The following is a 144,179-nucleotide window of genomic DNA, read 5'->3' as shown; positions in this document are numbered from 1 at the left end:
CTGATAGAAAAGTAGAAACCGGGAAAAATATAGATTTTCGGTTCTTTGAGAAAGAAGGCTTTACTTTTGCAAGTAAGATCAAAAATCAAGGATGGAAACTCTACTGCTCCCTTAAGGAAGTCACCTATGTTGATCTAGTTAGAGAGTTCTACCAGAACCTACATTATGGAAACGGGTCAGTGACTTCAACAGTCAAGGGGACTGACATATGCTTGGATTCTAGGATATTGGGAGAAATACTTCAGTTGCCTAGTGAAGGATACTCATATATGGAACTCCCAATTAAAGAAGAAGGGATCAGAATTATCTTAGGAGAAGCTTTTTCAGGAAGTTTAAACAAATTGGAAGCAAAGCTATTGTCCATTGAGATGAGGGTCCTGCATCAGATTGTAACAAAACTCTTCTTTCCTAGGAGTGGTAGACATGACTTACTATCTGGCAGAGATGTATGTGTCATGTTTCATATCATCACTCAGACCCCCCTAAACCTCCCTGCACTTATGATAGAGGCCATGAGAGAAACTTTGAACAGATCCAAAGCACACTTGCCTTATGGTATGGCCCTTACTAGAGTATTTAGGAGGTTTGGAGTTAGCAGTGAGGGGGAGACACCTACCAAGCTCTCACATGTGGACACTTTCAACCAACACAGCCTGCACCGAATGAGAATTACAAAGACTGTTGGTGGTTAGATCAAGGGCTCTGAAGAAAGAGCTGAAGAGAGAGCTGAGGAAAGAGCTGAAGACAGAACTGAAGGCAGAGTAGAAGAAGAAGGTCCATCTTCTCCTGTACATGACTTCAGGGCAGCATCACCAGATACCCAGTTCATTCCTGATACTGAGGCTGGCCCTTCTGAGTTTACTAGGATGCCCACACCAGTGTATCAGCCAGAGAGCAGAGCACCTCATTCAGAGTTCAGACTGGCTGACGATCAGATCGAGCATATATCACAGCGTATGGCTTCTTTGCTGTCTAGTCAGTGGGGTAGTACTTCTTTTGCACCTGGTGCCACTTCTTCTGATCAGACCATTACTCCCCACATCTCCACTGTGTTTCAGATGATATCAGACCAGTCCGTCAGGATACAGCAGCTTGAGGACACAGTCTGGAGACTTACTGACAGAGTTCTTGACTTGCAAGGACAAGTCCTTGCATTGGCCCATCCCAAGCCACAGGAGTCAACCATTGAGGTCACAGACCTCACTGCAGAGGCTAGCAGACTCAGAGGAGCACTAGAAGGTGGATATGAGCTACTGAGGAAAGAGATCCGAGGATCGAGTGAGCATGCTACCACTCAGTTCACTGCTCTACTTCAATCTGTTTCCAGAGCACTAAACGTACTTGATTCTATCAGACTCACCCTTTCTGTTCAGTCCTTAGCATCTCAGCGTTCTTAGCCTCCCAGTTCATCTCGTTTCCTGCTCGTGCCAGAGGCAGACGGGGTAGAGGACGTACTTCTGATCCATCAGCTTCTCATACCATATCTGATGACTCCGATCCATGATTTGTCTTGATCATTACTAGGTCCTAGGAGTTAGTATCTTGTTCTAGGATCTATACCTTGGGGCCATGTATTGACAATTAGCTGGTTGAATTTTATTTTTAAGAACTATGTATTGAAACAATTATGATATTAATGGAATCATCTTTTACCTATATTTCTACCTCTTTGTAATGATATCGATCATATTTTGGTTATATATTTTCTTCTTGTTGAAATATTGTCTTCTCCTTGTTGTTGTTTGCTGTTGATAATTGCTATATTAAGAGGGAGCAAACATCTGTGAAAAACTCTAAAGGGGAAGAAATTAAAGAATGTTTCAGAAAAAGGAAGAGTTAACTATGTTTGATGATGTCAAAAAGGGGGAGAAATTAAACAAAAACAAAAATTGAAATTAAACAAAAAGCAAAACCCTAAATTATGAGAAAAAGGGGGGCAAAACCCTAAATTATGAGAAAAAGAGGGAGAAATTAAACAAAAACAAAGATTGGAAGATTAAACCAAACAGGAGAAATTAAATAAAAACAAGAATTGAAAGATTAAACCAAACTTGAGAAATTAAACAAAAACAAAGATTGGAAGATTAAACCAAACTGGAGAAATTAAACAAAAACAAGAATTGAAAGATTAAACCAAACTTGAGAAATTAAACAAAAATTGGAAGATTAAAAAAAAAAAAAAAATATTGGGAAACAAATATTGGAGAAATTAAACAAAACTTTGAGAAATTTGGTATCGAAATTTGGTATCAGACAGAAATTAAACAAAAAGCCATCCATCAAAAGCAAAATCATAAGTACAATGCAAATAAGTATTTTTTTTATATGCTTTGATATATTTCAAAATTCAAACTTGCTCTGATACATCTTTTGAAATTTTATTTACCTTGATACATCTTAAAAAATTTGATTTACTCTGATACACCCTAAAATTTCTTTTAACTTGCTCTGATACATGATAAAATTTAATCTGATACAGTGTGAAAGTTTCTCTGATATATTATAACATTTGCTCTGATACAGTGTGAAATTTTTCTGACATTTGCTCTGATACAGTGTGAAATTTTCTCTGACATTTGCTCTAATACAGTGTGAAATTTTCTCTGATATATTATAAAATTTTCTTGCCCTGATACATTGTAAAATCTTTTCTGATAACATTGTAAAAAAAAAATTATTTTTCTTGCTCTGATACATTGCAAAATTTATTTCTCTTCTCTTGCTCTGATATATCTTAAACTCAAAATGATCTAATACCCTTTTCAAATCTTTAAGAAAATGGACAAACTATTTTTACATTTATATTACATGCCAAAAGAATCATACTCTTTTCAAGCATATACACCTAAAATGGATTCTTTTGAAATTAACGCATTAACATAAATATTTTTGTTCAAATATTTTGTCATCATCAAAAAGGGGGAGATTGTTGCTCCTAGATTGATTTTGATGATTACAAAGCAGATTGAAGGGATACAAATAATTTTAAAATGAAAAAGTCCTTATGCTCTTCAAGGGCAAAATCATAATTTACTAAAATCCTGATTTGATAGTATCATTTGATAGAACAAATGATTTGTAAACTATTGGTGAAAATTTTATTGTATTTGGACTTATATTTTTGAAGTTATGAAGGTTTGAAGTGCATGAGTCGACTCATGAGTCAACTCATGGCACTGTGAGCTGATTGGCACGCAAAAAAAATTCCATGGCACGCTGAATTTTTGACTTGACACGACCTGTGAGTCGACTCATGAGTCGACCCACAAGGCATGAGTCGACTCATGAGTCGACCTCTGCTGATTTGAGCCGAAAAATCCAGAAATCAGACCTTCTGGTCTGTGCAACAGAAGTCGACTCATGAGTCGACTCCTGATGCATGAGTCGACTCATGAGTCGACCCCTGCGACGGAAAATGTTAGGAATGGCTATTTTTTTGCTCATTTTAATTGCCATTTATGCTTCCTAAAATTGCTCTAACGGCTCTTTATCTACCTAAATTATTTTTCTTGCTTCTAATGCTACAAAATGCTTAAAATGGTGAAAGAAATTGCAGATTAAATAGCGGATCAAACGTGAAATCAAAAAGAGAGAAGAACAGAAGAGAGGATCCGAAATCTGCACGAAAAAGCCTGAGATCAACGAAAAATCCAAAAAGAAAAAGAGAGAGGATCCACAATATACCAGAGAGATTGTGAAAGAGAAAAGCAAGAGCTTTCAAGGAGAGAATCCTTCACGCCTATTATTTCAACCTTGATCTAGAGATCGTTCAAAGCTTTCAAGAGATCTTCAATCAACAATCAACCTCTTCTCAAGCATTCAAGCGTTCATCCACTTTGAGAAAATCCAAAAAAAAAGGGGTTCATCATTTGAGTAAAGTTTTTATTGTTATATTTTCTCATTTAAGGAGCTGTTATTGTATTAATCCGTGCTCTAAATATTCTTACTCTTTGTAAGTTTTTGTTCTTGTTTTTGGAGGATTTCCAAAACAAGGAAAGGTTGATCCGAACCTGAAATCGGAGTGTTTTGGATTTACTTGTACCCGAAAAATAAGTGATCTAGCTTGGGATAGCTAGTGTCGGAGTTTCCGACGTTTTGTATTCGGGTTGAATACAAAGGATAGTGGATTGAATTCCCAAGTAGGATCTTGGAGAGTGGATGTAGGTGCAAGGTTAGCACCGAACCACTATAAATTCTTGTGTTTGTGGTGTGCTTTATCGCTTCACTTTATATCTTTATTATATTCTTGCATTCCTGCTTTAGGTAATTAATATTGAATTAAAGTCTTTGTTTTGTTCTTCATAAGTAATCAGTTGGGCTTAAAATTTTTAGAAACCCAATTCACCCCCCCCCCTCTTGGGTTGCATAGCTGGGCAACAACTATCCTGTCGCTCTGGTCATTATTAGATAATGACAAGCTCATGGGACCTAATTTCGATAGCTGATATCGAAAAATGAAAATCATCCTTGAGCATGAGCGAATCCTTTATGTAGTAACGGATCCGGTACCTGAGGAGCTAGCCCCGAACGCTAGAGGGGCGGTCTGAGACACTTACCAGAAGTGGCTCAACGATCGCACCACCATTCGGTGTATAATGCTGGCGGCAATGAATGATGAGTTCCGCCGCAGGTTTGAGAACACCCAACCGCAAGAGATGCTTCAAATATTGAACGACTCCTTTGGCATGCCTAACGACGTTGAAAGGCACAAAACTAGTTGTGCCATTTTCAATGCTCGAATGAGGGATGGGGCCTCAGTCACCGATCATGTACTGTACATGATCGAAATGATTGAGCGCCTAAGTAAACTGGGCTTTTCCTTGCACGAGCAGCTCGCTAAGGATGCGATCCTTAATTCTTTGCCCAAATCCTTCCTCTCCTTCCTTACTCATTTTCGGATGACAAAGCCTGTAGTGAACTACCACGGCTTGTTGGGATTGCTACAGAATTTTGAGAAAACCACCAGCTCCTAAGGAGTCGGTGAATGTTGTGGGAGGATCTTCTTCTGGTTGTCGACCCTTTAAGAAAGGGAAGAAGAACAAGAAGAAGAAGAATAAGAAGGTGCAGCTGCATGCTGGGACATCTGCACAGGGTCAGACCAAGAAGCGCAAGTCTGACCAGAGCCAGGCGGAATGCTTCTTTTGCAAGAAGCAGAGGCACTGGAAGAGGAACTGTCCTCTATACATTGTCTCTCTGGATCCGAACAGGCCGAAGAAGAAGCAAGATAATTATATGATAACACCTTGCAATTTTTCTATTTGTGATACTACTACCTGAGTATTGGATACCGGAAGCCCTTATCATATCTGTAATTCGATCAGGGTCTGCAGGTTAGTAGGAGATTTGATGAAGGGAGAGGTTCCTGAATGTTGGAGATGGAAGCAAAGTTCCAGTTCTAGCTTTAGGAATCATGAACTTTGTAATCAATTTTCGTAATGTAATTCTGAGTGAATGTCACTATTGTCCAAGTTTTTTATTAAATATTATTTCTGTAGGCTTTTTGGCCATGTACAGTTATGAATTTTTAATAAAAAGAAACGTTTGCAATATCATTTTGAATGGTGTTACAATATTTGTTGGACAACTAAATAATGGAATTTACTTACTATCATAGCCTGTTAATGTGGTTTAAACCTCCGGTAAACGCCCTAGAATGGATAATATGTCAGAAGTCTATCTTTGGCACTGTAGGCTAGGTCATATCAATAAGAATAGGATAAACAGATTGGCTCAAGAAGGAATTTTTGAAGTTGGTGATTGTGAATCACTTCCAACCTGTGAGTTCTGTCTTCTTGGGAAGATGACCAAGTCACCTTTTACTGAAAAAGGTGAGCGAGCCAGTGAACTCTTGGGTCTGATATATTCTGATGTATGTGGACCCATAAGCTTAAGTGCAAGAGGTGGATATTTCTACTTCATAACCTTCACAGACAACCTATCGAGGTATGGGTATGTCTACTTAATGAAGCATAAATCGGAGTCGTTTAAAATGTTCAAACTATTCCGAAATGAGGTAGAACAACAAACTGAAAAGTGTATTAAAACTCTTCGATCTGATCGAGGAGGTGAATATCTTTCCAATGAGTTTCTGACACATCTTGGGAAGAATGGGATTCTCTCTCAGTGGACACCTCCTGGAACACCACAGCATAATGGTGTGTCTGAAAGGAGGAATCGGACCTTGTTGGACATGGTTCGATCCATGATGGGGTTTGCTGGTCTGTCGATCTCTCTTTGGGGATTGTTACCTTCTAAATAGGATTCCGAGTAAGTCTGTAACCAAAATGCCATATGAGATATGGATAGGATGTAAGCCAGTACTCTCGCACCTTAGGGTTTGGAGGTGTCCGACTTATGTTAAACATTTAATTACGGACAAACTTGGACCTAGGTCTGACAAGTATTGTTTCATAGGGTATCCAAAAGAGACCAAAGGGTATTATTTCTACCTAGCTGATGAGCAAAAGGTGTTTGTCAGCCTTAAGGCAATCTTTTTGGAAAAGAAGTTCCTTAGTGAAGGGACTATTGCCTCTAAGATCGAACTTGAGGAAGTTCGATAGGTGAAAAAACTGACACAAGTTGCTGAACCTGAACCGGATTTGGTTAGATCAGATCCGAAGCCCATTTTCATGCACCCTTAAGGCGGTCTGGTAGAGTACCACGTCAACCGGACAGATACTATGGTTTCTTGATCCGGGATGGCGATCCTGTCAAACTTGATGAAAATGATGAGGATCCGATCACCTACATGGATGCAATGCAGAGACCTGACTCTGAGAAATGGCTAGAGGCCATGAAATCTGAAATGGAGTCCATGAAGGTCAACGATGTGTGGACATTGGTTGATCCATCCGAAGGAGTAAAACCCATAGGGTGTAAGTGGGTTTTCAAGAGGAAGAGAGGCGCAGACGGAAAGGTGGAGACCTATAAAGCCCATCTGGTTGCCAAGGGATATCATCAACGTTATGGTATAGACTATGACGAGACGTTTTCTCCTGTGGCAATACTCAAATCCATTCGGATTATGCTTGCGATAGCTGTCCATCTGGACTATGAAATCTGGTAGATGGATGTGAAGACAGCTTTCCTAAATGGAAAGCTGGACGAAGAGGTGTATATGATACAACCTAAAGGGTTCACATCCATAGATGAGTCTAAGGTGTGCAGGCTACATAGGTCCATTTATGGACTTAAGCAAGTATCCTAGAGTTGGAACATACATTTTGATAGGACGATCAAAAGTATAGCTTCGTTAAGAACGAAGAAGAACCCTGTATTTATAATTGGGCTAATGATCCAGTAGTAGTATTTCTTGTATTGTATGTGGATGACATTCTCTTAATCGGGAATGATATCCTTGCATTACAAGGAATAAAGATCTGGCTGTCGTCACAATTCTCCATGAAGGATCTGGAAGAAGCTTCCTACATCCTAGGGATGAGGATCTATAGGGATAGATCTAAAAGATTGCTTGGCTTATCCCAGTCCACGTACATTGATACTATGTTGAAGAGGTTCAATATGGAAAATTTCAAGAAAGGCTATCTACCGATAGGCCATGAAATTTCTCTCTCGAAGAGGAATTATCTAACAACACCTCAAGAGAGAGAGCATATGGGTAGAATTCTATATGCTTCGGCAGTGGGATCTATCATATACGCCATAACATGTACATGACCAGATGTGGCATACTCACTAGGGGTAGTGAGTAGATACCAATCCGATCCAAGAGAGAATCACTGGAAGGTTGTTAAAATCATCCTGAAGTATTTAAGAAATACTAAAGACCAGTGGCTTGTTTATGGTGAATCGGATTTGAGACTTATAGGGTTTACAGACTCTAGTTTCCAGTCTGATCACGATGACAGCAAGAGTGTGTCGGGATTTATTTTTACCCTTAATGGTGGGGCTGTCTGCTGGAAGAGTTCCAAGCAGCACACTGTGGCTGATTCAGTTTGTGAGGCAGAGTATGTCATTGCGTCAAATGCTGCCAAAGAAGCGGTGTGGCTGAAAAAATTCATCACCGAGCTCGGAGTAGCACCCTCCCTTGTTGGTCCCGTTCTGCTATACTGTGACAGCTCTGGAGCCATTGTCAGACAAAAGAACCGAAGGCACACCAGCAGACAAAGCATATTCTGCGCCACTACCATCTCATCCAGAAAATCGTGGATCGAGGTGACGTCGACTTTCAGAAGATCGATGGAAAGGAGAACTTGGCCGACCCATTCACTAAAGCCATTGCGGTGAAGGAGTTCGATGACTTCAAGTCGAAGATGGGTATTAGATACTGCACCGATTAGCTTTAGGCCAAGTGGTAGATTGTTGGGAATAGTGTCCCAAAGCCAATCGTCAGCCTGTTGATGGTTGTGCTCTTTCTTGTATTAGTATATGAATTATAAATAAATAAAAATTATTTTAATATTTTTTATCATAAATTGTTTCATCTTCTAATGAACTCCTGTGTTATGGTGAAGTTCTTAGGACTATTTAGACTCGACAAATGAGGATTTGTCGTTTAGTCCTTAAACCAGTTCGCGACCAAATGATACATTGTTACCAAGGACAACAACGTTTATCAAGCATAGGTCGTTGTGTGTCATATGGGTTGGTTGTCCTCTAAACCAAAGAGTGTGGAGACACTGGTATGGCATACAGGTGAGATGTAAGGGTACATCTGCACTGAACGTGACCGACTCTGGAGCTTTTTCTGCTGTCAAGATTTACTCCGATGGGATATGGGTATAACTGTTCCTCTGACCTGAGACCGCCATGGTGACTTGCAAGCAACTCACTGCACTTAGGCACTGGACTACCTGAATTTCTAATTCAGTGACGGAAGGCTGCTTGGTGTAGTCAAGTACTTGACTTGTCGGTGCGTGTGTCAAGATGGGATTGACCACTCCAGTTCAGGAGCTGTGTACAGTCGTGTTCCAATTTAGCAAAACCTTGACCAGGATAATCCTAGTGAGGAGTCACAGGATGTTTGAGTTGAGCACGATTCGGATGATCTAATCAGGGTTGACAGTTTAACCCTGAGTCGTCCTAAACACAGGGGTCAAAAGGATGAATTATACAGTAACCATATTCATGTAGGTTTTGAATGTTGCAATTGCGACTATTCAATCTATCCGGACGTCGGGTACCATTACTAGATGGTCACTTCGATTAGTACAGGAATTGATTCCGGTGCTACCGACTTAGGTTCGAACCTGCGGGGTCACACACATTAGAGGTTTCTATCTGATCTGATGGCTGATGAAGAGTCCTAATGCTTGTGGACTTTGAGTTCTACATGTCTAAAACTCTGTGATCGAGAATCAAGATTCTCTAATCATGAGTTCCATACATTTTGGGTACCGGGGTCAAGAGTCCCACTGGTTTGGAACTTTTTGATCAGGGTTTTATATCGATGGATTTTGATGCCCGATTGCCCATCGAATTGGACTCAATATTTATGAGAGATTTAATTAGTGATTTGATCACTAATTAATTCAATTTGATTGAGTAATTATTTTTGGATCAAGTCCAATTGAATTGGATTCAGTTGGGTTTGACCCGATTAGGTTAAGTGTTGACCTAATCACTAAGGTGTTTTGATTACTGATTTGATCAGGGGTTGGGCTTAGTCAATTCTTGATTTGATTAGAATTTTATTGAGCCTAATTAGGCCTAATTATGTTGGGTTTAATTTAGTCTAATTGTGTCTAACCTATTTTAAATAAGGTTGGTTCAATTGGATTTCAAACCACCTTGACTAATCTCCCTGCGCCACCTCACTTCACATGCGCCCATTTGAATTCATGAGAAACGAGTTCTCATAAATTTTCTCCCATGCAAAAGCCATCCCACACCCCTTATTTGTGTGCTATTTTGAATGGATAAGGATGAGATTGGTTGGCCATTCAAATTCAAAAGATATTTGAATTTGAATGGATAACAAATCTCTCCGCCCACCCTTTATTTTGTGCGCCCCTTTTTTCACACAAGAAAAGGTTTCTCGTGTAAAGTCTCCACGCACAAATATGCCCATGCCCCTCTCTTCTCACACGTAGAGTGGATAAGAATGAGTTGGTTGGCATTTGAATTCAAATTTGATTTGAATTTAAATGAGCAACCATTTATCTTTATCCTCTCACGCGGAGAAAATGCTGAAAAGACGTGTTTTACACTATTTTTAAAAGGAAGAGAAGATAAGGCATGTGCGAATCTGATCATAGAGAGAAGGGTGGCATGAGAAAGCTTTCCTGCATGAGAAAAGAAAAGAAAAAGAGATAAAAGAAAGAAACAGAGTGGGTGCAAGTTTCTTCGGTGAGTACCCTGGGTTTTGGCCTAGGGTTCGGGAAGTGAGAAGGTGAGCTACGAGTGTCGTGAGCTCACCAAATTTCAGAAAAAGCTTGATCAACCTCTCAAACACCTCTGCTAATGATCTGGAGTATCTAAAGAGTCGGCAGATCAAGATTGAAGGAGTTCGATCAACATCGACCGTCAAAAGGGTTCTATAACGAACTAGCATTCATGAGGAGCCGATTAGACCGGAAGCTTCGTGTGGATGATCCGTAGAGGTCAGACACACTATATGACTGCGTTGCAATGATCAGATCCTTTCGACGGTGATCAGATTGCGATGATCGACTATCCGCATAAAGATAATATGTTCTGAACACATAACAGTAAAATATTTACTGTAAAAGTTTGAATTTCAAATTTAAATGCATGCTATATATATATATTATATTTAGATCCTTGTGTAGAGTTTATACATGTTAATTAATTAGATTAATTAATAATTTCCACTGTAAAATAGTAATTTTAATAAAAATTAAAATTACCATTTTACCCCTGCACTAAAATTCACTTCATGCATACCATAAAATAATATTCAATAAGAAAAAAAAAATAAAGTATTTGCCATAACCTTTTTTTCATATAAACATGACATACAAAATTATTTTACTTTAGTTTTTCCAAAAACATAAAGTTGTGTTTGGTAGTTGGCAATTTATCTAAATTGCTGGTAATTTAATGTGGTAATCTGGATTTTTGCGTTTGGTATGCTTTTTAGATGGTAATTCAGATTGCCTTGGCAATCTAGAGACACCTCATGGGAGTCAATTTGGATTGTCTTGGGGAGGGATGGCTATCCAGATTACCACTTGTTGGGTACAAAATACCCACGGCCGAAGTTCTCAGCGGGATTAGCCCTTGCGGACTCCGCCCGGACTCCTACGGGAGCCGGGCTTCGTCCTCGATTCCAACGGCTGCAGACAGACTGCGTCCGGACTCCTACGGGAGCCGGATTCCGCCGACAATTTCAATAGCAAGTAGACTCCGCCCGGACTCCTACGGGAGCCGGGCTCCGTCCTCAACATCAGCTGCCGGTAAGCCTTGTCCGGACTCCTACGGGAGTCGGACTTCGCCTTTAACTTTAATTGCAGGAAGACTCCGCCCGGACTCCTATGGGAGCCGGGCTTCGTCCTCGACTCCAACGGCTGCAGACAGACTGCATCCGGACTCCTACGAGAGCCGGACTCCGCCGACAACTTCAACAGCAAGTAGACTCCACCCGGACTCCTACGGGAGCCGGGCTCCGTCCTCAACATCAGCTGCCGGTAAGCCTTGTCCGGACTCCTACGGGAGCCGGATTTCGCCTTTAACTTTAATTACAGGAAGACTCCGCCCGGACTCCTACGGGAGCCGGGCTTCGTCCTCGACTTCAACAGCTGCAGACAGACTGCGTCGGACCCCTACGGGAGCCGGACTCCGCCAACAATTTCAACAGCAAGTAGACTCCGCCCGGACTCCTACGGGAGCCAGGCTCCGTCCTCAACATCAGCTGCCGGTAAGCCTTCTCCGGACTCCTACGGGAGCCGGATTTCGCCTTTAACTTTAATTGCAGGAAGACTCCGCCCGGACTCCTACGGGAGCCGGACTTCGTCCTCGACTCCAACAGCTGCAGACAGACTGCGTCCGGACTCCTACGGGAGCCGGACTCCGTCGAAAATTTCAACAGCAAGTAGACTCCGCTCGGACTCCTACGGGAGCCGGGCTCCGTCCTCAACATCAGCTGCCGGTAAGCCTTATCCGGACTCCTACGGGAGCCGGACTTCGCCTTTAACTTTAATTGCAGGAAGACTCCGCCCGGACTCCTACGAGAGCCGGGCTTCGTCATCAGCTCCGACCGCTGTCGAACTTCAGCCGACGGATCTGCACTCCCAGGCAGGCCACGGTAACGGGCAACACTGCTCCACTCCCTGCGGCGGACCCTACGCGACCTCATTACTCCCTGACAGGCTGTATTAACGGCCATGATTCTGTTCTGCTCCCTGCGGCGGACCCCACGCGACCCCATTACTCCCTGACAGGCTGTATTAACGGCCATGATTCTGCTCCACTTCCCGCAGCAGGCCCCACGTGACACACCCCGATGATTGCCACGGGTCCACCCCGCTACTCTCTGCAACAAACTCCGCCTGACCCTGGGCAGCCCGCTGCCAGATGGTTACAGATGTCGCAATCAGGCTACTGCCCCCTCCGCCTATAAAAGGAGGCTCCAGATACGTTATTCTATAAGCTCTCATCCTTTATCTAAAAACTCTGTTAAATTCTCCATTCGAGCACTCCATTCTTGTTGAGGCAGAGAACTGACTTGAGCGTCGGAGGATCTTGCCGGAGCAACCCCACCGCCGGTTTAGACTTCCTTTGCAGGTCCCGACGGCGACCGCGACTTCCCCGACTCCAGCTTCTCCGATGCAAGCGGATTTTTGCACCAACATGATTGGTGCTAGAGGAAGGGCGTGTGTCTTCGCAATACCCTTGTTCTTAAAGGAGCGCTCAACAGATCCACCTCCGGTCATCTTATCCGGCACCCACTCCTCCTTTCCTCATCTGATGCCTTCTCGCGAGGCATTCGCACAACTACCTCTGGCTATGATCGCCGACAAGGAGTGGCCGGACGATCAGCCTCTATCGGATTCCGTCAACACCATCTCGGGGGATCCCGACGGGAGGCAACCAACATACCGGCTGTATTCCCCAAGCGGCAAAAGGTTGAAGAACTCATAACCTTTACCGAAGAAGACACCCAGGGAGTCCAATTCCCTCATAACGACGCAGTCGTAGTTTCCTTGAATATAGCAAATTACGACGTTCGTCGCATTCTTGTTGACAACGGAAGTTCGGCCGACATCTTGTTCTACGATGCCTTTTCAAGAATGTCCGCTCTTAACGGACATCTGAGGCCGATTAGCTCCCCCTTGGTAGGGTTTACCGGCGATGCCGTTCCGATGGAAGGGATGATAGCTTTGACTGTGGTCGTGGGTAAATATCCAAAGCAGTCCAGGGCTCTGGTGAATTTTTTGGTGGTGAAGGCGCCATCCGCCTATAATGCCATCCTCGGCCGACCCGACCTCAATGCTCTCCGAGCTGTCGTTTTGACCTACCATTTGAAGCTGAAGTTCCCCACCAACCAGGGGATCGGAGAGGCCCGGAGAGACCAAGCCCTGGCCAGACACTGCTACAACATCGCCTTGCAAATAAGCGATCAGGCTGACCCCTATCCCGTCGATGGACTAGATGCTCGCGATGACCTCACTGAAGAAAGGGGCGGCCCAATCGAAGATCTGGTACCAATCCCTTTGAATGATGGGAATGCGGAGCATGTGGCGCTAATTGGCTCCAACCTGGGGGAGGAGGTACGGACGCATCTTATTGATTTTCTACGAAGGAATGCGGACGTTTTCACTTGGGTTCCAGCAGACATGCTGGGGATTGACACGGAAGTTATGGAGCATCATCTGGCCGTCGATCCAAAGCATCGTCCGACGAAAGAAAAAATCCGGAGTCATGCCCCGGAGAGGCAGAAGGCGATAGCCGAGGAAGTGGATAAGCTCCTCAAAGCCGGATTCATTAAGGAAGTCAATTATCCTGATTGGATTTCTAATGTTGTTCTGGTCAAAAAAGCAAACTGCAAGTGGAGGATGTGCATAGACTTCAAAAAGCTGAATAAGGCTTGTCCAAAGGACAGCTACCCCCTTCTCAGAATCGACCAACTGGTGGATGCGACCTCAGGCCATGAGCTCCTCACCTTTATGGATGCATTCTCCGGCTATAATCAAATTAGAATGACGTCGGAAGATGAAGAAAAGACAGCTTTCATCACTAATCGCGGCCTTTACTGTTACAGGGTCATGCCTTTCGGCCTCAAGAATGCGGGCGCAACCTACCAACGGTTGGTGAACAAAATCTTCAAAGAGCAGATCGGCCGAAACATGGAGGTCTACGTGGACGATATGCTCGTAAAAAGCAAGTCTTCCAGAAATCATGTCGCCGACCTCGAGGAGACCTTCGATGCTCTCCGAAAGTATAGAATGAAGCTGAACCCAACTAAATGCGCTTTCGGAGTAACCTCAGGAAAGTTCCTGGGCTTCATGGTATCAGGGCACGGGATTGAGGCCAATCCAGAGAAAATTCGCGCCATCCAGGAGATGACCGCCCCAAAGTCGATCAAAGAGGTTCAGCACCTCACAGGGAGGATTGCGGCTCTTAATCGCTTCGTCGCGAGGTCGGCCGAACGGTGCTTGCCCTTCTTTCAAACCCTCAAGCAGCCAAAAAACTTCTGTTGGACCTCTGAGTGCCAACAGACGTTCGAAGAGTTAAGAAGCTACCTTGGCTCACCCCCGCTGTTGGCAAAGCCTGAACCTTGGGAGCAACTATTTTTGTACCTAGCGGTCTCTCCCATGGCCCTCGCGGCCATCCTTGTCAAAGAAGAAGTGAAAGTCCAGCGACCGGTCTACTACGTTAGTCGCGCGCTGAGGGACGCCGAGACCAGGTACACCAAATTAGAGAAACTGACTTACGCCTTGTTGATTGCAGCTCGGAGGCTCCGACCCTACTTTCAAGGGCACACCGTGACACTACTCACCGACCAACCAATCAAGGCGGTCCTGCACTGGCAGATACCTCCGGGAGGATGGCGAAATGGACGATCGAACTCACGAAATTCGACATCAATTATCGACCCAGGCCAGCAGTGAAGGCCCAAATACTGGCAGATTTCATAGTAGAGTGTACCATCCCAGAGGAGGCTGAACTTGAACAAAGCCAAGGTGACGACCTGAAGTCCCAACCGAACCCCCCCAACGAAGAGACTAGTCCCTCCGATCGCTTTTGGATCCTCTATGTGGACGGATCTTCCAACATGTCAGGCACAGGCGCAGGCCTGATCTTGGTCAGCCCAGAGGGGGTCATCGCGGAGTACGCCCTGCATTTCGAGTTCCCCGCAACAAACAATGGAGCAGAATATGAAGCTCTGATCGCAGGACTAAGGATCACCAAAGAGCTGGGAATAGGTCAACTCCGGATACACAGTGACTCCCAACTAGTGGTGGGACAAGTCAGCGGGAGTTACGAAGTGCGGGAGGACAGTATGACCAGATACCTTGAGAAGGTAAAAGAGCTCACCCCCGCCTTCAGCAGCTTCAACATTAGACAGATTTCAAGGCTGGAGAATACCAGAGCCGATCTTCTCTCCAAGCTGGCGACATCGGCTCCGGCCGAATTGCCCAAAGGCGTCCTCTTTGAAGTTCTAAAACGCCGAGTACAGAAGAATCGCGGCCCGTAATGGAGATCAACCACGAGCCCAGCTGGGTCGACCCGCTGATATCCTATCTTAGAGATGGAGTTCTCCCTCAGGACGCGAAGGAGGCTCGAAAGCTCCGAAATCAAGCCTCCCGGTACATCCTTTATGAGGGCAAATTGTACAAAAGATCATACTCCTTGCCCCTCTTGAAATGTCTCCGGCCCTCGGAAGCTGACTACGCCTTGTGGGAAGTATACGAAGGAGTTTGCGGAAATCATTTGGGAGCTAGATCTTTATCCCACAAGCTGCTCCGCCAAGGATATTACTGGCCAACGATGCATCATGATTCGATTGAATATGTCAAAAAGTGTGATCGATGCCAGAGATATGCCAACGTCCAGAGACAGTCCGCCACCGAGCTCACACCCTTGAGTGCCCCATGGCCTTTTGCACAATGGGGGATGGATATCCTTGGCCCCTTTCCCATGGCGTCTGGACAAAGAAAATTCCTCCTTGTAGCGATCGACTACTTCACCAAATGGGTTGAAGCCGAACCATTAGCGAAAATCACAGAAGCGAAAGTGCAAGATTTCGTCTGGAAGTCAATCGTGTGCAGGTTCAGCCTACCTAGAACCCTAATCACTGATAATGGACGGCAATTCACGGGAGCAAAATTCACCGAATTCTGTGAAGATCTAAACATCTCCCACAACTTCACATCAGTAGCCCATCCCCAAGCGAACGGCGAAGCTGAGGTGACAAACAGAACCCTTTTGCAGGGGATTAAGACAAGACTCGAAAAAGCGAAGGAAACTTGGGCAGATGAACTTTATTATGTGCTATGGGCGTATCGAACTACCCAGAGGTTACCTACGAGGGAGACCCCCTTTGCTTTAACCTTCGGTACGGAAGCCGTCATCCCGATCGAGCTTAAACTCCCGTCGGCACGAGTCGTGGCATTCGACGAACATCAAAATTCACACTGTCTTAGAGCCAACCTCGACTTGCTGGAAGAAAGACGGGAGATCGCTCAGGTTCGAATGGCAGCCTACAGACAAAAAGTTGCTCGATATTACGACGCCCGGGTCAAGAACAAAGCCTTTAAAGCTGGAGATCTAGTGCTTCGACGAGCTGCTGCCTCGCAACCTCAGGACCGGGGAAAACTCGCCCCAAACTGGGAAGGACCGTATGAAGTCAAAGAAGCAGTCCGGCCGGAAACTTATTATCTTAAGGAACTCGGAGGAGCCTGTAGGAACCAGATTTACGGTTTCAGGGTTAGATCTTGAAACTTTTTCAAGATCATACAGCGGAAGACTAAAATAAATCAAAATTTATTTTTTAAAACTAGAGAATTCCTAGATCTAAGATCCTATTACATGATTATTACATAGCATTAAACCAAAAATTAAAATATATAAATATAGCATGAACTACATGTTGATCAAATCAACATGTTTTTATACCACATCTAATGTATGTATTAAACAATAGATCAGATCTATTACCTTGCGATTTAGATGCTCTAACTTCACTGATCTGGGCTTAAGGATGATGTTGCAAGCCGCACATACGTCCGGCCTTTAGGAGTCGTCCACACAAGCCCACGAATCTCGATCAGAAGTCCTGCTTCAGGAAATCAGCACAGTATGCTAGTACTGCGCTGATCTTTCTTTGATGGTTGATCAGGTGCCTCCTTCTTCTTGATTTGGACTCTTCCAAAGATAGAAAGTAGAAGGAGGAGTTTCAGATCTGAGACACTATCAGGAAACTCAAGATGGAGGGAGGAAAGATATGAAAACAAAAACCCTAGAAGAAGACCCTCTTCTTCTTCAATTTTTCTCTCTAGACACCCAAACTTGCGTCTTTTATATCTCCATGAACCAAAAGTATTTCACTCTGATTTTTGGATGGCACAAAGGTCTCTCAAATCTCTATCTTTTTCTAAAATTTCACAAAGAAACTCATCTTATATAGAGAGATATGATAGAGTCCTTGTCTAGGTCAAACACCTAGTCAAGGCTTATCCAAACATGGCAAGTTAAGAGACGCCCAACTCTTGAGCACCTCCTCCATATTTTCGTACATGGATCAATAGAAAAGGGTGCACAATGTATACTCTAAAAGTCACAAAAATTCCAAAAAAAATTTGAATAAATTCGATGCAAAATTGAAAGAGTTTTGGATTTCTAAAACTCTATCTCATAGAATTCGAAATCCAAACTTATTCCTTTTAGATTTGATCCAAACCACCTTCCATGTAAGAAAGAAGAGAGGAGACCTTTTGTGAACGTGGGAGAGATCTGCGAGAGGGCTTTTGTCGCACAAAATAAGTGGAGATTGGCGTTGAATAAGAGAGAGGGCGTGGAGAAGGCTTATGTGGCGCAAGGTGGAATCCTAGTCCTACTAGGATTCTGTCTTATGACTTGTTTTAATTTGGTTTCCCAAACCAAATCAAATCAAAATTAGATCAACCCAATTAAAATAGGTCTTAACCCAATTAAGAATCTAATTTAATCAGATTAAATTAGATTTAAATCTGATTTAATTCTTAATCAAATTAGAAATTAGATTGACCCAAGTCCTAGTTGAACTAGGACTAGTTTTTCCTTGCACTTGGCTTATCCAATAAACCAATTGGACTTGATCCAATCAAGCCCAAACTAAATCTAATTAAATCATATTTAATTAGACTTAATCTCAGCCCATTGGCTTAATCAAATTAAGCCAATCAGCAATCAAATTGCTAATAGATCCTCCTGCAACACTTGCACTGGGTTAAATGTCAATCGTATTGATCATTTAACCCTAGAACGATTCTTAATCGTTGATCAACCATCTGATCGGATCATGAACTCTAATGTGTGTGACCTCATAGGTCTGAATCTAAGTCGGTAGCATAGGAATAAATTTCTATACCAATCGAAGTGACCATCTAGCAATGGTACCCGACGACCGGATAGGTCGAATGTGTAGAACAACATCCTTAGAACCCATGCGGATATAGTTTTCATATAATTCATCCCCTTGACCAAAATGATCATAGGACACCCCAAAGTTCAACTGTCAACTCTGATCAGGTTGTTCACATTGTATTTCAAAATATCAAATCCATCTGATGGATTACCCTGGCCAAGGTTTTGCTAAATTGAAATACACGACTCATTCTTCTCCAACTCTTGGAGTGGTCAATCCCATCTCGATCACACTCTGACTTCGCAAGTACTTGACTGTGCCCAGAAGCCTTCCATCCCTGAATTAGAAATTCAGTTAGTCCAGTACCAAAGCACAGTGAGTTGCTTGCAAGTCACTGAGGCGATCTCAAGTCTAAGGGACACTTATACCTATATCCCATCAGAGACATTCTCGACAGCAGAATACTCTGGAATTGGTCACGTTCAATGATGATGTACCCTTACATCTCACCTGTATGCCATACCAGTGTCTCCACACTCCTTGGTTAAGAGGACAACCAACCCATATGGCCTACAGCGACCTATGCTCGATAGAAGCTGTTGTCCTTATTAACAGCTATCATTTGGTCGTGAACTATTTTAAGGACTAATCGATAAATCCTCTCTTTATCGAATCTAAATAGTCCTAAGACTTTATCATAACAACGGAGTTCATTAGAAGATGAAAGCTTATGATGAAAATGCCAAATATATTTTATTTATTAACAAATCAATTACAATACTTGGTTGCTCAACCGTCACCAGCTTGACGATTGGCTTTTTGGGACACATTTTCCAACAACTCCCACTTGTCCTAAAGCCACTCGGCACAGTATCTAATACCCATCTTCGACTTGTGGTTGTCGAACTCTTTTATTGCCAGGGCTTTAGTGAAGGGGTCGGCTAGGTTCTCCTTTCCGTCGATCTTCTGAAGGTCGACATCACCTCGATCCATGATCTCTCGGACCAAATGGAAGTGGTGCAAAATATACTTCTTCTGCTGATGTGCTTTGGGTTCCTTCACCTGAGCAATGGCACCAGTGCTGTCGCAGTAGAGCAAGACTGGACCATCGAGGGAGGGTGCTACTCCGAGCTCAGTGATAGATTTCCTCAGCCACACAGCTTCGATCGCGACATCCGATGCTGCGATGTACTCTGCTTCACAAACAGAGTCTGCCACAGTATGCTGCTTGGAACTCTTCCAGCAGATGGCTCCACCATTCAGAGTAAAGATATAACCCGACACACTCCTGCTGTCATCATGGTCAGATTGGAAGCTGGAGTCTGTGAACCCCACAAGTTTCAGATCTGACTCACCATAAACCAACCATTGGTCCTTAGTATTTCTCAAATACTTAAGGATGGCCTTAACCACTTTCCAGTGATTTTCTCCAGGATCAGATTGGTATCTACTCACTACTCCTAGTGAGTATGCCACATCTGGTCTTGTACATATCATGGCGTACATGATAGATCCTATGGCTGAAGCATATGGGACTCTACTCATACGCTCTCTCTCTTCAGGAGTTGTCAGACAATCCTTCTTAGAGAGAGAAATTTCTTGGCCTATCGGTAGATAGCCCTTCTTGGAATTCTCCATGCTGAACCTCTTCAGCACAGTGTCTATGTACATGGACTGGGATAACCCAAGCATCCTTTTAGATCTATCCTATAGATCTTCATCCCTAGGATGTAGGATGCTTCACCCAAGTCCTTCATGGAGAACTGTGATGACAACCAAACTTTTATTCCCTGTAGTGCGGGGATGTCATTTTCGATTAAGAGAATGTCATCCACGTACAAGATAAGGAATACCACAACTGGACCATTTGCCTATTTATAGATGCAGGGCTCTTCTCCATTCTTAATGAAGCCATACGTTTTGATCACCTTATCAAAACGCATGTTCCAACTCCGAGAAGCTTGCTTCAATCTATAAATGGATCTCTGAAGCTTGCACACCTTGGACTCATTTGTGGATGTAAACCCCTCAGGTTGTATCATATACACCTCTTCGGTCAGCTCTCCATTCAGGAAAGCTGTCTTTACATCCATCTGCCAGATCTCATAATCCAGATGGGCAGCTATTGCAAGCATTATCCGAATGGATTTGAGCATTGCCACAGGAGAAAATATCTCGTCATAGTCAATACCATAACGTTGACGATACCCCTTGACAACCAGACGGACTTTATAGGTCTCCACCTTTCCGTCTGTACCCCTCTTCTTTTTGAAGACTCATTTACACCCAATGGGTTTAACCCCTTCAGGTGGGTCAACCAATGTCCATACATCGTTGACCTTCATGGACTCCATTTCGGATTTCATGGCTTCAAGCCATTTCTCGGAATCAGGTCTCTGCATTGCATCCATATAGGTGATCGAATCCTCATTATTCTCATCAAGTTCGATGGGATCACCGTCTCGACCAAGAAACCGTAGTATCTGTCCGACTGACGGGTACTCTACCGGATCGCCTTAATGATGCAGGTACATTGGGCTCCGAATATGATCTAATCATATCAGACTCAAGTTCAGCTATTGGTGTCGGTCCTTCTACCAGTTGAACTTCATCAAGTTCAACCTCAGAGGCAACGGTTCCTTCATCAAGGAACTCCTTTTCTAAAAAGATTGCCTTAAGGCTGACGAACACCTTTTGTTCATCAGCATGGTAGAAAAAATATCCTTTTGTCTCTTTGGGGTACCCTATGAATGAGCATTTGTCAGACCTAGGTCCAAGTTTGTCCGTGACTAATCGTTTGACATAGGCCGGGCACCCCCAGACCCTAAGATGTGAAAGTGCTTACGTCCCATCCATATCTCATATGGAGTCTTAATTACAGACTTACTTGGACCCCTATTTAACAGATAACAGGCCGATTTGAGTGCATATCCCCAGAAGGATATCGGCAAGCTAGCAAAACCCATCATGGATCAGACCATGTCTAACAGAGTCCGATTCCTCCTTTCAGACACACCATTATGCTGTGGTGTTCCTGGAGGAGTCCATTGGGAGAGAATCCCATTCTCTCCTAGATATGTGAGAAATTTACTAGAAAGGTATTCTCCTCCTCGATCAGATCGAAGAGTTTTAATACTCTTTCCAGTTTATTTTTCTACTTCACTTCAGAATCGTTTGAACATTTCAAATGAATCCGACTTATGTTTCATCAGATAGACATATCCATATCGGGATAGGTCATCCGTGAAAGTTATGAAGTAGAAATATCCACCTCTAGCACTGGTGCTCATGGGCCCGCATACATCAGTATGTACAAGAGCTCAGTAGCTCTCTCTCACCTTTTCCAGTAAAAGGTGACTTGGTCATTTTATCAAGAAGACAGGACTCACAGGTTGGAAGTGATTCACAATCACTGACTTCGAGGATTCCCTCTTGAGTCAACCTGTTTATTCTGTTCTTTTTATATGACCTAGCCTACAGTGCCATAAGTAGATATCTGACACACTATCTAATCTAGGGTGTTTGCCAGTTGAATAGACTCTTATCGGGCTTGATCTTTTTGGTCTGACTCTACACTGATGTCCCAGCCTGAACTTATACCTTCTTCACTTTCTTCTTCTTGTTCTTCTTTCCTTTCTCAAAGGGTTGAGAACCAGAAGACGAACCTCCCACTAAGTTCACCGACTCCTTGTGAAGTTGGTGATTCTTCTCAAAGTTCTGAAGCAACCCCAGTAACCCGTGGTAGTTCTCTTCAGGCTTTGTCATTCTATAATGAGTGAGGAATGGGAGATAAGACTTGGGCAGCGAGTTCAGTATTGCATCTTTCCCAAGCTGCTCATGCAAGGGAAAGTCGAGCTTGCTCAATCGTTCCATCAGCTCGATCATGTACAATACATGATCAGTGACAGAGGCACCATCCTGCATTTTGGCGTTGAAGATGGCACAACTAGTCTTGTGCCTCTCCACGTCATCGGGTGTGCCAAAGGCATCCTCCAACACTTGAAGCATGTCCTTTGGCTGAGCCGTCTCGAATATGTGACTGAACTCGTCGCTCATGGCAGCCAGCATGATATAGCGCACTGTGGTCCGGTCACTGAGCCACTTCTGGAAAGTGTCTCTGACTGTTCCACGTGCATTGACAGCTGGCTCCTTAGGTGCAGGATCCATTATCACATATAGGATCCGTTCATACTCCAGGACTATCTTCAACTTTCGATACCAGCTACCGAAGTTGGGTCCCACCAACTTATCATTGTCCAACAATGATTGAAGCGATAGGAAAGTGGCCATATTTGTACAAAGGAGAACCATAACCTAATTAGTAATTGATTCATTAAACCTAAAGATTTGGACTTTAATCAAAAGGTTTCTCCCACTATTTTATTCAAATTGGTAGCCTCTAATTCCCTTAGTGGGTACTAGAATCCACTTAGACTGCACACAAGCCCAACTTTGGTTGGCCAACCCATGTACATCTAAGGGTAGGTTCATAACCAATTGTTTCTCTAAATAATTTCTAGTAATTTTAATTTTGCCCCAGAAACCTAATCAGTAGGCTTTGGCCTCCACTGTAAGGATCCGGTTAGGTCCAACCATTAACATGATCATACTTGGTGTATCTAACCAATAAATGATTAAGCCCAACTTTGGTTGGCTCACCTAACCACCATTAGAGAGACACTTCCAAGTCATCATATGATGAGTGATAATTCTATTAGTCAACAAGCACCAGGCCTTTGGGTCTGCAATGATTATTGAGTTAATGGACTCATTATCAAACACCTTAATGGGAGGCTATGACTCAGTTATCTCCATAACTTTATCATTTTAAGGACCTAATAATTTTAGAGGATTTAAATAATATAGAGGATGAGGTCAGATGAACCAGCTTATCATGATCCTCCCACTGACTTCACCAAGTCAGCTTAAGGGGGACCATTAAAAGGGCTGGTCTAGGAGCACCTAAATCAGTCACACTGATTTACCTAGCTGACATGGGTCAGCTCGAATAGTCAAGTGATCCGATCAAAATATAATTTCACCAAGAGGCCAGGTAAGTTCGATCAGTGGGAGGGTCTGCCAAAGCTTGCCTTAGACACCATCATGAATGGCCAGGTAAGTGGGCTCCCAATTAAAAACCACCGATCTGGTTTACCTTAGACACCAACTGGTTTAATTAGTTTCGATTAGATCAACCTAACAGTTCGTGCTAGACCGCTTAGCCAAGAATCAAGTCCATTTGGTTCTCGTTAAAGACATGGACTTGACCAACTACAACTATTGTAATTGATCTAGAGAATCCTTGACCTAATCTAAGACAATAATTGATTAGATTTAGTCAATTCTCTAATTAAGTCCATCTTTAATCTAACGATAGGTCTAACCCGATTAATGGACCTAATTCCTACTAACCCATTAACCCAATGTGTTATGATTTGTGTCTTAGGTTCTTCAATTCACAATCCGAGAACCTAATCAAACAACTTCTTAATTCTTAATTAAGTTTTGGGCTAAGGGTTGGGTTCGACTTTTCAAAAAATAATTTTCATATTTGTAAAATAATTTTACAATATGATTCTACCAACTATATTGCATGTTTGATTCAGAATCAAGATGCAAGTGAAATAAACATGAAACTACTTTAGATCTAATCTAAACAGGTTCATGTAATTGAAACAATTTCAACTTTAAACAATTTCTTTGCACAAAAATTATTAACAAAGAGATTTTATTTCAGATTTAAATATCTTTTAAATCTAATAAATCATAAATTTAATCTAGATCATATCTGATAAATTTATGATTAAAGATAGATCTACACAAACTAGGACAACCTTTGCACTGTAAGGGGTAAACCTTACAGCAGGACAACCTTGTAGTTTGTGATTGATCTAAAATTTTAATTTCAGATTTAATAATCAGATTATAAATTAGATCTAATCTAAAAAATAATCTAAGCATGTATAAATAATCATGTAATAAAGAACCTGGCTCTGATACCAATTGTAGGAACCAGATCTAGGGTTTCAGGGTTAGATCTTGAAACTTTTTCAAGATCATACAGCGGAAGACTAAAATAAATCAAAATTTATTTTTTAAAACCAGAGAATCCCTAGATCTAAGATCCTATTATATGATTATTACATAGCATTAAATCAAAAATTAAAATATATAAATATAGCATGAACTACATGTTGATCAAATCAACATGTTTTTATACCACATCTAATGTATGTATTAAACAATAGATCAGATCTATTACCTTGCGATTTAGATGCTCTAACCTCACTGATCTAGGCTTAAGGATGATGTTGCAAGCCACACATGCGTCCGGCCTCTAGGAGTCATCCACACGAGCCCACGAATCTCGATCAGAAGTCCTGCTTCAAGAGATCAGCACAGTATGCTAGTACTGCGCTGATCCTTCTTTGATGGTTGATCAGGTGCCTCCTTCTTGATTTGGACTCTTCCAAAGATAGAAAGTAGAAGGAGGAGTTTCAGATCTGAGACACTCTCAAAAAACTCAAGATGGAGGGAGGAAAGATATGAAAACAAAAACCCTAGAAGAAGACCCTCTTCTTCTTCACATTTTTCTCTCTAGACACCCAAACTTGCATCTTTTATATCTCCACGACCCAAAGGTATTTCTCTCTGATTTTTGGATGGCACAACGGTCTCTCAAATCTCTATCTTCTCCTAAAATTTCACAAAGAAACTCGTCTTATATAGAGAGATATGATAGAGTCCTTGTCTAGGTCAAACACCTAGAGGCTTATCCAAACATGGCAAGTTAAGGGACGCCCAACTCTTGAGCACCTCCTCCATATTTTCATGCATGGATCAACAGAAAAGGGTGCACAATGTATACCCTAAAAGTCACAAAAATTTCAAAAAAAATTTGGATAAATTCGGTGCAAAATTGAAAGAGTTTTGGATTTCTAAAACTCTATCTCATAGAATTCGAAATCCAAACTTATTCCTTTTAGATTTGATCCAAACCACCTTCCATGTAAGAAAGAAGAGAGGAGACCTTTTGTGAATGTGGGAGAGATCTAGGAGAGGGCTTTTGTCACACAAAATAAGTAGAGATTGACGTTGAATAAGAGAGAGGGCGTGGAGAAGGCTTATGTGGCGCAAGGTGGAATCCTAGTCCTACTAGGATTCTGTCTTATGACTTATTTTAATTTGGTTTCCCAAACCAAATCAAATCAAAATTAGATCAACCTAATTAAAATAGGTCTTAACCCAATTAAGAATCTAATTTAATTAGATTAAATTAGATTTAAATCTGATTTAATTCTCTAATCAAATTAGAAATTAGATTGACCCAAGTCCTAGTTGAACTAGGACTAGTTTTTCCTTGCACTTGGCTTATCCAATAAACCAATTGGACTTGATCCAATCAAGCCCAAACCAAATCTAATTAAATTATATTTAATTAGACTTAATCTCAGTCCATTGGCTTAATCAAATTAAGCCAATCAGCAATCGAATTGCTAATAGATCCTCTTGCAACACTTGCACTGGGTTAAATGTCAATCGTATTGATCATTTAACCCTAGAACGATTCTTAATCATTGATCAACCATCCGATCGGATCATGAACTCTAATGTGTGGGACCTCATAGGTCCGAACCTAAGCCGGTAGCATAGGAACAAATTCCTATACTAATCGAAGTGACCATCTAGCAATGGTACCCGACGATCGGATAAGTCGAATGTGTAGAACAACATCCTTAGAACCCATGCGGATATAGTTTTCATATAATTATCCTCTTGACCAAAATGATCATAGACACCCCAGAGTTCAACTGTCAACTCTGATCAGGTTGTCCACATTGTATTTCAAAATATCAAATCCATCTGATGGATTACCCTGGCCAAGGTTTTGCTAAATTAAAATACAGCGACTCATTCTTCTCCAACTCTTGGAGTGGTCAATCCCATCTCGATCACACTCTGACTTCGCAAGTACTTGACTGTGCCCAGAAGCCTTCCGTCTCTGAATTAAAAATTCAGTTAGTCCAGTACTAAAGCACAGTGAGTTGCTTGCAAGTCACTGAGGCGATCTCAAGTCTAAGGGACACTTATACCTATATCCCATCAGAGACATTCTCGACAGCAGAATACTCTGGAGTTGGTCACGTTCAATGATGATGTACCCTTACATCTCACCTGTATGCCATACCAGTGTCTCCACACTCCTTGGTTAAGAGAACAACCAACCCATATGGCCTACAGCGACCTATGCTCGATAGAAGCTGTTGTCCTTATTAACAGCCTATCATTTGGTCGTGAACTATTTTAAGGACTAATCGATAAATCCTCTCTTTATCGAATCTAAATAGTCCTAAGGACTTTATCATAACAACGGAGTTCATTAGAAGATGAAAGCTTATGATGAAAATGCCAAATATATTTTATTTATTAACAAATCAATTATAATACTTGGTTGCTCAACCGTCAACAGCTTGACGATTGGCTTTTTGGGACACATTTTTCAACAGAGTCGACCTCCCGCGACCGTGGAACTCGGAAAACTTACGGGTGTACTACCAATAACTTTATTTTAATTGGAAATTGCATACCTGTATGTCTTTGAACAATTCGCATAAACTGTGTCAGAAACGAAAGGGAAACGTCATCCCAACAAAGTCGAAAGCCCGGTTCCATTTAGACCGGATGGGGGGAGAGGCCCTACAATGCCCATATGTGCCCCCACAGCCCTGTTAGGGACAGGAGGAGAACCTTGCCCTAACTTAAGCAAAGTCGAAGGCCCGATTCCATTTAGACCGGATGGGAGGAGAGGCCCTACAACGCCCATATGTGCCCCCACAGCCCTGTTAGGGACAGGAGGAGAACTTCGCCCTAACTTGAGCAAAGTCGAAGGCCCGGTTCCATTTAGACCGGATGGGGGGAGAGGCCCTACAACGCCCATATGTGCCCCCACAGCCCTGTTAGGGACAGGAGGAGAACCTCACCCTAACTTGAGCAAAGTCGAAGGCCCGGTTCCATTTAGACCGAATGGGGGGAGAGGCCCTACAACACCCATATGTGCCCCCACAGCCCTGTTAGGGACAGGAAGAGAACCTCGCCCTAACTTGAGCAAAGTCGAAGGCCCGGTTCCATTTAGACCGGATGGGGGGAGAGGTCCTACAACGCCCATATGTGCCCCCACAGCCCTGTTAGGGACAGGAGGAGAACCTCACCCTAACTTGAGCAAAGTCGAAGGCCCGGTTCCATTTAGACCGGATGGGAGGAGAGGCCCTACAACGCCCATATGTGCCCCCACAGTCCTGTTAGGGACAGGAGGAGAACCTCGCCCTAACTTGAGCAAAGTCGAAGGCCCGGTTCCATTTAGATCGGATGGGGGGAGAGGCCTTACAGCGCCCTAATGTGCCCCCACAGCCATGTCAGGAACAGGAGAAGGACCTCGCCCTGACATGAGCAAAGTCAAAGGCCCGGTTCTTTTAGATCGGATGGGGGGAGAGGCCCTGCAATGCCCATATATGCCCCCAAGGAGGAAAACCTTGCCCTAGCTTAAGCAACTTCAATCGGTGGTAAACTCAGCCCGGACCTATATGGGAGCCGGGCTCCGCCGCCAACTTCGATTTTTGATAAATCCTGTCTGGACTCCCACGAGAGCCGGATTTCATACCCTACTTTGATTGCAGGAAGACTTCGTCCTGACTCCTACGGGAGCCGGGCTCTGTCCACGACGCCAAGGAAGGCTCCGCCTGGACTCCTACGGGAGCCGGGCTCCGCCCACAACTCCAACTTCAAGAGGGATTCCCCGCCCGGACTCCTACGGGAGCCGGACCTCATCACCAACTTCAACAGCTAGTGTTCTTCGTCCAGACTCGATGCAAAATAGGACAACTTACTCAGGGTGACAGAAGCTCGGACCCCGGACTCAAGCCCTAAGAAGGACCCCAAGCCCAAATGGCCCCGGGCGAGCCTGCTGCCATTGACGGAAAAGATGGGTTGGTGCAATAGCAATCGGGTACCTTCGAACGGCGTAAAAATTGAAAAGGAGATCGACAAATGACAATCCAATATAAATAAAAGGGACCACCAATGACCTTAGGACGTCGTAAAAAAAAAAAAAAAAAAAGAGAGGAGGAAGAGAGAAGAAAGAAGAATAAAGAAGTTCGACAGACAACTATTCGATGCAAGATACGGACGAGGTAACAAAATCTCCTTTTCATTTTTCAACTAACAAGATGTACGTTACAAGACCGGTGGGCCAAGAAAAAAAAATATACATCATTGCAAGTCTCGCGAACACGGTTTGGAAAGAATACATTGGAGGCCGCCTCAAGCCACAAATTTCTCTTCCCATTTTGTCCTTCCCAACCACGTTGCCCAGTGCGTGTGACGGGCTCATCGGCTTTCACCCCGCCTTGTTTCGCTCCACCTCCGAAGTTCCAACCTTAGGGGGAAAAGGATGGGATAGATTCCCAGGGGCGGTAGGGGCAATGGCAGCGGTGGCGAAGACCTGTTTCAAGAAGAACCGGAGTCACCCGGGGGGCAGCAGTGGCACCAGAGATAATCGAATGCTCCGTGACAGCCACCGTCCAAAATGCTCCGGCAAGGTCGGTATGCGCTACTTCCACCGTCCCCGCAATAAATTTTACTGCCCCACCGTCGACGCCGACCGCTTCTGGTCCCTCGGCCCCGACGGCATCAAGGATCCCGCCACAGCTTGTGACGACAGCTCTGCCCTCTTGACCGGTATCACCCCGCCTTGCTACTCCAAATTCTCGGGCATAATAACTTTACCGGCGGCCCCCGTTATTAAACCCCTGTTGTTGAAAGAATTCTTCCTTGAGCCCCCTTTGAAACGACGGGGATCCTCAGTGGCCACTTGATGATCGGAGGACTCACCGGCCGCTGTTCTCCTCCTCGCCTTCCTCCAAGCCCTAGACATCCCTTCGAGGATGGCCTCCGGGGTGGAGGGCATGACGTAGGAACCCCTTAGGGAAGAATCGAGGGGCTGAAGACGGCAAGGACCGGTGCGGAGGAAGTAGCTGAGCAGCTATGCTCTCAGACGAAAGAAAGGTGCCGTCCTCTCGGCAGGATGAAGCTCCGAAGGAAGAGTAGGGGGTTTAAATAGCCAACGGATCTTAGCACAGTTATGGCGGCGGGTGTCCCTATGCCAACCGGTGTATGCCACGTGTCCCGCATGTCCCACTCGCCGCTATCGAGGATTAACTGTTCACAAATTTCGTAGCGCGATGCTTGGGATCGCGTTTCGGCGGGAGTTCCGAAAAGACTCTTCAGGTCGTCTTAACCGGAAAAAGGGCTCTGACGTGCACACATTAAATGCCAACATATCCAAGGACGGTTATGCGCAGGAATTGAGAGGACAACTTCGGCCATACCCATCTTTCTGTACTTTCTTCATTCGTAATTCGAACTCGAAAGTAGGGGACTAGTGTTGGGTACAAAATACCCACGGCCGAAGTTCTCAGCGGGATTAGCCCTTGCGGACTCCGCCCGGACTCCTACGGGAGCCGGGCTTCATCCTCGACTCCAACAGCTGCAAACAGACTGCGTCCGGACTCCTACGGGAGCCGGACTCCGCCGACAATTTCAACAGCAAGTAGACTCCGCCCGGACTCCTACGGGAGCCTGGCTCCGTCCTCAACATCAGCTGCCGGTAAGCCTTGTCCGGACTCCTACGGGAGCCGGACTTCGCCTTTAACTTTAATTGCAGGAAGACTCCGCCCGGACTCCTACGAGAGCCGGGCTTCGTCATCAGCTCCGACCGCTGCCGAACTTCAGCCGACGGATCTGCACTCCCAGACAGGCCACGGTAATGGGCAACACTGCTCCACTCCCTGCGGCGGACCCTACGCGACCCCATTACTCCCTGACAGGCTGTATTAACGGCCATGATTCTGTTCCGCTCCCTGCGGCGGACCCCACGCGACCCCATTACTCCCTGACAGGCTGTATTAAGGCCATGATTCTGCTCCACTTCCCACGGCAGGCCCCACGTGGCACACCCCGATGATTGCCACGGGTCCACCCCGCTACTCTCTGCAACAAACTCCACCTGACCCTGGGCAGCCCGCTGTCAGACAGTTACAGATGTCGCTATCAGGCTACTGCCCCCTCCGCCTATAAAAGGGGGCTCCAGATACGTTATTCTATAAGCTCTCATCCTTTATCTAAAAACTCTGCTAAATTCTCCATTCGAGCACTCCATTCTTGTTGAGGCAGAGAACTGACTTGAGCGTCGGAGGGTCTTGCCGGAGCAACCCCACCTCTGGTTTAGACTTCCTTTGCAGGTCCCGACGGCGACCGCGACTTCCCCGACTCCAGCTTCTCCGGCGCAAGCAGATTTGCACCAACACCACTTTTTAGCAATACTGCAATAAAATTTTAGACAAAATTATCCCTCACAAAAATCATACAAAAGCCATTGCCCAACCCTTTCCCCTCCCCCCCACCCCCCTCTGTATGTGCCCTCGGCCCGTGGCTCCTCCATCTTCTTTTGTCTGTCCGTGGCTCCTTCGCCTTTGTCCCCTTACCATCCCTCCATAGCTCCTCCACGTCCGTCCCCACCACCCCTATGGCTCCACGTGCGCCTGCCCCATCCTCACCCTCCGGCCCACCACTTTTTCATGCTACCACAACTTTCACACCGCTACCATCACTTCTCACTAGAGAAAAGAAGAGCACCAGACAAAATTATTGGAGGTATTTTAAAAATTTGATTATACATTACCGATAATTTGATTGTGATACCAAACATATTAATCAAGATTTTTAGTAATTTTATTGCAATATTATCTGTATGTACCAAACACAGTAATCAATATTACTGATAATTTATTAGTGGTAATTTATTTTGAAGGCAATCCACAATACCTTCACCTCGCGATGCACCAAATGCAACCTAAGTTATACCCGATTAATATACAAGATTTAAGATATATTTTTAATATATATATAAAATAGACATAATAAAATAAATAAATGAAATTAAATATTATTTAAAAAATCGCATCCCACACGTCGCACTGAATTATAAGCTAGTAAATAACTAAAAATTTAGACTTGCTAAAATTTAGAATTGGTCCGGATCAAACCAAACTATGGATGTGATTAGGGATTAAACCGGCCCAAGGTGCACCCCAGAGTGTGTCGAGAGAGAGAAAAAGCCGTCCAAATGTGAAACGTGAAGAGGGAAGAACGACAACCAACTCTTCCTGCGGACTGCGGTGGCCCGTCGTTTCTCCGCTGCCCCTCTCTGTTTTCTCTCTTTCTTGTCGAGCCCTCTGCAACTGCGAACGGCAACCTGGGTTTCACTCGCCATCGCTTCGTCTCAGTACGTCCTCTCTTCTCTTATCGCATCCTCTCCTCTCTCTCTCGCCCTCGACCAAAACCCTAGCCCTCGTTCATCTTACCGTATCAAGTTTTTGAGTCTATCGATCGCCATGATCGCCTTTCTAGATTCTTCTAGTCCCGGCATATTACCGTTCGGGTCTTCGATTTTTGTACTCGATTCCGTCTGGTGTCGAGGGGTTTGGTGCAAAGAGCGTGGATTCCTTCGTTGATTGGGCTCGAATAAGAGTCCTTTTGGAAGCGCGGGCATGCTGAGGAATTTAGTCCTGACCTAGACGTAGCCGATTACTATATTCTCTTCTATGGTAATTTTTTAGATTTCTTTTTATGAAAAAAATAAGAAAAAACGTGAATTGGGATCCTATTCCGAAAGTTTCGGCCTTATTAATTGCAAATTCTTTTCAAAGGTGCATTGTTTAGTGTATTTGCCTTACTAGCACGTGTTATAGAAAAAAGTATATGATATCTGGAAACTATCAGTGGAAAAATTTAGCTGACTAATGCTTAATATACAATCACTGTCAGCTTGAAAACTGTCCTGTCATACTAATGTTTATACTCAGCGATACACAGCATGACCATTGTCTGTTAGCTGAATTTAAATATAGATCCAGTTAATCTAGTGGCATCGTATAACTCAGTTTACTTTGAATAGACTGGTTGCTTTAAAGCTGCATAAGATGACAGATTGTTAGGCCATGTTGTCACAACAAATGCTCATGTTCTTATTGTTAGATGGGCTAAAATGACTATGAAACTGTCCAGCTTTACGCTTGATTTATGACTAAAGAAAATAATTTAATAATTTGTGCCTTTACTTGACAAACTTTGTCATTTCCAGATGCAGAACTCTATGTACAATCTCTACAAATATAAATACAGACGCAAGGGAAATGTTTTAATTCTGCTCTTGGATAATTTAGATTTTCTCTGCAGTGATATAGAAATATGTTTGAGACACTAGGGTAACCTTTTTAGGCAGAAGACAACACCTTCTCAAGCTTTTCTTGTCTTTGGATCGCTTGATGCCTGACATGATTAGCTGGCATTGTACTCGATGCATGTGATTAGTTGACTGCCCTTGCATAACCACTCAGTTGACCCTATATAATGGTGCCGTATTTTCTGGCTGACTCACATTGAACCATGGGCATCTTAGATTGTGATATGATGCAATTGTTAGTCTTTCCCATCTCCGACAATATAATTCCTAAGAAGTTTTACGAAAGGAACTTGCAGCAGGACTGTAATTGCCCCAGCTCATCAAGGTGGTAGGAGAAGCATATTCATAGGTTTTATCCTCCCAAAAATGCCCATAAGGATTATGAGGCATGCTATTTTGCACATGATATCAAACAAATTACAGAAGGAGCCTTTTCCCTTAATTTTCTTGGTTTTTAAATTTTAGTAATCATACTAATCGGGCTTGATTTTTAAGCACAAAAAAATGAATTGGTGAGCATGTCTTGAAAAAAAAAATTTAATTTGTTCATGGGCTCCATTATTAGTAGGCTGATTCTTTGCAGAATACAGAATGCTGACTCAAAGACTGATCTTTAACTGATTGTCAATTTGTTAATGAATTGTAGTGTATTCATGATGGTGTTAATAGCACTATTTTAGTTATATAATAGTCATGGCTAAAATTATTATTTGCTGCTATAACAGTCACAATGGACTTTTGCTTAAAATAATTTGCAAGAAATCTCCTTTCTGACATGATTTTATTGCTGTGCTATGGCCATTTTAATGGAAAAGTAACCGAAAAACTACTATTATATTATATAAACAGTGATACAATCAAATCATGGCCACTATTACCTGTACAATTTCACTAGTAGTCATTATGTAGAATAACAAACACTTCAGTATTTTGTTGTTACATGTATCATAATTTTAGGAACAAGGTTTTAAATCTTGTCGGACGAGATTGCCCCGGTTTTCTTATGGAACGGGATGCATTATTGTCCCGTCCTGACCCAACACTTGAGATAGGAGATGTCCCAAGATGTGCTGGCCAAGATGCTGGGATAATGGCAGGATGTTTCTATCCTGATACTCAGGATGGTACTCCATCCCAATGGACATTCTGTCGGGACTTGAGTCCTTGGTTGGGAGTGCCTTCATACATTTATAACATCTGCTATGATGTTATAACTGCTGTTATTTAAAACCGTGATTTACATTTTTTTTTTTTTGGGATAGGTCTTGAATAATTTTTATCACTAAATAAAATGTGGAAATATGAATAATCTTATAAAGAAAGTAAGCAGGCAACTTGCAAGAATTTTTATTAAAAGCATTGGGTTTGAAAATTTTTATGATTAAAAGAAATGTTGATTTATGGATGACAGCCCGCAAATTCCTTTTCGAATGTTAGATCGTGTTAGTTGCATGTGATTTCTTGATCGTTTGCTAAAATATATCACTGTTTTACTTTATTGTTATTGTTCAATACTTCTTTCGGTTAATTTTGCCCTTTTCATATATTTAAAATGTAAACCATATAAAGGTGGTTTGTTTGACAGTTTTAATGTTGTTTGTTTTAGGCATGCTTGCAATGCATCGTGTGGGCAGTGCTGGTAACACATCAAATTCATCACGCCCTCGAAAGGAAAAACGCTTAACATATGTGCTGAATGATGCAGATGACACAAAGGTATGGTGTATTTCTCTTCCTTCATGTGATTCTCCTTATCTTCCTTTCTAGTACAACCCTGCTGTAAAATGATCATCACTTTTGGTTTCAAGTTTAAGCTATTGTTGGAGGTATGGGACATGTTGTTCCACTTCAAATCTTGTCTTTTCCTGCAGCATTGTGCAGGTGTTAACTGCCTCGCTGTTTTAAAATCTTTGCCTCCTGATGGCTGTGATTATCTTTTCACTGGGAGTAGGGATGGGACACTGAAGAGATGGGCTTTGACTGATAATGATGCTACGTTCTCCGCGACATTCGAGTCACATGTTGACTGGGTATGTATTCCTACACCAAGCCATGGATTCTTTTCTATATGTATAATGAAAAATTTATCTTTTCTATTTATGAGTGGCATGATTGTTATTGGATAGTTATTTCTTGTCACTTTGCATCTTCTAACCTTTTGTAAAACTGGATGTCTTAATCTGATAATGAAATAATTTCTACTATGCCACTTGCATCCTTTATCCAAAATGACCGCTACTTGTCTTCCAAATGCTTAGTTTGAAATAAAAATCATTATTTATTTATGCCATAAATAACAAGTTTGTCTATGTTTTTAAATTTTATTTAAATTTTATTTTTTAAATAGACGAGTATGAGTCTAAGGTGACTCAATTACTTGATAGGAGACTCTTAATTAATTGGTAAATTTATTACATTCTTACACCATTGTATCAATTTTGGTTTTGCTAGTCATACACAAACTTGTGGTTCAAACTTTTATGTAACATGGTGTGTTATGTATGTATTACTTGACCGATTTTAAATCTAACCTAATTTTCTATCTGAGGGCTTCCACCCGTTCTCACCCATATTTAGTATATATTTCGGTGTGTTATGTATGTATTACTTGACTGATTTTAAATCTAACCTAATTTTCTATCTGAGGGCTTCCACCCGTTCTCACCCATATTTAGTGTATATTTCAGTAGCTTTTAACCAAGCCAACCCATATAAAACCTGAACTTTTCTAAGCCAACTGATGCAAATGCAATATGTGTCCTGTTAGGTATAAAATACCCCCCAGCCGAAGTTCGTGACAGGAGTGACCCTCCGGAAATTCTACCGACTTCGGACCTTCGACGATATCTTTCCGAACCTCTCTGGCGGCCGAGTCTCCGCAACACTCCCAAGTTTTGCCGACGGATAAGCCCCCATCAGCATCGACCGGATTCTTTGCGACGGACGGACTCCACCCAAGTTTCCACGATGATCGACCACTTTCTAGACTTCATCCGGACTCCTACGGGAGTCGGACTTCGTCTCCGACTTCAACTGCAGGTAGATTCCGTCCGGACTCCTACGGGAGCCGGACTTCGTCCCCGACTTCAATTGCAGGTAGACTTCATTCGGACTCCTACGGGAGCCGGACTTCGTCCCCGACTTCAACTGCAGGTAGACTCCGTCCGGACTCCTATGGGAGCCGGACTTCGTCTCCGACTTCAATTGCAGGTAGACTTCATCCGGACTCCTACGGGAGCCGGACTTCGTCCCCGACTTCAACTGCAGGGAGACTTCGTCCGGACTCCTACGGGAGTCGGACTTCATCCCCGACTTCAACTGCAGGTAGACTTCATTCGGACTTTTACGGGAGCTGGACTTTGTCTCCGACTTCAATTGCAGGCAGACTTCGTCCGGACTCCTACGGGAGCCGGACTTCATCCCCGACTTCAGCTGCAGGTAGACTCCGTCCGGACTCCTACGGGAGCCGGACTTTGTCTCCGACTTCAATTGCAGGTAGACTTCATCCGGACTCCTACGGGAGTCGGACTTCGTCCCCGACTTCAATTGCAGGTAGACTTCATCCGGACTCCTACGGAAGCCGGACTTCGTCCCCGACTCCGGCTGCAGGAAGACTTCGCCCGGACTCCTACGGGAGCCGGACTTCGTCCCCGACTCCGGCTGCAGGAAGACTTCGCCCGGACTCCTACGGGAGCCGGACTTCGTCCCCGACTCCAACTGCAGGCAGACTTCGTCCGAGCTCCTACGGGAGCCGGACTTTCGCCCTGAACTCCTGTTGCAGGTAGACCTCACCCCGAATTCTTACGAGGGCCGGACACCGAGCTTCTACTACAAGCGACCCACTCCGAGTTTCCGCTGCAAATGATCTACTTCAAATTTCTACCACGAGCGATCCATGCCGGATTCCCACCGTAAGCCTTCACCCAAGCTTCCATTATGAACGAATTCCTTTCGGATTTCTATTGTAGATAGGCCTCGGCCGAGATTCCTCGACAAATGATCCCCATCCGGACTTTTACGGAGATTGGACTCCAACCGAACTTCAGCCGACAGGCCTGGACCCCCTGGCAGGCCATAATAACGGCCACGACTCTGCTCCGCTTCCTGCGATGGATCCCACGCGGCTCCATCACTCCCTGGCAGGTCTCAGTAACGGCCACAACTCTGCTCCACTTCCTGCGACGGATCTCGCACGGCTCCATCACTCCCTGGCAGATCACAGTAACGGCCACGACTCTGCTCCACTTCCTGCGATGGATCCCGCGCAGCTCCATCACTCCCTGGCAGACCACAGTAATAGCTACGACTCTGCTCCACTTCCTGCGACGGATACCGCACGGCTCCTCCACCCTCTGGCAAGTCGCGACAACGGACACCGCTCCACTCCCTGCAACAGACTCCACGTGGCAGGTCCCGGTGATGGCCACGATTCCACTCCACTACTCTTCACAACAAACTTCTCTTGACCCCGAGTGGTCCACTGCCAGACGGTTATAAACATCGCTATCAGTCTGTTGCACCCTCCGCCTATAAAAGGGGGACCCCAGATACGTTGTTCTCTAAGTTCTAATTTCTATCCTAAAACCTCTGCTAAAATTTTCGTTCGAGCACTCCATTTTTGTTGAGGCAGAGAACTGACTTGAGCGTCGGAGGGTCTTGCCGGAGCAACCCCAACTCCGGTTTAGACTTCTTTTGCAGGTCCCGGTGGCGACCGCGACTCCCTCGACTCTAGCTTCTCCGACGCAGGCGGATTTTTGTACCAACAGGATTGGCGCTAGAGGAAGGGCGTGTGTCTTCGCAGTACCCTTGTTCTTAAAGGAGCACTCAACGGGACCGTCTCCGGTCATCTTTTTCGACGTCCTCTCCTCCTTCCCCCGCTAGATCTTCGCCTGATGCCTCCCCGCAAAGCATCCACACGGCGATCCACGGCCTCCGCGGCCAGATCTCAGGCTCCGGCCTCACCCCCAGTTTCCCAGCCTCCTCCGACAGCGGCGGTTGGCGCGGAATAATTCGACCTACTGGTGCAGCAGGTCAGAGGCCTCACTGAAGCCGTGCAGGCCATACAACAGCAGCAGCAGCCGCAGGCATCAGTGCGACTGGAGAGCGTCACCAGAACTCCAAAATCCGACGGTAGGACGGGCCACTTGGGCCAGCCGCCCCGTCTTTCCCGGAAAGACGAATCCGAGGGTGGAGAACCCTCAGTCAGATCACGATTCCACCCTTGGAAGATCTCTACCTCTATTTTGTCAGAAGACCCTTGAGACCCGTAGTCGAGAGGATTTCCTGGACCGGAGGCTCCAGGAGATGAACCGGCGGATCGAAGAACTCCGCCACGCTCTCCCCGCTTATGGTGAGGACATTTGTATTGACCCTCCCTTTTCTCAAATGATCATGCAGGAACCGATCCCGCCGAACTTCAAGCTCCCTCAATTTGAAAGCTACGACGGGACTTCGGACCCAATTGACCATCTGGAGGCCTTCCGGACAATTATGCTGCTTCATGGCGCACCCGACACCATCCTATGCCGAGCCTTCCCATCCACCTTGAAGGGAGCGGCGAGAAACTGGTACTCGGCACTGAAGCCGGATACCATCTTTTCCTTTAATCAGATGAGCCACCAGTTTGTGGCTCATTTTGTTAGCAGCCGGCGTCCCCGGAAGGGTTCGGAGTCCCTCATCAACATCAAGCAGAGGGAGGGGGAGTCCATTCGGGTCTACATCAACCGTTTCAATGTCGCCGCGTTGGAGATCCGAAACTTGGACCAATCGGTAGCGATGGCCGTCCTGAAAGGCGGCCTTCAGAAGAACGACCTTTTATTCTCCCTGGAAAAGAAGTACCCCAGGGATTTTGCTGACCTGTTGGCTCGGGCCGAAGGGTACGTCCGAGCGGAAGAAGCCTTCAAAATGAAGGATGAGGAGACCACGAGAGAGCGGCAGGCGGGAGACTCGAGTAAGCCCGCAGTCGAAAAAGGGCCGAGAGAAGCTCAGCCACGTTCTCGAACTCCTCCCGGGCACTAGCGCGTCCAGACTCCTCCCCGAGCACGCAGGCAGGGAAGCCCGGAGCGCTGGGCTCGGCGGGGCTCTCCCCCAGGAAGATTCCGCAGCTATGCCCCCCTTAACGTGTCGAAAATCCAGGTGCTGATGGAGGTCAGAGAACAGCTCCCAAGGCCAGAGAGGATGCACACACACCCCGGGAAGCGCAATCCCAACAAGTTCTGCCTCTACCATCGTGACCACGGCCACGACACGGAGGAATGTATCCAGCTCCGAGACGAAATCGAGGAGCTCATTCGACGAGGTCGACTCGATAGGTTCATTCGGCGCCGGCCTGAGGGTAGAGAAGATCGGCCAAGGGCCCTACCGCAGCCTGAGCCGCCAAGGAGGGAAGAGCAGTCCGGAGATCGGCCTCCAATTGGGATCATCAACTCCGTCTCTAGAGGACCTTGACAGGAAGCAGACCTTCCACAGTCCTAGGGTTTGAAAACTTGTAAATGTATTACGAACGACCCCGCTTTAAATCAAGATTCCTTTCAGATCTGTACATCTTTTCCTTTTTGGCATGGACTTGTAACGACAGGGGACGACCCTTTCGGACAACGAAAACAAACCCTAATGTGAACAAGGTCGAAGGCTCGGTTATTTGTAGACCGGATGGGGGGAGAGGCCATACAGCACCCATATGCGCCCCCACAGCCATGTTAGGGACAGGAGGAGAACCTCGCCCTAACATGAGCAAGGTCGAAGGCTCGGTTATTTGTAGATTAGATGGGGGGAGAGGCCGTACAGTGCCCATATGCGCCCCCACAGCCATGTTAGGGACAGGAGGAGAACCTCGCCCTAACATGAGCAAAGTCGAAGGTCCGGTTATTTGTAGACCGGATGGGGGGAGAGGCCATACAGCGCCCATATGCGCCCCCACAACCATGTTAGGGACAGGAGGAGAACCTCGCCCTAACATGAGCAAGGTCGAAAGCCCGGTTATTTGTAGACCGGATGGGGGGAGAGGCCATACAGCGTCCATATGTGCCCCCATAGCCATGTTAGGGACAGGAGGAGAACTTCACCTTAACATGAGCAAGGTCGAAGGCCCGGTTGTTTGTAGACCGGATGAGGGGAGAGGCCATACAGCGCCCATATGTGCCCCCACAGCCCCGTTAGGAACAGAAGGAGAACCTCGTCCTAACCTGAGCCGAAACCGATCACATCAGAAGAACCTCGTCCTGACACCCATTAAGGTCCGGCCATTCGAGACCAGACAAGAAAGAAGAAAACCTTCTCGGCGGCCCTTTTAGGCTACCGTGACTCCATAAAAGGCTAGGGAAAACCCTTGCCTAAAAGAAGGAGGGAAATGTGAAGGAACAGCGGTGGGCTACCCCAACAAAAAACGGAGGCCGAACTACACCAAAAGCACAAAGGACCTCGTCTCTATGAAGAGGGAGGAAGAGAAAGTAAGATCTACGGTCGCGAACAAAAGGCAAATCGACACGGCGATGGTTAGGAACCTTCAAGCGGCGTCGACGTCGAACCAATCAAAAGCATAAGAAACTCGGTAATGACGACCTAATACAAAAATGAACAAGGAACCTTCGAACAACATCGACATCGCACGGGGCAAAAATGAAAGAAGTCCAGCGCACGACAATTCAACACGACGTACGGGTAAGGTAACAAAGATCTTTTCATTTCATTAGCAAAATGTGCATTACAGAGCCTGGAAGATCAAAAAAAAAAAACAAAAACAACGACAACAAACAGACAAGCGGCAAGAGAAGACACTTAGAGGGACGAAAGACAAAAAGAGCCCTAAGGGGGCCCGACTTCCTCCGACTTCAAACTTTCGGCTTCGACCCTCATCAGGGAGTGCCTTAAGCTCTCGACTTCTTCTTCCAATTCCTTCTCTCTCATTAGCATTTCCATATATCTCCGATGAAGCCGCTGGCTTTCGTTCTCCGCCTCTCGATGCCTTTTTCTTAGGATCTCAGATTCCGCCTCTGCATCCTTGACTGCCCGCTGCTCGTATACCAGCTGGATCTTCAATTGCTGCAGTTCGGCCTTCCCCTCCCCAAGGGCGATAGATAGCTCTTCTACGATTCTTCTCAGGGATTGGAGTTCGTCGGAATCCCGAACGGGAGCAAACTGAGCCCCTTCAGCTAGCTGCCTTTGAAGGCGGGCAACCTCGTCGGTCGCCATCCTGAGCTTCCCCTCGTATTCGTCCACCTGCCTGCACCAGCCGGCCCGGTACGCGTTATAGCTCGCCTCGGCATCCTGGAGCTGTTGCTGAAGGTCGGAGAACTTCGACCATTCCCGGTCACAGTCGGCCCGAGTCAAAAGTCGGGACGAGCTTCCTTCCAACTGGCTAATCCTCTCCTGTGCAGCCGACAGCTCCACTCTGAGAGAGCTGATCTTGGCAGCTTGGGCCCAAGATCGGTCGCTGGCGCGCTTCTTATGTTCCTCGAGCTCCTTCTCGAAGTTCGCTTTCCTCCGGCTGTACTCCATGATCCCCTTCACGTGAAGGTTCCGAAAGTAGGTGGCCTCCGCAGTGGCCTCAGAGTGGCTCTCCCTCAACTTGCGAAGTTCGCCCTCCATCTCCTTCGCCCTTTTGTTAAATGACGAACTTTCTTCTTCAGACGTTGGATCATGGACTTCAGCGGAATCCCCTGTGGCAGGGGAAGCGCTTCGGCAGGACACTGCCATCGGGAGACAAAAGCATCAAAGCGCGTCTCATTGCAGAAAGCAAAACAAAAAAAAAAGGGGGAGCAGAGTGGAGAAGCCCTCCAAAAGGAGAAACCCAATTTTATTGATTGAATGTTTCTTAAAGACAAGAGGAAAAAGAAAAATTGCAATAAAAGAAAAATACAAAGTCAGAGGTCTCAGACTTCTGAAATAGGAGTTGGGGAGCTCGGTGTTCCCGGAAGGGGGCTGCGGTGGCAGTAGCAGTGGGAGAGGGACCGGCTTCGTCTTCAGACGCCTCGTCCAAGAAGCTGAGGTCGAGCTCGGGAAATTTCTTGACCACCTTCTCCTGGCAGAGCTCGAACCCTTTGATGAATGCTTCTTGGCCGAATTTGACGTTCAGGTCCCTCATCTCTACGGAGGCCTTGAACTCCTCCACTGCTAGGACCCTGGCCTCCGAGATCAGAACCGGAATTTGCTCCGTCAAATTCGCGACCTCGGCCTCCGGCTTCCTCACCGTCTCCTCCGAGGTCTGCTTTTCTTTCTCAAGGGCCTCTTGGAGGTTGGCTACCTCAGCAACCTTTTCTTTGAAGCGGGTTACTTCGGCCCGGCGACTCTCCTCCGCCTGAATGGCGTCCCTTCTCGCCTGGTTCGTCGCCTCGATGTTGGCAAGGAGCTGGTGCCCGATCTGCAAGGGCGGCCAGGAGGTCAGAACGAAAGTTAAAGAATTAAAAAAACGAAGGAGCGAGGAGAAGGGGGAAGGTGAATCCGTTTACCTCGAGAAAGGACCCTAGGGAGTCCCAAACCTGCTGTTCGGGATCGGCGCGATCAATCCTCTGGACGACTTCGGACAGGATGCAGCCGTCGATCAGTCACTTTATCAGGTCCCTGTCATTAGAGGGATTCTCCCCCGGCTCTCCTTCGGAACCGAGGGACTCTTCGATGGCGGCTCGGCGGCTACTCACCCTGCGGGCCACCGACTTCCTTCTCCTCCCTCTCTCAACCCCTGGCGCCTCCTCGAAGCGGACCCCCGAAGCGGGAGCCTTAGCGGGAGAACTCCTTGAAGAGGCCCGGGGAGCCGGAGGTTCGGCGTCTGAAGGAACGTCGACCGCGAGGGCCGCCTGGGCAGGCATGGCCGAACTCGTCTCCTCCGTTCTGACCTTCTTTGCCGATCCGGAGGCCGCGACGCCTTTTCTTTTGTGAGCCTTGAGGCCCCTGGCGAGCATCCGTGCTGCTTCGGCGTCCATTCCTAAAAAAAAAAAAAAGAAGAAAAAAAGGAAGAAGTGAACAAAAGAGATCAGTAATGGAGTGAAAAAGGAAGAAGTGACGCGTAAAAAAAAAAAAAAAGAAGAAAAAGAGAGAAGAAGAGCGGGAGAAAAGAAAAGGAAAGGAAAGATGGGATATTCGCAGGGTCCAGGGGGCTCAAACCGATGTTGAACAAAAACTGCTCCTTCAGAAGGTTGGGAAGGGAAGGAGTTGAGTAACTAAGAAGTTTCCGGGCGGCCTGAAGGTCGTCCTCTCCCAGGCTAAGAGCCCTGCGGACAGAGTCCCTTAGGGAGCCCCAAGAGGGCAATCCCAGCCTCGAGGTCGGGCAATGGACGAAGAGGTACTTCCCTTCCAGTTGTGGATTGAAGAGGGAGCACCTTTCAGCAATCCCTTCTTGCCAAACTGAGGGGAGAAATACCACCAGTCCTTCGCCGAGGGGTGGCGCTTGAAGGTGTAAGAATACCTAAACAAAGAAAGAGATGGCTGAACTTCGACTACGTGGCAAAGAGAGAGGAATCCTATAAAAAATCTAAAGGAATTCGGTGCAACTGAAGCTAAAAAAATGTCTAAAAAACGGAAAAGGGCGACGACGAAGGGCGGAAGCGGAAGCCGGAGTCAGGCACGGAAGGCCTCCTGATACAGGCATAAACGGCCAGGTGGAGGGGTGTTAGTCCGGTCGGCGGGACCAGGAAGCTCCAGATCATACTCCGGAGGAACTCCATACTGAACCCTTATCAATAGAAGCTCATCCGGAGTCAGAGAACAGGGAATGACACCCGACACAAAAATCGGACGAGGCCCAGCCCTAGATGTGGGTTCGTCTACAGCGTGGGGGTTCTGGGGGGCTGAGGCGGACGAACTCCTGGAACCACTAGAGGCGGAGGTGCCAGAAGACATTTCAAACAAAGACCCTAAAAATCCCGAAGAAATCAGGCGGGACAAGAGGCGAAAGGTTTGCAGGGGACCAAACCAGAGGAATGCGGCAGAAGAAAAATAGAGGAGAAAGGGCACCTAGATGGCAAGAAGAGAAACGAAAGTTCCGGGACTAACCTAGGTCGCTCCGAAGGATGTAGAGGGGCGAGGACAGAGATGACTCGAAGAACGCTTAGGGCCAAGGTGGACGCCAAAGAGGATCAGAGCTTTCGGAGAGAAGGCAGACACCGACAGAACTCTCAGGCGGAATGAGATTCCTGAAGGCGGAAAGGCGGGTTTAAATAGACCCTGGGATCCGGCGCTATAATGATCGCGGATCTCCCCAGGCCGACCCACGCTCGCCACGTGTCCCACTCGCCACCGCAGGCGGCTAAAAGCGGCTGACAGCTGACAGAGCCATTACTGCACCGTACCTGGGCCAACGCTTCAGCGGGAATTCCGAAAGGTCCCTTCGGATTGCCTCGATTTGAAAAGACTCCAGCACGCGCGCATTAAATGCCAGAATATCTGAGGACGATCGTGCACAGGATTCTAGGAGACAACTTCGGCTGTGAAAATTTCTCTGTACTTCCTTCATTCGAAACTCGAACTTGGAAGTAGGGAGACTGGTGTTGGGTATAAAATACCCCCAGCCGAAGTTCGTGACAGGAGTGACCCTCCGGGGATTCTACCGATTTCGGACCTTCGACGACATCTTTCCGAACCTCTCTGACGACCGAGCCTCCGCAACACTCCCAAGTTTTACCGACGGATAAGCCCCCACCAGCGTCAATCGGATTCTTCGCGACGGACGGACTCCACCCAAGTTTCCACGATGATCGACCACCTTTTAGACTGCAGGTAGACCTACGGGAGCCGGACTTCGTCCCCGACTTCAACTGCAGGTAGACTCCGTCCGGACTCCTACGGGAGCCGGACTTCGTCCCCGACTTCAGCTGCAGGTAGACTCCGTCCGGACTCCTACGGGAGCCGAACTTCGTCCCCGACTTCAGCTGCTGGTAGACTCCGTCCGGACTCCTACGGGAGTCGGACTTCGTCCCCGACTTCAACTGCAGGTAGACTCCATCCGGACTCCTACGGAAGCCGGACTTCGTCCCCGATTTCAATTGCAGGTAGATATCATCCGGACTCCTACGGGAGTCGGACTTCGTCCCCGACTTCAACTGCATGTAGACTTCGTCCGGACTCCTACGGAAGCCGGACTTCGTCCCCGACTTCAATTGCAGGTAGACTTCATCCGGACTTCTACGGGAGCCGGACTTCGTCTCCGACTCCGGCTGCAGGAAGACTTCGCCCGGACTCCTACGGGAGTCGGACTTCGTCCCCGACTCCAACTGCAGGCAGACTTCGTCCGAGCTCCTACGGGAGCCGGACTTTCGCCCTGAACTCCTGTTGCAGGTAGACCTCACCCCGAATTCTTACGAGGGCTGGACACCGAGCTTCTACTGCAAGCGACCCACTCTGAGTTTCCGCTGCAAACGATCTACTTCAAATTTCTACCACGAGCGGTCCGTGCCGGATTCCCACCGTAAGCCTTCACCCGAGCTTCCATTATGAACGAATTCCTTTCGGATTTCTATTGCAGATAGGCCTCGGTCGAGATTCCTCGACAAATGATCCCCATCCAGGCTTTTACGGAGATCGGACTCCAATCGAACTTCGGCCGGCAGGCCTGGACCCCCCTGGCAGGCCATAATAACGGCCACGACTCTGCTCCGCTTCCTGCGACGGATCCCACGCGGCTCCATCACTCCCTGGCAGGCCTCAGTAACGGCCACGACTCTGCTCCACTTCCTGCGACGGATCCCGCGCGGCTCCATCACTCCCTGGCAGACCACAGTAACGGTCACGACTCTGCTCTACTTCCTGCGACGGATCCCGCGCGGCTCCATCACTCCCTGGCAGACCACAGTAATGGCTATGACTCTGCTCCACTTCCTGCGACGGATATCGCACGGCTCCTCCACCCTCTGGCAAGTCACGACAACGGATGCCGCTCCACTCCCCGCAGCAGACTCCACGTGGTAGGTCCCGGTGATGGCCACGATTCCACTCCACTACTCTTCACAACAAACTCCTTCTGACCCCGAGCGGCCCACTGCCAGACGGTTATAAACATCGCAATCAGTCTGTTGCACCCTCCGCCTATAAAAGGGGGACCCCAGATACGTTGTTCTCTAAGCTCTAATTTCAATCCCAAAAATCTGCTAAAATTTCCGTTCGAGCACTTCATTCTTGTTGAGGCAGAGAACTGACTTGAGCGTCGGAGGGTCTTGCCGGAGCAACCCCAACTCCGATTTAGACTTCTTTTGCAGGTCCCGGCGGCGACCGCGACTCCCTCGACTCCAGCTTCTCCGACGCAGGCGGATTTTTGCACCAACATGTCCTATAAACTGTAAATTTAAATTTTCCTTACAATCTTGCTTGAGGCAGCAGTACTCGACTGACCTTACATGACCTAACTGAATATGTGTGGGTTTAAATTTTTGGACTTCAGTTTGGCACCAGTTTAGTTATATAGTTATTTAAGTTAATTGATGGGTCTGATGGAGTTAAGATCGGGTAATTTGTTGGTTGGTTTGTACTTAGTTGGCCGTAATTTGATTGAACCCCAACTTTCATCCGAGCAGGATGAGGTGCAAGTTTGAGTAGGAGGAATGTCTTTCTTCTTTTTGCATTTGGCTTATCTCCAAATTTTGAGTGAGGGTGGTTTCTCTCTGCTCTGTTTGATGTATACATGTATATATATATGTATGTATGTATGTGCACACACACACACATGCACACACACACATACATATATGTATGTATATGTGTGTGTGTGTACGTGTGAACAGTATCCATGGGCATGACATGCAGTCTCCTATGGCCAGAGGGAAAAAAAGAAAAATATATGACTATGAAGACAAAAGAGACATCTACTTTATTTTGTCACTTGTTTCTTGACCCATTTTTTGTGACAGAATAAGGAGAGCTTATACATGACCAAAGACAAAATATTTAACGTCTTCACCTAGGAAGCTTGTGCAAGAATAAGCCATATTTTGGGTGAGATACTCAACAGAGTGTTTGATGTTGCTGCATGGTCCAAGAAGGCAGAGAAAATAATAGTGGAACCATGATAGCAGACAAAATCTATCATATCAAAGGTCCATATTCTGATGAAAGTAGGCCATCGCATTTGATTTTGGGGGTTTGATTTTCTTTTTTTTTTTTTTTTTTTTATCTTCTGTTTTTATCATCTAACTTTATCGTCCGAGTCATCTTTATAAGCCTCAGCCCTAAACTTAACCTGCAAGTGTCTCTGATCCATAAAGGTTGGCTTTATGGATCCTATAGTGGTCCTTTAAAGTTAGGTAACTTTTATGGTTAGCTGCCATCCTAATTTCATTTTTGTCAAGAAATCTTGGGTTGTTGAGACGTACCTTGGAACTTATGCTAGTTATTTCGGGAAGATAACATTTGGAGTTTTGCTTTAGGACATTCTTTTCTACATTCATCCTTTTATCTGGATACATGGCTTATGTTCTTTGCTTTAACTAGCTGAAACTGGGCATATCAAAAACCTAATGACACAATTAGTGGTATGATGATTTACATAATTCGCTAAAACATGAAGGGATTTTAAATGACTTCCCTCTCTCTCTCAGGACCTCAGAAAAGGGACTCTGCCCATGCCATTTGACAGAGAGTGGCCTCTACCATCTAATCCAATCATGAAGCCTATATAAAACATCCCTCTTGTCTCTGTAGAGAATGATTCAAGACTCTGTTGTTATTCATTTTTTTAAGCACCACCTGAGTTGGAAAAAAAGGGTACTGTGTGAAGTTTTGGGAGGAAGAAAAGAAAGGAGAAGATTGACAATAGGCAGGCACTAACTATATCCAAAACCTCATTCTTGTCTCTCAAATATGCAAGCTGGTCTCAATGCCTCAATGGTTCTTTTGATCACTTCTTTTCTTTCTATTTCTATCAAAAAATATAGCTTTATGCAATGGACTCCATTCCTAAAGAGTTGGAACCAAGATAAAAAGAATCCACTTTTAAGTGGAACAGATGGAAGCTATTAGTCACCAACAATGCCCTATAATCCAACAAGGCAGTCTAATGGTTGCTTCTGTAAGCATAGTTTGAAGATGGCCATTGCTCGTAACTCTCACAACACATCCTTCCAACACTAACCCCAGGCAGCCAAACTCTGATTTGGTCCCCGAAGCAAGAGAGTGAAAGTGTATGGATGGTCATAGATCTAGATCTGCTCAAAGAGGGCTTGTTTCCTTTGTGCTGCCTTCCCACTCCATAAGGGCTGCCCTGTTCTACTTATCCCACCACTGTTCTTCATGCTTGGTCATGGTTGCTCATCCCTCTTCTGCTGGTATCTGTAGAAGATCTGAAGTTCTAAATTCCTCCTCTCTGCTGCTTTTCATGCCTAACTGGTTCATCTGGTGAGGCAAGTAATTTATGAAATTATTCTTTCTTGCTTGGATAGTTAGGGCTAAATTTTATTTTCTTTTTCTAATAACATGTACCAATGGAGAATCCCATTGGTTAATGTATACATGGTTTAACTTCTGCAACATGGGGGCAACCTGCTAGATATTCTTTAACCTTGGAAATAGTCTAAACGAAGGATTTGAGGGGTTGATGTAGGGTACTACATTCATCTCAAGTTGGGGCTGTAGTTAGATTGCCTAGGTCCATTCTAACTTGTATCCAACCAAGGTTTACGTCCCAGTGGGACAGGGGGCGTCTCGGCCATCCCATCCCATTCTTACGAGAAAAGAGGACTGGGATGGGGTTGGGACTCCGAAACCCATCCATATAAAGAAAGAAAAAGAAAGAGAGCAAGATGAAAAAAAGGAAAAGTAAGAGGAAAAAAGAAGAAGAAAAATAAAAGAAATAAGGGAAGGGAGAAGAAAAAGAAAGAAAGGAAAGAAGGAAGAAAGAAAGAGAAAAAAGAAAAAGGGAACAAAAAAGAAAGAAGAGAGGGGATGACAAAAAGAAAGAAACAAAGGAAAGAAAAGAAGGTAGAAGAAAAAGGAAAAAAAGAAGAAAAGACAAGAAAGAAATAAAAAAAGGGAGAGAGATGGAGGATATTTACTGAGATGCATGACTGAGACAGCTATCGGGACGGGACAGGATGGGACAGTGGAGCGTCCTGTTCCATGGAGACACCGGGACATCTCCATCCCATGGGATTTAAAACCTTGTATCCAACTTTAGATCCAGTCCATACTTGAAGGTAAGATACATTGGTCAAGCATGGGTCTCAGATAAGGACTTGAGTCTTGATGTCTAATTGTTTGGACTTTGGAGTGTGGATCTTCAACAATTGGAAGTGACTTGGCTGGACTAGATTTGACCTTTTAGAAACCTAGACCTAACCTTTCAAACTTTGATCCAACCGAAACTGACCTAGAAGAAGATTTAAACCAATCCAGGCCTGCCAAGTGATATTTCTTTTTTTGAGTTTTAATCTTTGACATGAAGCTAGTTTTGGTTGGATCTGGTTCAAATGAACCCATACCTGACGTGACACACTTGCAACCCTATCTAAAATATATACACTTGATCAGATCATCCCAACATAGTTACTATGATAATTTTTTTTAACTTTTCTCCTTCATTATTCCTCGCCATCAATTAAATTTATAAGTTTTGATATGATATCACAAACTATCTTTCATTTCTATCTTCTTTTGAAACTGTTGTAGGTCCATATCCTATGGATCATACATAGCAAGCTATAGTAGTTTGTATCACTCTATCTTGTGTTCCTTCCTGGGCTGGTTAGTGCTGATTGAAATGACTGTCATTAGTATGTGTTGTCTGAAATGGGCCCCTGGCACATGATAGGCAGGTGGATGTTACATGTTACAGTAAATACTCGAGCACAGACATTTGACAGGTTGGATTGTGAGATGTATAATGTAACTTTTATTCTAACTATGTTTGAACTTCAAATCTGATGAAAATATATATTAAATAGGAATCAAGATTCATTGATAGTTCTATGCATTGGTTTTGCTGTCATTAATATGCATATCTGCAGATAATTCTTTTGGTAGTATATCTAGTATTTGACAATTAGTTCTATCATCATCGTCATCTTTTAAGAAGTCTAGATTCACATATCATTTTGTTGTCTTATATTTCACCAGGTCAATGATGCAGTTCTGGCTGGTAACACTCTTGTTTCATGTTCTTCTGACACCACTGTGAAGGTTCTTTTCCTCCAGTAAATTCTTTCCATTTTGCAGTCAATATATTGTCATTAACTCTATCAACACGCGCACACACACATATATATATATATATATTTATATGTATGTATGTATGTATGTATGTATTTACCAGGTATGGAATTGCTTATCTGATGGTGCTTGTACAAGAACACTCCGTCAACATTCTGACTATGTTATTTGTCTTGCTGCGGCTGAAAAAAATGTAATCTTCTTATTTTTGAATAATTTCTTAATGGATAGCAGCAGACTTTAGGCATGCAATTTAATATCTGCCAATCTTTTTAATTTAAACTTTCCATGAGTAAACAATTTCTTATTCTAGTTCTTCATGTTGTACACTATATATCTAGGTTTCTGATTCTTTTTTTAACACCATGCATTTTAGAGTAATATTGTTGCATCTGGGGGTCTTGGTGGGGAGGTCTTTATATGGGACATTGAGGCAGCTCTTCTTCCAATAGCTAAGTCTGTTGATGCAACAGAAGATGAAATTTCAAATGGAAACACCGGGATTCCTATGACAAATTTACGCTGTATCAATGCAAGCAATAGCTTATCTGTGCATAATATACAATCACATGGATGTAGTCCAATTGCTGCAAAAGGCCATAAGGAGTCAGTTTATGCCCTTGCCATGAATGATAGTGGAACCCTACTCGTTTCAGGTGGAACCGAAAAGGTATAATGCAGATTCTTCTTTCTTATTGTGTTATTATTGTGTTAGCATCTATTGTGCTTGGATGACTTTAGAAACTGCAAGTTTTCTATCCTTTTTGTCCTGTAGTTTTATTATTACATATTCTTCTTTAAAGTTTAACCTTTCTGCAGCATATGTTTCTTAAACTATTAATGGTTCTTCATAGGTTGTACGTGTTTGGGATCCAAGAACTGGTTCAAAGAATATGAAGCTAAGAGGGCACACTGATAACATCAGGGCATTGCTTCTTGATTCAACTGGAAGGTTAGTGTTTGTGCTTTGATTCTGCTGGCTTTCTTAACATGTCATATTTGATTTGCAGTGTTTTCATTTCATAACCATATAAGTAGAATTCAAATCTCAGTATTTGCCAACTAAGGAACTATTTGGGGCCTGTTTGGAAAATTCAGCAGAATTGGGCTGGATTTCATGCTGCATTTATAGATTGCATGCCCATTTGGATAGGGACCATATCAACCCAGCCCAAATACCATAGGATAAAAAAAAAGACCGCCTTGTGTCTTTTTTTCTTGCTGCAGACTAACAGATCCACAGATTGGGATTTAGGATAAGACTTGGGCAGGCCTTTAGAAGATTGTGGGCTAGGCAAGCTAACAGGCCTGATTCCTGCAGTATATTCCTACAGGAATATCCAAACAGGCCCTTAATGTTTTCAAAATTCTGGTTGGAAATGGTTCAAACTTGTTATTATGATCCGAGAGGCTTGCTTTGTTGAAACTGCGGGCTACTAAACCTAAATGGGACTTGACTACTATAATCAAGTCAACTCATCAAAGTTCAGCCCCCTTTTAAAGACTTGGTTGTTTTTAAGCTTATGAGAGTTTATTATTTCAGGATACAAACCTTATGATTCTTCTTAAGTAATCAACCTTAACGCTTACTGGCTTATTTCATATAGAAATATTTAGTAGTGAGTAAACAGCAAAGCAATGGGCATCAATCTTGTGCAACTTGTGCCAAAGAATCAATTTGCCTGGATTAGAGCCTTGCTTGCATTATGGAATTGTATTACCTCGATAAATTGGGTGGGAGCCAGAGAACCCCTCTTGTTGTCTCCAGAAAAAAAGTTTTTGCTTCTCCTTTATGTCACTGTCCCACTTTCTTCTCGTCTCTACAATGTCATGCCCTTTTTTATTTGTGCGTTTGTAGTACCTCATACAATGCATTTTCAAGTCCAGTAAAGACGCATATATGCAAGGTTATGATACACATGAGGTTTCACTGGGGAGTAGCACAATGTCTTATTCCCATGAGCCTAAAGTTGGGAGGGTGTTCTAACAATATTACCATTGCGTTAATTGCACTGGAGGAGTTGGGCATATAGCTAGTGATGAGACCCTAGTTTAATGATACTATTACCTGTACACCCTGCTTCTTTGTAAATGTATTGGAAAAAGACAAGGGATATTGATGTTTGCTGTTTCTATGATATTGTTGGGAAGCACACGGAATTTATTTAGAGCTGCTAAAATACTTATTAATCTTTGTTTTCAGGTTTTGCTTATCAGGGTCATCTGATTCAATGATTCGGTAACAAATTCTACTCTCCCCCCCCCCCCCTCCGCTCCCCCACCTTCTTTCTTCTCTCTCTTTTCTATCTCTTTCATGTGCTGTGGGTTTGCCTGAATTATGTTTAATTTTAGAAGACTGTTGGCCATCTTTTTCCAAATGATCTTTATTCTCTCTAGAACCTTTTTTTAAACATAATGTTTTTACACTTGGTTCTCTGTCATTTATGGTCAAAGATGAAAATGATGAAAACTGATTCTTATTCTATCAACTTTTTTTTTTTTAGCACGTTTGAAGAACTTGGTTCTGGATATTTTGTTGATGCAATCCACATCTTGTTTCATGCAGTCTATGGGATCTTGGTCAGCAGCGTTGTGTACATTCATATGCTGTGCATACTGACTCAGTCTGGGCACTTGCCAGCACTCCATCTTTCACACATGTTTACAGTGGTGGAAGGGACCTTTCTGTAAGTAAAGTTTTTCCAGTGGTTATTATTGGAAGAGGTTTCTCTAGCAAGTAGTACATCTAATATGTGCCTGATCGGTTTCTTCTCTGCATGACTCTGGATACATCAGCTGTACCTGACAGACTTGTCAACAAGAGAGAGCATTTTGCTTTGCATGAAAGAGCTTCCAATTCTACAAATGGCCTTACAAGATAACAGTATATGGGTTGCAACAACAGATTCTTCTGTACATAAATGGCCAGCTGAAGGGCATCATCCTCAGAAGGTTTTTCAAAGAGGTGGTTCATTCTTAGCTGGAAATTTGTCTTTCACAAGGGCAAGGGCTTCTTTAGAAGGATCTGCTCCTGTAAGTATGCTTTGCTGTAAGTTTTTAATTGCATGGGATATCATTTCAAGAGCAGAATCATTTCTCCAATTTGGCTACAGTCATGCTCACATTAAATTTTATATTATTTCATGTTGTTTTGATGCTATACTTAAATGCATTACAATATGTTTGTGAAGATTCTAACCAGCACACTTGCTAGTTAGCTTTTTTGTAGATAAAACTCTTTTTCTAATTTTAATCTACTTAAAACCATGAATCTAAGGCCTGGTTTGACCTGATCCATCTTGACCATCTTGGATTGGAATAAAGAGAGACTGGGTCTTGGGAAGGGGAAGGGGAAGGGACCTGAAGGCTCTTGAGATGGGGTCTTCCTACTTTGAGTCATCTATCTTGGCCAGGATGGCCCAGGACCTGTTTGTCCTGAGACATGGTATGCCCTAGCATCTTGATATCATTGGGATGCCATTTTTTAATTTATTTTTGTTTTTCCCTCTTTCTTTCTAGTTTAATGGTTAGAGTTTTTCTTTTTAAGTGGTGTTTCATTTAAATTTATTGTTATTTTTCTTGATTTTTTTTTTGATATATTAGTGCTGGACCACTGGTATTTTTACCTTCACCATAAACCCAATCATCAGTTTTTTAAAAATTCCATCCTAAACCCTTAATTTTGGCAATCAACTCCTAAAGTCCTTGAGACAATTAAAAAAAGAAAGAAAAAAGAAGTGTTATAGTGAATCACCGGCAGACCAACCCATTCGAAGAGTTGGTAGGGGAGTGCCCCAGACTCCTAGCAGCATCTCACATTGGCCCATGACCGGTATGGATCCCAAGATTGGGTTTTGTAGTTTATGAGCCAAGCATTTATACTCGAAGGGATTTTAGTAGATGCCTCCTGAATAAAACTTCAGTATTATATTAAATTGACGCCCACTTTCTGGTAGTTACTTGTACACCATTACCATGTCAGACTGTTTGCAAAAAATTATGCTGCTAATCGTAGTTGTCTGCAAATGCAAAAATGACACAAAGCTGCCAACTGACCCTGCAGATCATAAGTGGTGGTTCAATGCATAGTGACCAGAATATCTTAGCACTCTGAAAGATGGAATGTTAAAACATGTAAGATCTTGGATTAGCTACATCTCATAATCCCCAGAGGGTGGGTGGGGGAGTAACGCAGACGTCATAGCGACTAGAAATTGGCTGATCGAGGTAACGAAAGAAGCTCATGTGCCAGATGGGCCGCACATCATACTGGATGTAAATAGTTCAGTCCCGTGTATTTCAGCTCGGTATTTGGGTCGGCAACCACGAAGATAGCACCTGATCCGAGGTATCCAGATAGCACCGATTCTTGCAGGGTTCTGACACATCGAGCTAGAACGGTCATACTTTGTTATCCGATATTAGAATCCTTAAGTTGACCCTATTTCGGAAAGCTCTTTTCGAGCTCTACGAGGCTGGCCGCTTCGCTAACACTGTGAATTTCGGAGCCTAATTCAATCGTTTGACAGGCCTACGGGAGCGCGCAAGAGTCCTAGTCTAACATAGAGTCTGTTTTTGATTTATTTCGTATTTTATTTTCTTTCGAATTCCTTCTTTTAGTTGACTTAGGATTTTTACACTATAAATAAGGGCCTTGGCCATCATTGTAATTAGTTTTTTTTTGGAGATTATTGAATTAAAACTCATGAGAAGAGAGTTTCTTCTTTTTTTCGTCTTTCATTGTTTCATGCGTCTTCCATCCTCTTTCTCAACGATTGCCGTGCTATAGGCTGCATTAGTTGGTATCAGAGCCCTTCAGATCTGTGAGTGCTGTTTCTTCCCTGCAGTTTAGATAGTGGGTGGTGGTCGCAAGAAGAACCAACCTGCAAATCAAGCAGCAGCCTATGAAGAAATCATGCAACGGGAACTAGATTTGATGTTGGAGTGTGAAGATTTGAGGAGACAAATGGCGGATCTGACCGCATGTCTTATGTAGTTAGAAATTCGTGATGCGAGATCCGAGGCGGAACCTGATGATTGCAGATTTGAAGGGGAGTTTTCAGATTTCGAAAATTCCTTTCATGGGGGTCTTCCCACACGCTGATGAGAGGGTTGCAGAGAATTGTTCGAGCTATCAATCCGTTGGTTCGACTTTATCAAAGTAAATTTATCTGAATATTCAGGCAGTCTACAAATGGAGGTGTTCTTTGATTGGCTGGATTAGATCGAGCGTATCTTCGAATACAAAGAGGTTCTTGATGACAAGAAGGTAAAGCTTGTCGCCCTTAAATTAACTGGTCGTGCTTCTGCTTGGTGGTAGCAATTGAAGAAAATCCGGAAGCGCAGAGGCAAACCAAAAACTCATAATTGGAAGAAGATGAAGAAGGTGTTGAGGGAGCCGTTCCTACCATTCAACTACACCCAAACCTTGTATCAGTGTCTGTAGAATCTTCGGCAAGGGCCCAAATCCATAGATGAGTACATGGAGGAGTTCTATCAGCCGGCACGAAATGATTTGGTGGAAAGCGAGGAGCAGATGATCGCGCGATATATTGGAGGTCTCTGACAGCAGATCCAAGACGTCCTGAGACTTCACACCATGTGGACGGTCAAGGAGGCATACCATAAGCCTGTGATTAGATCTGATTCTACCCTGCGAAGTAACCAAGTTCCAGAAAATCAAGGAGACATGTAAGGTATCACAGCTTCTACCCCTCCCGTTCATAGCCCTGTTGATACGAGGTCTTCAAAACCAACCATAGCTGGAATTTCTACCTTACGGTGCTATAATTGTGGTGAGATCGGACACACATAGAACAAATGCAAGAAACTTGCTGGACGTCCTGGGAAGCAGTTGTTGATTGGAGAAAATTTTTCGACGAGGATCCAAAGCCTACCTATGATGAAGGATGCAAGGAGGAGGACGATTCCGTGCTATTTGGGAATAAAGGAGAGGTTCTAGTTGTTCGAAAGAGCCTACTCATGCCAAAAATAGAGGAGAAAGAAGATTGGAGGTGGGCCAACATCTTTACTATCAAACAAAAAGTTTGCAACGTCATCATCGATGGACGTAGCTGTGAGAATATCATCTCTCGAGAGGCTGTTTACAAACTGAATCTGACTACCAAAAAAAGCATCTCGAGCCATACAAGCTATCATGGTTCCGGAAAGGGTATGAGGTAGTTGTCAATAGTCGCTGCCTAGTTTTGTTTTCAATCGGTTGTAAGTACTTTGACGAAGTTTGGTGTGATGTTGTTGCCATGGATGCGTGCCATCTACTTTTGGGAAGGTCGTGGCGATACGATCTCAAAGTTTTTTATGATGGTCATCAGAATACCTATACTTTATGGAAGGATCGTCAGAAGATTACTTTGGCACCGATGAAGATTGAAGATCTACCTAAGCGGGATCCAAAGACTAGCATCAACCTTTTGATGCGTTGTTCTTGTTTGAAGGAGGTTTCCAGCTCGAGGATGAGATCTTTCCAGCCAGGGGAGGATGATGCAGACGTTATAGCGATCAGAAACTGGCCGACCGAGGTAACAAAGGAAGCTCACGTGCCAGATGGGCTGCACATTAGACTGGATGCAAATAGTTTCGCCCCGTGTACTTTAGTTCGGTATTTGGGTCGGCAACCACGAAGATAGCACCTGATTTGAGGTATCTTGATAGCACCGATTCCTGCATGGTTCTGACACTGTCGAGCTAGAACGGCCATAATTTTGTCATCCGATGTCAGAATCCTTAAGTTGACCCCATTTCGGAAAGCACTTTACAAGCTCTACGAGGTTGGCGTTTCGCCGCCATTACAAATTTCGGAGCCTAATTCAATTGTTTGACAGGCCTACGGGAGCGCGCAAGAGTTCTAGTCTGACATGGAGTCTGTTTTTGATTTATTTTGTATTTTATTTCTTTTCGAATTTCTTCTTTTAGTTGACTTAGAACTTTTACACTATAAATAAGGCCTTTGGCTATCATTGTAATCAGTTTTTTTTGGAGATTATTGAATTAAAACTCGCGAGAAGAGAGTTCCTTCTTCTTTTCCCTGTCTTACATTATTTCGTGCGTCTTCCATTCTTTTTCCGAATGATCGCCACGCTATAGGCTGCGTCAGAGAGTGAGAGAAAATAGTGCCATGGGTGGATGCTAATATTGCCCATCTTGAAATTTCAGGTATACCAGATTTTATTTAAGAGGTGATTTATTTTTCCCTTAAATTTGAAATTGATTGCTCACCGAGTTTTGCAGCTCCCTGCTCTCCCAGTCCGTGTCTTTCCTTTTCTTGGTACATAGTCTATATGCTTTTCTTGAAAAACCATCTGGTGGAAATATTCTGCAGATGCAATGTAAATATCCAAACAAGTCTGAAAAGATCAATCAAAAAGTTGTCATTCATACACTTTGACTAGCTGTATCTGGATACTTGAGATAAATACCCACAGTATTCCTTTCTTAGCAGAATCAAAAATTGGTGTGGATTTATCTATTGCACTGAAATTTTAAGGGGGCTAGATACAAAAATCCCTTGAACAATCTGCAGTATCATGAGGCTGTAGGTCCACTTTCTTTTGCCATACGTGTTTGAGGCCTGAAACTTCAATGCAAGTGGGTTTTTTTAAATATCTTCATAAACATCTTACAGCTGATTTCCTTCTGAAGATAGGATGAGTTAATTTGTATTGCAGACCTTTGTGTGAGAAATCTGACGATGATGTCCATTCATTTTCATGAACTTTCATTAAATTTCATGTTTTATGTTGTAGGTTGATTCAATACATTCATAATGGGTAATTGCTGTCCAAAAGATCATGAACAAATAAGGTTACATGGGGAGAAGGTGGACATGGATGGCACCTGTGACCAAAGTTCAGATCTACGGATCGAGTGCATGTATGATTGATGATATAGGGAGTTGATAGTCAAGTGTGTTCACTTGCTCAAGAAACAGTTACATGGGCAATGCATTTTGGCTGGAAACAGTAGCATGTAACTGTAAAGAAACAAGTATTATGCCCCCTGCACCCCCCACCCACCTACCTTTGCCTTCGAATAGGCCTCACAGTAATCAGAATAAGCCATCACAATAATTAGTTATGTACTTTTGTTTGAGTCCCGGAAAACTTCTAAGACAATTAAAGTACTTGGCTATGGTCTTTTTGTTATCTGTTTTATCTGTTGGATTTTCTACAGATGCTAGTGTATGTGGATTTCAAAATTTTCTAAATCCAAAATATAGTGAAAAAATCAGATTAAAATAATTTTAATCTAAGCATGCATTCATCATATGAAAGCACTTATGGATCTAGTTCATATGCTGAAATTAATATAAACTAATTTTAGGAGAAAGGAATAAAAGCCTGTGATCAAGTTACATATCTGAATCGCTTTCTTTTTGCCTCAAATTTGTAACCAGGATTGAATCTAATTCAATCTCTGGATCTTGGGGTTGAGCAGGTTCAGAAACAGCAGCACAAGTCCTACCTCTATGGATATCTACAGGGCCGATCTGGATAGGCTCCTTTTGATACAATTCACTTGAACTCAAAGCTTGAATAAGCTTAAATCAAGTCTGGATAGAGATCAATCTTTGAACCTTTTTGATCTTTCTTTTTTGATTTTTGAAGAAGTTAAGAACCTTTCTTGATCCCTCAACTAACCAAGAAGAACTACTATCAAGAAGTGGTTGTAATAAACTCCCAATAAACTTGAGAGGAAGAAAGAAATCAACAATCTGGACGCCAACACTTGACACTAAGCAATAGGTTGCGGCCCACTTCTCTCTAAGATCCAAAGGGAGGATGCCTAGAGAGAGAGGGCATGGGCTTGAGAGAGGAAGAGAAGGGGAGGCGTTGGGCATAGCAAGGGTGGCGGCAAGGATGAGGGGATGTGTGTTGTGAAGAGAGGTTGGGCTAGGGTTCTTTAAATAGACAACATAAGAGCATCTTAATCAAATTAGGATTCCTCCTCCTAATCATATTAGAAGTCCTAACTTAAAATCTCTTGGACCATGTAAAAGGGGTGCCACCTATCCTTGACCCACACCCACCCACACCCAATGCTAGGCGTCCCTGGGATCCAATTAAAAGTTCTTAAATCAGTCCACATGGTTTCATAAATTCACTTCAAGATTTTTTGATCAAATTAAGATAAATTTTCAATCAATAAAATCAAGAAACTCTTTCTTGATTTAATCTAAGTCATAAATTAAGCATCCAACCACTGGAGCCCATTGAATCAAATTCAATTAGGTTCAAATTAAGTGTAGTAATTGGCTAAAGCTTATCATATAAGCAAACCAACCACAAGAGGAATTGGGTTCATTCATGTACTAACAAGATTAATATGAACCTAATAAGATTTCTTTAAAGCCATATAAATTGGTACTTCACAAGTCCAATTTTAACCAATCCAAATCTTTTCCCTTTAATGTGTGATTTCATAGGTTCAATTCTGTCTGATAGTGAGATATATAATGATTTCTATCATAGACAAGATATCCTGAGCCAGTACCGTCGGCTGTATCGGTCGGTCGATGGTATGATTCGATACGGTTTCATACCATACCGAATTGAGGCGAACCGATGAAGGCAAGCGGACTCGAATCAGAAGAAGAAAAAGAGAGAAATAGAGAGAGAGGAGGAAGAAAGAAAAAGAGGGAGGGAAAGGAGCCGGCATGGCCGTTGGAGGGCGCAGTCCACGCGCGCGGTGCCGCAGGCGTGAAATAGGGGTGACGCCCCCTGTTTTGTGAGTTTTTTTAAAAAAATCTAGTTTTAAGTGAACTCGGCAAATAGTTTGTCAGTTTCAAGATTTTTAACTTTTTTTTAAGAAAAATCCATGAAGTCGGCAATTGGGTTGCCGACTTCATGGATTTAAAATCAAAAAAAAAATGAAAACAGACGACGACCTATTTCGAAAAAGAAGGGGGCGAAGCCGTGGAGGGGTTCCGTCTGCTCGACCGCCCTCAGACCGTCGACGTCGGCTCGCCGGCCATCGGAGACCTCGCGACTGAGGCGTCGTCCGTCCGATAGGTCTCCCTTTCGAGCGCTCTCTCTCTTTCTCGTTCTCTTGAAAGTCTTATCAGGCGATACGGGGTTTGGAAGCCCTTCGACGGCTATAGCCAGCCTCTGGTGGCTCCCACCTCCCTCTCCTCTTTCTCTATTTTTCTTATTTTTCATTTTTTTTTCTTCTGTACTATCGGTGTACCGAATTTACCGATTGGATCGTGTCGGTTCTCCATCGGTCCGGTACGATATGGGGTGTACCGGCCGGTTCGACACGGTATGGAAAATTCTGATCATAGGTATCATTGAACCCCTTTCAGTGGGTTGGAACAATCACTTTAACTCGATAAAGATCATTGATCCAGAGCGATTCTATTGAGCTCTCACAATCCATCAGTGACATCTAGCAATATGTAGTGGTAACTCGGTAGAACCGAAATAGAACCTCTAGGTATAGTTAATTGTAATACAGTTCCTCTATTGTGAGTTCCGATTAGATGGCAGGTCATGGATAAATCGTCAAAGCTCATCATTAGTCATATGATAGATCCGATCAGCTCAAGTCTAATAGTGATTTCAAATAGAATTTTTTTTCATTAATCACACTCCCATCTAGATGTATATTTTGCTCCTACAGCTCAACCAACTGAAGCCAACACCCACTATAAAAACTCATAATTGAGTGAATGCTTATATGTAGTCAAACTACAACAGTTTTACTATGAGCAATTATGACACCGTAGGTCAAAGGATCAGTTACACAACTACAGCATCGAGATGATCACTGACGATTAGATAGAAATCCATGTGATCTCTTATATGGTCATGCTTAGTACTAGTTCTTTAACAACTACCTGCACTTGCCGCTCAGTGTCTTTACACCATAGATTAGAGACTCATTTATTCCGAAGCGAACTATGCGTCGGTCTATCTGGATCGATCACCGTCTCCATGACTATCCTATGATTGGGAGCAATTTAGAAATTGATCATACATGCTTCTAATTCTCAATAGTTGAGAATATATATCGTAACATCAATTTCAAGGATGATTCAAAGACACATAATATTTGAATGAAAAAAGAAAACTTGTTATTTACTGATTAAATCAATAGTTTTAAGTACAAATGTGTCGTAGAATAAAAATATGCAGCCAACAATTGGTTTTTAGGACATACATCTAACAATCTCTTACTTGGACTAAAATCAATTGGCCATTAATTTAAATCACTTCTCAAGATGAGCTTTCATTTTGGACTGGCTCAACTACTTTATCAGTGGATCTGCCACATTATTTGCGAAGCAAGGTTCGCTGTACCGGTACCGGACGGCGTGACGGTGCCGGTGCCGGACCGGTACGGTACCGGTACCGTACCGACACACGGTATGCCTAGGCGTACCGGTCCGATACCGGTACACTATTTTTTTTGATTTTTAATTTTTTTTTAAGATTTTTGAAGTTAATAATTGATAAATACAACCTCAATATGGCATTATATTGCATGTTATTGACATATTTGGGTTCAATTTGGAGTTAGGTTGCGGTATAAAGATTTTTGATCCAAAATTTCAAACATATATTTATTTATTTTCTCCTATTTTTATTTTATCTTATTTTTATCCTATTTCTAACAACAAAAATAAAAAAAAATATTTACTAACAAAATAACAAATTATCTTACCTCCGGCCAAAGATCAGTCTCTTCTCAAATCACTCCAATTTCACGAAATTTTGTCTTCTTTTCTAATTTTTTGGAGGTCTCAACGATTAAGTTGCCCACAGCCATGGGTGTTCTCTGAGAACTCTTAAAGAATACAGAAGGCCTGATGCTTATTAAAGCACCAAGCCCTCCCCCCTCCCCCCAATCACGTGAAAAGGCCTCCATCTTCCCCTCTTCCCCCTCCCCCATGTGAACCCCTGGGCGGTACGGTTCGGTTCACCCCGAACCGACGGCGAACCGAGATATACCGCCCGGTTCCGGGCGGTATGGGCCCAAACCGCACCGAACCAGGCGGTTCGGGGTCGTTTTCCGAAAAGCAGGCCCGAACCGGACCGATAAGGTACCGGTCCGGCTTGGTACGCCCCGTACCGGACGGTTCGGTCCGGTACGGCAAACCATGCTGCAAAGTCTACTCTTCGCACCTCGACATTTTGCTTCTTGAGGTAGTCACATATGATATGAAATCGTTGTTCAATGTGCTTTGATTTTTGATGAGACCGGAGCTCCTTAGCAAGTGCTATGGCTCCATTGTTGTCGCAGTATAGTGGTATGGCATTCGATATCATTACATCGAGTTCCACGGCAAACTTTTTGAATCAAAAGCCTTCTTTTACAGCATGCCAAGCGGCGACATACTCAGCCTCTGTGGTTGAATCTGCGATGATGCTCTGCTTGGAACACTTTTAGCTGATTGCACCATCATTGCAAACCTACACATACCTCGATATAGACTTTCTATCATCACGATCCGACATGAAGTCTGAATCTGTATAATCCTCAATTCACAATTCAGGTACTTCTTCAAAGATCAAGAATAAATCCTTGGTCCTTCGTAAGTACTTAAAAATATTTTTTACGGTTATCTAGTGCTCCTCGTCTGGATTCAACTGATACTTGCTTGTAACACTCACAGTCAGGGCAATATCAGGTCGAATACATAGCATGGTATACATGAGGTTCCCTATCGCCGAAGCATAAAGAATTCAACTCATACGCTCGATCTCCTTAGAAGTGGTAGGACACATCGTCTTGGAGAGTCGAATACCATACCTAAGGGGAGCAAATTCTTTTGAGTTTTCCGTACTGAATCGTTTCAGCATTTTTTTTTATGTACAGTTTTTATGACAGGCCAAACATCTTTCTAGATCTATCTCTATAAATCTTTATCCCAAAGATATAGGATGCTTCCCCTAGATCTTTCATGGAGCATTCCTCAGACAATCAAGTATTTACCAAGGTCAGTATGAGAATATCATTCTCAATAAGGAAGATATCATTCACGTACAGTATGAGGAAAACAAGCGCACTCCCACTGACATTTTTATAAACACAAGATTCCTCTTCATTTTTTATGAAGCCAAATGATTTGATTGCATCATCGAAATGAAGATTTCAACTTCGAGAAGCCTGCTTTAGTCCATTGATGGATCTTTGCAACTTGCAGACACGGTGATCACTATCACCGGATGTGAAATCCAAAGATTGCTCCATATAGATCTTCCTCAAGATATCCATTCAGGAAAGCAGTTTTCACATCTATCTGTCAGATTTTATAATTATAGTAAGCTGCAACAGCAAGCAATGTGCGGATGGATTTTAGCACAGCTACAGTATTTAGCACAGCAAATTCTTTTGAGTTTTCTGTACTGAATCGTTTCAGCATTTTTTTTTATGTACAGTTTTTATGACAGGCCAAACACTTTCTAGATCTATCTCTATAAATCTTTATCCCAAAGATATAGGATGCTTCTCCTAGATCTTTCATGGAGCATTCCTCAGACAATCAAGTATTTACCAAGGTCAGTATGAGAATATCATTCTCAATAAGGAAGATATCATTCACGTACAGTATGAAGAAAACAAGCGCACTCCCACTGACATTTTTATAAACACAAGATTTCTCTTCATTTTTTATGAAGCCAAACGATTTGATTGCATCATCGAAATGAAGATTTCAATTTCGAGAAGCCTGCTTTAGTCCATTGATGGATCTTTGCAACTTGCAGACACGGTGATCACTATCACCGGATGTGAAATCCAAAGATTGCTCCATATAGATCTTCCTCAAGATATCCATTCAGGAAAGCAGTTTTCACATCTATCTGTCAGATTTTATAATTATAGTAAGCTGCAACAGCAAGCAATGTGCGGATGGATTTTAGCACAGCTACAGGTGAAAAAATGTCACGATAGTCAATACCTTCGTACTGACTATAACTATTTGCCATCAGCCTTACTTTATAGGTTTACTTTATCATCGACATCTATTTTTCTTTTGTAGATCTATTTACATCTAATGGAAACAATTTTCTCAGATGATCCACTAAGGTCTATATTTGGTTCGAGTGCATTGAGTCAATTTCTAACTTCATTGCATCTAACCATTTTTCGGAATCGATGTCAGATATCGCCTCGTCAAAAGTACTAGGATCATCACCATGACCCCTACTCCCACAAGAAAATTTTTTTTACATCCTCTTTCAGCATACCTATGTATCTTTCAGGAGGATGGAAGATTCTACCCGATCTACGAGATGGAGGTGGAATATTAATTACTGGCTTATCATGGATGGATTCCTGGGGATCTATAGCTCGTTGCTCTTTGGAGATATTTTCGTCGAGCTCAATTAACCTTCTACTGCCATCGTCATAGATAAATTATTTTTTTAGAAATGTTGCATTACGACTTAAAATCATATTGTGGTCATATGGAAAGTAAAAGTAGTATTCTATGGATTTTTTGGGATATCCTATAAATCGAGTTACAATCGATCTATTTTCTAATTTGTCAGCTTTCTGTCTCTTGACATAGGTTGGATATCTACAAGTCTTAAGGTAACTCAGTCTCGGCTTCTTACTGTGCCATATCTCATATGGTATGGTAGGAACGGATTTAGAAATCCTATTTAAAATATACATCATGATAAGGCGTGTCCCCAAAGAGATACGGATAAATCAGTGAAGCTCATCATGGATCGGATCATATCCAATAGGATCTTATTTCTTCTTTCGGATATTCCGTTGAGTTGATGCATGCTGGGAGGAGTCCATTGAGAGACTGCCGTTTTTCTTAAGATATTCCAGAAATTCAGTACTTAGGTATTTCTCTCCTCGATCAGATCGAAGAACTTTGATGGGTTTATCTGTTTACTTCTCTATCTTGTGCCTGAATTCTTTGAATCTTTCAAAGGCTTTAGACTTGTGTTTCATGAGAAACACATCCATATCATGACAGATCATCAGTAAAGATAATGAAGTAGCTATAATAATTCCTGATCTTTATATCAAATGGACCACACACATCGGTATGTACCAGGGTTAGTAACTCAGTGGCTCTTCCCTCTTGTCCCACAAAGGGTAATCTAGCCATTTTCTTCGAAGGCATGATTCACAGGTTGGAATTGACTCAGATTTAATCAAAGTCAAGGATCCCATCCCTTTTTAATCTGTTTATTCTATCTTCTCCAAAATGATCAAGTTTATGGTGCCACAAGTACTTATGGTTAAATACATCTCTGGATCTCTTTTGGCTTACGACACTCACTACTTGCTCGTTTAGGTTCACATTAGCATCAACATGCAAGTGATAAAGACTGTCAATCAAAAGATTAAATGCAACATAAATAAATAAAATAATAATCTTTATTAAATTGAAAAATAAATCCATTCTGTGATAGTACAGAGATCAAAATCAAATTTCAACTAGCTATAGGAACAAAATAACAGTCTTTTAAATCTAATCTAAAGTCTGACGGTAATCGAAAAGGGTAGGTTCCAATAGTCTCTGTAGTAATTTTTGCTCCATTGTCGATCCGAAGAATCATGTTATCTTATCTCAATCTCCTACTTCCTATTAGACTCTGTATTGAAGTACATATGTGAGTACTAAAATTAGAGTTTAATACCCAACTCGAAGTAGAAGAAATCGTTAGTTTAGATTCTATTATAAGCATACCTTCAGAAGTTTGTTCATCATTTTTCATCTTTAAGCTCTTCAGGTAAGACGGACAGTTTCTCCTCTAATGGCCATCGGAGTTGCAGTGGAAATATTTGTTTTTCTCCACAGCTTTCTTTGGAGTATCCTTCTTAGGTTTGCTCTCCTTCTTCTGCTTCTTTGCAGACTTATTCTTTTTCTTCCCTTGAAACTTTCTCTTGGAAGATGCCCGCTCAACAGCAAGAATAAAGCCTCTTGAACTTTTCAAGATACCCTCAGTAGTGAATAGCATGTTGATCAATTTGGATAAATTACAGTTCCATTTATTCATATGGTAGTTTACGATAAACTGTCCAAACGAACTAGTCAGGGATTGGAGGGTCAAATCCACCTTTAACTCTCTCTGTATGGTAAGCTCGAGCTTCTCAAGCTTTTTAAGGTCCTTGATCATTGCCATACAATGATCGTGGACTGATTGCTCCTTGCGCATCTTTATGTTGAACAATTGCTTAGACAATTCGAAGCGTGCGGTTCGACTCTACTTACCGTACAACTTTTGCAGGTGAGTGATCATGGCACGGGCAGTGGGCACGTACTCATACTGGATCTACAACTCATTTGACATAGAAGCCAGTACATAGCACTTTACCCTAAGATTATCATCTGTCCACTTATCCAGAGCAGTTCTTTGCTTTTCCGTAGGATGGGCTGGAAAGATTAGGGTGTCTTGGTCAAGTACATACTCAATCTTCTTGGATGTCAGGACTATCCAGAGGTTTCTAAGTTGGTCCTTAAAATTTGTGTCGGTCAGATGGTTGGTTTCAAGGATTCGGACTAGTAGGTTAGAGGTCGACATTGTTTATCCATCAGAGTAGAGATTCTAGTTAGACATTTATACATAAAATTATATTTGCTCTAGGAATTTTTAGATGCAAATAGACTTTCATTATTTTTTCGGATTTCGATACTTTTCGGATGAAAAATGAAAATTCGATGCGACCAATGTAAGATTTCTAGTGGATGCTGCGGTCCCATCGATGCCGTGCACCTTATCTAACAGTTATTGGTGACACGTACATCGATGCGTAGACAACTTTTTGTTTAGATGCTTCTCTAAGCATATTGTAGTGACTTGATCTCTAAGTCATGTGAGCTCAGATGACACATATTGCCCCACTCTTTAGTTAAGCTAGATCCATCATTCACAAGCAGGTGTGAAGCTATCATTGAGTCCCTTAGATAACACATATTGGGTCCAACCTCATCTTCATCTTGGAGCAACTCTTTGTTAGTAGAGTGGTTACGTATTTTCGATGCAACTGAACCACTGTAATCAGTCGAGAACAGTCAACGCTAGTACCACACCCACTCTTCTACAATGGTGGAAGACTATAAGGCTTAATATTGATTGGGGAGATTTAGGTCAGGTCTCATCTAATCAGTTATCACATGACAGATCTAATTGGTATGGGCTAAACCAAAATATCTTAACAACTAATGAACCCAATCATCCAATTGATCAGGTGAGATCGGCGGGAGGGTATACCATTAACATGTTGTAGGCAAAATTGTCTAGATGAGTAGCTTTCCAATTAAAAAACTATTGATTAAAACTTGCCTTAGACATCAAATGGCTTATTGGTTTCAATTAGTCAGCTTAGATGAATCGGATTCGAGTCATAAAGTTGAATTAAGCCCTTAAGTTGACTCGATTCTACATATGGGTTTTAATCGACTCAATCTACAATACTTGTAGAATAATAAGCTCAACTAATCTAATCTAAATCAACACTTAACTCGGTTTGATCAATAGCTATATCGATTTCGATCTAATATGATTTTATTAATAATCTAAGATGCAATCCTAATATAAAACTAACTATGCCCAACAATTCATGCACATACTAATTTCAGATCATAAAAATAATTTTTAGATCTAAATTCATTGCATAAAAAGTAAGTTTTTGATTTTCGAAACCTTTTCAGAACATGCATGCTGTCATATATCATATATATATATGAAAAATTTTAAATTTTTTAAAAATTAATTTTAGATCTAAATATGAATATCACATACATAAAAAATTCAGATCGTAGAAATTTAATTTCTAACCTACGTATGTTTTCATATATCGTATATATGAATAAAAAATCAGAATTAAAATACTTTTCAGATCTGAAAATAAACACATATCGCATGTACGAGCCAAAATCAGAATTTTGAAAATAATTTTTCAAATTTTTATGTTACTTTCATACATATGAACATGTGATTCGGATATCACTGTTGGATTTTCTACAGGTGCTAGTGCATGTAGATTTCAGAATTTTTTCAATTTAAAATGCAGTCAAAAAATCAGATTAAAATAATTTTAATCTAAGCATACATTCATCATATGAAAGTACCTATGGATCTAGTTCATATACTGAAATTAACATAAACTGATTTTAGGAGAAATGAATAAAAGTATGTGATCAAGTTATGTACCTGAATTGCTTTTCTTTTGCGTCAAACCTGTAATTGGGATTGAATCCAATTCAATCTCTGGATCTCGGGGTTGAGCAGGTTCTGAATCAGCAGCATAAGTGTCATGCTTCTACGGATATCATAAGGCCGACCTAGATAGGCTCCTCTTGATATAATTCATTTGAACTCAAAACCTGAATAGGCTTGAACCAAGTCTGGATAGGGATTAATTCTTAAATCTTTTTGATCTTTTTTTCTTGATTCTTGAAGAAGTCAAGAATCTTTCTTGATCCTTCAACTAATCAAGAAGAACTACTATCAAGAAGTGATTGTAACAAACTCCTAATAAACTTAAAAGGAAGAAGAAACCAACAACTTGGGCGCCAACACTTACACCAAGCAATAGGTTGCCGTCCATTTCTCTCTAAGATCCAAAGGGCGGATGCCTAGAGAGAGAGGGCGTGGGTTTGAGAGAGGAAGAGGAGGGGAGGCATTGGGCACAGTAAGGGTGGCGGCAAGGATAAGGGGATATGTGTTGTGAATAGAGATAGGGCTAGGGTTCTTTAAATAGACAACATAAGGATATCCTAATCAAATTAGGGTTTCTTTTAATCATCTTAGAAGTCCTAACTTATATTCTCTTGGACCATGTAAAAGGAGCGCCACCTATCCTTGACTCACGCCCACACCAATGCTAGGGGTCCTATCATATGGGACCCAATTAAAAGCTCTCTAATCAGTCCACATGGTTTCATAAATTCACTTCAGGGTTCTTCATCAAATTAAGATGAATTTTCAATCAATAAAATCTAGAAATTCTTTTTTGATTTAATCCAAGCCATAAATTAAGCATCCAACCATTGGAGCCTATTGAATCAAATTCAATTAGGTTTAAATCAAGTGTAAAAATTGGCTAAAGCTTATTATATAAGCAAAACCAGCCACAAGAGAAATTGGGTTCACCTAGATGCTAGCAAGGTTAACATGAATCCAATAGGATTTCTCTAAATCCATATAATTTGGTGCTTCACAAGTCTAATTTTAACCAATCCAAGTCTTTTCCCTTTAATGTGTGATCCCATAGGTTCAATTCTGTCTGATAGTGAGATATACCATGATCTCTATCATAGGTATCACTGAAACTCCTTTCAGTGGGTTGGAACAATTTTACTCTAACTCAATAAGGATCATTGATCCAGAACAATCCTATTGAGCTCTTACAATCCATCAGTGATATCTAGCAATATGTAGTCGCAACTCAGTAGAACCGAAATAAAACTTTTAGGTGTAGTTAATGTGTAATACAGTCTCTCTATCGTGAGTTCTAACCAGATGGTAGGCCATGGATAAATCGTCAAAGCTCATCATCAGTCATATGATAGATTCGATCAGCTCAAGTCCAATAGTGATACCAAATGAAAATTCTTTTTCGTTAATCATACTACTATAGCCATAGACTTGTGGATTCAGTTTCTCAAATCTCATAAGACTATTCCTCTCTATCAAGGTCGATAGATCCCATCTAGGTGTACATCTTGCTCCCACAGCTCAACCATCTGAAGCCAACATCCACTACAAAAACTCATAATTGAGTGAATGCTTATGTGTAGTCAAATTACAGTGGTCTTACTGTGAGCAGCTGTGACACCGCAGGTCAAAGGACTAGTTCACAACTACAGCATCGAGATGATCACTTGACGATTTGATAGAAATTCATGTGATCTCTCGTATAGTCATGCTCAGTACTAGTTGTTCTCTAACAATTATCCGCACTTGCCACTCAATGTCTCTACACCGTATACTAGAGACTCATCTACTCCGAAGGAAGTGAATCATGCGCCGGTCTATCTGGATCGATCACCGTCTCCATGACTATCTTATGATCGGAAGTAATTTAGAAATCAATCATACATGCCTCTAATTCTCAATAGTTGAGAATATATATCGTAACATCAATTCCAAAGACGATTTAAGGATACATAACACTTGAATGAAAAAAAAAAACTTATCATTTATTGATTAAATCAATAGTTTTAAGTACAAATATGTCATAGAATAAAAATATGTCAGCCAACAATTAGCTTCTAGGACATACATCTAACATTATTTTCACATATTTGCCATCTGGATTCTTGTGCAGGCTTAATACTTTATATCTGTATCAAACTCCTGATATCATTTGTTTAATATTCTTTGGGATTTTATTTGGAGGTAAAAGGATCGGTTATATTATTGATTTATTTGTAAGGTTCAGCTATATCTATTGTGTGACCATGGCGTTCAGCCATGCACTACCACCACCGCCACCATTGCCACTAGCATTTATGCCACTGCTGCTGTCACCCCTGCTGCCATTGGCAAAGGAAGGAAGAGGGGTTGGTTTTTGATTTTTTTTAACGTAAAAATATAAAAATAATTGACTATATCAAATATATTTGCGTTATTAAAAATTTAAAATAAAGTAAACGCAAAAATTTCATTTTCTATTTTTATGATAAGAAAATGTTAAAATGATGAAGAATGCCATCATAATTTGGCAAAATCTTGTAGATGGGTGCAGTTTGGGAATCTACCAACCTTTAAACTATCACAAGTTTTTTTTCATCCACTTTTTTTTTTGCAGCATTCTTATAGAGTAAGGTTGCTGCCTCATGGTTGGAGGATGCTTAATTCCAAACATGGTATCATAACTCAGCATTGTAAGAAAAATATAAGGTGGCTTCTGCCATATAGGCATGGGTGAATTCGTATGCATTTAAGTTTATTATAGTGTAAGATAAGGTACAGTTGATATCCTTGGATGTCAGATAGTTCCCTTTAAGCAGTGTTTGGTATATCTTCTGCAAAAGTTATGTGTACACCTGAGAATGTAAAAGGATAGTCCGTCACAAGTTGCTTCTAGTTTTAATTGTTCTTGTTTTTTTTTTTTGTTATATTTATAATTTTGTGTTTAGTAAGGTGTTTCTTTTCTTTTCTTTTACGGTAATACAATCTTTTTTTTTTTTTTTTCAATCTGGGAAAGTTAAGTATCAACAGTCAAGTGCTTGGTGTTTTCTTTTATAACAGGTTCCTGTATACCAAGAACCATCTTTCACTATACCTGGAACAGCAGGAATTGTACAACATGAAATCTTGAATGATAGAAGGCATGTCTTGACTAAGGTGATTATGAAGTTTTGCTTTTTGTATGTTCTCTAGATATATTGATAGTTTTGACTACAATGAGCAAATGTAGCTTTATGTATTTTAATATGACTTTGATGCATCTCTTACAGGACACAGCAGGTTTGGTTAAGCTGTGGGAGATTACCAGGGGAGTTGTAATTGAGAATTATGGCAAGGTTCTGTTCATACTTTTAAGTACGGCTTTTGTAATATATCTTGAATTTTCTCTTCTGCATTACTGGAATGATAAAAGAAGAAATAAACGGCTCTACTTCAACCTTTTGAGCCAATATTATTTGAATTTGTTGTTAATGATCTGGACCTGTGAATCTACAGCAGGGGATCCAGCTTACACTTCAATAACGATCTGAACTTTATTTTCTAAAGCTATTCATTAATGTTTGCAGGTATCTTTTGAGAAAAAGAAGGAAGAATTATTTGAGATGGTACTGCATCATATACAATCAATATTATTGTAATCTGTCATAAACCTTGGTATCAAAAAAACCATTTGCTAAATTCATCTATTTTTCTTTTTCCAGGTAAGCGTACCTGCATGGTTTACGATGGACACTCGGCTTGGAAGCTTGTCTGTCCACTTGGATACTCCTCAATGCTTTTCTGCAGAGATGTATGCTGTGGACTTGAATATATTTGGTGCACCTGAAGATCTCAAGGTAAATATACAATGTTCATTTATTTTTTCAGTTTACTTGATATGACTTCCCAAACACCTAAAATAGGAAGTGGAGGATATATCTGTTACTTGTTTAGAAAAAGTTTTATGAACATGAAAATATTGAATGAATGTCAAAAACTTTATGTTTGGTAACTTACATGATTATGCACCTATAACAAGAATTCTGCTTAGGCTTTTGGTTCATGCTCTACTTCTGGAGGTCATGCTGTTTGTCCAGCGGATTAACTTTTGATGGTTTCCCTAAATGCAGGAATTTGCTGTATTGGATCCATCTTTAAACTTCAATTATCAACTGAGATAGTAGAATATCATTACGGAGTTGAAACTTCATAAATTATTGCTTGGTGGTATTAAAAGGAAAACTATGTTTATTTTGTGAACCTTCATAGTTCATATCATTGCTTTGCAAATATGGGCAAGTTGCTGCATTTTCTCATCATGATCTGTATCATATATATGTGCTGGTGGCATTCAGCTAAAAGTCCAAGGATAAGATTAACTAACAAATTTGAACACATGATTTTTGCAAAATGAGAGCAGTTCTTTGATCTTCATCAATTCTTAGGAAGGTTTGTCTCTTTGAGTTGATAACTTTTTGAAAGAAGAGTATGGAATGAAGAAAATATATTTGCTGTGAAAAATGATTAAATCATCAAGGATATGAAGAAAACATGTTCCTATTAAAATAACTTACTAGACTACTTGTTTTAAATATTTATAACCAGTTATATTAAATTAGAACATTTAATTAATTTTGTACAATGTTCTTTGTCTGTCAGGATGTCCAACTATTCTTATTTTCGCAAGGTTTGAATCCATGTTTCAAAAATTAGCTGCTATGGCTGCTATAGTGGCTAGTATTATGGTTTTAGCCTAAAACAGTTGTCATAAGCATCATAGCAGTGCTGTGGTGCCTAGGTATAAGAAGGATGATACGTCTAGTGAACCCAGTGTAGCGGCTGCTAGGCAACGAGTTCAAAAAGCACTAGACATGTTTTCAATTGGCCTGATCTAATGATGAGTGAGCCTAGGAGGTACACAAGGGGGAGAGCTGAACATAAGGATGTTGGAGCTAAGGTTCATCAAACCGGAACTAGAGGGTGCATCGGCTGGTGATTGGTTCGGCATGGTATGGATCTATACATATTAATTTAGGGCATATGCCAAATATATGGAGAGGGAGGGAGAGAGGGAGAGGAGAGAGGCAGAGTGGGAGATGGAGAGAGAGGAAGGGGGAGGGCCCCTCTAAACTAAGGTTTGTCATTTCAATACTGGACCGCATATTGGTAACATCTTTTTATAGTGTCAATATGCGGTGCAGATCGGTACGATAGTATCGGTATGTTATGGTGTACCGGTACCGTATGGCTTACTAGCATGGTACCAATATGCCCCATACCAAATGGTATGGGGTGGGATAACAAACACAGCTCTAAACCCTAACCGAGAGGGGGGGGGGGGTTGAGAGCTCACTGATGATGGCCGCAAGAGGAGTGAGTCTAGTGCCAATGAGTAATCAAACGGTCTCAAATGCCGGCCATCGCAACCCTCGAAGGGTTGCGAGTGGGAAGGAGCCAGCATGCTCTCAAATGTCGGCCATCACAACCCTCGAATGGGGGGAGGGGATGAGGGAGAAACATTTGATCGCGAGGGGGATGGAGGTGAGGCTCAAACCATCGTAAGGGTGGGGTGGGATGGGGTTTTTACAAATCAAATCGACGGTTGAGGGGTTTTATTGTGGTGAACCAGGAGTGGGGGAGGGCTTTATAACCAAATTGACCCCCCAACCCGGCTGAACCATTCTGACTAGACATTTGTTTGGAATGGGCTGAACCATCCAGTTAAAGTTGGTTCGGCAAATCATGGTTGGGGTTGCTAAATTTCCATGGTAAAAGAAAAAAACCAAAGAATCGTAACATAAACATTGATAAGATTGCATTGTCAGAGTTAGGTGAGGAGAGAAAGAGGAGGCATATGTTGAGATGGATATCTTGGACAACTTTAGTTTTAATGCTCAGGGTGCAAACCTCCAAGAAGTGGCAGATAATGATTAATTATTGAGATATCCTAATCAATTATCAATTTGTCATTTATTTTTATCCTTAATCTAAAGGAGTTTATTATCTTTTAATCAAGGTTTGCTGAACCGGTACCGCCGGCCGTTTCGGCCGGCCGGCGGTACGGTTCGATATGGTTTCATATCGTACCGAACCGACGATCCGAACCGGAAGAAGAAATTGAGAGAAATAGAGAAAGAGGAAGAAAAAAAAGAGGGGAAGGAGCCGGTGGGGCCGCCGGATGGCCTCCGACTGGCCGCCGTGGCCGTCGGAGGGCGCTGTCCACGCGCGCGGTGCCGCAGGCCTGCGATGCCTCTGTTTCGCAAATTTTTTTAAAAACATGGTTTTAAGTGAAGTCGGCAAATGATTTGCCGGCTTCATGATTTTTGTTTTTTTAAAAAAATTCTTAAATCGGCAACCCAGTTGCCGACTTTATAAGTTTAAAAAAAAAAAAGAAAAAATCGAAACAAACGACGTCTGTTTCGAAAAAGAAGGGGGCGGAGCCGCGGAGGGGCTCCGCCCGCTCGATCGCCTCAGGCCGTCGGCATCGGCTCGCCGGCCACCGGGAGCCTCGCAACGAAGGGGCTCCGCCCGCTCGATCGCCTCAGGCCGTCGGCATCGGCTCGCCGGCCACCGGGAGCCTCGCAACGAAGGCACCGTCTGTCCGGTAGGTTCTCCACCCCTCTCCGAGCGCTCTCTCTCTCTTTTTTGCTCTCTTGAAAGCCCTATCGGGCGATACGGGGCTCGAAAACCCTTCGACGGCCACAGCCGGCCACCGCCGGCCTCCGACGGCTCCCACCTCCCTCTCTTCCCTCCCCTCTCTCTTTCTCACTTTTCGTTCTTTATTCGTCGGTACCGTCGGTGTACCGATTTTATCGGCCGAATCGTGTCGGTTCTCCGCCGGTCCGGTACGAGATGGGGTGTACCGGCCGGTTCGGCACGGTATGGCAAACCATGCTTTTAATGATGATGTTTTTTTGTTTGATAAATTATATTCGATGCTTGTGAACATATTATATGCTTGTGAACATCTTTCTTTCATGATTAATACTATGTGATTTTGGACATTTTTATTTTATGGGTTGTGTGTTCATGGACATTTTAAGTCTTCTAAGTGATGTTATTACATTGAGTGGATAATGATATTTGCCATTAGATTGTGATCCTTTAAAATTTATAGATATTGACCTGATATTATGATATTAGGTGGATGATATGTTATAGCTTTTCGTTGATTTTTTTTTGCTTCTATTTTTTTTTTTCATAAAGTTTGTTGGAAGTATTGATTTTTGATGCTTAGCAGAAAAAATATTGGATATGTTTTAGTAGCCCATGTAGGGTATGTAGCACTTGCTATTCATTAACCCCCCGGTTGCTTCATGCCTGCTATCCACTTTTTAAATACATTGGTTTAATCTAGTTTCTATGTCTATGTGAGGCATTTCACCTTCTAGCATCACAAATTTAATAAATTGCTAAATTAATTACACTTACTCCTCCATAAGCGCCCCACTCTTTGGTTGTTACATCACCAAGTCATCATTCTAACCTATCCTTGTCAACTTTGGAGTCTTGTTGTACTAGGTACAAGGTTTTAAATTCTATGGGATGGGGGTGTCCTGGTTTCTCTACAGAATGGGATGGCGGCTGTCCTGTCCTGCTTCGATGGCAATCTTGGTCATGCATCCCGATAGATGCCTTTTGTCTCTCTCACCTTCTTTTTTCTTCTTTATTCCTTTTCTTTCTTTCTTTTTCTTTTACCTTTTGTTTTTCCTTTTCTTCCCTTTTTTTTCTCATATCCAGGGTAAAAACATGTCGAGTTGCTCGTGAGCTACTTGAGCTCGACTCGACTCAGCTATTATCGAGTTTGAATCGAGCTTGATGTTGGGTTTCGGGGTGTCATGCATGTAGATTTTTCAAAACAATTTTGAAAACGCAGCAGAAGATCAGATTAAAACTGTTTTAATCTACGCATGCATAGATCTAATCTTACACCTATGGATCTATTTCATATGATAAAAATAAAACGAGCATACATCTGATTTCATAAACAAAATATAACTGGATGATTAGATCACCTATCTGAATCGCTAAAACTCCTTCAGATCTAGATCTGAGGATGTCTGCAAGTTTTGTTGAAGCCGCACATGCGTCCGACCTCTATGGATATCCGCATGGGGCTGAAGTAGATCGAAAGCATTAGAGATCATCGAGGTGCTAGTTCTCTTTCAGATCTCCGCTTTACTGGTTTGGATTTGATCTCCTTTGACCGTTGTAGAAGAGGACTGAGGATGAATCTACGCGTGAACACTTTTCGCGTGGGATCGGAGGAAGAATAGAGGCGATGGAGAACTCCTTTTTCTCTCTTTTTGATCTCTCTCTCACTGATCTCTCTCTTTCTATGGCCAACCAAAGGGGTTAGGGCGTATGGAATAAGGGATAATGGAAGAGGAGGGGGCGACACAGATGGATTCCCTGGTCTGATCTATCTACATGTCCAAGGGGACCCCTCCTTTTATAGGTGGTGGCCAAAGGATTGAGATCGAGTTCAAATGAATTTGAACTCTTATCTGATAAGAATTTAAATTCAATCATGAACTAATCTGATCCTAGAATTTGATCCCAGCGATAAAGAGATAAAGAACACCAGGGAGGGGGTGACAACTTTGGATTTGCACCCTCTCTCTTATTTTTTCTCCCAAGTGTGATGCAAAAGAAAGGTCCTTTCTGTCGTGAGAGAGGAGAGAGAGTCTCAATAAACCTGGGACTCTGGCATCTTTATCCAGTTTGGTTCAATTCGGGTTCAGTTCGAATCCAATTTGAATCCGATTCGAGCCAATTCATTCTAGACTTAATCCTAATCCAATTAAGACTCAAATTTGAAATCCAGATGCCTAATTAGACTCAAAAAAGTCAAGTCAAAATAAATTAAATCTAATTTAATTATTTAGGATTTGATCTCCAACTTGATCTCATCAAATTGGATTGCAACAATTGCAATGAGGTCCTCGCTAACTATTAGTTGATCCTATGCTTGTAACTTTTATAAATTGATCCAAATCATCAATCATATTAATAATTTGATCCAATCGTTTGATCCGATCAAACCCCTTTTGTGTGTGATCCCATAGATTTTGTTCTATTTGGTAGTGGAATATACCATGATCATAGTATCATCGAAACATCTTTCAATGGGTTGGATCATTTTCAACTCTCATTCATCAAGGATCATTGATCCAAAATGATCTTAGTGAGTTCTCACAATCCACTAGTAACGTCTAGTAGCATGTGGTGGCAATCCAGCGTAATAGAATATTATAACCCTTAGGTGTAGTTACTGTGTAATTCAGTTTTTTTATCGTGAGTTCCAACAAGATAGAGATTATGAAAACTTGTCAAACCCCAATATCTGTCATATGAAAGATTCGATTAGCTCAAGTTCAAATCGTGATATTGATGGAAACTCTTTTTCCCATCAATCGTCTTGTTGTGGCTACAGACTTAAGGACCTAGCTTCCCAAATCCCATAGGACTACTTATCTACTAAGATCGATAGATCCCATCTAGATGTGCATCCTATTCCTACAATGAATTTACTATAGCCAACATATACTATAAGAACCCAAATGGTTAGGAGACTGTTTATGTGCAGTCAAACTACAGCAAACCTCATTGTGAGCAGTCGAGGCATCGCAGATCAAAGAACTACTTATACCACTACAGTATCGAGAAGATCACTGACGAGTGAGTAGACATCCATGTGATCTCTTGTTTGGTCACGTTCAGTACCGATGTTCTCTAATAACTATTCGCACTTTCGCTCAGTGTTTTTACACTGTAAACTAGAGATTTGTTTATTCCAAAAGAAGTGATCCATGCGTTGATCTAATCAGATCAGTCACTGTCTCCATGATGATCCATCGATTGGGAGCAATTTAGGAATTAATCATACGTGTCTCTAAGTCTCAATTCTTTAGAACATATCTATAAATTATTAATTTCTAAGACGATTCTCGGACATAAAATAAGAATGGATAGAAAAGCTCATTTTATTAATGAATCAATAGTTTAAGTACAAATATATGTCCTAGAACTATTACAATATGTCTGTCATATTGGTTTGTAGGGTATATATCTAACAATCTTCCACTTGACCTAAAGCCAATTCGCCATTAATCTAAGTCCCATCTTCTCAAGGTGGACTTCAGTCTTCTGCTGGCTCAATTGCTTTGTCAGTGGGTGTGTCATGTTATCCGTGGAGTCTACTCTTCATACCTCGACATATTTCTTTTCGAGATAGTCGCGTATGAATGAAATCGTCGCTCGATGTGCTTGGACTTCTGATGAGATCTGGGCTTCTTAGCTAGTGCTATGGCGCCGTTGTTGTCGCATTACAGAGCGTGGCATCTGATATCATTGCGCCAAATTCTGACAAATTTTTTTGTACCAGAAGGCTTTGCAGCATCCAAGGCAGCAACATATTCAGCTTTCATCGTCGAATCTGCAATGATGGGTTACTTGAAACTCTTCCGGCTAGTAGCACCATCATTGCATACGAATACACATTCTGATGTAGATCTTCTATCATTAGGATCAGACATAAAGTCAGAATTAGTGTATCCTTCGACCTGCAACTCCGATCCCCCCCCAAAGATCAAGAATAAATCCTTAGTTTTTCTTAAGTATTTAAGGATGTTCTTCACAACCATCTAATGCTCTTTGCTTGGATTCAATTGATACCTACTCGTGATGCTCACAGCAAGAGCAAATCAGGTTGAGTACATAACATGGGATACATGAGGCTCCGAAGCATAAGGAATTCTGCTCATGCACTCAATCTCCTCAGATGTACTTGGACACATCTTCTTGGAGAGAGTGATACCATGCCTAAGGGGTAGGAGTCCCCTTGTAGAATTCTCCATGTTGAACCTCTTCAGCATTTCTTTTCTGTGCATTTTCTATGAAAGATCGAGCATTCTTTTAGATCTATCTCTATAGACCTTTAATCCTACAATATAGGATGCTTCTCCTAGGTCTTTCATGGAGAATTTTTTGGACAACCATTTTTTGACCGAGGTCAGCATAGAAATGTCATTCTCAATAAAGAGAAAGTCATCCATGTATATTATGAGGAATGTGACAGTGCTCCCACTGACTTTGTAAACACAAGGCTCCTCGTTCTTGATAAAATTAAATGTTTTGATTGCATCGTCAATACGTGTTCCAATTTCGAGAAGCTTGCTTTTATCCATATATGAATCTTTACAGCTTGCAGATTTTGTGATCTTCATTACTGGAAGTGAAACTCTTAGGCTGCTTCATATAGATATCTTCCTCAAGATATCTATTGAGAAATGCAGTTTTTACATTCATCTGCCATATCTCATAATCATAAAAAGTTGTAATGGTAAGCAGTGTGCGGACGGATTTAAGTATAGTCACAGGCGAAAAGGTATCCTGATAGTTAACGCCTTCGCACTGACTATAATTTTTCGTCACTAGCTTAGCTTTATAGGTCTCTATCTTACCATCTACATCTATTTTTTTTTGTAGATCCATTTACACCCAGTGGGTACTATACTCTTTAGTGGATCCACTAAGGTCCATACTTGGTTCGAATGCATTAGATCAATTTCTGACTTCATAGCAAGGTTTGCCGTATTGGCTCGAACAAGTTGGTACAGGGCGAACCGAGCCGGATCGGTAGCTAGCTAGTTCGATTTGGGCCATTTTTCAAAAAATAGGGGGAGTTGGATGGAACGGTCGGTTCGATCCGATATGTTGTAGGAACCGATCGATTCCTGCTTAAACTGTCCGAATCGGGCGATTCAGGCCGATACGGCTTGGATTCGAGCTGTACCAATGGTGCCATGTAGGGGGTGTGGGGGTGGGGCCATTATGTTGGGAGGGGAGCTTTAGCTTCTCCTTCTACCTCTGAGACTCTAGCTTTCGTCTAGAGGCTCAGTTCATCGTGAAAACAAAAAAGGAAAAAAAAATTTGCGGAGCCCGTGGGAGCGAGAAATTTTGTCACAATTCTGTTGAGGAGACAGATCGACTGAGAGCAAGGTAATCTCCCATTCTCTCGCTTAATTTTTTTTAATTATTTGATCGAAAAATGGCAACAAGTACAAAATTAAGAAGAAATCATGCTAAAATTTGTGACTTGGGTATGATTTCTTTATATGTTGTAGATCTTTAGATGATCTACACGATGACGTAAAAATTATTAATTTTTGTTAATTATTTTTTTTAAATTTAATATATTTTTGAAAAAAATAAAAAAATAAATTTCAAAAAATAATTGTAAAATCATATTATGAAATTGTTGTGCTTTGTTAATCTTGTAGAGATGAGTAAGAAAAAAGATATAGAGCGTGACATTGTCTGGGAGCATAGCGAGATGCTCTCAGCTCGGCACCTTGGAGACGCAAATGATGTAACATAGAGTTTCAAGAAGATGGGGTGACTAGATTGAAGCAGCATTTGGTTGGTGGTTACGACAATGTGTCCATGTGTTGGAATACATCAGTGAGATAGATCTGAAACATATGCAGGAATACAACAACATCATCAAGTGCTGCTGGGACTACCAGATGGAGAGAGATTTGCATCTAGTCGGTAAGGGCAAAAAAAAATTTCACTAAAAAATTTTCAGCTTTTGTACTTGTGCAAGTGTACTTAATTATTTGTGGATTTATCTGTAGCTTATTATTTGAATTCGAGGTTCCACTATACCACACCTGGGATAGATATGGATAGCGAGCTTCTCATTGCTCTCCATAATGTGATATATAAGATAGTGTTCGATCCGAAAACTGCATTTATGTGCCTACAAGAGGTATGTTAGCTTAGTTGAATTTGGTCCATAATCAATAACATATTTGTTAATTTAAGAAATATATTTTTCACAGACGAAACAATTTAATAGGGGACGGATAGCTTTGGAGTCGCATCGACTGTCATAAGCAAAAGAAAGATGAATTCAGGTAAATTACATATCAATAATGAGAAGACTTTGTTGACGTTAGATGCCTAAAGACGTCATAAAATCTGATATGTAATTTTGTGTAATATTTTTGCAGCTGAATGGTGGATTTATTTTGGACAGTCCGTAGATAATTTGAAAGCTGTGGCAATCCGTATTTTTTTTTAGACGGTTTCCTCTAGTGGTTGTGAGCGCAATTGGTCGACTTTCGTCCTTATATACAGCAAATAAAGAAATTGTCGGATACAGAAGTGCCTCAACGATCTTGTATATGTTCACTATAATTTGAGATTGAGGCTAAAATATATCCAAGAGGAGATGCACCTGAAGTATGCAGATCCGACATTAGGTGATTATGATGATGAGGACGACGATCCCATGATCGGATGGCTTGCAGGGCAGTAGCAGGAGCAAGAGCATGATGAGTCGAGATCTCCTCCACGACTAGCTAGTGTGGTAGCTAGGGAGATCAGGATGGATCCAGGGCAATAGACAGAAAGAAATATTCTATGTAAGGTTCCAGCTGATCAGCCACAGCTTGAGGGGTCATAGGGGGGTCATTCATCACATGATGTTCGAGACATTCTCGCAGATGTTTGAGCGAGAAATGTTTAGACGAGGTCGGTCAGCAACAAGACATCCATCCTTCTAAGCATAAAAAACTTAGTCATAGAGGGGCATAAGAGGAAAAGGAAAGAGTTGCACGTGTACCACTCTCGAGAGTGCAAGAGCCACTTGGCTTGGATTTGGAGATCAGGGAGAGTGATGATGGTACTAGTAGTCATGGATCTGATGACTAGGGAGGGATTGGAGGACATGAGACCACTATTTATGAGATAGCCGCAGGATGGTATTTGATTCATCGGTGTCCCATTTTACACATACCACACAAGATAGGGATCAGTGGACGAGTTGGTAAAGACCGCGGGGAGTCGATTTCATATAGACGATGGATTTCTAGAGGTCGTCCAGCACACAATGTAGCTACAGACGATGTTGCACGTGGAGTAGGATCCACGGATGTATCTGGATCATTCTCGCATTATAGATTCTATTACCTACAGCCACCTTATGATCCATATGGATATGGTGCATTCGAGATAGTCTTCTAGTGGTTATTATCTTATGCAGTTCGGAGCATCTTACGGATCAAATTTTGCTACCGGCATATTTGGATAGACTCCTCCATAGCCATACCATCATCCCGAGAATACCTCTCAGAGTCAAGAGTTTGAGAGAGATCTGAGATGTCTTGTAATCCAGAGAGGATGCATCCTTATGAGATGAATTCAGAAGTACAGTGCTACTTGATTAGGGGGATGGATTGATGTTCTTTCAGACTATGCCGGTGATCTAGATATCTACGAGCGTCACAAACACTCGACGAGATATTAGATGCAGAGCAGATATCGAGATTAGTATATTATTCTTTGTGCTTTGTACTTTAAAAGTTTAGATACATTTTAATGCATATTTATATATATATATATATTTTAATTTTAAAATGATAAAAGTTGTAATATATAATATAAATATGTATTGGATCAAGGTTTTCTATATCGGTACTGAATTCAAAATTGAATCCAAATAGGTAAATAAATATGTAATATAATATAATTTTGGGATGATAATCATAATATTAATTTGAAAACTCAAAAAAAAGAAACAAAACCAAAAAAATTGTACTGGTACCGAATCGGTATGCTAGAATGTACCATGTTGGTACGGTACGATACCGGTACAGCAATCTTTGCTTCATAGCATTCAACTATTTCTCGGAGTTGATGTCAGACATCGTCTCAACTCTCATCATAAGATTTTAGGATCATTTCCAAGACTCTTATCTTTTATAAGAAACATTTCCTCCACATCCTTTGTAAGCATATCCAAGTACCTTTCAGGAGGACGGGAGACCCTAATAGATCTACAAGGTAGAGGAACAACTACTACTAGCTTAGTTTTAATGGGTTCATCAGGTTTTACAGCTCGTTGCTCTTCAGAGATTTTTTCTTCGAGCTCAATCAACCTCCCATTGCCACCATCTTAAGTAAACTATTTTTCAAGGAATGTGGCGTGTCGACTCCATCATATTGTGATTGCTTGAAAAGTAAAAGTAGTATTCTTTGATTCCTTAGGATACCCTATGAAGCGAGCTTTTATAAATCTAGCCTGACATCTGCAAATTTTGAGGTGATCAAGATTCGATTTTTTATCATGTCATATCTCATACGGTATAGTAAGAACGTATTTAGAGGGAATCTTATTCAATAAATAAATTACGGTTAGTAGGGCATGTTTCCAAAGATACAGAGGTAAGTCAGTAAAGCTCATCATGGATCGGACCATATCTAATAGGATTTTATTTTTCTTTTCGGATATCTCGTTGAGTTGAGGCGTATTAGGAGTTTATTGCGAGATTATACTGTTTTTCTTGAGATAACTCAGAAATTCCCCACTAAGATATTTTCCTCATCGATTTGATCGAAGAATCTTAAGGGATTTTTTTGTTTGTTTTTTTTACTTCATTTCTGAATTCCTTGAACTTTCAAAGGCTTCAAACTTGTATCACATAAGAAACAGATATCCATATCGTGAGAAGTCATCAGTAAAGGTAATGAAGTAGTGGTAACCATTTCTGACCTGCACATCAAATGGGCCACACGTCAGTGTATACTAGAGCAAGTATCTCAGTGGCCCTTTCTCCATATCCTACAAAAGATAACTTAGTCATTTTTTCTTAAAGGCAGGATTTACAAACTGGATACGACTCAGAATTCAATGAGTCAAAGATACCATCATTTTTTAGTTTGTTTATCCTGTCCTCTCCAATATGGTCAAGTCTAAGGTGCCACATATATTTGTGGTTAACATCATCTCTAGATCATTTATGACCTACGGCACTCACTAATTGTTCGTTTACATTTACACACGCATCAATATGTGTCTATAAAGACTGTTAATCAAAAGACCATGTGCAATGAATTTATTTCGCAAATAAATTGAATAAAAATCTTTATTAAAATTGAATACAAAATATTTCTGTGCCTGTACAGATACAAAAATTAAGTTCCGACTAACTATAGGTACATAATAATAGTCTTTTAATACTAATCTAAAGCCTGACAGTAATCGAAAAGGATAGGTTTCAATGGCTTTAGCAGCAATCCTTGCTCTATTGTCGATTTAAGGGATCATCTCACCATGCCTCAACCCTCTATTGTCTATTAGACCCTGTATAGAAGTATATATATGAGCATTTGAATCAGAGTTTGATACCCAACTAGACGTAGAGGAAACCATTAGGTTAGATTCAACAACGAGCATATCTTCTGAAGGTGTGTCATCCTTTTTGGTTTTTAGGCTCTCTAGGTATAGCGGACAATTCCTCTTCGGTTCAAAGATGCTTACTCCAGGTATAGGTACAGAGAAAGATCGAAAAAGAACACTTCAAAGAAAGATGCTTACTCTACAGCAAGAACGAAGCCCTTTGAACTCTTCAAAGTCGCCTCTACAGTAACCAACACAAATTCGGGTAAGGTGCAGTCCAACTTGTTCATATGGTAATTTACTATAAATTGGCCATATCAATTAATAAGGGATTGGAGGATCAGATCCACTCGCAATTCCTTTTGCATTGTTAGGCTGAGCTTCTCAAGCTTTAGGTTTTTGATCATAGTCAAACAGTGATCGTGGACCGATTGTCCCTTGTGCATCTTGGAGTTGAAGAGTCTCTTCGACACTTCAAAATGCATAGTGCGGCTCTACTCACTGTACAACTCTTGTAGATGAGTGATCATAGCCTGGCAGTTAGCATGTGCTCATGCTGGCTCTGCAACTCATTTGTCATTGAAGTTAGTATATAGCACTTGATTCGATTGTCATCATCTACTCATTTTTTTTGTGCTGCCCTCTGTTCAACACTAGGATGGGTTGGCAAAGAGGTCCTGGGTCGGTATATATCCTATCTTTTTCGAAATCAAGACTATCTTAAGGTTTCTCAGCCAGTCCTTGAAGTTGGTTCGGGTCAGACGGTTGGACTCTAGGATACGGGCTAAAGGGTTTGGAGCTAACATGGTTAAACTACGAGAGTAGAGATTCTAGTTAGACATTTGTATTTAATTTTATATTTGTTCTAGGGGCTTTAAGAATCAAACAGGCTCCCACTATTTTTTCGGATCTCTTACACTCTTCGGATGGAGAAACAAAAATCCTAACACGACAATGATTTCTAGTGGATACTGTGGTCCCATTGATGTACGTGCATCTTACTTGACAGATATTGGTAACATGCATATCGATGAGTGGACAATTTTTGTCCAATACTTCTCAAAGGATGTCTGTTGCCTAGAAATGTAGCATCCCAAAAGGGGGTGAATTGAGTTCTTTAAAAATTTTAGCTAAATTAAATTTTAAGCAAATATGTGCTTCTAATGAGATTAATTTTAATGATTGTGTTGTGTATGATATATGCAATAGTGAAATTAAAAATTAAGTGAAGCCATGTAAGAGTTAAACTAGTGTAAAGCAAGTAAAATAAACAAAACAAGACACAATACAAACACAACTTTATAGTGGTTCGGTGCAACCCCGCACCTACGTCTACTCCCTAAGCTCTTCTTGGGAATTCCACCATAGTCCTCCAAATTATAGTGCGTTTGTTTTATCTGGGCTCACAAACAAATTCAGTTGGTTTTTTGGGATCATCAATCTAAATCTTACATTGATTATTTTCTGAGCTCACAATTAATCCAGTTGGTTTTACGGACTCATTAATCAAAATTTACAATTTTCAAGTTCAGACTTGGATGGGCTTTTTCCCCAAGTTTTTTCTCCCAAAAGAACTAAAAAAAACAAAAATATAAGAAGATAGAATTTCAGCATAAATAAAAACAAAAAAATAAACTCTTTAAGCTCGGAAAAGTTGCTGATTGTTTGCTTGATTAAGGTTTGAACTTCTCTTGTTTGAAGCCTGAGAGGATGTAGAAAAAGTTTGAGAAGATTTCTCTTGAAAGTACACTCAAACTTCTACACTTAATTCCTCTCTTTTCTTTCTCTCAAGGATATTCAATAGTCCTCTCATAAACTGATGTATTCTCTTGTTTAATTCTCTTCTCTTGGCTCTTCATTAAGTTTGAAAGCTTTTAAATTTTTTTTAGAAGCCAAACTAGCCGTTTCTAGTTGTTAGAAAGCAAAAACTAGCTGTTAGAAATAATTCTGCATACTTTTGAAATTTTGCAGAATTAGCCAATAGACTTTGAGTCGATTCGGATAAGATTCGAGTTGACTCGAGTTGTCTGCAAGTTTGTTCGAGCTTTTTTTTCAAAAATTTGGCTTTCTGTCTTTTTCTGAGGACTTCAGCTTGAACATTCGAGTCGACTCGAAGGTTCGCTCGAATTTTTATGAGTTCGCTTGAATTTTCTGTCTTTTTTTCTTTGAGTCGATTCGGATGACACTCGAGTCGACTTGAGTGCATGTCGGTAGAAATTTTATTGTGCCAAAATCCTCTTTTGTTCTATTTTTCAACTCCAGTCGACTCAAATAAAACTTGAGTCGACTCGGATGACAGCCAACTAAAAAAATTTGTGCATATTTTTCTGTTTGAATAGTTTTTTGACTTCAATCCTTTAGAAGTTCCACCTTGATTTCTAAGGTCTTTCATAGCATTTAGGCTTCTAGAAACTTCTTGTTTGAGTCTCATTTGATCATTAATCATCATTCTTTTGAGAGAATTTTTTCTACAAATAATCTCTTCATTTTAAGCATCTAGAAAATCTTACATTCACTTACGAACACATGATTAGTATTATAATCACTCAACATTTTGTAATCATCAAAATCAATGATGAGGTCAGCAATCTTTCCTTTTTTGATGATGATAAAATTTTGAGTATATGCATAATAAAGCATAATGTATTTCAACTAATTTATCAATATGAATATGAATCATAAAGTGAATAAGTAAGCACTTACAGGAACATACTTCATGAATGTTTCAATAAGATTTATCAAAGAATTTTCATTATAAGTTTTGTCACCAAAATTCAATACTCATATTCAAGATGGCACATATCCAAACATACTCATTTTATTTAAACATTTTAAGTAAGTAGATGAGCATTTTGCATCTTAAGCATATTTTTCTCCCATATATTCAATTTAAATATGAAGCATGTAATTAATTCAAACATAAACTTAATAAGCATATACTCCACACAATATCTCTTTCTCTTTTTGACAGCATCAAAAAGTTCAAGGAAAAGATTCAAGATGAATCATCATAATCAAATATACAGACATTCAAATTTGGCTTGAGTTCTCTTCCTTTCAAATTTAACTTTTCTCTATTCAAAACAATGTAGATTTAGAAACTTTTCCCTCCTTTTTAAATGAGTCAAAAATATGTATCAAATTTAATTCAAGTTTGGCTAGTTTTAGAAAATGTGTCAATTAAGTTTTGAGCAATATAAACTTGATGGTATTTCTCTTCGTTCTCAAAAGTAAGAATGCAAAAATATTTTCATAAATGCAGTTGGACAAATGCTTTGAGCTTTAGAGATCCGAGAGATAGAACTTTTTCAATGCTAAGGATTTTGAATAGATCATCCAAAGCAAATCGTAAGATATATTTAATTTGATGCATAAAGATATTAATTTTTGGAATTGTCTCAAGAAAATAATGTCAAAGATAGGACAATACAAAATAAATTTGAGACAAAGCATCCTTTTCATTTTGCTAAATGATAAATAGATAGAGTTCAAGGCAATAACAAGTTGTCCAATACCAATTCTGAAAAATTAAGATGTCAATCGATTTAGCTTGTGATGAAAAAGATGAATCAATTAAATTCAGTTCAAATTATTTGGATAAATTATTTTAAATTGATATCAATAGATCATACAGGATAAATTATAGAAAGATTTTTGTTTAAATTAAGATCTTTCTTTCTTAAGAAATATCACTCAATTAAGTTCAGAAAAGATATAATTTTTTTTTGAATTTGTCTCAAATGATATCATATCAGCTATACAAAATCAAATTTGAGACAAACACAATCTTCTCCTTTTGCCAAAAGATAATTTAATAAAATTCAAAGCAAGAATAAACTATTTGATACCAATAATAACTCTCTCAAAGTAAAAATTGATATCCCTTGAACTGAATTTCAAATCAATTTTGACTTTCATGAAACTTTGAAACTATTTAATGATTAGAGAAGAGTAAGTTTTTAAATTTAAAAAAAAATGATCAATCATGATAAAGCATAAGAATATGATTTAAATTTAGCTTGATACTGATTGATTATTAGAAATAAAGATAGGATCAAGCCGTAATAGCACATGATAGCACAAATATGAATGAACAAGTTAAATGATCAAAAGCATATGATGGCACAAATCAAAGTATAAATGTTCATCAATAAATTTTCTTTTAGAAATAAAAATAATTTTCTAAAATAAATCAAAAATGATTTCTCTTGTTAAGTTCAAAAATCAAATTCATTTCTTGATAACAATCAAATCCGAGCAAATTAATAGAGATGATAATCAAATTATGTGAAATGGATAAAAGTACATATATGCTTAAGTATATCAAAATAAACAAAATACACAAGTTCATCAATTTTTTTTCTCCAAAATACATTAAATTGATCACAACAAGCAAGGTTTACATATTTATCAATAATTTTTATTCTAAGATTAATAATGATTTATTCTATTAAGTTTTCAAGATGATTTCTCAAATAATGTTTTCTCCTTCTATTTTTTATAATTAGTGCTCGAAGGCTTAATTTATTTAATTCTCCCTCAGTTTAATATTTAATGCATAAGATTCATTTATCTTGGTTCTTCCTTTTTTTTTTCAAATCATGCACTTTTGTTCAATTTGATTAAGTATTCATTTAAATTTAATATTAGCTTATATATATTTCTCCCTCTTAATTTTATAAACAAGGCAAATATTTAATTAAGCAAACAAGGATAATCATTAAATAAGTAGACACATCAAACACATTAAGTTTAATAAAAAGTTATATTTTCATTGATTTGCTAAAACATAATTACAAAAGTGATTTAAATTTTTATTATTTTAAACATAAAAAACAAACATGATATATGAGAGTTATATCTTAAGGATTCCAAAAATGGATTGCTAGGGTGACTAAAGTTCTAAGAAATAAATCCTAACATCTTAAGTGAGAGTAGGTTGGTATAGCTTTAAGAAGCAAGTCCAGGTTGACTAGATGGAGAGGATGGTCTAGTATCTCTAAATAACTAGCCTCAATCACGCACATACTCACTAAAGTGATAGTCTGAATCAATCACATTGACTCCTTTCTGACCAATGATTATGTCTCCATCAGATCTCATCTTACCTGCTGTGCCTATGAGTATACCTTTGAATCTTTGCACAAGCAGAAGGAATGATTTTGATGGAAATCCTATCGATAAATACATTCTCATCCAATATACCAAATAATCGATTTGAGCTATCTAAATGATTGATCTATGGAGGTGGAGCTTTTTTTTTTTTCTAACTACTGGATCCTCAATCCTGACATCTATTATAGCATGAGTGCTGGTATGCAAAGTGAAATCTTCTGGAGAATATGATGCATGACTAATATGAAGAAAATCCTGTTGGTCATAGTAGTCGCATTTCTACACTCAGCTAATTGGCACTGATATCCTCAATACTCTCGACATCATCGCAAACCAACATAAATTTCAAATATATCACTGCTTGAGACAATTTAAGGTGCTTCTAGCGTGTATTCAACATTATCAATCTCCATCTCAATCTGCATGCCTTTTATTTTGAAAATTAGACTTTCAACTCTCACTTTTATGCAACCATACAATTCTCTCACTGATCTAGGATAGATGAGCAAATTCAAGGAGCAGATAATTTTTCAACCAATCAGTAAATATCTTTAGTGTCCGAGCTAATCTTATATTATCCAACACAATATAGACACTTCAAACTTTTGAGTCTAAATTTTAATCTCGAGCTTTATGTTTTCAAAGAATTCTTGAACTGAGTCTGGATAGGTCAAAAGAACACAATTTCTTAGCCCAGTCTTTAATTTTTTTATCCAATTAAAATTCTTTCTTGCTCTAGAAACTTAAAGATTATTTTGATGCTTGGTCCTTTCTTGCATGGGAGAATGATTTGGAAAAGTCCTAAATTTTTAAATTTCTGCACAGGACTTTCTCTGTGCCAATTACTTTCAAGGTGCCATTGGAGAACAAAGACCATAAGGATAGGGTGGAAATGAAAAGAAAAGTCCAATTTTGATGGAAGAGGAGTTTGAAAGGAATTACGGCTCGAGAAAATTAGAAATAGAATGATAGAGCCTTGGGATATTTTCACTTGAGAAATCCATCTCAAACATAGGGGTCGACTCCTGTTAAACTTGAGCCGACCCCTGATGAGGGGTGGACTCCAGTAAAACTAGGGGTCGGCTCCTCAAAGAATATTTTTCTTCTTGAAACCGTAAGTCGACTCCTCTAGTCTAAAGAGTCGACTCCTTAATGCAGAAAACAGTTTAAGAAGTTTTGATTCAAAGAAAATATAGTCAAATTGTACTGGAACCAATAGTAAATCAATTCGATGATCAAGAATGATATTTGAATCAATTTGGGAGATTAAGAACTAATCAAATTGGACAAGATCAAATCAAGTAAGATCAAATCAAAGGAGATCTAGATAATGGCTCAAAGAGTTAGGTTCAACTAAGAGATTTTCAAAGCCTTAAAGATCAAGCTAAGATGCATTGCAAATTAACAACATCAAGCATATGATGATCTTTTATGAATAGATGACTTATCTTGAGGTTCTTAGGTTATACAATTCTTGAAATGTTTCACTAATTATATGACTTATGATAGCATCATGGATTAATTATTTCACATACAATCAAGCTCATTTTAACTCAAATTTCTCAATTAACTATGTGATATGGGAAGTTAAGAGAACATACTAAATTTAAAAATAAGATATATGCTTGAAGTATATTAATTTTAAAATTCAAGTACAATCAATATATCCAAGCTGTCAAATCATTCAAGTCATCAGTATGATCATTATGAGCATAGATATATAATCAAAATCAATCATTTACTCTAAACGAATTTAGTATATATATTGAAGGCATGATGTGTGAAAAGTTTAACATTTACCAAACATCATTATCTATCCTTTTTCATTCCAAAGCATCCATGCTTGAAGATTTTTTTCTTTTCATTCTATTGGATGCTTGGCGTACTTGCAAAATTATTTTATAATTTTTGGTACCCAAGCCATCTTGGTTCCATTGAGGTTAGAGCACATGGTTCTTTTTGGAACTCAAATTTGTTTAACCAAAGTATGGTCAATTCTTTTAAAATTACATTCTAAAATTTAATGGCCTACTTTGTTCCATTTTAAAATTTCATGAGCTTTTGAAAATATATTTTTGATTATTTTCTATTTTCTTAAAGAATTCAAACCAATTTTAGCTTTGTGAAAAATAGATTTTTGGCTTTTCAACATTAGTTGAAGCTTTTCATAACTAAATGTGAACTTTTCAGCAATTAGCTTCAATATTTCAATCTCTTTTCTAAATTTGGTATTTTCGTTCATTAGAGATTTTTCAGATTTTAAAAGAGTTTCTTTTTCTTCATCTTTTTTTTTTCTTTCAAAAGATTATCTTTTCCATCAAAATCTTATTCTTGTCTTCAGATAAAGATATATTTAAACTTTTAAGCTCCTTATTTTTCAGTCTTAACTTTTTATATCCATTCATTAGATCATTGAAGGCTTCATATAATTCATCAAATGTAAAGTCGGAAGAAGTTTGAAGATTTACCTCATTGTCATGAGCCATGAGGCAAAGATTGGAGATACCTTCTTCTTCTTTCTCATTTTCCTTTTTTATGCCTTGCTCCTTAATCAATTCTTTCTTTTTTCTTTTGTTTCTTTTTATTTCCATTCTAATGAGCCATGAGGCATAAGTTGGGGTGAGTTTCTTTTTCTTTTTGGGTGTTTGATTCTTCTTTTTGATTTGCTTCCTTATAAGTTCTTTTCAATTTCTTCCATACTTGTTTAGCTAAAATATATGAAGAAATTGCATTAAATACATTGATGTCTAATGAACAATAAAGTAAATTCATTGCCTTTGCATTTAGTTGGATCTTTTCTTTATCATGCTCAATTAATGCATTGGGTGCGTGTGGGCCATTGACTATAATTATTCATAAATTATAATCGCGTGCTTGTTTGAAAATTTTTTTCCTAGCTTTTCAATAGATATAATTTGATCCATTAAATAGTGGGGGTCTATCTATAGAATATCCTTCATTAAACAAGAATTTCATTTGGGTTGCCATAATCTTTAACTCTGGATCGTTAGATCAACAACAAATAACATAGTACCTGCTCTGATACCGCTTGTTGCCCAAAAATGTAGCAACCAAAGAGAGATTAATTGGGTTTTTTAAAAATTTTAGCTAAATTAAATTTTAAGCAAATATGTGCTTCTAATGAGATTAATTTCAGTGATTGTATTGTGTATGATATATACAATAGCGGAATTAAAAATTATATGAAGCTATGTAAGAATTAAACTAGTGTAAAGTAAGTAAAGCAAATAAAATGAATAAAACAAAGTACAACACAAACACAACAAATTTATAGTGGTTCGGTACAATCTCGCATTTATGTCTACTCCCCAAGTTCTTCTTGAGAATTTCACTATAATCCCCTAGATTACAATGTGTTTGTTTTATTTGGGCTCACAAATAAATCCAGTTGGTTTTTTGGGATCATCAATTAAAATTTTACACCGATTATTTTTTGGACTCACAATTAATTCAGTTGGTTTTACGGGCTCACCAATCAAAATCTACAATGTCTAATTTCGAGCTTGGATGGGCTTTTACTTCAAGTTTTTCTCTCAAAAAAATTTATAAAAAAAATAAAAATACAAGAAGATAGAATTTCAGTATAAATAAAAATAGAAAAATAAACTCTTTAAGCTTAGAGAAGTTGCTGATTGTTTGCTTGATTGAGGTTTGAATTTTTCTTGTTTGAAACTTGAGAGGATGTAGAAGTTGGAGAAGATTTCTCTTGAAAGTACACAAACTTCTGTACTTAATTCTTCTCTTTTCTTTCTCAAGGATATTCAATAGTCCTCTCATAGACTGATGTATTCTCCTTTTTAATTCTCTTCTCTTGGCTCTTCAAAAATCTTTTTAAATCCTTTTTAGAAGCCAAACTAGTCGTTTCTAGCTGTTAGGAAGCAAAAACTAGCCATTAGAAACAATTCTGCGTACTTTTGAAATTTTGCAGAATTAGCCGTTAGACTTCGAGTCGACTCGGATAGGATTCGAGTTGACTTGGATAGGATTCGAGTCCGCTCGAGCTTTTTTCTCAAAAATTTGGCTTTCTATCTTTTTCTGAGAACTGCAGCTTGGATATTCAAGTCGACTCGAAGGTCCGCTCGAATTTCTGTGAGTTCACTCGAATTTTCTGCCCTTTTCCCTTTGCGTCGACTCGAATAACACTTGAGTCGACTCGAGTGCGTAGCGGCTGAAACTCTAATGTGCCAAAATCCTCTTTTCTTCTATTTTTCAACTTGAGTCGACTTGGATAAAATTCAGATCGACTCGGATGACAGCAAACTAAAAATTTTTGCATATTTTTTTGTTTAAGTGGCTTTTTGACTTCAATCTTTGAGAACTTCTTCCACCTGATTTCTAAGGTCTTTCATAGCATTTAGGCTTCCAAAAATTTTTTGTTTGAGTCTCATTTGATCATTAATCATCATTTTTTGAGAGGATTTCTTCTACAAGTAATCTCTTCGTTTTAAGCACCTAGAAAATCTTATATTCACTCATGAACACATGATTAGAATCTTAATCACTCAATATTTTGTAATCATCAAAATCAATCATAGGATCAACAATATCGCAGTGATTTGGTCTCTGTCATGACATATATTGGCCATACTTCTTAGTTAAGTCAGACCCATCGTTCGATGCAGGAGTGAAGTCATTATTGGATTCCTCACCTGACAGATATCGGGCCTAACTCTATCATCACCCGCAGCAATCCTTTGCTAATAGAGTGGTTGCATGTTGCTGGTACAACTAAACCATTATGACCAATCGAGAACAATCAACACCAGTAGCACGTCCGCACATCTGCAACGATGGAAGACCGTTAGATTTAATATGTGCGAGGAGATTTTGATTCAGATCTTATCTAATTAGTCATCATAATGATCGGTCTAATTGACATAGGCTAAACTAAACTATCGAGCAATCTTATTCAAGACACAATCTTTTAAATTGATCAGATAAGTAGAGATTGGTGGGAGGCATCCTCCTTGAAGAATCAAGGGTCCTAATTAAATAATCACCTTTCAAACACTTGCTTTAGACACCAATTGATCAATTTGTTTTAAATAGGTTAGCTTAGATGATTTAGGCTCGAGTCACTAAGCCGAATCAGGTCTTTTGGATCAATCGATTTAACATATGGATGTCAATCGACTTGACCAACTATAACTATTGGTTTGATCCTGAGCACTCATGATCTAATTCAAATCAACTCTTGACTCGGTTTGATCAATCGCTCATCTCGATTGGGTTCCATTATGTTCAAATCGAAAACTCTAAGTGCAATCAAATTACTAGACCTAATATGATTTATCCATATCCAACGACTAATGCATAAATATAAATTTTAGATCTAAATTCTAAATTTCAGATCTAAATTATTTGCATGAATTAACATATTATGATTTTGAAAGTAATCTTCAGATCTAAGCAATCATTCATATATCTCATATATGATTAAAGATTAGATCTAAAATCATTCAATATCAATATAGGATAATCTTTGCAACATAAGGGGTAAATCTTATGCCAGGACAACTTTATAGCATATCGATGTCGAACTAATAAATATTTTTCAAATCTAAACTAATATTCATATATCTTATACATGAATAAAATCAGATCTAAATATGAAAATATTTTTCAAAAATATATTTATTTCAAATCTAATCATATCAATTCAGATCTAATCATATCAATTCAAATCTAATCATATGAATTCAGATCTGATTAGAAATCAGATCTCATCTTATTTTCATGCATATAAATCCATGGCTCTGATATTACTATTGGGTTTCGGGGTGTCATGCATATAGATTTTTCAAAACAATTTCGAAAATGCAGTGAAAGATCAAATTAAAACTGCTTTAATCTACGCATGCATAGATCTAATCTTACATCTACGGATCTAGTTCATATGATGAAAATAAAACGAGCATGCATCTGATTTTATAACAAAATATAATGGGGTGATCATATCACCTAACTGAATCGCTAAAACTCCTTTAGATCTGGATCTGAGGATGTCTGCAGGTTCTGTTGAAACTGCATGTGTCCGACCTCTGCAGGTATCCACACGGGGTTGAAGTAGATTGGAAGCACTAGAGATCACTGAGGTGCTAGTTCTTTTTCAGATCTCTACTTTTTTGGTTTGGATCTGATCTCCTTCGACCGTCGTAGAAGAGATTTGAGCATGAATCTATGTGCGAACACCTTTCGCGCAGGATCGGAGGAAGAGCAGAGGCGATGGAGAACTTCCTTTTTCTCTCTTTCTGATCTCTCTCGCTATGGCCGACCAAGGGGGTTAGGGCGTGTGAAATAAGGGATAATGGAAGAGGTGGAGGCACAGATGGATTCACTGATCTGATCTATTTACACGTCCAAGGGGATCCCTCCTTTTATAGATGGTGGCCCAGGGATTGAGATAGAGTTCAATTGAATTTGAACTTTTATTTGATAAGAATTCAAATTCAATCGTGAACTAATTTGATCCCATCAGATAAAGAGATAGAGAACACTAGGGAGGGGGCAACAACTTTGGATTTGTGCCCCTCTCCTATTTTTTCTCTCAAGTGCGATGCAAAAGAAAGGGGGGGCGCATCCCCCATATGGGGATGCGTGCCCCTCTTTTCTATCGTGAGAGGAGAGAGAGTCCCAAGAATCCCCCTCCTTTCTATCGTGAGAGAGGAGAGAGAGTCCCAATAAACCTGAGATTCTTGCATCTTTATCTACTTTGGCTCAATCCGGATTTAATTCGAATCCAATTCGAATCCGATTCGAGCCTAATTCATTCCAAACTTAATCCTAATTTAATTAAGACTCAAATATGAAATCCAGATGCCCAATTAGACTCAAATAAGTCAAGCCCAAATAAATAAAATCTGATTTAATTATTTAAGACTTGATCTTCAATTTGATCTCATCAAATTAGATTACAACAATTGTAATTAGATCCTCCTTGCTAACTGTTAGCTGATTCTATGCTTGTAACTTTTATATATTGATTCAAATCATCAATCATATTGATAATTTGATCATGATCCAACCGTTTGATCTAATCAAATCTTTTTTGTGTGATCTTATAGGTTCTGTTCTGTCTAATAGTGAGACATACCATGATCTCTATCATAGTATCATCGAAACATCTTTCAATGGGTTGGAACATTTTCAACTCTCATCCATCAAGGATCATCGATTCAGAATGATCCTAGTGAGTTCTCATAATCTACTAGTGATGCCTAATAGCATGTGGTGGCAACCCTACAGAATAGAATAATTATAACCTTTAGGTGTAGTGACCGTGTGATTCAGTTCCTCTATCGTGAGTTTCGACAAGATGGAGGTTATGAAAACTCGTCAAACCTCAACATCCGTCATATGAAAGATTTGATTAGCTCGTCTAAATCGTGATACTGATAGAAATTCTTTTTTTCATCAATCATCTTGCTGTGGTCACAGACTTAAGGACTCAGTTTCTCAAATCTCATAGGACTATTTATCTACTAAAATCAATAGATTCCATCTAGGTGTGCATCCTACTCTACAATGAACTTATTGTAGTCAATATACACTACAAGGATCCAAATAGTTAGGAGATCATATTTTTGTGCAGTGAAACTACAGCAATCTCATTGTGAGTAGCCGAGGCATGGCAACTCAAAGAACTACTCACATCACTGCAGCATCGAGAAGATCACTGACGAGTGAGTAGACATCCATATGATCTCTTGTTTGGTTACGCTCAGTATCGTTCTCTAACAACTACCCACACTCTCGCTCAGTGTCTCTACACTATAGATTAGAGATTCGTCTACCTCGAAGGAAGCGATTCGTGTGCCGATCTAATCGGATCAGTCACCATCTTTGTGATGATCCATCGATCGAGAATAATTTAAGAATTAATCGTACATGTCTCTAAGTCTTAACTCTTGAGAATATGTATCTTTAAGTTATTAATTCTTAAGACGATTCTCGAACACAAAATAAGAATGGATAGAAAAAACCCATATTATTGATGAATCAATAGTTTAAGTACAAATATGCATTCTAGAACTATGACAATATGTCTGTCATATTGGCTTCTAGGGCATACATCTAATACTTGAGTAGTTCAAATAGTTTTTCGAGTTGAGATCGAGTAGCAAGATACTTTGCTGGAAAGCTCACGAGTCTATTCAAGTTTATATATATTTTTAATCATATTATTTTTATTTATAATATATATATGTATATTATTAGTAGGTTATCGCTGGAATTTGAGCTTGAACTCGAGCTCGAGTATGACTTGGTTGATATTTGAGTTGAGTTGAGTAGATCTCGAGTATTGTCCTTTTTCATTAAGCTGAGCTCAAGCTTAGGATATTAAGACTCGTTTGATCTTGAGTCGAGTTTCGATATTAATTATTTTGAATCGAATCGAGCTTGAGCTTCTAGCTACTCGACTTAGCTCAGCTTGATTGTGCCTTTGCTTGTATCCCTACTTATATTTTTTTTCCTTTTCTTCTTTCTCTTTCCTCTCTTCTTTTTTTTTTTCTTTTCTTCTCTCTTTCTTTTCTTTTTCTTTTTCTGTCTTTTCTTTTACTTTTACTTTTTCTTCATCTTTTCTTTCTTTTTTTCTTTTTTTCTTTTTTCTTCTTCTCCCTGTATGGATGGGCTTTAGAGTCCTGACCTCATCATGGTCTTGTTTTCTCACAGGGATGGGATGGGATAGCTAGGATACCCCCAATCCCATGGGGGCTTAAAACCTTGACTAGGTATACTAATTGATCAATGAATTATTTCTTCTCCATCTCTGTGCTTTGTTGAGTAGACCAGAAATTTGGTTAAGCAATATTAAACCACTTGAAAACAAATAGAGCATTTAGTAATAGTAGCAGTTTGGTTTCATGTCACAAAAGGAACCCCTCTGGTTACTTATCCATTATTATCGTTGTGTTTTTTTTGTTTTGTTTTGTTTTTTTTGTCTACCATTGTTAGGATTGTTGGGGCCCTAATTCTCCTCTGCAAGTAAAGTTGTCCTTGCTTTCATAACTTTTGGGATTGTCTAGGGATGTTGTGCTAAATTATGGTTCAGATTTTTTGACATTTTATCTTTCTTGATGTTAATCTCCTAATTTTGAAAGGATAAGGAGCTTAAATTCTATAAATATAGATCGAGCAAAATGCATCACAAGCTGTTGCATGGGATTTGTTGATAGATGAGAAGGTTGAGAAAGACAACTTCATGCTGGAAATTGTTGAATGGATATTATATGGAACATTTATGATAGCTTGCGATATTATCGTTAGGACACTATGATTATCAAATTAATTCTGATTTTTTTAAAAATTAAAAATACATAGAAAGTAATGAGTCGGGTCGAATCTACTGAGAAGGCAGTATTTTGATTTGATAACTTTGATTTTTATAAAAAAGAAAAGAAAGATTTTGAGAAAGTAATTTAAATTGAAAATCAAAAATTAAAAGTGCGAAAAATAAATTTGGTACTAAGATTTACTATCTAGATCTTAGCTTCTTGTAATAAAAATAAAGAGCAGAAATTTAAAGAGCATGAAAATAATTTGGTATTAAGATTTACTATTTAGATCTTAGCATCTACTTACAATAAAAATAAAGAGCAAAAATTTAAAAATACAATAAAATAAATTTTGCATTAATTAAAATTAAAATTCAATTATAAAAAGTTTTAAAAAAATAATAAAATAAAACTGTAACAACGATCTGAAGTTGATTGGTGCAGTCTCGTTGGGAAGATGGTTGACGACCTCTTCTTTCTTCGTACTCCATGGAGCGAACTGGCTTCTCTCCTCCTTTTTGGATTCTTATATCTTTTTTATTTTTTTCTATTTTTTTTATTTTTTTCTACTATTTTTTTTGCCTCTTTCTACTATTCCTGGATTCCCTTTTTATAGATGGATTTTTTATCAAATTTTGGTGAAAAATGGAGTGCCAAATCATGTCAAAATTGTGTTCAACCCGCGTCACAGCTTCCTGGCTGTCGGATTGTGTTTGGGCACGCCAGATCTCATCAAAAATCACCGCCCAGTGCCTTATCAAAGTCGGATTTGATATCATCTGTCCGATCTTGCATCAGATCGGCTCTGGATCATCGGATGGCGCCAAAAACAAATCCTCTGTTTAGTTCTCCCACCGGCAACCAACCATAGCCCTTCGATCTTGCTTAGGATTGTTTGGAGCCGTCGGATCGTGCAGTTTATGTGGGCCACCACTGCTGGATATGGGATAGCGCATTCTAGACCATTCGATCGCATGCAAAAATCAATCCCAACCGTCGATTAGCGCAAAGTTCAGCCATCTGCCCCATGAACTGCGATTGTGGATCGCAAAATTTTTTGTGGACCACGACCTTGATTCCATGGACTGGCCGATCGGTCCATCGTGCATCGAGCGGTTTAATTGGGACAGGTTCGAGCCGATTTGAATTAATTTTGAGCCCAATTTGAGCCCATTTTTAGTTTGCCTTTGGGTCTTGATTCTGGATCTGTTTTAAGTCCGATTTGCTCTAATTTTTTTTCATTTTAACCTACAAATCGGGTTCTTTTTATTGACGATCATATTTTCTGCAAAAGATAAATAAAAGCATCAATTCTTAGGGAATAAATATAAATTATTGTATAAATTAATATTTTTATTGATATATTTTTAGTACTCATCACACCTCCAACTTGAACTTTGCTTGTCCTCGAGTAAAGAAAAAATTTAGAGTTAAGTACCTTTTAATTTAGAGTTTCAAATTTTATCAGGTAATTTTAAAAAGGGCCATTGATGTTCAGTAAAGCGTAAAGTATGTCATTAGGATATTAATACTAATCAATATGGGAGTTAAGCTAAGAATACTGAATTTTTTTTAAATTATCCCTACTTTTATTTTTAAATCATTAACTTTCATATGGGCAAGTATGTTGTTATTTTTGTTCTTCATTTATTGATTTTTTTTTTTAACGTTGTATTGCTATTGAGTGTCTTAACCCATTAAGCTTTCTGTTTGACTCATGTAGCAAGTTTTCAGTCAATGACTTCCGAACCAGATGGTTTTAGGGTACTAGGTATAAAATATTCTTGGGACTTGCTCGAATTAAACAGATTACGAGTTAAAACTAGCTTTACAACAAAGCTTCTTTGCCCTTCATATCTTTTGACACGAAACTCAATGCTTGCTTGGGCAAAGAGATCTGATGACTCATCATGAAGTACTTGAAATTTTTTTATTTTAATGAAGAAACGTATAGTTATCCTAAATAAGTCCATAGGAAGTAAACTCTTCTTTAATACTGGTAGGAAAATTTAGAAATGCTCAAGGAAAAAATGTTTATGTTCTAAACTTAACTCTTTATTGGTTTTTCTTAGTACTTGATCCCTCAATATCGCACAAACTCTCTGGTTTGTGCATCAATTTATTTTTAAAAAAAAATTACTTGGTTTAACTCGATTCTTAAGCGTAATCAGATACTTAAATGCTAAATGCTAATTTACTTGAGGACTTAAAAATTTAAAATTTTTTTATTATTTTTTTGTCCAACTTAATCGATATTATCCTCAATGGGAAAAATAAAAGGTGTATAAAAAGAGAAAGAAAAGGAGAGATGTCATCTGACCCAGAAATTTTTTTAAAATTATTTTTTTTCCAATTTAGCCAATATTGTCTTCAAATCCCTACAAAAAATACTAAGCAAGACTCGATTAACCTAAACAAAATATAAAAGATATTAAAAAGCAGAAGCTACGTTGCCTCCCAGAAAGTGCCAAGTTTACCGTCTTCAGCCAGACCAATCGACTCTTACCTATACTGTATCGAATATTGGATTGACAAATTCCAATGGTTTTGGATTGTCAATCTCAGAAAAATGGCCTACGATCTCTTTATTGATAAATTTCAGTATTTTATTGCCAATCTCTAGAAAGTAGTTCACATCTTCATTCTTAGTCAGTTTCATTTTTTTAATGTTAAGAAGATAATTTACAAACCCATTCATAGATCCTTGTTTGTTGAGAATTTCTCTTATTTGTTCTTCTAAAATGCTCATGAATTGAGTTTTTGGGTTAGAAATTGAGTTTGATGCAATGGGTATCAGAAGGATATCACGTGATTCTAAACATACGTACTCAGGTGTGACTAGGGGCGATTTCAATTCTGAGGAGGTGATGATTCTAGAGAGGAAGAACCGGCTTTTAGTACTGAAGAAAAAGGAACTCTAGGTTTATATATCGCGAGTAACTCATTCGTTCTTTTCTTTTTTGTCATTTTCACTCAGATTAGAACCAGCATCAGTATCAGTTTCAAACTCAGATTCTTTTATGTGGTTAGTCTCAGTACTAACCTCTTCTTTTAAGTCCACATTTGGCTAGAATCAGTACTAACCTCACATGATCTTGGTATGGGTCCTTAAGAATCTACGGCTTCTAAGCTCGAAAATTGCTTTGGCATTCTCAAATTGAAGATTCTTAGGTGGGACTTAGATTGATGACTAGATCCAGGTGGTTGGTGGGTGGATGGGTTGTTTTTGAAATTTAGTATTAGTTGGCTCGGCAATTGACTTAATTCTCTCCTCATGGTAGACTCAGCTAATTGATTTATTTGTGCTTCTAGTCTGGCGATGGATTGCTGTTGGATCATAATCATTTGTTGAAGTTGGCTAAACCTATCGTCAGCTAGAGGGGTCTGTTGAGGAGGTGGGTATGAAGGCTGATTGTAATAGGATTGCTGGGTAAGCTGACTAGACTGACCTCTATTATAGACAGTTCTGGTATTGGGGCCAATTTTGGAAGTTTGATTCAGGCGAAATTTGGGTCTGAGTCAGAGTCTGTTGGGGTCTCCAAGAAAAATTAGGGTGGTTCGTCCAACCTGGGTTATATGTGTTTGAAAATGGATCACTAACAGGCTTGGAGTAACATTGGGTAGCTTGAACTTGTTCTTGGATGAAAGGTAAAAATTGTGCAGTCGTGGGATATTCACTTATATGATGGGCTGGGCTAGCACAGATAGAATAAATCTTCTGATATTTGAGAGGTGGTGTGTATTGTATAGGAGATTGTTGTCCCAAGGCTAGGAATTGATCTAATTTTTGGACAAAAAGATCAATTTTATTTAATTTATGAGCTATCAAGTTCAAGTCAGTCTTAGAACTAGAGTCTGGATGTTCGATCTCATAGATTGCTCGCTTTTGGTGAGGGATCGATCTTTCATAGGAAGATAATGAAGTATGGTTAATTGAATTTTCACTCAAGATTTCAAACAAGTCATAGGCTTCATCCTTACTCTTGCTCATGAATTTCTACAAGATGCATCAATCATCTGTCTATATTGGTCTCTTAAATCCTTATAAAAAGCTTGAACAATTTGCCACTTAGGTAGATCATGGTGTGGGCATTTTTTAAGAAGTTTCTTAAGTCTCTTCCATGATTCATGAATTTGTTTCCCTCAAAGCTGAGCAAATCCAGTGATGGCTCGTCTTATGGTGTTAGTTCGACCTAGGGGATAGAATTTCTCAAGAAATTCATGCTGTAATTCAACCTAAGTTCGGATTGGTCTCCCTATTGTGCTAAGCCGGTACTTGGCTTTGTCCTTAAGTGAGAAGGAGAATAGGGTCAGTCTAAGTGCATCATCAGGAAAATCTTGGATTTTCATCGTGGAACAGATTTTAAGAACTCATCTAGATGCTTGTAAGGATCTTCATTAATGTTCTCATAGAAAGATGGGAGCATTTGGATTGTGATCGATTTGATCTCATAATGGCTTGCAGGAATATCAAGTTAGTGGATACAAGTCGATGGATTGTAGGTGGAAGGAATAAAGTATTCCTTCATCTGTCTAGGTGGTTCAATCATTTGATTATTAGGTTTAACATCGATCAGCCGTTCAATTTCAGGATTGGATTCAATTAGGTCAGAAAAAAAGATCTCCTACCATGCATGTACTAGTGCAAATTCTAATGTGTATGGTTCAGATTTTTTTTTTTTTTAAAGAAGGAGAGGAACGAGAAGAGGAAGAAAGAGAGAAGTTCTAAAGGTGAGAATCTTAAGAGTGTCCTAGACTTAGAGATGATAGATGAGAAGAATTAGTTGTGGTTAAGTATTAATTGCAATCAAGTTAGCAAGCAATTAAATCTAGGACATCTATGGGTTACTTAAACCTAACAATTCGATGTAGTGTGAGTTAGCCTAAATGCGAGGTGAGTTTATTCTCACTTCAACTAGCCAGGTAAGAGGTGGATTCGTGGGAGGCTCCCCGCTGCTTTCCTAAAACACCAACAAGTTGGCCAGGTAAGTAGACGGTCTTAATTAAATAACCACGAGTCCACTTAGGTTTAGTCTTTTTAATCTCTTGCCTTAGACACCAGTTTCAGGAATGAGTCCAAACTTACTTTGCACTTGACTTCACCACAATACTCGAACTGAACTCAATTGATCCTAAAGGTCAATATCTACTGAATTTTAATTAGGCTTAGGTTAATGATGGATGCTGGTCGGTTGTTTTTGGGTTAAGGAAGGGTGATGAAATCCCCACTTTATCTTGTTAATGGGTGTTGTCCTTAAATTGATTTGAGATGAATATGTACAATCAATTTCAAACAAGGAGTTTTATGCAACTAAATTAGATGTATGAAACTAATCAACTTGAGAGGCTCACTTTGTCTCCAGCAATCATCAAAAAAAATAAATCAAAATGATGCATGCTCTAAGCAATTAGGGTTTCTACTCTTGTCATGAAGTTTTTATTAGGTTCAAGTGGCTTATTTTTAAATTAATTAAAAAAAAGTAAATAATACTTAAAAAAAGTTTAGGGTTAGGATTGATCTCAAATAAAATTGTAAGCTTTCTATCTCTTTTTTTGATTTTTTTTCTGCAAAAAAGAATAAAAAAATTAGTAAGCTATATTTACAAAAAAAATCAAAGAAATCAAATGTTAAAATTGGTGCCTTCTCCAACAATGACGCCAAAAATTGATAGCTCGCGATGTTGTCGTTAGGACACCGTGATTATCAAATTAATTTTAATTTTTTTAAAAATTAAAAATACGTAGAAAGTGATGAGTTGAGTCGAATCCACAGAGAAGGTAGTGTTTTGATTTGATAACTTTGATTTTTATAAAAAGAAAAAAGATTTTGAAAAAATAATTTAAATGAAAAAACAAAAATTAAAAGTGTGAAAAATAAATTTGGTACTAAGATCTACTATCTAAATCTTAGCTTCTACTTGTAATAAAAATAAAGAGCAGGAATTTAAAGAGTGAAAATAACTTAGTACTAAGATCTATTATCTAGATCTTAGCATCTACTTGCAATAAAAATAAAAAGCAGAAATTTAACAATACAATAAAATAAATTTTGTATTAATTAAAATTGAAATTCAATTATAAAGAATTTAAAAAGAATAATAAAATAAAACTATAACAAAGATCTGAAGTTGATCGATGTAGCTTCGTCGGAAAGATGGTTGACAACTTTTTCCTTCGTACTCCGTGGAGTGAACTGACTTCTCTCCTCGGATCCTTACATCTTTCTTATTTTTTTCTATTTTTTTATATTTTTTCTACTATTTTTTTGCCTCTTTCTACTGTTCTCGGACTCCCCTTTTATAGATGGATTTTTTTCCAAATTTTGGTGGAAAACGGAGTCCCAAATCATGTCAAAATCATGTCCAACCCACGTCACAGCTTCCTGGCTGTCGGATCGTGTTTGGGTGCTCCAGATCTCATCAAAAATCATCGCCCAGCGCCTTATCAAAGTCGGATTTGATATCATCCGTCCGATCTTGCATCAAATCGACTCTGGACCGTCGAGTGGCGCCAAAAATAAATCCTCTGTTTAGTTCTCCCATTGGCAACCAACCATAGCTGTCCGATCTCGCTCAGGATTGCTTGGAGCCGTCGAATCGCGCAGTTGATGTGGGCCACCACTGCTGGATATGGGATAGCGTATTATGGACCGTCCGATCATGTGCAAAAATCAATCCCAGCCGTCGATCAGTGCGAAACTCAGCCGTCTGCTCCATGAACCACGACTGTGGACCATGAAATTTTTTGTGGATCGCGACCCTGATTCCATGGACCGACCGGTCGGTCCATCATGCACTGTGCGGTTTAATTGGGTTAGGTTCGAGTCGGTTTGAATTGATTTTGAGCCCATTTTCAGCTTGCCTTTGGGTCTTGATTCTAGATCCGTTTTAAGTTCGATATGTTCCAAATTTTTTCCATTTTAACCTACAAATCGGGCTCTTTTTTATCGGTGACTGTATTTTCTGCAAAAGATAAATAAAAGCATCAATTCTTAAAGAATAAATATAAATTATTGTATAAATCAAGGTTTGCCATACTGTGTCGAACCGGTGGTACACCCCATCTCGTACCGGACCAACGGAGAACCGGCATGATTTGGCCGGTAAAATCGGTACACCGACGGTACCGAAGAAAAAAGAACGGAAAGTGAGAGAGAGAGAGAGGGGAGGGAGGGAGGTGGGATCCGTCGGAGGCCGGTTATGATCGTCGGAGGGCTTCCGAGCTCCGTATCGTCCGATAGGGCTTTTAAGAGAGCAAAAAAGAGAGAGAGCGCTTGGAGGGGGGACGGAGAACCTACCGGACGGACAGTGCCTTCGTTGCGAGGCTTCCGGTGGCCGGCGAGCCGACGCCAACGGTCTAAGGGCAGTCGAGCGGGCGGAGCCCCTCCACGGCTGCGCCCCCTTCTTTTTCGAAACAGACGACGTCTGTTTCGATTTTTTTTTTGTTTTAAACTTATGAAGTCGGCAACTGGGTTGCCGACTTAAGAATTTTTTAAAAAAAAACAAAAATCGTGAAGCCGGCAAATCATTTGTCGGCTTCACTTAAAACCATATTTTTTTAAAAAAATTGTGAAATAGGGGCGATGCCCCTGTTTCACGCCTGTGGCGCCGCACGCGTGGACTGCGCCCTCCGACGGCCACGATGGCCAGTCGGAGGCCATCTGGCGGCCCCGCCGGCTCCTTCCCCTCCCTCTTTTTTTTTCTTCCTCTCTCTCTCTCTATTTCTCTCTATTTCTCTCTTTTTTCTTCTGGTTCGGATCGTCGGTTCGGTACGGTATGAAACCATACCGAACCGTACCATCGGCCGGCCGAAACGTCCGATGGTACCGGTTCAGCATACCTTGGTATAAATTAATATTTTTATTGATATACTTTCAGTAATCATCAATTTATCTAGCAGCCAGGTATTTCTTCATTCAATTCAAATATTTGATTGCGAAAATTTAAAAAAATAATGCAAAATATTGTTCTTGGATGAAATGGCAATTGAATATGGATAATTGCAGGTAGTTGGTCCCTTTTGTTGGTTAGCTTACAACCTTACAGATTTGATGAAAATTAGAAATATGCCTAATGGCTAGAGGAGAAGAATCATGATGCACGCCTAAAATAAATCAATGTGCATCATTGCATCGACTATCAAGGATATGTACTTATGATATTTTATTTGTTAGCCACACCATGAATTTATGGATTAGGATAATAGAAAAAAGAGTTGAGACAGACGGTAAACTCGGAAAAAATTGAAATATGCTAGAAATGCCTACAATGGAGTGATTTTTTTGTTTATATTAGAAAAAGAAGTTAAGAAAGAGAGAACCGAGACATGGCCTTCAACGACTTGTATCATGATGCCATGCGTTGGATGCTATGCGTTAGAAGAAAGAAGTGGATAAATGGTGGTCCTATATATTGACATGTATATTGGGCTAGAGACAAGGGTAAATGTAGTTATGGTAGGATAGGTGAATTTCTAGTGATAGTCGGAATGGACCACTTGTTGGCACCAAGGACTGTCGAACTGGAGCTGGATCCCGTGCTGGATGGTCAGCGGTACGGTTCGGTATGGATCCGTATCAATCCATGTTGGGCCGAACCGACGAAGCAAAGAAGGGGAGAGGATGAAGAAAGAGAGGAAGAGAGGGAGGGGATAGAAGGAGAAGGAGAGGAAGAGTGCCTCCAGTGGCCGTCGGAGGCCATCCAAGCTCTTGCTAAGCTTGGTAAGGGTGGAGGGAGGGAAGGAGAGAGAGGGGGAGATGCTTACTAGGTCATCGGAGGTCCTTAAAAGCCTCTGTATAGACGGAGATGTAGTCGTGATCTCTCCAATGTTTGCTGACTTCAACTGAAATTATTTAAAAAAAAAGAAAATATGGTGAAGTCAGCGACTGCATTGTCGATTTCGTTCGATAAAAAACAAAAAAAAAGAGTGAAATAGGGGCGAACCCCTATTTTGAATTGGAGGAGGGTGGAGGCCCTCCTCCGGCCTCGGTCGCCCTCAGCCTCCCTCGGTGCTAGCTTGCTGGCTGTCGGAGAGGTCATGGGGTGTTGCCATCTATTCGGAGGCCTTTGAGGGCCTTCGGTGAGCCGGTAAGCATCTTTCCCTCTCTCTTCTTCTCTCCCTCTATCCTTATTGAGCCCCGCAAGAACTTGGATGGTCTCCGACAGTGTCCGATGGCCGTCAAAGGCCCTCTCTTCATCTCCCTCTCTTTCTCTTCCCCCTTTCTCTTTCTCTCTTTCTTCTCCCTCCCTTCGAATGGCCGTTGTACCGTTTTGTACATCGGAACTGGACCGGTATCTTGCCGGTATATCCTATTTGGTATGGTTCGGTGTGCCGTGAATTGTTTGATTCGGGATGGTTCGGCGAACGCTGGTTGGCACCATGTCCAGGTTTCTTTACACATTTATAAATGAACTTAGTGCTATTATTCTGGAAGATGTATTGTCACATATATTTTTTGCAAAGGAGTATAGAACAAATAAGATTAGATTAAATGCTAATCGGAATTGTGGGTGAAAGACCTAAAGGATAGGGATCTGAATATTGAATGAGCAAAGATAGAGCATACGTAATGCAATTTCAATGGAAATGGCAAATCCAAATTAATGACCAAGAAACTCCAAGCTGTAATCGCTTTATCTTGGATCTTTTATACAACGGAATGGAGAGATAAATTAAGGCGGATGGGTGATGCAGGAGGTGCTTATTGGTGTAATTTGATAAGTTCATTCTAATGACTTAAGTAAAACTGTTGTAAAATAGAGGCTGTGCATTGTTTTATGGTTCAAGATGATGGGCAGTAAAAAGGTTCCGACTGAATGAGTTGAATGCAGCAGATATGACAATGAGAGATATTTGTGCTGACTGTGCAGTACATCTAAGAAGGATGGAATAGAATGATATTGCTCACTTCATGGATGACAATATTTGGCTTAAAATTTGCATATGAATGATGCATTTCTAGATTTAAGTTAATGTCATATTCCTATAGCAGGATGATTGGGTAAGACATTCTTAAGTAGGACCATTAGATAATTCTATACTACCTCATGTATACTGTTGACTGAAACCTAATATTAGATTTATTTAAATTTCTAACAATTTGCTTCAAACTTACTGTTATCATTTGTAAAAACCAGATCAGTATTTCTGTGTATATCTTACTGTTGAGTCATTAAACTAAGGATCTACATCTATATATCTAATTTCCTTTTTTCCTCTTTAATGCCTATAAACTGTGGATCTTAGAAACGGTATGTACCATGTCTTGTGTGATGTCTGTTTTTTTTTCCCCATTACAATTCAAGTTCTATTATATATTGGCACATCATAATCCACATGCCTATATGATGTGTACAAGAAGGCATATAGGAAATTAGAACTTTTATAAATTAGATTAAATTAATGTATTTGACTTATAATTGTAAAGGCTTGTCCTCTGTTGATTATTAAAATAAAGAATTTGATACTCAGTAAGGATCATGACCCCTTTATCTTATATTTGAAACATCATTAATCAATACTTGGTGGGTTATCACAGCCTCATGGAAGAAAGAAAAAATGCTGTAAAGACTGCTTTGATAGCCTACATTCTTCATTATCCTTGAACCAACAGGGTTGGTGTCGGTGGGCAATACATGCTTTCTGCTGAAAATCTCCTGGAAGTCTTTTCATCTTGTTGGAGAAAAACAAATGATTCACTTGAATCCTCAATTTTTTGACCATGGTTCCTATCTAGTTATCGTTGCTGCATTTCATAACATTGGCATGCTGAACTTGCCCTTTCAGCAGATGTTAGTAACTAGCAATCTTAGGAAATGATTTTATATTACTACAATCTCTGTGCCACATTGTTGGTTCTGCTAGCTGGTTTGTCTTGTTATTGGAAAGTATGGAAGCAAGCAAGGTTTGCCGATCCATATTGGTGCATATTGACCGTACCACACCGTATTCATATGCAGTATAGGGGCATACCAACACTCGATGAATTGATCCCCATACTGGGCATATTGATACTGTAATAGAATGGTACCGGTACGAGGGTTCTGGTATTTAAATGGTGAACCTTGGATGTAAATGATTTGAATTGACCGAGCTTTTAGGCGTTTGAGCTCAGCTTAGTCTATTGGAAGGGGCATTCAAACTTGACTCAAACTCTGTTATGAATATTTTAGCTTGCCTGGTTAGACACTTGAGTAAGCCTTGACCTTAAGCTTAGCTCAACGTGAATATTCAGGCATAATGCTTTCGTGGTTTGCACTTGAGCCAGTTGGTTTTGGAGTTGAACTCTGAGCTTGGGTATGAATTTTCTTGCCTGGGTTGCTTGTCACTCGAATCGTTGAATGAGCCCTAGGTTGAGTTCAACCATGAATATTTAATCTTGGCTTGTTAGCCACTTGAACAAGCCTGTTGTTGAACTGATGTTTTTGTTGTCCGAATGATTTTTAAGCAAGCCTTGAAGGTGGTCTGGGCTGGGGTTTTTACAATACAACAAGCTTGAAAAAGTCAACCAATCTGAGCTTGAGCCATTCACAAACATCTCTGTCAGTGAAGCCACTTGAGCCTTTTACTTCACTCGTAACATATGAAACCACTCTCCACATAGAATTGCCATGCTAACCACATTAGGAAACATATAAATATATGCATATTACATCCAGGAAATCATCAGAATGCCTTAGATGGAAAAATTCATTTTGTATCATTAGATATAGGTAATGGGATAAGGTTGCCGTTGTGACTACCAGCATAATTGGATTACATAAAGAAGTCATACAGACATTCCACATAATTGATTATTGTTCTTAGGTCTCAATGATTACAATACTGCCTATTTAACTCTTGCTATTAATATTGTCACTTAAAAAATATTTAACACACAAAGATGGTATTCCATGACTTTTCAAATGATTGGTGATCCAAGGACACTTCAATTCTTAGGAATTTTGAAGTGCTGACTTTCGGATGGTGGTCATGATGACATGACATTCCTTGGCACTCCCTCGATGCAGTAATGTGCTTTAGTAACTGCAAAGTTTGACACTAGGTACCAAACTTTTCAAGTGCCTTGTCAAGCAGCACATTGATGCAAGTGCTTACGCTTCATCTTAGCTGTTTTGTGTCAAAGAAGATTGAGGTTAAGTATCTGAGAACTTGAATTTTTTGTTTTCCTTATAGCAAAGTTAAAAAAATGAAATTGATGTTTTGAGTACCAATGGCTGGTCAGCTTAGCAGGTTTTCCATCTCAGATTTTTATTTGGAGACCTTGGGTGATCATTGGTCTTTGTTAGATACAATCAACTGTATTGTTGCTCATGTTCCTCTAGATTGTCTTGATGATCTGGTGATGCAGATGCTTGATGCCATTTATTTATTCAATATTTTATAGTATTTGCTTGTCCAGATTTTTTTGGAACCTTTTCCAGGAAATGCTGTATAAGAGGAAGGACAGCAGAACTATCATCTTTACTTGTTAGCAATGTTTTGCTGGAATGTTGAGACTATATTTTGGAAGATATTAAATTTATTCTTTTCTATGTTTAGTCAGTGATAAAGTTTTCAATTATTTTTCATAAATTATTTCAGATTAATGTAGGCCAAGAGACTCTTCGTGGTTTATTGGCTCATTGGTTGGCTAAGAGGAAACAGAGGTCTGGATCACAGGCTTCATCTAATGGTGATGTTCCATTAGGGAAGGATGTCTCTGTTAGAAATCTCTCCCATTCGAGAGTTGAGGTTGATGATGGAGCTGAGAACCCTACTGCCATGGTTCTCCCTTCTTTTGAGTTTTCAACATCCTCATCTCCTTCAATTATTACAGAGGGTTCCCATGGAGGTCCTTGGAGAAAGAAAATTACTGATTTAGATGGGACAGAAGATGAGAAGGATCTTCCATGGTGGTGTATAGATTGTGTCTTGAATGGTCGATTACCTCAAAGAGAAAATACAAAGTAATTCCTGACTCTCCTGCATTTGTTTGCCTGCAACATGTTATTTATTTAGTTATTTACCTTACACATCCTTTCATATGTTTATTCCCATGTATGTACAATCTCTAGTTGTCTAATATGATCTACTATTCTTGATTTTTCTTGAAAGTATGACTGCAAACTTGTTTAACTAGCAAATGGCAATGGTTTAGAAAATTTACTGGCAAAGGAATTTAGAAAAAAGCACTTTCACATCATTTTAACACCTTGCTTTTGTTATTCGCTTTGTTTATTTCAGATTGCATTTAACGTCATGAGGAAGTGGAGATTGGGGAAGACTTCTAAAATTTGATATACTGAGCATGTGATAATTTTTTAAGTGGCATAAGTATCTGTATGGAAACATCTATTCCTCAAAAATAATAGGAAACTAGATGGTATTGCTGTATCTATTTTCTAATAGCTTAATGTTCGAATCATAATGGTGTGGCTGACTGACTTGGTAGCTTAGTAGCCATCTCTGTCTGTTTGGATAAGTCTTGCAGCCTGGCCTTTGTTGCACTAGTCTTCTGCTTGCGATGCTTTTCTTTTTTCTTTTTTCTAAATCATTTTTAGTTGTTATCATAGATTACTTTGTTTTCCTTGCATTCCATTCTGCTCTTTTGTGCTGTTTTCCTAGAGAAGGGATTTACCACTCCTGTGGTGTGTAACTTCCTGGGATATTTTGGATTATGATTATTTGTTATTAAAAAGGTTGTAACTGCCATTTCTGATCTTCTTAAATATTGTCTTACTAACATTCTTAGATAACTAAGAGTGTGAGGGGAACAATTTGAAAATTGTGAATGCTGAATGTATTCATATGTTTTGTTAGCTTTTGCTTTTCTATTGTATCAACATGAAAAGATGCTTAAAGATGTGGTCATCATGGCATAGCTAACTGTAAATTAAATATTTATGATGCCTTTATGTCATAGATGCAGAAAGTTTTCAAAAAGCGTTTTCACTCATCAGAATTTCAAAGTACTAATGATGCTTGCAATATCGTGATATTAGTGCTGGCCTGTTCCAACTGTGCCATGCTGTGACATGCTGGTGCCAGCATTGGTCATGCATGGGTGCCACCCTGCATTTAGGGCTCATATCAAAAGTTTGACATATTGAGCATGCTTGTTTAAAACATGACATCTTCTGAAGGAATTTGTCTGCCACCTATTTTTTTCATTGCATTGTTTTTATTTGGTCTACATACTCCCAATATGCAATTATTATCTGATCTAATTCTTTACTGTTGCCTAATTTACATAAATGCTTAATGTGCACACAACGGGCTGGCAATGTTATCAAATAGATTGCTTTTGTCCCTCTGATATCAGGAGTGAAAAATCATTGTATGAAGAGTTCAAGGTGACAATTGAATTGATTTAGAATATAAACATCATAAATGCCTTTCAGAAAGTAGAAATTGGTTTGGACCTCATTTCTCTACCCAATGCCTTTATAGTCCTAGTTCATCTCTGTTAACTTGCTTACTCTTTCTTTCCCAATCTTACACGTATTAGTTTCCTACCATTCTACGCCTTTACTGAAAGATTCTTCCTAGTTACTCCTGATTGATATACTGATGTTTCCTGGCACGGGAAAGAAGCATGTTGTAGACTGTTGTTTGAAAAATATAGTACAACATTATGTATTGATATGTTCACATTCAGGTGCTTAACATGATAAATCTGTTAAAATATTTATATAAACAAAGATAAGGGGAGAGTTCTTTTACAATTTACAAATAGTATATTAGATTTAGGGGCTTAGTTCTTGTTGTTAGCAGGTTTGACCTCACCCTTCTATCCAAAACATGCTGACACGGTAACACACCCACATATCCAGACCGGTCAATTGGTTTTTCATAGTATGTCATACGATAAATTATTGTTGATCATTCTAAAAACCCTATGTTTGGATTATCCTCTATAATTCAACATTGAACTTGATCATAGGGTCCTTTTTCTAACTTTTTATTTCCTTTTTAATTTCAGTTTGTTAATGGCTATTCACTTGACATGGATGGAAATTATAATTTTCATTAGAAGTATGTCTAAGGGTCTCCTTGCCTGGTATAATTTGAATTTGGTGCTTTAGTTGTGATGGTAATGTTGTCAACTTTATGATGTTTCTTTTCCTACCTTTGGCATAGGTATTATTTGCACCATTGTGAAGGTTCGATTGCAAAAAGTCCTCGATGGGATGGAATTGACTGCTTTACCTATCCTGGGATAAACCTTGGTTGGCCTGCTGGTCTACTTTCTATGCTCAGTCTCCTAGGTGGTTCCTAGATGCGGCACGACCACCTTATATGTGCCTAAGAGACTTGACAGGCCTAGCCAGCTTTGGCAAGTTTTTCTTTTTGGAGTGTGTGTTTTGGTTTTGAGCTGTCCTTGTTGGGGAGGTGGAGGGCAGGGGTTATGTGGGCCAGGTTGGGATATTAGGTGGGTCTCCATTGTCTCACTAGTGCCTTGACAACTTAGCAATTGCAGTTTAAAATGTCACTAATTTTTGACAAGTTATGTCTACCCTCTATCTTGTTTATTTATCATTTTGCAGAGTTGCTTATGACATTATGATTATATTATTGAGCATTTTTTTCAGCTAACATCATTTTATAAAATTATTAATCATGATACCCTATTTTTTGTTTTATTTTTAGTTTATTTTTATAAACTTATTGATTTCTAATAACTCTTTGAATGTTATCTAACTATTATGTGCCTTCACATCCACCTAAGCACCGTTCTCTTTTGCCTAAGTATAGTACAATCGCAGACCATCTATGTACATCACTTGTTGTTTAGGACACTAATACCAACATGCTCGCATGCTTTGCATGCCAAATTCACCCACAAAAACTGCATCTGGTCTTCATTTCTCCATCCCAATCTTCCATGCTTTTTACTACTTTCATTCTTCACTATTGACTGCCTAAACCTTCCCCTGTTTATTATGATTGCTGTAGATATGTTTCTTTTTTGAGAGAGAGAGAAGTGATGCCTAGTTATTTATTTTTCAAGACTAGTATGATGTAATTAATATATATATATATATATATATATATATATATATTTATATATATGTATTATGTACGTATGTATCTATTTATATATGTATGTATGTAGAGAGAGAGAGAGAAAGAGGGAGAATTGGTCTTGGTTACACTCGTCTCCACTTAGATCCGGTCATGTCTCAATGTTGAGTGCCCTACATCGATGATCTGAGCCATTGGACCTGATTTACTACATCTAAACTACTTCACATCAAAGTGTTTAAGAATCTAATTTTACATTTATATGTGCAGCTTGATCTATCTCATCCTTTTATAACATCTTGTTATATCCAATTTCAAGTTTCCTTAATCTGGGAGGCACTTAATTTGATTAGTAGACACTCTACAAGATAGATATCTTACAATATGTTATGAAAGATATAAGTTTTTCAGAAAAATGTAAAGGAACCTTTTATATAATCTCAAGTCATTGGTGCATTTCTAGCTTTATAGCCTCTGGTTAGTTTTTTATAGGGGTGCAATCGAATTGAGCTGAGTTGAGTAGTTGGAAGCTCGAGCTTGACTCAACTCAAAATAGTCGGACTCAAAACTTGGCTCGAGATCGATTGAGACTTCAAATCCCAAGCTTGAGTTTGGCTTGATGAAAGACAGACAACTCGAGATCTACTTGACTAGACTCGAATATCAACCGAGCCATACTTGAGTTTGAGCTCAAAATCGAGCCTTAGTTTGCTAGTATAATAAATAAAAAGTGTTAATAAATATATATATATATATAAATTTGAGTAAGGCTCGCAAGTTTTCGAGCTGAGTATCCTACTACTCGAGCTTGATAATAATGGAGTCGAGTCGAGCTTTGAGTTTGAGCTCAAAATCGAGCCTTAGTTTGCTAGTATTATAAATAAAAAGTGTTAATAAATATATATATATAAATTTGAGTAAGGCTCGCAAGTTTTCGAGCTGAGTATCCTACTACTCGAGCTTGATAATAACGGAGTTGAGTCGAGCTTAGACTCAAGTCGAGCTCAAGTAGTTTGTAAGCAGCTCGACTTATTTGCACTCCTAGTTCCTTAGTCCCATATGCACTTATTTTGGTTATTAAGTAGTATTGTTTGGTTTTAGCCTCCATGATTCTACATTCTAGGTTGCCCTTTCTTTTTAACTTTTTGGTCTCACTTGAGATTTTTGGTTATGAATTTTGCTTTACATTGTTGGAGTTAATGATAATAATCTTCATTAAATGTATCATCCAATTACCAAGAACAAGAAATAAAACAAAGGTTACATTGAACTGTTTTTGCTGGTGTTGTCTTGACTTGGACTCTTCAGCAACAATGCTATCAGCTTCTTGATGATTTTTCTCCACTGCAGGTGTAGCTTTTATTTGCAACCCTGTGAAGGTTCAAATGTGCAGATCCACACACAAGGGAAATTGAGTGCTCCGCGGATATTGCGGATACACAAAGTAAGTATCAGTTGGTTTTCTTGGTTGTTAACACCCATGTTGACTACAATTCTTATAAGATCTGTTGCCCAAGTTATCTATCCTTCGTAATTTCCTACTCCAAACTTGTTCGGAAAAATTAATTGTCTGAAACTGGATTATGTAAACATTTTCAATCAAGAGTATAAATATCTTAGCAATAGTTTATAGTGGATTTAAAAGGATTTGTAATTCTTGTGTTTGTTTCATGCACACTATCAGCTTCTCATTGTTGTAAAATATGAGCATATTACTTAATTTGCTCTTTATTTCTTTTCCCCCTTCTTGGAGAACCCCTTTCCTGCAACTTTCCAATAGGTTAATTTTGCATATTAACTTCCTGTATATTTCTTAGTTTTGTGATTGACAGGTGCCTTTTCTTTACTCTGTAGGTGATAAACTATGTGATCGAGAAAATGGTTCTTGACAAACCAATTGATGGTGGTAGTTCTGATGGATCATTTGGCTTGGGATTGAGTTCTGGACAGTCACAGCTTTCATTGATTGCAGATGGCTCCTTACGGGCAGGGATAAAACCATGGCAAAAGCTAAAACCATCTATAGAGATCTTGTGCAATAATCAGGCAAGTTTAAAGAAACTGTCCAGAATGAAATCTTAAGGATTCCTTTTCTGTTCTAGAACTGAAAGTCATGAGATGATTTGCTGCAAACATGATAGTAAGTGGCTTCTTGAGGCTTCTCTATATTAAAATTGAACTGTGGGATCTTTGGCCACAGGCGTAATGCTTATTATTTTATCAGCAAACAACACTGCAAATAGAATGCATAAACTAAATCTAAGGGTCTTTCCTGGTCTAGATCAAGATATCTTCTTAAGAACATAGTTTGTTAGAATATTAAACAACAATACAATCTATATGTCTAGCGAGATCTTGACTTTTCCTCTTCTGCATCTCAACTTCTTCCCTCTGCCCTAGGTTTCCACCCATATCATCTCTGACTTCCATCCACGGCCTCCTTAACTCTGGCTTCCACCCATGCTTTTCTCTAACCTTTTTCCAAAGGTCTGAATGCTTTCCTTGAATCCACCTCGACCTTGATCAGTAGGAGAGTGATTCCTTCCACTCTTCTGTCCTTTCTGTCTATTCCTTGCCACCTGTGAGGATGAAGGTGTGGGAAAAAGAGTACAACAGCAAAATGTTCTTCCCGAAAGAGCACGGCTGTTATATTAATGTCAAGGGAGAGGAAAATGAGGTAAGGGGGGCTGGACTTGAAGTTGGTTATGAGCAATAGTATTACCTGTATTATTAAATGATTTATAAGAGCACTTTTGGTCGTGTGCAAAAACAAGAAATTTTTTTGTAAAAGAATTGAAAAGAGGATGCTAGATTTTCCCACACCCCCTCCCCCACCCCGCATCTGGGGTGGGGTTCTGAAAGTTCTGTATGAGTGTCAGAAAGAAGGGAACTCAAGATGGAGAACTTAGGCACAAAAGTTGTCTACTTGCATGAAGTTGATGTGCATGGCCTTGATTGTTGTTGACTTTTTTGAGATTTTGTGAATGCTGTCCGGGATAAGTTGATTCAGCAAGTTATGTTCTTAGAAGTTCAATTTTTAGTATGTGAAGAATTCGATGCTATGTAACTTGTTTTTAAGAATCAAATAGATGTAATTTTTGCTCTGAAACAACAATACAGACTTAGATTTTCATAAAAGTTCCAGGGATGACATCAATGCATGAGAAAATTGGGATTACATTGGTGAAAATATATTCAGTTTTTGACTTTTATGGGAATCTGTAATTTTGCATATTGATTCCTGATGAAGAATCTACCATTGATGAAAATATAATGACACTAGTAAAGATGATACTAAGGTTGCAGTTCACAATTAACTATAGCCTGCTTCCATACTTGTGTAACTAATATATGAATCATATCTGCATTTATTTTGATAGAATATGGATATGATTGATATTCGATTCATTGGTACTGTAACCATATCTGTTTGTCACATATATAAATATGACTGCTATCTGATTTTGTATCTGTACTGGATCTGTTTTGGGCTCTAATAGTAACTCTTAGGTGCTTCTGATACCGATGGTTGCAGTACCTATAGTTTGTTCTCCTGTGTTGAATTTTTTTTTTTTGCCCTTCATTCATTGTCATTTCACATGTTTGATTTCTATTTTATGTTATGGTTATGTTGTTTATGTCGAGTTAGCATAAGGAATCATAAGCATAACCATATCATGTTTTATATATAATTACCCATTAAGGCATTTGGAGAACGCACCAACATAGTTTGTTCTTTTAACATTGGGAATTTGGGATATGGTTTTGAAGTTTGTTGATCATTCATTCTGAAAAAAGCTAGAACATAAACATGCTGCAGATTCGAGGAAAAAAGAGTGTAAAGAACAGTTGAATTTAGTACTATATGATGTGAATTGGTTTTGTGAACTGGGGCTTGCCCCAATGGTTAGACCCATCTGGTTAGCTACCTGAGGTGCTGGGTTTGCTTCTTGGGTAGTCTATCCCCAAAAAATCTGGACCTGGGTAATTAAGTGCCACTGGTCTCATTCCTCCTCTCAAAAATCTGTTGTGAAGGTGCAGGTTTAAATTCTTCTTCTTTTGTTTTTAAAAGAAAGAATTGTGGGTTTATATTCTCTGTTCGCCATCATAGATATTATTCCGCACCAACACCCCCCCCAACTCTAGTTTTAATGCAGTCACATGTGATGCAGGTCTTGTCACCGGAAATGAGTTTGGCCACAGTCAGAGCTTACATATGGAAGAAGCCTGAAGATTTGGTGCTCAATTACAGAGTAGTGCAGCCCAGATGATTACAGACATCAGTTTCAGAAAGGTTAGTGCCTTTCAGATCTGCTGTCATTGTCAGAGCCATTTTGGCTAACAATGTCTAATCTATTGGATATTTCTCCTACAAGTGGGCAAGTATGGAGAAAACATGGAAAGAGGTACTTAGAAATAATGTGGGAGGCTAGAGTTCCTTGTCCTCTATGGGGGCATTTGGTTTGCAATCGGAATTGGAATAGATTGGAATGGTGGCCATATACCTCAATGCGTTTGGTTCGTGATTAGAGTTGGAATCAGAATAAGGTTTGAATACTAGGAGAGAGTAGGGATTGGATTTTGGGGACTTGGGGCATTTCCATTCCATTCTCATTTCCTTCTAGAATCGGAATGGGAATGGGACTTCCCTCAACCAAATAGTTGGAATAGAAGTCTCTCATTTCCATTTCCATTCTAGAGCCCAATTTTTCCAACCAAATATGCCTCGAGATTTTTCATAATTCTTTCGTCATATTAGGGAATAATATATAAGGTTGCAAATGGGTTGGCTTGACTTGTAATTTGACCTAACAAGGTTAGAGCAGATGCAACATGATCTTAAATACCTGTTGGACGATCATATTTAAATACTATACCAGTTCCATATTCTGGGGTTGGCTCTGAATTTATTAGACCCTTTCCATAAACTTTAACTCGATCTGACCCAACCCAACCCACTCTTCAAGACCGGGCCAATTTGAAATATTAGACCCATTGGTCTAGATTTCATAAATTTTGACCTGACCTAACCTGATTTGAATTAACCCGATGAAAGTATTCCAAGTCATTTATGTTTTTCCTTAATTAAGAGAAAAGTGTTTACACTAATTTCACTACATTAAGAAAGGCCAGCTATTGAGGTTGTTAACCTCTTGAAGTAGCTTGCAGCTCTAGATAAATATTAATTCATGAAGTTTTGACCATGTTAGCAAACAATGTGGTGGCCGTTGAGGTTCAATTTGATCGAGAAAAACAAAATTTTCTTCACGAAATATTGTTTGTAAACAAAAATAGACTTGAACTTGAAGCGTACCTGATCCAAACCCGAATATTTTGGTTTGGGTTTGGGTCATACGTAAGCCCAACCTGTTCTGAATGGCTTGCTAGATCTAAAATATTTTCATCTATTGGATTTGGTCCAGGTCCAATATCATGACCCATACATGAAATCGAGTTGGGTTATAGGGTCAAGCATACCTTGATCCAACTTGGCCCATTTGCAACCCTAATAATATGGTACCCAAAAGCCCTAGTTCAGGAAAACAATCACCATCATCAATAACTTTCCACCTCTTCCATTTATTTGCTTAGCAATTCTTGTGTGCACCAAAAATATTTCATGAACATGGTGATGAGGTATCCGAACATGCCCTAGATTTGTGAATTAGACATGGACCTGCCTGCCATTCAGCATGGTGCTGCATGATACTTACCATGCCAGCGTTATTGCCACATGGTATTGGCACGGTATTAGTGGCATGCCAGTACTTGGCATGCTGTGGTGCCAGTGTTATGTGCCAACCAATGGCATGTCTCGGCATGATATGCACCCATGCATATGCAAGGTTGGCATACCACCAGCACATGGTATATCGATCCCTGAATCATGTGGTTTTTGAATATGTTATCAGGAGGTCCATGCCTTGCTGCCTAACTTGTTTTCACAGCTGACATTCTTGATATTGCTCATATCTGCTGTTTGTGTAGTTGCTTGTGGAGCTAGAGATGTCCAGCTTGCAATGGAGAACCTGCTTCTTGAATGTATCATACCTAGTATAATCATCCTTCAGTGTGCTTGCTGGTTGCAACCAAACTGATTTTTTATGTAAATATTGGAAAGCCCTTGGATGAAGCTCATTATTCTTTAATAATTATAATTGCAATTCTGACATTCTAGAAGTAGGCTTGGTTGCAGGCCTTGGCCTGTGGAAAATCTTTCAAGCTGAACAACTTGGAAGCTTCAATCATAGAGGCACTGGGGCACCAGGAGCGAACAAGGGTATGGCTTGACAACAGATTGTTCAAATCTCTTAAAAGAGATTAGAGATGATGTTGAAAGTTACCTAGTTGTGAATGAAGGTTTCAAAACAGGCAGATGATGGATGTAATTCCTTTAAAATAAATAGCTCGTAGATGCTTCTTGTTTGTCCAAGCTTGTGAAGTTGCAAAAGAATTTTGATGAGCTTAGTCCTATTTGGGGGTGCTCCATGGTGCTCTCTTGTATAAATTCAAGCTGTAAATTTTGAGATGCTTTCTTTTACACGGTTTGCCTTTGAGATGCACTATACCCTTACCTTTGTATTGCTTTATATTGGACCCATCTCGTCTAGTCTATTGGACTGAGCTCAGTTTTATTTACTAATGAAGAGATCAAAGTTACTCTTCTTTGTAACAGTGTTTAGTGTTCCAATACACGTTCGGGAAGAGAAACTATGTGACGACTGACTATTTTGAAATGTCTCGTGTATGAATTCCGGCTGCTTGATCACTACCAATTTGTGATCTAGCCTTCTTGGGTCTTCGTATCATTATTCTAACAATTCCACTGGTTTAAACCGATGCTTTATATTCGTCTAGGGATTTTTTGAAAGAGACTCTTCAGGGGTTAAATCATGTATCAGATTTAGATCACTAGAATGGTTGATAAAAGTGAAATATATTAACGGCAATGGTACAGTTTGGTTTGTGCTTGTCACATCATATTTAAATAGTCTCCCGGAATGGCTGAAGAACTTCAAGAAATGAAATTTGGCTTTACAAGACTGCCGACTTTTTCGAGTTGACGAGTACTTTTCATTTTTTGGCGTTATGCCCTGAAGCTGGGAAAAATGTATTGCTTCTAACGGGGCAAAATGGTATGAAGATTTTTGAGAACCGTCTACAAGTTTTTTTAGTCATTTATATTGGTAGAAACCCTGTTTTACATTGAAGTTACTCTTGGTTAGGTTATGGTATTGATTGGTAGCTTCGAGATTTATGTATCGAGGCTCTACGCACATCCTGAGAAGGACAATACTTAAGTGGGGATTTTATCAGCTAATCCTAACATGAGTTGTCCTTTATTCGTCCTCAAAACTGCTTGTCTTAAATCCACAAAGTTTAACACGACATGAGATCCAACTTATTTGTGGCATTCACTTAGGTTAGGTCAGCGTTGTTTGATTATTCGGATGCATCATTAATGGAGCTAGCGATTTGATCAAGTAGACTTGAATTGGGAAAAAAGAAAGAAATCATCAACATGAAAAAATGATGGTTACAATCATATTTACCTTTAAATCTGATACTTGCTCCCTGTGTATGAACGTTTCATAATTTTAGTCCTCTAAAAGGAATTAGAGACTTGTTAACCACTGCATATAGCAAAAAAAATCTAGCCTTGGTAGAAGGATGTCCAAACTCACCACAGTAAAGCTTTGAAGGCAACAACTTGTAACAAATCCAACTATAATTGCATATAATATCTATCTGATTGATTTCCATGTCCTTAAGTTGGGGACCGTGAGATTTTCTAAAATTTTAGGACTTCTAGCTTTTAGTTTCCCCTTAATGCATTAAAGCATGCTCGATAGCCCAAGTACTAAAACGGTAGATAGAGTTTCGACGTATTCAAAACGCACAATCCATCAGGTTCTTTTTCGTCGTACCATTTTCTCGTTCGCTTGCATATAAGTGGTTGAAAATGGAACGTGGACATGGTAATCCCTGAAGCAGTTTTCTTTGAACTGCTATTCCTTGTCATATAACATCGCCTAATTTTTCTATATGAACTGATAATCATCGTGCGCCCAACAACCCCCTCCACACACCCCAACCCACCCACCCCCAACAAAAGTCAAGGACTTGGGTTGGATGTTTCGTACGACCGGATTCCCCTTCTTGCGAATCCACTGTTGGATGATCAACCGCTCACTTTGTGATCTGTATAGGCAAATGATGGAGTTAGGAGTACTTTTGAGATCTATGCAGTGATGATCCAATGGAGGATTTGTCCAAAAGAAGATGAATCCTCTTTTTTTTTTTTGCAAAAGATACAACCTGCTCCCCCAAGCAAAAAGGGTAGAAAGAATGATATTTTCGTGCATGTCCAGATATATCCACATTATATAGTACAAAGGTTTAAAATTATCATCACTATCATTTTAAGAGCAGTTAAATGCTTTCAAGGTGCTCCTGTTATGTTGCATTGCATTGTTTATGCAAATCATTGTTCTTTTATCAGCCAAATCACACCCGACTCAAGATCGTGAGTCGAGAATCATGGCAACCACCGCATACTCATGAAAAACTTTTTCTATAAGTATACAAAATATTTTATTATGATATCATAAAGTAATAGCAAAATAAAATTTTAAATAATTAATATTTAACTTTATTTCAAATAACTAGATCAAATATCTTATAAAATAAAATTTCATAGTCTTGCATCAAATCTCAATAAATTTTAATTTAAAATAAAATATCAAAGTCTATCTCTAATTCGCTCTCCCATATCGAATTTTTGAATCAAATTAGTCTTTTGAATATGTAAAAAAAATAGAAACTCATCGTAAGCTAAACAGCACAATAAGTAATATCCACTTTAATTAGATAAATCAAGCAATAGTAATATATTGAAATGATACATCTTGTACCCAAAATTTTAGAACAAAACCCACTTAAATAAATACAAAAAAGAGTTTGGACCAGCATGTGCGTTACGTGCTAAAAATTAACGTGGAAAGGGGGGATGCACGCGTGAGCTCCCGAAGGAGATCTCTTGCAATCGAAAAACCAAAATCACTCGAAAATCTGAATGAAAATTGAACTAAAACTTTTTCTTTTAAGGTCTATTTAAAGAACTCTAACTCTTAATTCATTCTCACTCAAAAATCTTCAAAAATTGCTATTTAAATCATTGGTTCTCTTCCTTTATTTCGCCTTGTTTATTGGTGGAATAATCTCATTTTAGCCACCAAAAGTCAGATCAATCCTCTTCAAAGATCAGATAATTTCTCTAATCATATATCCCTCAATCTTGTATAGGATTTAAGCTTGAGTTTGTGCCAAATGATTTGCCGAAAAATCTTTGTTACTATCAATTTTTGGATCTCTTGTTTTTCTCATTTTTGTTTTGATTTTTTCCATCGTTGTAGGCCACCATCGATCATCAGACCGGGTTAGTTGCTATCATCGAGGATTGCCCTCCAGCCATGGGGGTCATCGGCTAGGAGGGGACCTCCCCTGCCTCAAGAACAAGGGGTTTAAAGGATCCCCTATTCTGTGAAAGAAGGGAAGAGGACCGCACGGGCCCTTTGTTTTCCCATGGAAAAAAAGAAAACAAAAAGAAAAAGGAAAAAAAAAAGAAGAGAATTTCTTTCTCTTTCCTGTCTCTGTTCTAGGTTTGAACACCTGCTATCTCACTCTAGAATGTCAGATTCTCTCTCTACTTTCTTCCTTTAAAATTCTCTCTCTAGCCTATTTCTTTTTTTTGATGGATTTTTCTCTCTTGAAGTTATCTTTCTAAGATTAGCCTAGTGAAGGATTTTTTTTTGATGATTTCGATCGAACTCAGTGAAGGAACTGATCTTAAGTGGGATTTCAATTTGAGATTTATTTTGATTTAGTTATGAATTAGAATTAAAAATAATTTTGAATAATAGATTCTGAATAATCTTCTAAAGGTTAATCGATCTATTCGTTCAGTATTCTGCAAAAGGTGAGTAATGAACTGTCTTTGCGAGATATTTTATATTTATTTTAAAAATAAATAATTATTTTTTAAAATTATACATGATTTATAAAATTATGTTTTGAATGAAAAGTGATTTTGAAATACTATGATTTATTGATTATGCATATGTTCAATAAATATTATGATATCTATATGTATTATGCTACAATAGTGCTTTGATATGGATCGAATTTGTGCTCTCAACTTAACTATATTTTAGTGGACCCCATTAATAGAGATTATATGTTGGTAATCAGTAGATCCCACTAATGGAGATTATATGTTGGTACACAGCGAGCTTCGTCAATGGAAATTATATGTTGGTACTCAATGGATCATATCAGTGGGGGTTATATACTGGTATTCAGTGTATCCTGCCAATGGGAGTTATATATTGGCCATAGTTAGAGGCTATTGAATTTATGTGTTTTTGATTCGAATCGAATTTATGATTACGCATGCATATGAGTATTGAAATTATTTGACTTATTTAACGAAGCATGAAATATGTTCTTATATTTATTCACAACATTGTTTTTGAACATTACATCTTATGATAATATCTAAAAAATTTAGTGAAGGATGTCGCATATCCAGGATATGTATGCAGAGATCAGAACATATAGATTTTTAATTTTTAAAAATCATGAATGCAGTGAAATTTGAACTTGATCTAGATTTAAAATAATTTCAAATCTAACATGCATAAAATATAGATCTAATCTACACATGTCAGAAATATTCACATGTTGAAATCAAAATACTGAAAATAAAAATTAGATTTAGAGTTAGATCTTTACTTTTGTACGGATAGATCTTCATCATGATCCAATGGTTCGTGATAATCAGATGAGATTTCTGTAGCATTGTATATGCGTCCGGCCTTTATGGATATCCATCGGGGCTGATTTGATCAGGAAGACTCGATCTCATCGGGATGCTAGCTTTCTTATAGAGATCGCTCTCTAAATTATCAAATCGGCTTGATCTTTTGATTTTCTTATCAAGTGAATCAAATTGTGAAGGAATGACTGCACGCTCGATCAATCAGATCAGGATACATTTGATGGAAAAACAGACAGTTCAAAGCATGTATTTTTAAATTTTTTTAGCAAAAAATAGTAGATTAAATATTTTAATCTTCTATGCATGCTTTAGATCAAATCTAAACTACCTACTAAGGATCTATGATATGAAATTTTACATATAAAGATTTGATGTAAATAAAAAACTATATCGATAATATCGATGCCCTGAATCAGATATAATCGTGAGATCTGATCAGATGAGTTTAGAACTCATTATCTTATCGCAGGTCGATGATTGCCATTGCTGATAAGTATGGTACGAGATTCTTCTTGATGTCGAATAGCCGCACAGCTCGTCTGGCCTCTACAGGTAGTCCATTTGAAGTCCTAAATAGATCATCCTTCCCGAGAGTGCTAGCTCGCATAGAAGGCATTGAATGGCTGGAATAGGCTCCTTCCTTCGGATCACCTGGATACTTTCGAATCAGAAGATGGAGCTACTGGAGGAGGTGGTGGTGTGGGTGACAGGAACAAGACCCTCTTGTATTTTTTCTTACATAAAAATCTAGAGCCGAAACCTTAGAATCCACCCTAGACCTCACGCCCAAAGAGGAAGGACTCTTCCACTATTTTTCACACACAAAAGCCCGCCCCCTCTCTATTTCATGCCCTCTCTCATTGAGAAACAATTTTCTATGATGATTTCCTAGCCTTTGTCGCACTAAACTTTGAGATATTATACAGATGGCGTGGAGAGGAAAGGGATAAGGATGAAGTGGTTTGAATTAGTTCTAATTCAAATCATTTTGAATTCAAACTAAAAACCACTTCATTCTTATCCAAATGGGGCATCAAAGGGGCAGAGGCATAAGACATTTCTCATGCCAAATCCTTCTCAATTCCTCACACAAATCAGCCTTCTCAAGGAGATGGCGCCAATGAAAGGATGAGGATAAGGTAAGGAGGTTTCAAGTCAAATTCAAACTCCTTTTGAATTTGAATGACAAATCAACTTATCCTCATCCAAAATGAATTTGAGAAGGGGCGACAGAACCATCTGGGTGTGAGAAAAAAATCATGTAAGAATTTTTCTCATGTGAAGAAAAGGTGAGTGCAAAGAAAGGAGGCGCAGGGGATATGCCCAGTTTGAATTCGAATTCAATTTCTTATTCAATTAGATTCTTAATTCAATCAAATTAGGTTAGATCCAATTAGACCATTGAACCTAATCTAATTAGGTAGTAAATAATTTTAATTAAATTAAAAATTAATTGAGCTCAAATTTTTATCAAATCAAAAATCGAACACTCTTAGCGATTAGGTCATCTCATAACCTAATCGGGTCAAATCAAATTGAATCGATTCAATTAGATTTGATCCAAACCTTAACACTTAATCAAATTGAGCTAATTAACAATTTAATTGCTAATCAATTCTCTTATAATTCACTAACAATTAACAAATTAATTTATTGCAACTCTTGCACAGGGTTAATGATTAATCGAATTGACTATTATACTCTAAAACTAGTCTTAATCGTCGATCAGCCACATGATCAGTCAGAAACTTTTTTTAAGTGTGACCTTATAGGTTCAAATCTAAATTGGTAGTACAAAAATAATTTTTTTATACCAATCAAAGTGATCATCTAACAATGGTACTCGACGTTCGGATAGGTCAAAAGATTACAAAGTAATATTCAAGAACCTATTGACATATAATTATCGTATAATTTATCCCTTTGACTCTAATGCTCAAGATGACTAAGAGTTTAACTGTCAACCCTGAAAAGGTCATCTATATTGTATTTTAACTTTTCAAATCCATAACATGGATTACTTCGATCGAGATTTTGTTGAATTGAAACACACTAATGCATTAACTCTTGCTTATTCAGAGGGATTAATTCTATCTTGATTACATATTGACTTTGCAAGTACTTGACTGTGCCCAAAAATCATTCATCATTGAATTAAAAATTTAGGTAGTCTGACACCAAAGCACAGTGAGTTGCTTGCAAGTCATCATGATGATCTCAGATCGAAGGGGTACTTATACCCATATCCTTCACGAGCTACTCTTGACAGCAGAGTGCTCAGCAATTGGTCACGTTCACTGAGATGTACTCCTACATCTCACTTGCATGCCATGCCAATGTCTCCATACTCTTTGATTAAGAAAACAATCAATGCACATGATACACAACGACCTACACTTGATATAGCTATCGTCCTAATAATAGTATATCATTTGGCCATGAATAATGTTTAAGGACTAAATGATATATCCTCCTATATTAATTCAAATAGTCCTACCGACTTCATCACAAAATATAGGAGTTCAAATAAGATATACACATAGTGATGAGAAAATCAAATAATATTTATTAATTTAATAATTTATATATAATTACAATGATTAGCATAATGATTAACAGGCTGACGATTGGCTTTGGGACATAATTTTCAACACGGCAGATTTTAAAAATTTTTTCTCGATCCGACATGCAGTCAGATCGAGATTCGATCTTGATTGTGGCCAAATTGATCATGCATCTAACATTAGAGAATATAAAATCAAAGATTTAAACCACTTTAAATTAGATGATAATGTGATCATATCACCTTGCATGGGTAGAAGAACTTTGCAGTCTGATGATCTGTGGATTCGAGATTTAAAGTTGAGCTGTGCATGTGCCCGACCTTTACAGATATCTACTCGATCTCAGACTAGGATACTTTCTCTATCTTCAATTCATTTACTCCTAGATAAATCTACAAGCTTCTGGATTAGCCTTAGATTTGATCTCCGATCAGGTTTCGATTAGTGCTAGATCGCAGCCTTCTTGTTTCTTCACGTAGATCGGATAGAATTTGATGCTTCAGGACCACCAGATGGAACACCCAACACCCTTGGATGTGGGATAAGATCAGAGATCAGATAACAAAGGGGAGATGGCATGGGGAAGAGGAGAGGAGGCATGGAGACTTTGTTATGATCAGCAAACTTGTCAAACTATTTGATAGGGATCCTTTTATAGACATTTAATCAGATCAAATGCCTAAAGTAGAAAGACTCTACTAAGGCACCACCCACCATGAATTTTTCTTCATTTTTATTGCATAAAATCATCAAGAAAACTCAGATAGGCATGGACATGGATAAGGTAGTTGTTGCCTAAATCAATTTTTTCCGATTTAAATTCAAACACTTCAAATTCGAATCTGAATTTTAATCTCAATTTGAATTCAGATAAAACCACCTCATTTTTATCCTTATCAGCAAGAAGATAGGGTTTATCCCCTTCTCTCTCCCTCCCTTATCTCCAAGTGGTGTACGCCCCTGGATTTTATCCATATGGGGCTTTCCACCCATTCTACAAAGAAAAATCATGATGAAAAATATGGGGTGCCAACTATTGGCACCCCCCTATCATTTAATTTTTATATGAAAAACTTGCTTCAGGGACTCCAACTCTCGATGTCCAAAATGAGCTTGCTTAGATTTGATAAGTCCTATCCAATAGGAAACCCAAATCAAGTAGGAGAGAATGGGTCTAATCATGTGCTAACATGGCTTCTTTAAACCCAAAGTTAGGACCTAATTAATCCTAACCCAATTGGTCTACACTTAGCCCAATTGTGCAATTCTAGGCCAATACCCTTATTTGTGTCACCTTATAGATTTAATTTTGTCTAATAGTGATATATGTTATGATCTCCATCATAACATTATCGAAACTCTTTTCAATGGATCGAAACTCTTTCCAATTCAGCCAATTAAGAATCATTAATCATCAAAATGATTCTTAATTAGTCTCACAATCTATCAGTGACACCTAGTAGTATGTGGTGACAATCTAGCAGAATGAATGATGAATCTCTAAGTACAGTTACCATGTGATTCGGTTCTTCTATCGTGAGTCTCGACAAGACATAGGTTAAAGATAACTCGTTAAACCTGATTCTTGTCATATGTTAGAATTAATCGACTCGAGTTTGATGTGAAACCCAATAGAATTTTTTTTTTATTTTTCACACTGCCATGGCCATGGGCTTTAGGACTTAGCTTCATAATCTACATAGGACTACTCGTCTACCAAGGTCGATAGATCCTATCTTGGTGTGCACCCTATTTCTACAGTGAGTCTACTGCAGCCAATTACGCCTCAAGACTCCGTATGGTTAGGATATCGAGTTATGGTGTAGTCAAAATATGACAACCTTACTATGAATAGTCGAGGCATCGTCGGTCAAAAAATTAGTCACACTACCATAGTATCAAGTTAGTCACTGATGAGTAGGTAGACATCCTAGTGACTACTCATATTTGATCACGCTCAGTATCCTTGTTCCTAACAAGCACTTGTACTCTCACTCTGATATCTTCACATCCTAGATTCAAGACTCATCTATCATAAGAAAGTGATTGTGTACCAATCTCTTCGGATCAAATACCATCTCCATGATGATCTTATGATCGGGAGTAATTTATGAATTAATTATAATGACACATATCTCAAATTTTTAATTCTTGAAAATATATGTCACTATACCCATTAACTTAATGGATGATTTAGAGATACTTAATGTGGGAAAATTCAGTGCAGGGGTAAAATGATAATTTTAAAATTTATTCAAAATTATGATTTTACAGCGAAAAAATATTAATTAATCTAATTAATTAACATAAAATTATCCTACACTAGGATCTAAATATGATATATAGCATGCATGCATTTAAATTTAAAATTCAAATTTGAACAATAAACACTTTATTGTAATGTGTTCAGAACACAATACCTTTGTGCGGGTAGTAGATCACCACAATCTGATCACCGTCGGGAGAGTCTGATCATCGCGACGCAGTCACACAGCGTGTCTAGCCTCTGCGGATCATCCACATGAAGCTCCCGGTCTGATCGACTCCTCACGAGTGCTAGCTCGTTGTAGAGCCCTTTTGATGGTCGATGCTGATCGAACTCCTTCGATCGATGTCTGTCGATTTTTTGGATGCTCTGGATTGTCAACAGATGTGCTTGAGAAAATGTTGAAGATCTCCCTGAGATTTTATGGGCTCACGACACTCGTAGCTCACTTTCTCACTTTCCGAACCCCAGGCTAAAACTCCAGGGAACTCATTGAAAACCTTGCACCCACTTTTCTTTCTTTTCTTTCTTTTTCTCTTGGAAGGATATGGACTTCCTTCTCATGCACAAGACTTCTCACGTCCCAGAATTTTTCTTCAAAAATCTTCTTCTTGCATGCCCCACTCTTCTCCTCCTTTTATAACAACGTCAAACGTCTTATCCAAAAGAAAGGATAAAGATGAGTAATTGCACTTTTGAATTCAAATCAAATTTTGAATTCAAATGAACACCAACTCATCCCTTATTCACTAAAGGCGTGAGGCATGGCTTAAATTGTGCATGGAGTGCTTTCATGAGAAATCTTTTCTCATGTAATAAATGGGGCGTAAAAAAAAAGGATAAGGCGCAAAGATTGATTGCCCATTCAAATTCAAACTTTATTTTGAATTTGAACGGCCAACCAATCATCCTTATCCATTCATATGGCACATTAAAGTGGGACGTGGAGAGGGCTTGGCATGATAAAAAAATTCATGAGAAGTTCCTTCTTATGAATTCAAATGGGTGCAATGGAAGTGAGGTGGCGCATGGAGATTGGGTCAAGGTGGTTTAATTATTTAAACCAACCTAATTGAACCAAATAAGTTAGGTCCAATTAGACTAATTTAAACCCAACTTAATTAGGCTTAATTAGGCTCAATAAAATTCTAATCAAATTAGGAATTGACTAAGCCCAACCCCTGATCAAATCGGGGATCAAACCATCTTAACGATTAGGTCAACTCTTAACCTAATCGGGTCAAACCCAACTGAATCCAATTCAATTGGACTTGATCCAAAAATAATTACTCAATCAAATTGAGTTAATTAGCGATCAAATCACTAATTAAACCTCTCATAAATATTGAGTCCAAATCTGATGGGCAATCGGGCATTAGAATTCATCGATATGTAACCCTGATCGAAAAGTCCCAACTAGTGGGACTCTTGACCCCGGTACCCATAATGTGTGGAACTCGTGATCAGAGAATCCTGATTCTCGATCACTGAGTCTCAAACATGTAGGATTCTACATCAGCCATCAGATCAGATAGGAACCTCTATTGTATGTGACCTCACAGGTTCGAACCTAAGCCGGTAGCACAGGAATCAATTCCTGTACTAATCGAAGTGACCATCTAGCAATGGTACCCGATATCCGGATAGATCGAAGAGTCACAATCGCAATACTCAGAACCTACATGAATATGGTTACTATATAATTCATCCTTTTGACCCCTGTGTTTAGGACGACTCAGGGTTAAACTATCAACCCTGATCAGATCATCCAAATTGTGCTCAACGCAAACAGTCCTGTGACTCCTCACAAGGACTACCCTAGCCAAGGTTTTGCTAAATTGAAACACGACTGTACACAGCTCCTAAACTGGAGTGGTCAATCCCATCTTGATACAGACACCGACAAGTCAAGTACTTGACTACACCCAGCAGCCTTCTGTCATTGAATTAAAAATTTAGGTAGTCCAGTGCCTAAGTGTAGTGAGTTGCTTGCAAGTCACCATGGCGGTCTCAGGTCGGAGGGATATTTATACCCATATTCCATCAGAGCAAATCTTGACAGCAGAAATAGCTCCGGAGTCGGTCACGTTCAGTGCAGATGTACCCTTACATCTCACCTGTATGCCATACCAGTGTCTCACACTCGTTGGTTAAGAGGACAACCAATCTATATGGCACACAACGACCTATGGTTGATAAACGTTGTCGTCTTTGGTAACAACGTATCATTTGGTCGCGAACAGATTTGACTAAACGACAAATCCTCCTTTGTCAAGTCTAAATAGTCCTAAGGACTTCACCACAACATAAGAGTTCATTAGAAGATGAAATATTTTATGATGGAAAATGCCAAAATAATTTTTATTAATTCATAATTTATGTACAAATATAAAAATAAGTACAACCGTCAACAGGCTGACGATTGGCTTTGGGACACTATTTCCAACAATCTCCACTTGGCCTAAAGTCAATCGGTGCAGTATCTAATACCCATCTTCGACTTGTAGTTGTCGAACTCCTTCACCGTAATGGCTTTAGTGAATGGGTCAGCCAGGTTCTCCTTTCCTCGATCTTCTGAAGATCGACGTCACCTCAATCCATAATTTTTTGGATGAGATGCTAGTGGCGCAGAATATGCTTCGTCCGCTGGTGTGCCTTTAGTTCCTTCGCCTGAGCAATGGCTCCAGAGCTGTCACAATAGAGCAGAACTGGACCAACAAGGGAGGGTGCCACTCCGAGCTCGATGATGAATTTTCCCAGCCACACCGCTTCTTTGGCAGCATCTGATGCGGCGACATACTCCGCCTCGCAAACTGAATCAACCACTATGTGCTGCTTGGAACTTTTCCAGCAGATAGCCCCACTATTAAGGGTAAAAATAAATCCCGACACACTTTTGCTGTCATCGTGATCAGACTGGAAGCTAGAGTCTGTAAACCCTATAAGTCTCAAGTCTGATTCACCATAAACAAGCCACTAGTCCTTAGTATTTCTTAAATACTTCAGGATGGTTTTAACAATCTTCCAGTGATTCTCCCCTGGATCAGATTGGTATCTACTCACTACCCCTAGTGGGTATGCCACATCTGGTCGTGTACATGTCATGGCGTACATGATAGATCCCACTGCTGAAGCATATGGAATTCTCCCATATGCTCTCTCTCTTGAGGTGTTGTCGGACAATCCCTCTTTGAGAGAAAAATTCCATGGCCTATCGAAAGATAGCCTTTCTTGAAATTCTCCATGCTGAACCTCTTCAGCATAGTATCAATGTACGTGGACTGAGATAAACCAAGCAACTTTTTAGATCTATCCCTATAGATCCTCATCCCTAAATGTAGGAAGCTTCTTCCAGATCCTTCATGGAGAAATGTGATGACAGCCAAATCTTTATTCCCTGTAATGCAGGGATATCATTTTCGATTAAGAGAATGTCATCCACATACAATACAAGAAATACTACTACTGGACCATTAGCCCACTTATAAATGCATGGTTCTTCTCCGTTCTTAATGAAGCCATACGTCTTGATCGTCTTATCAAAACTTATGTTCCAACTCCGTGATGCCTGCTTAAGTCCATAAATGGACCTCTGTAGCCTGCACACCTTAGACTCATCTGTGGATGTGAATCCTTCAGGTTGTATCATATACACCTCTTCATCTAGCTCTCCTTTTAGGAAAGCTGTCTTCACATCTATCTGCCAGATTTTATAGTCTAGATGGGCAGCTATCGCAAGCATAATCCGAATGGATTTGAGCATTGCCACAGGAGAAAACATCTCGTCATAGTCTATACCATAACGTTGACGATATCCCTTGGCAACCAGACTGACTTTATAGGTTTTCACATTTTCGTCTGTGCCTCTCTTCCTCTTGAAGACCCACTTACACCCTATGAGTTTTACTCCTTCAGGTGGGTCAACCAATGTTCACACATCGTTGACCTTCATGGACTCCATTTCGGATTTCATGACCTCCAATCATTTCTCAGAGTCAGATCTCTGCATTGCATCCATGTAGGTGATTGGATCCTCATCATTTTCATCAAGTTCGATAGGATCGCCATCCCGGACCAAGAAACCATAGTATCTGTCTGGTTGACGTGGTACTCTACCAGATCGCCTTAAGGGTGTTTGAGCAATGGGCTCCGGATCTGATCTAACCAAATTCGGTTCAGGTTCAGCAACTTGTGTCGATTTTTCCACCTGTCGAACTTCATCAAGTTCGATCTTAGAGGCAACAGTCCCTTCACCAAGGAACTCCTTTTCTAAAAAGATTGCCTTAAGGTTGACAAACACTTTTTGCTCATCAGCTAGGTAGAAGTAATACCCTTTGGTCTCTTTTGGGTACCCTATAAAATTATACTTGTCAGACCTAGGTCCAAGCTTGTCCGTAATTAAATGTTTAACATAAGCCGGACACCCCCAAACCCTAAGGTGCGAGAGTACTGGCTTACGTCCTATCCATATCTCATATGGCGTTTTGGTTACAGACTTACTCGAAACTCTATTTAGAAGGTAACAAGCCGATTCGAGTGCATATCTCCAAAGGAAGATCGACAGACCAGCAAACCCCATCATGGATCGAACCATGTCTAACAAGGTCCGATTCCTCCTTTCAGATACACCATTATGTTGTGGTGTTCCAGGAGGAGTCCACTGAGAGAGCATCCCATTCTTCCCAAGATATGTCAGAAAATCATTGAAAATGTATTCACCTCTTCGATCAGATCGAAGAGTTTTAATACACTTTCCAGTTTATTTTTCTACCTCATTTCAGAATAGTTTGAACATTTCAAACGACTCCGATTTATGCTTCATTAAATAGACATATCCATACCTCGATAGGTCATTTGTGAAGGTTATGAAGTAGAAATATCCACCTCTTGCACTTGAGCTCATGGGTCCACATACATCATAATGTACCAAACCAAGAGTTCACTGGCTCGCTCACCTTTTTCAATAAAAGGTGATTTGGTCATTTTACCAAGAAGATAGGACTCACAGGTTGGAAGTGATTCACAATCACCTACTTCAAGAATTCCTTCTTGAGCCAACCTATTTATCCTATTCTTATTGATATGACCTAGCCTACAGTGCCAAAGGTAGACTTCTGACACATTATCTATTCTAGGATGTTTACCGGAGGTTTGAACCACATTAACAAGTTGTGATAGAAAGTAAATTTTATTATTAAGTTATCCAATAAATATTGTAACATCATTCAAAATGATATTGCAAATATTTTTTTTATTAAAAATTGATAACCGTTCATGGCCAAAAGGCCTACAGAAATAATATTTAATAAAAATCTTAGACAATAGTGACATTCACTCATAATTATATTTTGAGAATTGATTACAAGGTTCATGATTCCTAATGCTAGAACTGGAACTTTGCTTCCATCTCCAATGTTCAGGAATCTATCACCTTCATCAAATCTCCTACTGACCTGCAGACCCTCATCGAATTGCAAATATGATAAGGGCTTCCGGTGTCCAATACCTAGGCAGTAGTATCACAATTGAAAAAGTTGCAAGGTGTTATCATATAAGTACCTTGCTTCTTCTTCGCCTGTTCGAGTCCAGGGAGGCAATGTATAGAGGACAGTTCCTCTTCCAGTGCCCCTGCTTCTTACAAAAGAAGCACTCCGTCTGGCTCTGGTCGGACTTGCATTTCTTGGTCTGACCCTATGCAGACGTCCTAGCATGCAGCTGCACCTTCTTATTCTTCTTCTTCTTGTTCTTCTTCTTCTCTTTCTCAAAGGGTCGACGACCAGAAGAAGACCCTCCCACTACATTCACCGACTCCTTATAGAGCTGGTAATCCTTCTCAAAGTTCTGCAGCAACCCCAACAAGCCGTGGTAGTTCACTGCAGGCTTTGTCATCCGAAAATGAGTAAGGAAGGGGAGGAAGGACTTGGGCAATGAATTAAGGATGGCATCCTTACCGAGCTGCTCGTGCAGGGGAAAGCCCAGTTTACTTAGGCACTCAATCATTTCGATCATGTACAGTACATGATCAGTGACTGAGGCTCCTTCCCTTATCCGAGCATTGAAAATGGCACAATTAGTTTTATGCCTTTCAACATCATCAGGCATGCCAAAGGAGTCGTTCAACATTTGAAGCATCTCCTGTGGCTGGACGTTCTCAAACCTGTGGCTGAACTCATCGTTCATTACCGCCAGCATAATGCATCGAACGGTGGTGCGGTCGTTGAACCACTTCTGATAAGTGTCTCGGACCGTCTCTTTAACATTCGGGGCTGGCTCCTCAGGTGTCAGATCCGTTACTACATAAAAGATCCGCTCATGCTCAAGGACGATTTTTAATTTTTGATACCAGCTATCAAAATTAGGTCCCATGAGCTTGTCATTATCTAATAATGATCGGAGGGACAGAATAGTGGCCATAGCTGCATAAAGGAAAATTAGACCTCTATTAGTACATAAATTATAAATACTAAAAATTGGACTTTAGTCTAAAGTTTCTCCCAGTATTTTTACAAACTGGTAGCCTCAACCTCCAATTCAAGGAATTACTTTAATTTCTTAGTGGGTACTAGAATCCACACAGACTACACACGAGCTCAACTTTGGTTGGTCAACCCATGTGCATCTATGGTAGGTTCATTACCAGTTGTTACTCTAAACAACTTCTAGTAATTGATTTTGCCCCAGAACCTAATCAGTAGGCTTTGGCCTCCACTGAAAAGATCTGGTTAGATCCAACCATTAACATGATTTGATTTGGTGAATTGGATCAATAAATGATCAGGCCCGACTTTGGCCGGCCAACCTGATCACCATCAGAAAGACTCAAACCAAATTATCATATTATGAATGATAATTCCATTAGTCAATAAGCACCAGGCCTTTGGGCCTCCAATGATTATTAAACTAATGGACTCATTATCACTCACTTAATGGGAGGCTATGACTTAGTTATCAATATAACTTAATCATTTTTAGGGACCTAATAATTTTTTTTTTTGAGAATTTTATTAAAGAATGGATGAGAAGATAAATTACCAGTCAATTTCAATCCTCCCACTGACTTCACCAAGTCAGATTAAAAAGGATTTAATTAAGCCAGCATTAGGAGCACCTAAATCAGTCAAACTGATTTCCTAATGACATGGGTGAGCCTTAATCACCAAGTGATCTAATCAAAACCTAATTCACCAGGTTGGCCAGGTAAGTGAGATCAGTGGTGAGGATAAGCCATTAACTCGTCAGAGATCGAATCACTGCGAGTAGCTCCCGCTTAAAAACCACTGGTCAAACTGCCAAACTTATCTTAGACACCAACCGGTTCATTAGTTTTAATTTGATCAACTTAGTAAATAGGGTTCCACCGCATAGCCATGAATTAAGTCCATCTTGGTCTAGTTAAAGACATGGACCTATTCAACTACAACTATTGGAGTTGAGTCTAGAGTATCCTTGACCTAATCTAATTCAACTTTTGATTAGATTTGATCAATTACTCTAATTTAGTCTATTTCTTTAAGCTAACCTTAGGTCTAGCCCAATTATGGACCTAATCCATCTAACCCATTGACCCACAAGTTTATGCAATTGTCTTAGGTCTTAATTCATAATTCTAGACCTACTAGACAACACTTAATTCTTTTAATTAAGTATTTGGGCTGATAGGTCAGGATTTGGCATTTCAAAAATAATTTTTAAATTTGAAAGGTTTTATTTTTTATTCACCAAATATGTTGACTCATTTCATAAATAGATCAGCACATTTCATAAATAGCAATCCTATTGCTAATTACATAACAAAAAATAACTCAATCAAAATAAATCATGAATATTCTTTTAGATCTAATCTAACATATTCATGATAAATTTTATAATTGAACCTTTACAATTAATTCCTTTTGCTGCTTTATCTGCATGGGATATAATTGCAGCGGCACCCCTACCGCCATAGGAGACCCCATCAAATGGGAGGAGAGGGCCTTTAAATCCTACTTTTCTCCTATGATCGGACGGTCATGGAAACCAACCCAATTCGATTACTTGCTACTTGGATCAAGTATATCTAAATATATCAATTTTAAAATTTAAATTTTAAATTTTAAAATTTAAATTTTAAATTTTGAATTTCAAATTTCAAACAAATTTTAAATTTCAAATTTCAAAATTTTGAATTTCAAATTTCAAATTTTAAATTTGGAATTTTAAAATTTGAATTTCAAATTTGAAATTTTAACCAAATTTTAAATTCCAAATTTCAAATTTTGAATTTCAAATTTTTAAATTTTGAATTTTGAATTTCAAATTTTAAAATTCAAATTTCAAATTTTGAATTTCAAATTTTTGAATTTTAAATTTCGAACAACTTTCAAAATTCAAATTTTAAATTTTTGAATTTTAAATTTCAAATTTAAACTTTTAGACTATAACTTAATCTATGCATGCAAATATATATATCATATCTAAGAACCCGCTCTGATACCATTTGTGGAGAAATTCAGTGCAGGGGTAAAATGATAATTTTAAAACTTTTTCAAAATCATGATTTTACAATGGAAAAATATTAATTAATCTAATTAATTAACATAAAATTACTCTACACTAGGATCTAAATATGATATATAGCATGCATGCATTTAAATTTAAAATTTGAATTTGAACAATAAACACTTTATTGTAATGTGTTCAGAACACAATACCTTTGTGCGGGTAGTAGATCGCCCCAATCTGATCACTATCGGGAGAGTCTGATCATCGCGACACAGCCACACAGCGTGTCTGGTCTCTGTGGATCGTCCACACGAAGCTCCCGATTTGATCGACTCCTCACGAGTGCTAGCTCGTTGTAGAGCCCTTTTGACGGCCGATGCTGATCGAACTCCTTCGATCGATGTCTGTCGATTCTTCAGACACTCTGGATCGTCAACAGACATGCTTGAGAGGATGTTGAAGATCTTCTTGAGATTTTGTGGGCTCATGACACTCGTAGCTCATTTTCTCACTTCTCGAACCCCAGGCTAAAACTTCAGGGAACTCATCGAAAACCTTGCACCCATTTTTCTTTCTTTTCTTTCTTTTTCTCTTGGAAGGATATGGACTTCCTTCTTATGCACAAGACTTCTCACGCCCCAAAATTTTTCTTCAAAAATCTTATTCTTGCACGCCCCACTCTTCTCCTCCTTTTATAACAACGTCAAACATCTTATCCAAAAGAAAGGATAAAGATGACTAATTGCACATTTGAATTCAAATCAAATTTTGAATTCAAATGGACACCAACTCATCCCTTATCCACTAAAGGCGTGAGGCGTGGCTTAAATTATACATGGAGTACTTTCATGAGAAACCTTTTCTCATGTAATAAATGGGACGTAAAAAAAGGGATAAGGTGCAAAGATTGATTGCCCCTTCAAATTCAAACTTTATTTTGAATTTGAATGGCCAACCAATCATCCTTATCCATTCATATGGCACATTAAAGTGGGGCATGGAGAGGGTTTGACGTGAGAAAAAAATTCATGAGAAGTTTCTTCTTATGAATTCAAATGGGTGCAATGGAAGTGAGGTGGCGCATGGAGATTGGGTCAAGGTGGTTTAATTATTTAAACCAACCTAATTGAACCAAATAAGTTAGGTCCAATTAGACTAATTTAAACCCAACTTAATTAGGCTTAATTAGGCTCAATAAAATTCTAATCAAATCAGGAATTGACTAAGCCCAACCTCTGATCAAATCAGGGACCAAACCATCTTGACGATTAGGTCAACTCTTAACCTAATCGGGTCAAACCCAACTGAATCCAATTCAATTGGACTTGATTCAAAAATAATTACTCAATCAAATTAAGTTAATTAGCAATCAAATCACTTATTAAACCTCTCATAAATATTGAGTCCAAATCCGATGGGCAATCGGGCATCAGAATTCATCGATATGTAACCCTGATCGAAAAGTCTCAACCAGTGGGACTCTTGACCCCGGTACCCATAATGTGTGAACTCATGATCATAGAATCCTGATTCTCGATCACTGAGTCCCAAACATGTAGGATTCTACATCAGCGATCAGATCAGATAGGAACCTCTAATATGTGTGACCCCGCAGGTTTGAACCTAAGTCGGTAGCACAGGAATCAATTCCTGTACTAATCGAAGTGACCATCTAGCAATGGTATCTGACGTTCAGATAGGTCGAAGAGTCACAATCGCAACACTCAGAACCTACATGAATATGGTTATTATATAATTCATCCTTTTGACCCCTGTGTTTAGGACGACTCAGGGTTAAACTGTCAACCCTGATCAAATCATCCGAATCGTGCTCAACTCAAACAGTCTTGTGACTCCTCACAAAGACTACCCTGGCCAAGGTTTTGCTAAATTGAAACATGACTGTACATAGCTCCTAAACTGGAGTGGTTAATCCCATCTTGACACATGCACCGACAAGTCAAGTACTTGACTACACCCAGCAGCCTTCCATCACTGAATTAAAAATTTAGGTAGTCCAGTGCCTAAGTGCAGTGAGTTGCTTGTAAGTCACCATGACGGTCTCAGGTCGGAGGGATATTTATACCCATATTTCATCGGAGCAAATCTTGACAGCAGAAATAGCTCCAGAGTCGGTCATGTTCAGTATATATGTACCCTTACATCTCACCTGTATGCCATACCAGTGTCTCCATACTCATTGGTTAAGAGGACAACCAACCTATATGGCACACAATGACCTATGCTTGATAAACATTGTCGTCCTTGGTAACAATGTATCATTTGGTCGTGAACAGATTTAAGGACTAAACGACAAATCCTCCTTTGTCGAGTCTAAATAGTCCTAAGGACTTCACCACAACATAGGAGTTCATTAGAAGATGAAATATTTTGTGATGAAAAATATCAAAATAATTTTTATTAATTCATAATTCATGTATAAATACAAAAATGAGCACAACCGTCAACAGGCTGACGATTGGCTTTGGGATACTATTCCCAACACTTAATAACATAAATTTGAATAAAAATAAATTTAATTTTATTAATTATAAATTAATATTATAAAATATGACTTAAGAAAGTATTACAAGTGTCGGTCAATCTGACTTCTACAGCATACATCTAATAACCTCCCACTTGACCTAAAGCCAACTAGCTATAAATCTAAGTCCCATTTTCTTAAGGTGAGCTTTAATCTTTTGCTGGCTCAATTACTTCATCAGTGGGTAGCTATATTGTCTGCAGTATCAACTCTCTTTACCTTGACGTATCCCTTCTCGAGGTAATCGTGGATGAGGTAGAATTATTGCTCGATGTGCTTAGATTTCTAATGAGACCTTAACTTTTTAGCTAGAGCTATGGTGTCATTTTTATCACAATAGAGTAGGACGGTATCTGATCGTATCACACCTAGCTCTATGATGAACTTCTTGAATCAGAATGCCTCCTTAGCAGCTTTTGATGCAGAGATATATTTTGCTTCCATGGTAGAGTCTGTAATAACAGATTGCTTGAAACTCTTCCAGCTTACAGTACCACCATTGCACAAGAAAATACTACCTGATGCCAACTATCGATCATCAATGTTAGATATAAAGTCTGAGTCAGTATAACCTTGTACCCTCAACTGTCCATTAACAAAGATCAAAAATATATCCTTAGTTCTTCTCAGTTTAAGGATATATTTTGCAGAAGTTCAGTGCTCTTATCTTAGATTCGACTGATATCATTCGTGACACTCACAGCATGTGCGATATCAGGTTGTGTACAAAATATGGCATACATGAGGCTCTCAATTGTCGAGTATATGAAATCTTGCTTATGCATTCTATCTTTTTCGATGTGTTGGGGCACATTTTCTTGGAGAGATGGATTTCATATCTGAAGGGTACAAGTTGCCTCTTGGAGTTCTCCATGCTGAACCTCTTCAGCACCTCCTCAACGTACATCTTCTATGAAAGGCCTAGCATCCTCCTAGATCTATCTCTGTAGATCTTAATTCTCAAAATAAAGGATGCTTCCCTTAGGTTTTTTATAAAAAATTTCTTGGACTGTTGGAATTTCATGTAGGGGCATGCATGTAGGTTTCAAAATTTTTCTTTTTAAAACAACACAGTAGTAGATTAAAACACCTTTTAATCTAAATTATGCATGCAAAATAAAGAATACATAGATCTGAAGGGAAAGAAATATGTTTCTTTGGAGAAATATAACAGATAGCCAGGGTTGCATCTAAAAATTTCTTATAACAACTTAATAAAGATCAGATCTTTACTTGATATGTAGAAAAATTTGAATCAATTCTCAAAGATTCTAAATCTAAAGCCTCGCATAGGTCTGAATCCACAAACCCTTTATTTCGAGCGCACGTCAAACTTTGCAGAAAAGTAGGATGAAGCCTCGGATTGAAGTATCTTCACAAGACAACAAGGAAGGGGAGAGAGGCTCTTGGTGTGACATCTCGCACCAGTAAGAGGGATGCTCAAGAATATCTATACCAAAGGGAAGATGGGATGCCAAAGGGGGAACACGCCAAGGATGGGTGACGCCCACTCTTTTTCATGCCTTCTCTTTTTCTCTTTCTCACCTTAGAATACAATCTAATTATTATGCTACGATAGTTAGAGGTACCTCCTATTTATAGATAATTTTTCATGACCCATAAAAATATGATTTCTAATTCAAACAGACTTTGAATTAATCCATAACTTATCAAAGAAGTCCTAAGGAAGAAAGGATTGGTGCTTAACTAGGCGCCCTCATGCACCCACGCCTACACCCAAGTGTGGGGTGGCAACAACTAGCACCCTACCACTTCTTGATCGGCCATGAGGAGAGAGAGTTCTAGTAAAAGTGGACTTTAAGAATCTAATCCAAATATGAATCAATTTGAATCCAATTCAAACATGATTCGAATCAATTTCGAATAGGCTGTTAATCCCAAACTATTTAAGATTTAGGATCAAGTCTAACTTAGATTTATGAACCCAATTAAGTTTATTTAAATTAGATCTAATATAAAATTAATTGATACTTAAATCCAATCTCTCATAGACTCTTTGGATCAAAGATTAAATCTCATTCATCCTCAGAATTGAATCTGAACCTCATGTCTACTGCTAGCTAGACTTAGTCAACTGTTTAATCCCGTATGACCCATAACTTATTCTTAATCAAGTTAATCTATTTGTTCAATTAAGTCATGTACTTCTAATTAAATATATAGACTTTGATCAATTCTTTCCTACATCACTTGACTTTGTGCGTGACTCTATAGGTTCGAACACTAAGTCAGTGGCACAGGAATCATTTCCTATACTAATCGTAGTTATATCTAGCAATGGTTCTTGATATCCAGATAGGTCAAATTATTACAAGATAATATTTAAGAATCTATGCATATGGTTACCGTATAATTCATCTTTTTGATCCTGAATGCTCTAGGATGGTCTAGGATTAAACTGTCAATCCTGAAGGATCATCCACATTGTATTCCAACCTTTCAAATCTATTACATGGATTATCCCAATCAAGGTTTTATTAAATTAAAATATAGTGATGCATCAGCTCTTATAATCCAGAGGGATTAATTCCATCTTGATCCACACACAGACTTCGTAAGTACTTGATTGTATCTAGTAGCCTTCCACACTGTATTAGAAATACAAATAGTCTGACATTAAAATATAGTGAGTTACTTACAAGTCACTATGATGATCTCAGATCTGAGGGACACTTATGCCTATACGCTTCGTGAGCTGCTATTGACAGTAAAATACTCAGCAGGTGAGTCACTTGTTCAGTGACGATGTACTTCTACATCGCATCTATATGCTATACCAGTGTCTCCACACTCTTTGGTTAAGAGGATATCCAATCCATATGGCACGCAATGATCTT

General features: G+C 39.7%; 1 protein-coding gene across 6 annotated transcripts; it reads left to right on the top strand.

Annotated features, from left to right (window-relative positions):
• The first annotated feature begins 31,642 nt into the window (after positions 1-31,642).
• On the top strand, positions 31,643-121,005 carry LOC105035370 (uncharacterized). Of its 6 annotated transcripts, XM_073245423.1 has the most exons (20): positions 31,695-31,829; positions 31,955-32,151; positions 34,396-34,505; positions 34,661-34,819; positions 49,821-49,883; positions 50,017-50,106; positions 50,290-50,583; positions 50,768-50,865; positions 52,117-52,152; positions 52,480-52,600; positions 52,710-52,946; positions 71,102-71,197; positions 71,311-71,376; positions 71,608-71,646; positions 71,743-71,877; positions 111,203-111,567; positions 115,976-116,069; positions 116,480-116,671; positions 118,798-118,919; positions 120,614-121,005. In XM_073245423.1, exons 3-19 carry the CDS (start codon positions 34,398-34,400, stop codon positions 118,894-118,896), a joined length of 2,292 nt encoding a protein of 763 aa, XP_073101524.1. In that variant the 5' UTR covers positions 31,695-31,829; positions 31,955-32,151; positions 34,396-34,397; the 3' UTR covers positions 118,897-118,919; positions 120,614-121,005. The 6 variants fall into 6 exon arrangements, with proteins under 6 accessions (XP_010909220.2, XP_010909218.2, XP_029117767.2 ...); XM_010910918.3 differs by lacking the exon at positions 31,955-32,151 and having other exon boundaries at positions 31,643-31,829; positions 34,741-34,819; positions 120,614-120,797; XM_010910916.3 differs by lacking the exon at positions 31,955-32,151 and having other exon boundaries at positions 31,649-31,829; positions 120,614-120,797.
• The last annotated feature ends 23,174 nt before the right edge of the window (positions 121,006-144,179 follow it).

Source organism: Elaeis guineensis, chromosome 11, assembly GCF_000442705.2.
Source record: "Elaeis guineensis isolate ETL-2024a chromosome 11, EG11, whole genome shotgun sequence".
In the NCBI taxonomy this organism is placed as follows: domain Eukaryota; kingdom Viridiplantae; phylum Streptophyta; class Magnoliopsida; order Arecales; family Arecaceae; genus Elaeis; species Elaeis guineensis.
Note: the sequence above shows the minus strand (reverse complement) of the source record. Positions and strands in the feature narration are given on the sequence as shown.

What these genes read in the sequence shown, in the direction of transcription:
- LOC105035370 (XM_073245423.1), top strand. Translation starts at nt 34,398, where the DNA reads ATGCTTGCAATGCATCGTGTGGGCAGTGCTGGTAACACATCAAATTCA. An exon ending in GTGGTGGAAGGGACCTTTCT is followed by an intron (nt 52,601 to 52,709) that starts GTAAGTAAAGTT and finishes TGGATACATCAG; the next exon opens with CTGTACCTGACAGACTTGTC. An exon ending in GGATATTGCGGATACACAAA is followed by an intron (nt 116,070 to 116,479) that starts GTAAGTATCAGT and finishes TTTACTCTGTAG; the next exon opens with GTGATAAACTATGTGATCGA.